The sequence below is a fragment of the Primulina eburnea genome, chromosome 3 (assembly GCF_022965805.1).
Source record: "Primulina eburnea isolate SZY01 chromosome 3, ASM2296580v1, whole genome shotgun sequence".
Lineage (NCBI taxonomy): Eukaryota > Viridiplantae > Streptophyta > Magnoliopsida > Lamiales > Gesneriaceae > Primulina > Primulina eburnea.
Window position 1 is genome coordinate 1335085 of NC_133103.1, and position 138749 is coordinate 1473833.

Sequence of the window (138749 nt, forward strand, 5' to 3'; positions counted from 1 at the left end):
AGACTAAACTAGTAAGGTATCGCTAGCAGTCCTTGGGTTTTTTTTTTCATGATTTGGATCTAAAGTTCAATCAAGTTTGACTCCTTAGTTAGGTTAACAATATATATTAATGGGGGGATTAATATTCTAATTTCTAATAAATAATTTCATTATTTAGTAAAGATATAAATAAAACAATAAGTTCTGTTTGGTAGACGGAGTGAACTTAAACTTCGGGAGTGACTTTTAACTACATGCCTCGATCGGATCTCTATCGAGTCAGTGACAACTGAAGTGCTGATTTTTTCGTGCTCTATATTTATAAATTTATTGCTCAAATTCATTCAACTGTGTCACTAAAGATATATTTTATATTATATTTATTATATATATCACGTTTGGTGACCGAACATTAAATTTTATTTAAATGGCTCGCATCTGCACATGTTACGTGTTATTTTTGACTTGTTCACTTTTGTGCTCGTACAAGCCACTAAACTCAAGAAAATATCTTTATTATGTCAAAGTTATCAACTTGTATGATAATTATAAATCAAGTTGACTATTCTCACAATAAATAAATAAATATATATATATATTTATTATATATATAAATTAAAAACACATGGCTATCATTCAAGGACGTGCTACATACAATATGACAGCTCATAAAATGATTAAAATTCAAGGTGTGTTTGGTTGAGTGGATTAAATAATGATAGATTAATAGTCAAATATTTATCGTTAAAATTTTAAGATATTTTAATAATCATTTTCACTCGGTTTAAGATCCGATTTTATTAATCAAATAGTTATCCATAAAATTAGATCTTAAACCGGATCAAAATGATTATTAAAACAACTTAAAATTTTAACGATAAACATTTGACTATTAATCTATCCTTATTTAATCCACTCAACTAACACATGTAAATCGTCAAAGATACTACGATAACCACGTTTAAACTAAGGGGTGTTGGCCGACTCTAAAGCAAAGTGCTTCACTTTTTATTTTTAAAAATCATTTGCTATTGTTTTTTAACTCCAAATTCTGCTTCTGCATTATCCTCTTTTAGAAATTAAATAACTTCTCTAAAAACATAATCTTTTACAAAACTCATATATATATATATAGGGAATTGATACCCTGGGCGCCCTTTGGTGAGCGCCCAGTGGGCGACAGCTGAGCTGTCGCCCACATGTGCAGTTTATTTTTTTTTAAAGATTTGACGTTTCGCGACGGTTTTACAAATACGTCGCAAATGGCGACGGATTTTAACAAACCGTCGCGAAGCCCACATGTGCAGTTTATTTTTTTGTTTTGCGACGGTTTTAAAAATCCGTCGCAAATGGCGACGGATTTTAACAAACCGTCGCGAAACGTCAAATTTTTTTTATAAAAAGAAAAGAGGGGACAGAGGGGCGTTCCCAAATTTCGTGTCCCACCTTCGCCCAACAGCCCTTCTCCCACCTACGCTCAAATCTTTACGTTAAGAAGATTGAGCGAACTTCTGGAGCTCTCGTGCGGGGAAATATTCCGACGACATCAGAAGGTAAATCGATGTAGTTCTAAATTTCATATTCCGAAGAAATTTCCAATTTATGATTTTGAAGGTTTCCGGTGTATTGGCATACATGTTCTTTAATGTTTGTGAAGTGTAAGTCTGCATATTTAATTAATTGCACTAGGAAATGGTGTTGATGATCTAGCTATTTATGTATCTGGAGTATTTATAAATTTATTCATTTCTAGTATGTTTTGTTAAAATATATTTTATACTTGATGTTGTTTCTCATATGATTATATTGTTACCGTCGCTAATCGTGCTCGGTTAATCCCCAGACAATCCTCGCCAGCACCTTACCGCCCGCAAAGATTTTCGAGCACCACCCCACGTCTGCCTAGCGCCACTGTAGATGAAATGGATCAATATAGTGGAGATGAACAATCGTACATCCCCCAAGTCGGTGATGATCAGAAACCCCAGATTGGTATGAGATTTGATTCGTTAGAGGATGCATTCTCATTCTACAACCAATATGCCCGAGAATCCGGTTTTAGCGCGAGAATGAGTAATAGCAAGAAAAGTAAGAAAACAAACGAAATTGTATGGAAGAAATTTGTATGCTTTAAAGAAGGGCATACAGATGATATTCGATGGAGCAAACAGACAAAAAAAGATCAACCAAGAAAAGAAAGAGCCCGTGGTGAGACTAGAACCGGATGTTTGTCCAAGATTTCAGTTGTCAAGGAACAAACAGGTCCGGGTTGGGTTGTCAGTACTTTCGTTGAAAGTCATAATCATTCATTATCGACTCCGTCGAAGGTGCATTTGTTACGCTCGCATCGCAGTATTTCTGCATCAAAAAAAATGTTGAGTCAACAATTTGCAGAAGCCAATGTGCCAACTTGTCAACAAATGAGATTATTTGAGATAGAGTCTGGTGGGCCTGAACATGTAGGTTTCATAGAAAGAGATATCAGAAACTACGAGCAAAGTGTTAGGGATGAGCATAAGGGTATTGATGCAGAAACATTGGTCGATTTCTTCGAATCTGAGAAAGAGAAGAATTCATTGTTCTTTTTTGATTATGAGACTGACTCGGACAACAGATTTACCAGGTGTTTTTGGACTGATCATGTGTCAAGAAGGGCATACACTGCTTTTGGTGACGTGGTTGTGTTTGATACTACATACAACACCAACAAATATGGGATGATTTTCGCACCATTTGTAGGAGTTAATCATCATCATCAGACCATTCTTTTTGGTTGTGGATTGTTGAGTGACGAAAAAACAGATTCTTTTGTTTGGTTGCTTAATAAATTCCTAGAAGCCATGTGTCAAGGTGCCCCAAACTTGATTATCACTGACCAAGATCCGGCTCTGACGAAAGCCATATCACAAGTTTTTCCTCGAACAACACATCGATATTGTTTGTGGCATATACTGAACAAATTCTCTGAGAAATTAAACCCAATGACTTTCCGTGATCACTACGAAAGCATAAGGAATGCCATTCTACATTCCTCCACAGATGAGGAATTTGAGAGTTCCTGGGAAGCTGCTATGTCTAATGCTAACTTGGAACAACATGATTGGCTGTCGTTGATGTTTGATTTGCGACATAAATGGGTGCCAGCATATTTTAATCATGTATTTTCTGCGGGTATGTCAAGTAGTCAGCGGTCCGAAAGTTCACATGCTTTTTTCAAGAGATATATATCTAGCAAGAACTCATTGATGGATTTTATCATTCGTTTCAATAAGGCACTCCGGCACCAAAGACACAATGAGTTAGTTGCAGATCATGTCGATATGAATGAGCGTCCCAAGCTACAGTCCAAATGGCCAATGGAATCTCAGATGGTGACGGTTTACACGAAAAAGAAATGGTTGGAGTTTCTAGAAGAAATGAGTCAGAGTCATGGTTATTACGTGCAAACAGAATCTGTGGGAAATGAGTTTGGGATTTACAAGGTAATGAATTTTCAAGCTTCTTCTTCTTCGAAACCAAGAGTGCTTACACATGTCATACAAGGGGATGATATATTGTGCAGTTGTATGAAATTTCAGTTTGAGGGCATTCCATGCAGGCATATATTAGCATTTTTTCGTATAAACCAAGTCTTTCATTTGCCTGATAAATATATACTGAAACGTTGGACGCAAGCAGCAAAGAATGTAGAATTTTTTCCTACAGATGAGCCAAATGTGGTTGAAGCTCCAGAAAGATGTTTGATGTCAAGACATTTGAGGTTATCCTATAAAGCTTCTGCATTAGTTGATATTGCATCATTGACTGTTGAGGGAACAAATTTCTTGAATGCACAGTTTGATTATATTGGCAACAAAATGAAAGATTTGAATATGACTACAACAGTAAGCGGTGGAAGTCAATGTAGAAGAGCCACAGATAGGGCTGTTGATATCGTTGATCCTCAAAAAATTAGAACAAAGGGATGTGGGAAGAGATTAAAGTCATCAAAGGAGAAGGCAACCACACAGGGAAGAAAATGTCGTGGGTGTGGACGCCGAGGTGTGCAGCATGACAAGCGTAACTGTCCAAATTTGCAAGACGGGTATGTGTTTATCAACAATGTAAATTTTTAGTATTTTTGTATATATTTGGTTAATCATCAAAATTAATATATGGTGGCATACTCAACGTTCTTCAGGTCAACTATTAATAATAAAAACGAAGAAGAAAGCTCAGATGACGAAGATTTTGGATCGATAGATGGTAATTTAAATCTCTAAATATATGTTGTTAATCATCAATATTTTTTTTATTCATAACTGTTTTGAATTTTACAGGTTCTAACAACTGGATTTGATAAAGGTTATTATTTTATCAAGTTGAATATGTGCGATGGGGTAACCATTTTATAGTGCTTTATCAAACCTCTGTCGTGGATGAAACATCGAGCTTTGAGGTTTCTGTCACCATGAGAAGGATCCTCTGCTTAATTCAAGAATTAGCATTGTAGAATTTTCAAATTCAATATGATAACCATTCTCTGTCAAGAAATCTTGGTGTTTTAATTTTCCTGCTGCCATATTGTTGTATCGTTCTCTTTCATATGACTTATGGAACATGTATAAAAACCCGCTGTGGTCGACGTAAAACATCATGTTTGTGTCGCGTAGTAAATTATTTCTAATTTCCACCTGTCTAATGCATTTGTGGGCTGTTGGGCGAAGGTGGGACACGAAATTTGGGAACGCCCCTCTGTCCCCTCTTTTCTTTTTATAAAAATTGACGTTTTGCGACGGTTTGTTAAAATCCGTCGCCATTTGCGACGGATTTTTAAACCGTCGCAACACGTCAAATTTTTAAAAAAAATAAACTGCACATGTGGGCTTCGCGACGGTTTGCTAAAATCCGTCGCCATTTGCGACGGATTTTTAAAACCGTCGCGAAACGTCAAATTTTTAAAAAAAAATAAACTGCACATGAGCTGTCGCCCACTGGGCGCTCACCAAAGGGCGCCCAGGGTATCAATTCCCTATATATATATTAACAAAAATGTCAACAGTTATAAAAATTAAAACGTACGATGATTGTTTTTCATTAATATCTATTTTCAAATTACAAATAATATAAGGATAAGTTTTATGCGAGACGGTCTAACAAATATTTATTCGTGAGATTTGTAAATTATGTTCATATTTACAATAAAAACAAATTTTTGCAATTAAAAATAATATTTTTTTACGGGTGATAGAATAGATGTCTCACATAATTTTTTATGTGTATAATTATATTATATTATTATATAAGTGTGGGCCGACTATTTGTCCATATTGAGGTCAAAAAAATTGTATGGACTCTAATTACTTGGATTATCATCCATACTCATAAGTGTTTTAGTCTCTTTGTTAACAAATGAACAAGTATAACAACATACATATATATCATAAAAGCTCACAAAAAATTTCAAATATAAACTAAAAGAATTGGTATCTTGTAAGATATTTATATATGTTGATCAGTCGACTTGATCTATACTTACAATAAAAATAATATTTTTTTATATAACTTGTATCGATTAATAGATACACCTAACAAAATAGTTTTCGTGAAAATGAAAATGAAAATAAAAATAAAATAGCAGTAAATAATATTTATTTTTGGGCAATTAGCGCCGATCCCGAGGCATGCGTTTGTCGTAAACCCTCAATATCAGTGGCTTGAAAAAGATCACATGGACGTACACTGGATAATGCGAACAGAAATTTGACCAAAACAAGATTTGTTCCTTCTCCCTGTAGAGCTTCTGGCCTTAGCCATTCATTACTTCATTATAACAGCCTACTGTGATTAATTTCAAGATGGCTATGATCAGAAGCCCTTGAGGGAGAGGGGACAGCTGATGCTTTGAAATCATACACATCATCGCTCTTCGTTCGAGTTAAGATTTGGCTTGTTACATGCCCATATATATATATATATATATATATATATATATATATATATATATAATCTGAGAAATTGAAAAGAGGGCACTAAAATTAAATATTTTAAGGAAAACTGTTTCGCAAAATCGGTGGGGTTTCCATATCTTTGGCACTATCGGGACACACCATACCCCATATCCTATTTTAAAAAAGGTCCAAGATTTGCTAAAAAGATTAAAGCCAAATTGTTAGATATGCTTTACATCCAATGGATCGAATTGCCAGATCTTGATATAAATCACGAGGCTCTAGAAATAGGGAAAAATAATTAGTTTCGTGTTGCCAGCTCATCTTATATCAAATGTGATATAATAGTATAAACCCATTGTTAAGAACACTCCACTTTATAATATTACTCACATTTATAAAATTTGTTCACATAGTGAGCACCAGTTGGATCGTGAATGAGATGATGAATTATGTATAATATAAAGATGATAAATCAATATATTTGATGAGATAATGATGCATGCCACTAATATTTTATAGAACAAGAACCAAACATTAGACAAAGCAATGATAGATATTAATCAATCAATGTTTTATCGTCACGGCAAGAGGTCATCGAACATCTATTTTATTCATATTTGTGTGTGTGTGTGTGTATAATTTTGAAAGAGAGTTTTGGCTCCTGAGAACACCGAATGGACAATTTGATTGATTATCATTTCTTGGGCACGTTTATTTGACATTTTTTGGTCCCTTCTTTATTGACTTATCTCTTCATTTTGTTCTGTGAATCTCTTTATAATACCCAATCGAATGGAGTTGTTGCAGAGGGCATAAGGGATCCTAGAAATCATATATATCCCGTTTCGCAGTTTGGCATCTTAAGTTATCCCCAATTTTGATTATGGTAGACGACTTGGCCGGAGTGGCGAAAAATGGAAAGCACGGAAAGGGTTGATGTTACGTTATAGAATTAGGTTCGAAAAACGAGGTAGAAAAGTAGTGGGCCTTGTTAAATTAGGTTATGTGGGTACCTTCAATAATATATATATGCTTTTTATAATTCCAAAAAATTTATGCTGCTTTATTTTGGCAATATATGAAATTATAATGTAGTGGCTTTTATATCTATCTACATATTATATTACATATTACAAATAGATGATATTTTTACAATTTTTTAAAACTAAATCATTGTATATTTGTAAATAGAAAATTGTCAATTTTAATCATGTATGTATTTTATGGTGATGTTTTTAGGTATTTATATTTTGTTATATCAATTATATATATATTTTCTATATGATCAGTTTGATATTTTTTTTCTCAAAATCATGCAAGTAAATGACTAATGTCATTGTTAAATTTTATAATTACGTGATTTAAAAAATTACTCGTAAAATCTATTTAACAATATAATTATAAAAAATTAACAATGATATTATAATTTCGAGAAAAAAAAAACTAATCACTAAACATAATTACCGAATTACAACTGCTTAAAAAAAATATAACTAAAAATATCATTATATTGAACTGAAATTGACATTTGGCATTTAAATATGTATGTTGTGTTTATCCATAAAAAAATCTCTTATTTGAGTCATCCATAAAAAAATATTACTTTTTATTGTGAATATCGATAGGATTGATTCGTCTCATATATAAAAATTCGTGAAACTATCTCACAAAAAATCTCCTCAACTTTATACGATAGACTATATGTATTTATCTCGGGCCGTCGATTGAGCTCCCTTCCTTCCCCCGTGTAATCAAAATGGCATGGGCATTGTATTGCAACACGTGTGCATTTGTGCAAAATCCTCAATTTGATTGGCGCGAAAATCTCATGCGGATTTCTGATGAGAACAGACGAACTAGGGTTTCCAGTTACAATTCGAGTCGGTTGCACAAAAATCAGAAAAAAATCAATCCAACAGTGCGCCACAGAAATGACTTCGAAACGCAAGCGCATTAACAGGAACGAACCTAAAAAAGAAGAAATTAAAGAGCAACCACAGATAGAGGAGGGAGCTCAGAAAATATGTGCGATAACAAAGAAGGCAGATCAATCACCTGTTGTTATTGTCTTTGCTCATGGGGCTGGTGCTCCTTCCTCCTCGGATTGGATGAGAAGGTAGGTTCTCCCATCCATCCACTCTACATATGTGTGTGTGTGTGTCTGTCTCATGGATTTCTTCATGGTGGAGTGTGAGGTGTCTACCGTGTCGCCTTCTCTTTCACAGCTTTTTGTATGTTTCACTAAATGCTGCGTCGCCTTCTCTTTCAAGTGATGGATTTTGCTGGGCGGAACCGTGCCGGAATTGTGTTTTCGTGTGTGTGAGTGGAGGAGGGAGAGGTAGCCCTTGTGAGTTCGGAGATTCAAAATAATATTAATAATGTTCTCTCATATATTTTGCCTACTCAAAGGGGTTCTTTAAGGAATGGGATTACTTTTTCTTGCCTATTTTATAATTTCAAGAAGGTTATCTCTTGAAATGATATGTTTGCAGATGGAAAGATATGCTGGCCGAGGCCTTAAATGCTGTTGAAGTAGTGACATTCGACTACCCTTGTAAGTGTAGCAAGGTTAGACATATCACGAATGTAGGATCATACTATTAAAGTGAAAACCTATTCATCTATTCCCATTAGCTCGAGCTTTTGGGACATGTTGGATATCATAGGCAGGTGGTCAATTTTTTCATATCTCGTGTGCAATACCAGATAATTTTGTCAAGCTGGTCCTGGCCGGCATGTGTTGCCTGTTCTCGACCAACTTGCACCCGTATGCCTTCTATATTATGCATATTTCCTAGTATGTATAGGGGCATGTTGAACTACAAAACTATTGATTGTGCACTGCAGTCTCTCATGTTTCTGGACTAGGGCTTCAAATACATATCTATGTAAGTTTGAGAGATTTCAGGGTTGAAGAATCATTGCCATCTGAATAATTTTTTGAGTAACTATTTTGTGCTCCAGACCAAAGATCTAATTGATCGTAGATTGAGCTGTTTGCAGACTTTTCTGGAGGAAAGAAAAGATCTCCTCCGAAGGCCGAAAAGTTGGTTGATTTTCATTGTGATGTGGTAAGAGAGACCATGACTAAGTACCCTGGCCATCCACTAGTTTTGGCAGGGAAATCTATGGGATCGAGGTAAATTGGTGTGTATTATCCTCACTAGATGAACTGCCTACAATGTATTTCTTCTTTTTTATGACCAGGGTCAGCTGCATGGTTGCTGGCAAAAGTTGCATTTCAGCTTCTGCGATAATTTGTTTGGGTTACCCTCTAAAGGTTTGGCACTCTTTCGTAGTTCAGTTAGTGCACCATTTTACATAGACTTAAGATCTAGCTTCTTCTAGCCGTGATGCCTGCGAAAGCATCAATCGGTAGTACATTTCCTGTAGCTTCTATGCAGGGTCTTGATGGACCTGCATGCTTATTTTCCTAGAACCTGATAGTATGTTGGTAATCATCCTTCTCATATAGCATGATACCAGATTATTTCACTTTCTATACTCCCCCTGATCAACAGACTCTAGTCATGCCATGTTTTTTTTTAATTAATAAACTTTTTCATCTCTTTATATCTTAGTCTTGGTATAATATAATGTATAATATGAGTGATCTGGATGAACTGAAGGCATCTCATTTAATCCTTAAAAGAAGGTGAGCATCTTAAACTGCAAAACCCTATGGTGTAGGACTGTAGGTAATTAATTGGACCAATAGTATAAGATTTCATCTTGATTACTCGAGTACTGATGTTTTGTACTCAGAGTCTTAAGTTCCATAAAACTACCTAAATTCTACGGAAATCAAGTTGCGGATCCATTGATCTGTATTAACATCTGGGAATCCTTTCTTTGTGAAAATAATCTTCTTTTGTGTTTTTTTTTGAACAAGTACCATTCAGATTTTTCTATAGCCCAAATTAGAGTAAAGCAAAATTGATATGCACTATTTGTCTCGATGAATTTAGTTGTCTAAAGTTTCAGGGTGATGCCTTCTACAATTTTCATGTGCCTGAAGAGCATTGTCTTACTTGATAGAGTGATTTTTAGGGCACCAATGGCACATTACGAGATGAAACACTTCTGCAACTTACAGTCCCTGTTATGTTTGTGCAGGTAAAAAGCATCTATTCTTTTTATGATTACTATTGACATGCTTTTAATATAGGCTGAATTTCAAGAATGTCACAGCTATGAAATTAATTAGGATTGTGATGCATGCTGACTAGTTAGAGATTCTTAGAAGTTTATTGGCTTATAATAAACTTTTTAAAATTTATTAATTAGTGCTCTGTTGTATTAAAGTCTATGGTCGGTATTATTTGCCTACGGAAAGCGAGAATTGTATAGTACTTGGATATTTCATATGACCTGCTGTTTTTCTTGAAGGGTAGCAAAGATGGACTCTGTCCACTAGACAAGTTGGAAGCTGTAATGAAGAAAATGAAATGTGTTAACACGTTGCATGTGATCGATGGGGGTGATCACTCTTTCAAAATCGGGAAGAAGTATTTGCTTTCTGTTGGATCCAGTCAAGAAGAAATAGAAAACAAAGCTGTTGAGGCAACAGCAACGTTTGTTTCTTTAGCACTGTAAGAGAGAGCTAATCTCTTGGTATGTAACTGTTACGAGGAGGTTACTTGGTCTTAATGTGGTCAAACTTTTGCTACTTTCTTTTGTGATTTTAATATGTAAGTAATTTGTAGGGAACCTACTTGGTATTTTTAAGTTTCTAAACAGTAGTGTTAACTTTTATCTTTACTTTAAAGTTACAAGGGAATATGGTTCTGTTTGATCTTCTCGTCAATTTGGGCTTGATGCATTAATTTAATTTGGCCTCGCCATTGTTCAAGGATACTATTGGAGCCGGATAGTTAGCACTAGCAGCTTTTCATGTAATAAAAAGATACTTGCATACACTCCGCTCTATTTATGAATTAATTCGAGTAACATTGGCCCATTAAATATGATAAGCATCGAATCAAGTAAGGTTTCCTTCAGATTGATGCCAAAACTTGCGCTCGCCTGTCGTGGGAATCTGAAAATAGCCTTCTCTTTTATCAAGTAAAAGTAGATGCAAAGTGTGATTTAACACAAAGTTAGAGAATCCAACTATTCCGAGAATCTCCATCTATATGTAAGCTATAAGCAATTCAAACCGCATCACAAACCAAAAACCAGAGCCTTTGCCTTCATAGATTTTTAATCCTATGGCCTCAATCAAGAGCCACAGGCCCTCAGAGCAAACTAAAACCAGTAATAACAATGAGCATTCTTTCACTAACAAAGTGAAGGAAATGGCGCAATCCGCACGTAAAATATTCACTCATCAACAACACCAAGAATCAGCCACAAACAATCACACGCAAAACTTTCCAACGAATGGGGCTCCACAACATGGTGTAAAAATGGAGAAGACGAAGACGAAGACGAAAAAATCAGATGGGAGTGGTGGAAATTGCATGCCAAAGATGCGGGAACACATGAAGAACATGAAGAATAAGAAGAATAGGGAAGATAAACATAGCGACAATTCGAGCAGCAGTGACAGTGATGATGAGAAGAAGTCTCACAGAAAGGTGAACCTCTTCGCACCCCAATCTTTGCTGTTATATATTGTAAATTTGAACTGATCGATCAATATTGCCTTTTGTTTCGTGTATGCAGAATTAAGGGACGGGCATCTTCAAGTACCAAGAGAAGTGATTTTCATGCACGCCTAGTTTGATAAGCAGAGTCACCTTCCCATAACAATAACACAATCTAAATGTCAAAAGCACATAAATATTTAAATATTGGGAGTGTACTCTATATGGTAGAAAGAAATAAAATCTGTGTGTTTGAAATAATGATTCCATCGATCGTCTTGTTATTATTTTGTTGCATATATCTTTTGGTATTTTTAAAAAATTATATACACGATGTTTATGCAAATATAAATATATAATCGCGTAGTCTCATAAATTTTTAGTATCATATATTATGATTAACGGGTCATTTTGACCCATTTTAGAAATTTTATTTCGTTAAAATTTCATATATTCATTAGATAGATAAATAAAAAAAAAAGTCGCATTATTGCAAATTGTACTTTGTGTGTTTTTAATTTTATCATAAATTGCTACTTGCTCCATAACCAAGTCATTAATTTTTATTTTTTATTTTTTAAAATAAAAAAAACATAGAACAGTATGGCTTATACTATATATAGTTGGGCTTTAACCTGGGCCTTCAAAATGATCGAAGTGTAAATTGGGCCTTCTTAGTGTATTGACGTTCTTTTCGGTACGTTTGAGCTTTGCTGTTTATGTCCATTTGGAATTACATTTTAAGTTGATGTTTACTCTTCTAGAAGAAATAGAGTAATTGTAAATGAAATGCACAAAAGACAAAATTGTTTTCATCATACGTATCTTGTTCGTCAGAAATTAATGAACTAATTCCAAATGTTTTAAGTAATTTTTATTGACTTTGCATGAATTTGGTCTTGGTCCCCATATCTACGATTTACAGGATTGATCCCTTTGATTTTGTTTCCAATTTGATTGTATTATGTATATGATCACCAAAGTTAACTTCCGCGGATGGTCGTCTTACCAGAAACATGATGAGATGCCTGCTTAATTTGATGCTACTCTCAATTGCTCCATGTAATTTTCATGTGCGTTTATGCATTAAGCAACATGATTAATCAATAAATCTCTTTTAAATTATGAGACGGTCTAACAGATATTTATATGTGAGACGAATCAATCATACTCATATTTTAAATAAAAAATAATATTTTTGAGATAAAAAATTATTACTTTTTACATATAAACAAAATAAAATATTTATTTCACAAAATTAATTGATTTGACTGTATTTTTTTTTTTTATTGGAACAATGTCGTCACAAACGACCCACCAATTGAGGCCCTCTCAATTCTCATTTACTCAATGCTATCAAATAACGCGGCATTTGAAGATTCTTGATGCCTTGGTATTATTATTTTGTAATAAAATCTATCACTTTCGTCAAAATTAAAATATGTGACTCCATTTTCTTCCCACGCATTATTTCTTTTTAAGTTTTGAATTGGTCAGCACTTGAACCTTCCAAATTACGGTTGTATTCACAAAATGTATTACAAGAAGGGAATATCACCTTTTGAAGGGTTGTATAATATTATAAAAAAATATTATATTAATTAATAAATAAAATATAGATTAGACCAAAACCTCCTTCTTGAATAATTTTCTCTAATCATTAAAAATTTACATATATCTTTGTAAGTGAACTGTTTTTGAATCTATTATAAAACTTATGACCGAATACATTAATGTAATTATCAAATATCATATGCTTCCCGACACTAAAGAAATCTGATTTTCTCTAATCTAAACTCAAAACTGAGCCAGAAGCTTAAGATGAGGCGACAACAATTTTGAGGAGATAATTTAGAGAATCTTGAAGATACACGGTTGAGTTTATACGACATTCCGAATATATTTTAATAAAAAATGATGAATCATTTGTCTGAATTCAAAATAAAAATAGGTGGATCTATAATATGTCTTTGATCTAACCAATGCAAGCCATACGTTCGATGAACAACTCCTAAGTTCTCGAAATCGAGACGTTCGTTTTACTCTACACTACAGCAATCTTTCGAAGGTTTGAATTGGTCATCACTTGACTTTTTGGCTACCTTCCTAACAATCACCATTATGAACGAGATTTATGACCAAAGATTGGTCCACGCAGAAAAAATACTCAGTTTCTCGGTCAAAATTCAACTCTTTCACTTCGCTCTTTTCTTTTCTCAGGTTTCTTTAATTTCAAAAGAGTCCACTTTCTACTTCAACAGCGTCTCCTATACACACATACATACACCCTTCTCGTTTCCTATAAATATAACATCCAAAACACCCTCCTTCACAGCAAAAACAAACGGCCTTAAAAAATGAAATAGCCATGCTGTTTTGTCCATTTACCTAATCTTCTGAACTATCCAGATCCTATTATTTCTTATATTTATGAGAGAAAACTGATTCTGCTTTATAACTTGAATAGTTATACCGTTTTACGGTTCCGTCGTGTCGTGCGAAGTGAGCCATATTTCCTATACAAGAATAGGGAGGAAAAATACAAGAAATGGAGAGTCCTGTAAACTGGGAATATCAGACACTTATCAATGAGCTCACTCAAGGAATGGAGAAAGCGAAGCAGCTTCGTTTTCATCTGTGCACGTCGTCTCCGAACCAAGCTCGGGACTTGCTAATTCAGAGGATTTTGTCTTCTTATGAAAAGGCTCTGTTGATTCTGAAATGGAGTGGATCAAAACAGCAAGATCAAGTTTTTATGACAGCGGCAACATCAGTTGCGCTCGAGTCTTGGGTATCGGTTGATGGAAGTCCAAGAAGTGATGGTTTGAACAAGAATTTCGGGGATCATCAGGATTACGTTAATCCCTCAAAGAAAAGGTGAAACTTTCAAATAAAATATGGATATCTCGTTGACATTATTTGTGTCTGCGTTTGTGTTCACTCTGTTACTTCATTTAATTTAACAGAAAGCAACAGCGCACTTGGACCGAACAAGTTAAAGTTTACTCTGACAGTGGACTTGAAGGCCCTACTGATGATGGATTTAGTTGGAGAAAGTATGGGCAAAAGGACATTTTGGGAGCTAAATATCCTAGGTATGTATGTATACTCACTGTTTCCTACTTGGAACGCATTCATTACACGTGAGGAGGGGTGATCAAGCAGAGGGGCAAGGTAGACAACCGTTCCTTCGAATGCAATTTTTTTTGAAATTTTATGCTCATTTTTTTTTTTGAAATGCAAGTTTTACAGTCAAAATCCTACACGTGAGAGATATTTGGCTCTCGAGTCTGGTTTGATTATCTTGTTCTAGCATAATATTATTCTTATCCGAACAAAACTGATGCAAGTGGATCCATTTTGTAGGAGCTACTATCGATGTACGTACCGTCCGGTTCAAGATTGTTGGGCGACGAAGCAAGTGCAAAGATCTGATGACGATCCGACCGTATTCGATATCACTTACAGAGGAACACACACTTGCAACCACTCCACTAATGCAATCCCACCACCAGCATCACCTGAAAAACAAGAAATGAAACATGATATTTCTCACTGTCTTCATCAACCACAACAGCTGAATCAGACACTTTCCAGCTTGAAATCTAACCTCAGAGTCCACACTGAGGATTTAAACAATGATGAAACATCGGCCCACTTCTCTTTTCCATCAACATTTGCATCCTATGACAGGGAAAATCACTATTTTCCATTATCTGATCTTGTTGATGGATACCGCCAGGGCACGTATTCAGGAACATACTCGCCACTGTTTTTATCTCCAGCTGCCTCAGAGTCGAATTACTTCACTCCAGGAACTTATAACCCAATGAAGAGCAATTGGGGAGGTGCTAATTTGCAGCATACAGAAGCTGATATTGCCGAGATAATGTCAGCCCATGCTTCAACAACTAATTCCCCGATCGGAGGTGTGGAGTTTTCGAATGTTCCTGTTGGTGTCGACCCAAATTTCCCATTCGACACCACAGAATTTTTCACACATTCCAACTTTGAATGTGGACAATTATAGGAAATAAAGTGGTCCTGCTACTACCCTGATGTGTGGTCTTTGAAGGGGTTAAAATATGAAGAAGATAATCGTAGCATACATATTCAGTGTTCATAGTTTTTAGACTTTTTGTCATTCACCAGGAAGAACAAGCTTCTAAAGTTACTAGTTCAAGTACAAGTGTTCATATCTAGAAACTCAAACAAAAAAAAGCACTATAATATCCTCTTAGGTAGCATTCTAAATGTAGATTTAGTCAAAGATCAGAGCGTCAAATGCTCCAAGATTACCCCATCAAGAACCAATAAACCATAACATATGAATAGATAAACAAAGCCAATTCAGCAAATTTCTAAGATAAAGCTGCAAAGATTAGATAACTAATATAAGCCTTGAACAAGTCTTCGTGAAAATTGTAATGGATAATAACAGATTTAACTTTATCCATGAATAATAAAGAGCTGGATCGTATTTGAATCATCCTAAGACGTAGATATACACCGCCAGCTAACAGTAACGATGGAGATGACACATTACTTTCGATTATGCATGGAAGATTCATACTTTGATATGTCTCACAAGAATGCAAGATTATATTTGATAATTTGTTGCAATCTATCTTTCGTACGTTCAAATCTTCTCATTTGAATTCTATAGTAAATCTAGTTCTGCAGACTTGTCTCCATCTTCATCTGGCTTTTCATATAATTTACAGCCGTCTCCGGGTTTTTTTAAAACTAATTTAAATTTTAAATTTTTTTTCAAAAATAATGCAAAAAAAAAATGTTGCAAAATTACGGTAAACCGTGAGTAAGAACGGATTGAGTCCACGTTAGCCTATTAGCGACGGTTTGACACATCCGTCGCTACTAGCGACGGTTTATTTACTAGTGTAAAAATCCGTCGCCACCTCAAACTTTTGCGACGGTTTTATAAAACCGTCGCTATATTATGGAATTTTTCGAATCCTTAAAAAAATTATAATAATAAAAAATTATTTTTCGTTATTTCGGTATATTAAAAAAAAATATTTCATACCGATACCGAAATTTTCAGTACGGTATCCTTTTCGGTATACCGATTTTTCGGTAGCTTGTATTTATGTGTGCTGTTAATAACATATGCAATTTTCGCAGCGCACAATAAAGACACGCCACGCCGTTCAAAGTATTATCAATGGCGTGCATCTTTATTTGCACTGTTAATAGTAAAATATTTTTAAAAACATTATGTCTGGACATTAACGACGTACATTAATCGCACGTCGTCATTTACTATTCACGGCTAAGGTTAGGAAAAAATACCGAAATTCCGAAAAATCGTACAGAAAAAAATATCGAACTTACCGAAAAAATACGATATTTTTTCGGTAAGCTCGAAATTTTTTCGGTAAGTTCGATATTTTTTCGAACTGTCGCTTTTTACACTGTCGCTTTTAGCGACGGTAAATAAACCGTCGCTAGTAGCGACGGAGCGTCCGTGTTTTGTAATCACGGTTTGCCGTAATTTTGCAATATTTTTTTTTTTTGCATTATTTTTGAAAAAAAATTTAAAATTTAAATTAGTTTTAAAAAAAAACCGCCGTCTCTATGTCGTCAAGCTCACTCAATCCTAAATCCACCGCATCCCATGCCGACCGCCCCTTCCCTAAAGCCTCGTTAATACTCTCCTCCGAGTCAGTCGGCGTCGCCACCATGATCCCTCCTCCATTCACACTATTGTCAGTCGCGGGCACGGAAGAAGAAGGATCGATGAGGTAGCGCTTGAAAATGGGGGTCGAATTCAGGATCTCCATGGGCATAGACTTTGCCAGAACTAGAGAAAGTGATGACGAGTGCCTGGGTGGCGAAGTTGTCGCAAAATTCAGAGGCCTTGACGCCGTTTTGTGAAGGTGGTGTGCAGCTCCTCTCTGTTCTCGATCAGCTTGATCCCCACCCTTCTCTTCTTCTTCGGTTCCTTGATTCCTTCTATATCCATCACTTTTTTGGCACAATCTTTTGACATCGCTGGACTCATATTACCTCCTTCCGTAAGCAGAGAAGATTAAGGACGGCGGGGTTTGCGTTTGGATTCGGGTTCAATTATATAATTATTAGCATTCAATAGTTTAGGATAAGTTTAACGGGTTGATGATATTGAATATGATAAATAATGCTATGAATATTAAAATATTAGAGTATGCTGTCAAATAATATTTAATAAATAATAGTATATTTGATTGATCGAAAAAATTTAAGATAAGATGATAAAATACGATTTTTTTCTTTTCAATAATTAATGAATATAAACAAAATAAATATACGAAAGTAAAATTACTATTTTAATTAAATGATTTGATTGATGTAAGATATATATTCATCATACAAAATGCAAGCGAACAAATTATTAGATAGAATTATTTAAGTAATCCAATCACATCATGTGTTTTAACATTAATCAAATCTTTTTAATTAAATGATTTGATTGATATAATTGTCATTATTCAAGTCAAACAAGATTGAAAAATCACTGAAACAATGTGGCCATGCACATGATAATGAGTAAGTAATAAATTGTTTTTGTTATTCTATTAAAGTGTATTATTTTTAATTAATATTTTTCGATACAGATTAAAACTAATATTGCATGGAGTGATATGGAGGAATATGAGAAAATACAAAGAAAATTTACATGATGGCACAGAAGTCAAGAAATTGGTCGCCAGAAACAATGCCGAAAAATACATGTTTCAACGTATAGCCCCGGCTTAAACTACCGATTCACCCACTCAAGTGTTCACTTGTATACAATGAATGAATACCATATCAAATAATCAACACTCTATTTGCAGAAATCAAATTAAATACATCATTTGCTTTCATACATCGAATTGCAATAAAAAAAATTTCTGCCATGCAAAATGGATAATATTTCACACATGCAACTGATAACAGACAACATAGGTGACACTTTTTTAGGTAATCAAACTATGACAAAACAGCTGCGTCATGTAAAGAACCGAGAACATTCTGAGAAGCTTTGCATTTAATGCGGCAGTCAACCAAGATATGATGGAACTTTCATACCGAATCCGTGCTGGGCCCTCTCGACCCTGTCGAAATATCAAGAATTGTTAGTGCATCCGTGTAAATTTTGACCTGAAGGATGATAAAGGCAATGGCAAAATAATGGTTAGTTTCAAGTGAATGTGTTCACTGAAATCAGTAGAATAATTTGCGATTAAGAAATTCTGGACAAAAATTTGGGGAAAGAGTGAATCGATTCATGATCAAAGGGTTGAAAGATAATCCTACAAAGAGTATCTGGGTGGCAGATGGTTTGTGAGCCGGAGGTTTAAGCTACCCAAGGCAAATCAATCCCCTCGTAGGAGTTTTTCCAATAACTTCTTTGTTGATCCGATTATGCCAACCAAGAAAGCATGTGAAGTAAAGGAATGTTAATAAGAGGAAAAAGACTAGGGTCAAAGACTGGAAGCTCTATCTCGATGGCTTAACCCTGATTCACAAACTTGAGGTGCCTATGCCTGTGCTGGCATGGATCCAACCAAACATATTTAATAAGGATTTCGAGAAAAAAGTTGCAGTTCTTACGTTGGGGCAAGTTTGCCAAGATCTAGTTCCTCTCCAGTGCACTCATCAATCACCTTGCCCGATATCTCAATGTTATAAGACCGTTGTCGTGTGATGGGAAGACCTCTGCTAGAAAGCAAATCTAAATCTTTCTGGTTAAGTTCCCGCCCGTTGACAAAAATTCCAGTATTTCCAGCAGCACAAGTTTTTGGCATTGGATAGTTGAATTCTTCAATATTTGGCTGCGTAACATCAATCTAAATTTATCAATAACTTTTAATTAATAAGATCGTTGATTGCAATTTTTTTATTAGAAATATAATGACAATTCAAATACTTTAAGCTTGTTCAAGAATTGAAGATCTTATGCTTCAGACACTGGATGAACTCACCATGATAATGCCAAGACAAGGGTGGCCCATCACACCCCAAAAGCCTGCACGATTGTCGTACCTGGTTCAATAAAAGGGTGCAAAATCATTCATTATGTTTAGTGTCGAAATGAAAATAATTGCAGCCATGCTTCTCATGATACTTTACGAGAAAGAAATTAGATTATTTTGAAAAACAGAAGGATAGACGCTTCTTGTCAGAAGACGGGTAAGGTGAATATGTTCAAAGGGATACGCGAACGTGGTTGTCAAGTCATCATTCCATACAGTTTCAGCAAAACATGTTCTTTACTCAACGGAAAAAAAGGTATTTTCTTCATTGTCTTGCAATAGTAAATAGAACGTTGGTCATGAAAATGCTTCAAATTTATTTTATTTCTCAGACTTCTCTAAGCTCATGTTCACTTACTAGTGTCAATAGTGTCTCCTCAAAGCCCTGTCTGAGCCACGGAAATACACCTGATTTTTTTCTATTTTAATCTTCCAAATTTCATTACGCCCTAAATGGAAATTAGCAAATGCCATGCTATAACAAAGATACATTTATTGAACAATATGTAAACAAATCTTAGATGGACACAATAATGCACTGAAATAAATGAAAGCTAATTCGAGGAGTATTTACCAGTATTCTCCAGGTTGGATTGGTCCTGCTAACTTTTCAGCCTTCTTAACCAAACGATCCAGTATTACATGCCCGTTAACAAAGACTAGAGCTCCGCCATCTTGTGCATTTTGGTTAGATTTTGTGAGGTCTCTGAAACTCTTTTTGATGAGACCTGCAAAGAAAGACTCGCCCCCTTTGTTGACCTTACGGTTATCTTCTTTACTTGTTTCCACTGAGTCCTGAGAAACACAGCTGTTAGAAAATTCGTTTAAGGACACATCCATCTCGGTTGCCACCGTTGCTTCTGTCGCAGAATTATGCCGAAAATTAGTCCCACCAAAGGCAATTCTCTCATGCTCAGATCGCTTGCTTCTGTTTCCATCGTCAGATTGCCTGAACACTTTAGTATCAGGAAAATGACTGGACTGTTCTTTAGTGGGCAATTCAGGACTTAGAGAGGACTTGACTTCTGTCACATTTTCTGGGCTTTGCTCATTCTTGAGGTGGCATAAAGTTGAAGAAAGAGGATCCTGCTGTTTCTCAGATTCACCAGAATTAGATTTCTTATCTATTGGAGAAAACTTGGCTTGCAAATCATCACAATCATTCGAGTCACAGTTCAAATCCGCACTATTTGTATCACCAGGCCAATATATCACATTTTCATCCACTGTGCCACTAGAACCCTCGTCAATCTCATTTGGAAATTGGTCGACGTGCACAGAAACTGATCCAATACCTCCATTATTCCCAACCTCAAATGATATTATCGAAGAACAAGCCCCACATTTCATTTTGTGTTGCATTTTTGCAGAAGAAATGCATTTTCTTGGCAATTTCAGTAACTCAAAGCAATTGCAGCAGGTAATAAAAGGTGCACCACCTGCAATTGAACGGCACACCCGTCCACTTCTATGACTTACTGCCATCTTTCTGGCATGATGATAATTGGAGCGAATATTTTCAGCATCAACGTCACTTGAATTCATATGTAAAGACTGAAGAGAATTCAACCGATGCAGTCCCGAGCCTCCAAAATTATAACCAGGCAGTCCCTGTGGAGTAGGATTTATAGAACCATGAAAATTCAAATTAGAAGGTTCATTTTGAAAACTTTGGTTACGAAAACCCAAGTGATCAACCTTAGGAGGTAAATGCAAGTTCTTATTATAGCAATGCACACACGAGCATGCGGGCTGGTGAAAAAAGTTCTCGTGTGAGTGCAATATCATTTGATCGTGATTGGCATCTGCGTAGTAACCAGGAAACTGCTCGTTATATGGCAGATGCGTGTATTGAGACTCTGATTGGAGAGTCCGCCCACGAAGCATTTCTTGATGATGAGTGTCACCACGTGCCAAAAGATCGTGGGGGAACCCTCTTGGAGGACGTGATTCCCGACCACTTAAACCGTATCTATCTGTGTAAGGATTGAATCCAGCCATATGACCAAAATATGGAGATTCTAAATGATAGGGAGAAAGTGGTTTCTTGCCTAGGCCATGTGAATCAGTAAAGCCTTCTTGAACATAAGTAGCACGATTTCTACCATAATGATCGGATACAGTTGGAGAAACCATCCTCCGATCAGGAACCATTTTTTCCTTATGTCTGTCCGCCACATCACAAGACCGGCTAATTTGATCCTTCAACTCATCAAGTTTCCTTAGGAGCTCGTCTCGGTCATTCTCCAAATTTTTAACTCTAGCTTGCCCATCAAAATCTGGATCCTGATATCTAGTCCTCTCACCATATTCATAATAAGAATTCATTCCATGAGTCGATGGCCCCTCACCACGGTAAAGATGATCGTTAAACCTCACTTGTGCCACAACACCTTTGACAGGACCTAAAGAGGCTGCCACATCCGGTTCCTCCATAGGTAATGGCTTTGACCTTAATGATTCCAATGGAGGCCTCATTTCTTTAACTGCTTGTTCACCATTATAATTTGTGTATTCCAGCCCATTGGCATTCAAATCAAAGCCTCTTCCCTGATTAATATCACGAATCAGACCCGAACCATATGACCAGTAATCATCATTCTTGCTTTCCATTACTACCATCCTTTCTCTTTCCCGATTACTTATTTCAGAATCAGTTTTCGCTTCTCCATTTTCAACTCGCAAAGTGGAAATACCATCGGAAGACACTTTTCCGTTATGACTCCTCTCTGCCGTACCAAGCTCGGTTCCGTTGTCATTTTCCATTTCAACCTCAGAATTATGAACGATCCTACAGTTCTCGGAGATTCTTGGCCCCTTTACATCATTAGTTTTCTCGTACAATCTCTCTTCCAGAATCCCCTTCTTTTTCGCTATAAAACAACATCAGACGATCAAAAAATTAAATTCACAGAAAGGAAAACACATCGCCCAAAAAATTGAAGAAGAAAATTTACAAGTTCTAACATGACCTCATCCTGATCAATGGAAAAATAAATCCCCCGCAGCTGATATATCAACATTCCAATTCTAACAAGACAACCATATATCAAGATTCACAACCTTTACCCTAAAAAATAAACATAGTTACTACCTTTGCATTGTCTTCGGAGTAAAAAAATTCCAAATAAGACCATTTTTCATCAATAAGATAGATAATCTTGAAAACCGATACTAATGAAGAAAACCAAAACTAGCCAAGGGACCTAACTAAGAGTTCTCCACGTAGAGTAGCCTTTCTAGTAAACTTGCATATAGAACTAACAGAAAGATTACGAATTGTACCTTTGAGAACAGCACCACAGCCACCACATTGATACAGAGGGAAATCCGGGAGTTCTGGAAGGAGATTTTCACACTTGGGGCAGCGAACCAAACGTACCTTTGCGGCTTCCGTAGTCTTCCTATCTTCCAGCCCCATTTACTTCACCAAATCTTTGATTATTGATTGAATATTTTCTTGACTAAATAAATAAATTAAACAGGTCATCAAGAATTAATCAAAACAACGAAATTTCAATAGTCAATATCTCAAAAGTCAACACAAATCTTGAAGCCCACCACACCCAAATAGCATTAATACCATCCTCCAGCTAACCACAAAAATAAAATAATACACGAAATGGGATTTTCACAACGTTGCAAATGAAATTAATGCAAACAAGTGAACTGTCATATTCAAGACGTGAGGACACTATACAACAGTGCAAAAAGAGTAGGAAATTGCTTGACTTCTGCTTCTAAAATTACAGGGGTATTGAGTAACAGCACAACACAGCAAAATGGAGTCCAAGAACAAGCAAACAAAACAGTACTCTGTTTCTTGTTTGTTTTTCTTAGCTATCTCTGATTCTTGCCTATAATGAGTGGGGTAAAAAACAGAAAATTATTTTATTGTATTTTTTTACTTTAATTCAAAGCTGAGATTTTTGGGTTCCCAAGAAAAGGAGAAGCTGGGATTTGGAGGGAAGGGAATATGGTTGTGACTCGATTCCCGACATTTCTTTACTTTACCGTGACAGAGTTTTCTATCTTCGGTTGCTATCTTCGGCGACGTTGTTGTTATCACAACGTCGTATTTGACACCACAAACCCTTCGGGCGTTAACCCACTGTCAAGATTCCTTTTTTTTTTTATTTTAATTTTTCGGTATTCAAATCACCAAAAAGCCCCATGAGGTTTCTTTAACTTGAAAAAATCGAATTTCACTTTTTAAAAAATAATTTATGGATAATTGACTTCTAAATTTAATTTACTATTTTATTCATTATTTACTATATTTTATAAAAGTATTCATTGACAATATTGTTACACTTGATATTGTCTCGTTTAAACGGGTTGCATAATTTTTTAATAAAAATTATTCATCCATTATATTATTTGACGATTGATACATTAGTGAAGTGATTTATCGAATAATAATTGACGATTTTACCCATTAAGTTATCTAGTTAAAACTTAATATTATATAATTTTGTCAAAAAAACTTAATATTGTAATACACAATTATTTATAATGACGAAATTAACTCCAATAACTCTCTTATATGTATTTAAAAAATGAAAAAACTTGTGTGAGACGATCTCACGAGTCGTATTTTGTGATACAGATTTCTTATTTATGTCATCCATGAAAAAATATTATTTTTTATGCTAAGAGTATTAATTTTTATTGTGAATATCAGTAGGGTTACATGTCTCAGAGATAAAGATTCATGAGACCTTAGTAGAGTCTTTTAAAAAGTTGTCCCAATATAATTTATCCAATTTGGCGCTGAGATCTATTTTTTTTTAATTATAAATATTAATATTATAAATATTATTTATATAATAATAATATATTATTTTAATAATTAGATATCTTTAAATAATAATATATTTAAAACAATTAAATAAATCAAATAAAAAAAATATACTGATAATATTTTTTTTAGAGTAAGATTTGAAGTAGATGAGTTGTAGATTTATATTGTATTTGGAAGTAGAAACTGCACTATTTTAAAATAGAGTTACTTTAAAATAGAGTTTTGGTGGGAGACGACCTTACGCGAGTATTTTCCGTAACATCCCACCTAAAATCGTATTTTTCTGTGGCTAGCATCTTGGGATTAAGACTTGATGTGGATGCGGATTTCGATGGCAAGGAAAATGGGTATAGCCTTGGAGCAGCGATTTGAGATTCGCGTGGTTCTGTTCGAGGTGCGAAAGCGTGTATTGTTGGAAGGGTGCATAATTATTGGCAATTCGTGGAGGACTGGACCTGTGTTTACGGCTCGTCTTAACAAATGTTTGCATCCGTTCGGATTCTACCCAAGGACATGAAGAGGATCTTAGCTTGAACAATACTGTCGCTTCAGAAATACATGATCTTATGCAGTCCAACGTTTTCATTTCTCTTATGCATATTCGCTCATCTTTTAGTCCGAAAGCCCTTTTTATCTTTTTCAATCTTAAAATTTACACAGTTAAAAATAAAGCAATATATTGATATATCAGAAAAACTACTAGAATCAAGAGTAAGTCGCCTATAAGACAGTCAGACAAATTTATATCCATAAAAAAATATCGACTTGATATATCTTTGGAGCGAAAAGTTATGGGTTTTGCGAAATGGTGGGTCAGATCGGAGATCCTTCTAATGAAATTGACTGGTAAAACGGTCTCATAGAATTTTTGTATAGAAACGATTATAAACTATCAAAATAATACAGAAATAAAAAGAAAAAAAAAATACTTGGAAAAATGCTCACGGAGAAGATTTTTCATCCTTCTCGGAAGTAAATATTAAAATACAATACATCATACTCAACTACGAAATAATAAACAGTTATATATAAATTTATTTATTTTTTCTCTATTAGTAGGATCTAGCGGAAACACATACATGCACGAGCATTTATCTTAATCAATGAAAAAACGCAGTGATTTTTTATTATGTGTGATTTTATTCATTGATCAACAAGGAGTCTTTTTGTTGTGAATATCGTTATAATTGATCAGTTTCACATATAAATATTCGTGACACCGTCTCATAAGGTAGTCTTTAAAAATATATACGAGTAAGTCATTTTATTGGAAAAATAGTTTACCATATTTATTTTACAAATTCTTCCCAGCTCTTCCAAAAGCAATAGGAGTCGGGATCATGTTATAGACAGGCATCTGCACGTTGACCACTGCAACTGCTCGTATCTTTATAAACGAAAAATAAATTTCACACAGTTTTTACAATCTGAAAATTGAATGGGAAATACGTTAAAATGGTTGAGTTTTTACAATCTGAAAATTGAATGGGAAATACGTTAAAATGGTTCACTTATTTTACGTATAATTTTTTCGGCTCTCTCTCTCAACTATCAAGTCAGCCGTAAAAGAGCGTACCAACAATTATGGTCTAATTGTTGTTTGCCAAAGTTGGTTGGGATTGTATTTATGCTCTAAAAATAAAGAAAGTATATTTAACAGAAAATAGAATGTAAATAGCATTCCCCTTGAACAAAGCATTTGAATGCAAATCTAAATTGGGCATATATATTAACACACTTTACACAGAGATTCCCATTCCAAAATAAAAATGCACACACTAGTTTTGCTATAAAACCACAGAGCAATAGCTGCAGCACTCCAAAATTTGAATAGATATGGATTACACAACCAATCAAACTGGAAAATTTTCCTATACTTAAAATCGAAGATTTAAATTCTTATTCTAAGCAATTGTCTAGAAAAGGACTAGCCCCTTGCTGAAATAAATACAGCAACTAATCAAATTCAGAATTAGATGTCGAAATCATACCAGAAGAGAGTTGAAGTGCACTAAGTACTAAGTAGTGATTTGCCTCCTTGAGCCACCCTTTGTTTTCGTGATCATGTCTTTGAGATCATCGTAGCGATTCCGATGGTGATCAATCCATACACACAACTGTCTTATGGCCTCTCTTTTCTCCTCAATCAAGCTTGAGATTTCCTCGTCTTTTTCGTTATTTTTTCTTTGCAACTCTCCCGTCTTTTCATCCCTTTCCAAAATTATTTTCTTAAGTTCTACAGTTTTCTCTTCATGGTGTTCCAAGGTTTGAATCAAACTATTCTTTTCCTCCTCATCTTTTTGCAATTTTGCCTCTAATTCGGCATTCTTTCCTTTCAACACCAACTGTTGCTCTTCCTCATCCTGTATTTGCTTAACTAAACTTGCAATTTCCACTCTTAGCTGATTTTTCTGGATTTTAGTTTCTTTGATCCAGTTTTTCGTAACTTTAAGCTCGCTAATGATTTCATAAATCCGTGTCTCTAAGTGGCCATAGTCCTCCTCAAACTTGACACTGAATGTATCAATACTGGTTAATGTGCCATTTACCTTCTCTGAAATCCCTGCTACAGTTTTTGCTTGAGCTTCTTTATAAACAGAAATTATCCCTGACAGTGTAGCTACTTTCTCTTCAAGTAATTTTTGTTCTTCCTGGAACTTTTGTTCTTTGCTCAAATGGCTCTGCTCGTTCTCATTTAACAACTGTTCCGTGATACGGAGTTTCTGGCTCGTTAACCGCTGCTTAACTTCAATATTTCGCATATTCTCCACCAATGTACTGATTTCATCTACTTTCATCTCCAGATCTCTCTTCAGATCTTCTATAGTGTCTTCCAGTTGAGTAATTTCATTATTTTTTGCATCAATTTCTTCATGGAACTGTTCTTTTATCTCTATAATCTTTTGCTCCGATGATTTGAGATTTACTTCGAGACTTCGGAGTTGCACTAGCAATTGTTGGTGATCATCCCCCATCTTGATGAATGAGTCTTCCTTTTCTTGCAGATTTCTCTCATGTTCAAGGATCTTGTTCACCAATTCGGTATTATGATTTTCAGCATGAGCCAAACTTTCTTTATGCTCTTGCTTAGCTCTGTCCATTTGCATTTCTAATTGGTTTTTCTTGGAATGCAGTGATTCAAGCTGCTGCTGTAAGGAGTTGACTTGTTCTGTCAAGGCACCAATTTGGGTAGAAGCTTCATTCTGAGTTTCCTCCAGTTTTTTCTGTGTAGCAATTACCTCACCTTCTTTCTCAACTACATTCTTTTCCAATTTGGAAATCTTGCTCTCGAGTACTCCCTTCTCCTCCCTCAACTGATTTACTTCATCAGTTTGGCTACTTATTTGATCTTCAAGTTTGCTTTTTTGGTGATGAAGAGCCTCTAACTCCCGTTGTAAGTCATTTAGGCGTACTGCTAGACTTTCCTTCTCTTCCTTTATTCTTTCTCCATCTGCCGTTTTACTTGATAGTCCCTCTTTTAGCTTTTCTATCTGAATTATGAATTCTGATATTTCACCATTCTTTTTCTCAAAAATAAGATCTCTGTCAATTTTCTGATCAGTTAAAGAAGTCAATTGATCTTGAAGACTGTTTACCTCTCCAGTCAAGGCCAATATTCGAGCAGATGCTTCATTCTCTTCCTCTTCAGATTTGTTCTGCAAAGTCGAGAGTTCATTCTCCTTTTCAGTTAATGCCCTCTCCATCTCTAAAATTTTAGCTTCCAGATTTAACTTTTCGTCTTGCAACTGACTGAGGTTCTCACCTTTTTCCTTCACCTCCAACACAAGATTCTCTCTATCTTCTGTTATTTTCTGTTGCTCCACAGCCCTGTTCTGCAATTCCTCATTCAAGGTCTTTATCTGGATCTGGGATTCTGAAAATTCCTGACTTTTGAGTTTGAGCTGTTCCTCCAATTCAGTTTTAAGGTTGCGTGCGCTGTTGAGTTCGAGATCCAGATGCTCGACCTGTAGAGCAAGAGTCTCCTTTTCGTCTATGTTCTTCTTTAGCTCCAAGTTTTTGTTATCCAACTCTTGTTTCAGATTTTCAATCTGAGTTAGAAACTCAGAAACTTCTTGTACTCTTTTCTCCAGTTGTATATCTGATTCCATTTTTTGATTGAGCAGAGACTCCAATTCCATCTTCTTAGCATCAATTTGATCTGTCAATTCCTTTACTCGTGCTGTAGCTTCATTACCTTCATGCACTATCTGATCTTCAAGCTTGCCTTTATGAATCTTTAAAGATTCCATCTCGGCTTGGATACTGTTGATCTGCGTGGTTAGATCATTCACTTGATCTAATGATTCTCTCTCTTGATTTTCAAGCTTTTTCACAAATGCAGAAAGTTCGTCACCTTTCTGTTTCTCCAATTCTCTTCTCTCAGAGTGCGACAGATCAAGTTCCTGTTCCAAGTTCCTCAGGCGAGTTAATGTTTCTTCTTTGTAAGTTTCATGAACCTCTAGGTGATTTGAAAAATCTCTTTCTTTCACGGCCAATTTTTCAATTAACTGGTTTGATTCAGAGACAGTATCTTGAATTTTTTTTTCCGCCTGTCTGATCTCATCCTCAAGCTGAAAAATCTTTGAGGAAAGCATTTTGTTCTTATCTTCGGCAGCCTTGTGTGCCTGACTTAGCCTAGCAATTTCATTTTGTGCTGCTTCCAGTTCTTCCTTTAAATTAGAGAATTCCCTCTTCACCGCTTCCAGTTCCAGATGTAGGCTGTCTTTCTCTTGTCCTAACTGACCGTGAATGGTCCTCAATTCCTCAGCTGTTCTTTTATGTTCTTCAATGTTGATGATGGCGGCATCTTTCTCCACAATTAAGCTATCTTTCTCTCTATTAGCCTCATAGAATTTCTGGTTAAGTTCAGCTAGTAGCTTTTGGACACTCTCCAGTTCCATATTGAGATCAGACTTCTCGCTCAACAGGCTAGATTTCTCACCGTTCCATTTTTCACTCATTTGGCTTGATTCAGTGGAAATAGCCTGAATTCTGATTTCAGCCTGTTTTACTTCATCCTCAAGTTGTAAAATCCTTGAGGAAAGAGTTGTATTCTTCTCTTTGGCAGCGTCATGCGCCTGACTTAGCCCAGCAACTTCATTTTCTGCTGATTCCAACTTCTCTTTTAAGGCAGATAATTCTCCCTTCACCCCATCTAGTTCCACATGTAGAGTGTTTTTCTCAGTTTGTAACTGACCATGAGAGATTCTCAGGTTTTCCGCCTCTCTCTTCTCTTCGTCAACATTTTTGACAGCAGCGTCTTTCTCGGCGAGTAAGCTTTCTCTGGTGCCCTTCATCTCTTCAAGTTTATGGTTCATTTCAGCTATTAGTTTCTGGGCACTCTCGAGTTCTTGGTTGAGATCAGCCTTTTCATTCGAAAGACTGGATTTTTCGTTCTTCCATTTTTCAGCCTCAGCATTTAAATATGTTACAATCTTCTGCGCTTCTTGTGTTTCACTCAAAGCCCTCTGGTATTCCAGAGATAATGCCTCCTTTTCCTCGATAGTGACTGCCAGCTTTCTCTTCAAGTCAGCGACCTCAGAAAGTGCCACTTCATGTTCTTGCTCAGTGCCGGAAACATCTTCCTCAAATTTCTTCTCCACGTCAACATTTTGTATGCTCTTTTTTCGTGGTGAATCATCCGAGTCTGAGGAATTTGAGCTGGATGAGGAACTGTCCTTCCCATGTTTCCTCTGTGCTTTCTTTCTCAACTCATCAGTAAGATGAACATAACGAGCATAAAGAGACTGGTAATTATTGTTGAAATCCTCAATCAAATAAGCAAGTGGTTCGCTCTGAGCACTATCATCGCCTTGAAGAAGCTTAAAAATCTTCTCCACTTTGCTGTCAGTTTCTGCAGCCATGAGGTATTTTCTTTTAATTTGAGCTGCACCTAATCTTTAGCTTTGTATTTGAATGGAGTAAATATAAAGTTGGAAACAGCCGTAATTCTTGAAACAAAAGGTTAATTGCATTATGTATTCAACTTTCCTTGTGGTTTGATCTATGTAAGAAAATTATAGGAAAAAAACTCTCACCTAATTTGCTTTCTTTAAGCTCCTCATCCTTTTCAGTATCAAGACTCCCAAAGAATGATTTAAATGACTCCCGCCAGCGACGCCTAGGCATTTCTTCTTTTTGTTTCTCAGCAAATGGTCTAGCTTCTGAATCACAAGGCGGTCTTCATCTTGAAGAGAAGGAATCTCGAGCTCAAGAAAAATGACCGACGATATTCGGTTGGGTCCGCGCTTACCGTACAAAAGCACGATCAGTGTAAATCTAAGATCGGAAAAATATAACAATTATTTGATGCACTGATGCATTGTATGGAGAATTTGAAAGGCAAAATTATATAGGTAGCGATTTTGCCCAAGGGGCTAGAGTAGTAATAGAATGTGGCTCTCAAAAGACCAAAGAAAAAATATATGTCACCCCTCTCCAGTCATGCTTGAATTCATTATTTTGCAGAAGAAAAAAAGGAATCGGACCACGGCCAAGAAACTTTTCAGTCTTCATATAAATTCCGGTAATCAAGGGGTTTAGATTAAGTTATCCATTGACAATAGGCAGTATGTGCTGGCAAAGAAAAAATAAACGAAACCCAGAGAGTCAAAGCCTCAGATGTCAGACAGGACTGGAATTTTATTGCCCATCACAAGAAATAATAAAATGAATAATGTAACCTTCACTCCGCATCAGGTGGTGGATGAAAAGCCGGACAGTGAACCTTGTTCTCGACTCGATTGGGGCGGGGCTGGGAAATATGTGTCACGACATAGTCAACATGCTATGTAATTTAAGTAACGACAGATGGGCCCCCACCATTTTGACACAATTAAATCTAAACCAAATGCTGGATGGACGATTGCCGCAAAAGTAAATACTTTCTACGGGAAAAAATAAAGAAGAATGAAATGTTAAGCAAAAACTTTTTTCCATTTTTAAAAAAATGTCTCGATTTTACATAAATCTCGGAAATAGCCAAATTTAACACCCAAAATGTCAGATGGATCAATAGTTGAAAATTTGAAATTATGTGTTTGTCCCTAATCAAAAAAAGGACCAGCTAATTAAGTTGCTCTTTAAATATTGATTTAAAAATGTAAACAGCACATAATGCTATCCTTTTCGTTCGTTTAATTCGAAGAAAGTGACGTCCATTAGATTTTTTTTTTCCCTTTCGTAATCTGATCAATGAAATTATCATCTTGTCCACATTGAATTTTTTTATACAAATAAAGCTTTTTCTAATATCTGTCAAATCAAATTATACTCTTTTATTTTAAACACAGATCTTTGTTTAAAAATCGATTAACTGATAACTGATCCCCGATTAACTTGATTAGAACATCAAGATCAAAACAAAAGGATGGAGACTAAAATAAAGGAAAACACATAATTAACTGCCTAGCAATAATTAGGATAACAATAGCAACACTTTTAAAGAACACAATCAACTCAATGGATGAAAGAGACAAAACTCCATGACAAATCTAGTAGCAAACAATAAAATCTCGTGGAAATTAAGAAAACTATTGTGTTTTTCAATCGACATCTACGGGAAAAGTTGAAACCTCAATCGAATCTTGAGTTTCTCAAACAATCACAGAGGGCAATTCTAATCCTGAGTTGAGAGCTCGTAACAGAATGGCATCAAAAAACCAAACCAGAGTACAAAACTGAATTCTACATTTCTAAACATCAGCCATCGCAAACAAGCTGATAAATGGCGAAAACAAAAGTTGATAAAATTCAGTTACCTCGAAATCAAACCTCGTGAATCTCGCCACAGTCAGAGCGCACAATTCAAATCTCCATAACTGAATATCATCAAAAAAAAAAAAATCAATCGGCGAAATTGAGTTCCGAAATCAATACCAAACATCAGCTCACAGAACAAGAGGATTGATTCAGCGATCAGCCAATCAATCACCTGAAAATGATAGCTAGCAAATCCAGTCCACCAACACAGCAGCAACAGAGGAAACGCCAAACTTGTTCGAGAGAGAGAAAGGAAAGTGTGGTGTGAGTGAGCTCAAACTGCGAAGAGATTTTAATTTTCTTCAAAATTGAAGAATATTCAAAATCAAAATAAAAAGGCCTAAATGAAAAAGTAGTTTTGTCTGCCTTACACAGCACAGCACAGCAATTTTAATTTTAAAATGGAATCTTTGGAGTTTTCTTGTAATTTGGTGACCTTTTATGGCTATTTATTTATGGAGACACCAATTGAGAAATTGATGCACACTCTCGCAAAATTATGATATCATTCATGAGACGTATCAATTTTATCGATATTTCATAATAAAAATTTATACTCTTAACATAAAAAATAATATTTTTTCATGGATGACCTAAATAAGAGTTTTATCTCACAAAATACTATATGTGAACCGTCTGACACAAGTTTTTGCTAATTATTGCTTAGGTTATTATTTATCCAATTAGATAAATTTTATATTATAAACATCTATGATATAAAATTTTGAAAATAATTTTTATTATTGTAAATATGTATATAAATGATTTATGTTGTTGATAAAGATAAATGATATTGTCTCGTAAAAAATCTGTCATATTTTATATTATATACATAGTATGACTTGGGATTCTTTTTTGCTATTAAAAAAATTTTGAAATTTAAATTTAAACGTAAAATAAAATGTTTTAATAAATCAGTAGTTAACACGACACGTGACATTATTAATAATCAAGGATTGCATAAAAAGGTAGCACACGTTCGGATCCAATTGCCGTCATTAAGATCCAACCCCTTCCTTTTGTTTCAATCATGGTTGAGTTTTTATTAGCATAAACACAATGTCTTAATTTTTGTAGATTTAATTGGACTAAAAATTAATTTTATATTGAATAAATAAAATCGTTTATCATCATCTTAATTTTCTATATTATATTTATAAAAATCAAGAAAAAAATTATTGTATATAAAATGTATTTCTTGTTGTTAAGCTACGTATGACCGTAGACAGTATTTCTATTGTAAAAATATATAAATTAATTAAATGTTTTTTCCTAGTAAGTCTTTGGTTAAACTTAATTAAGTTGGATTGCGTACTGATCATTTGCTTGTTTATACAATTTAAAATCATTTTAAAATTTGCACAATTAATTATGATGAAAAATATATTGACTGCCTACGTATCTTAATGTGTGTGATAAAAAAAATCAACTTTAATTTTTATTTTTACTATATTGGTAAATTCATTTACAATCAACTCACGGATATTTTAAATTAAATACTATATAAATTTAAAAAATTACAAAAATATAAAATATATAATAAAGCAGGCGAGCAGGGTCAAAACCCCTTTGAAAAATTGAATAAAGGACATGGCACAAAACCTGCCTCCCTTTATTTTTATTTTTATTTTTTTCTGTTTTTTCTTAATTTTCTAAGTTATCCTTTTAAAATTATTAATAAAATATAGAACATTTAATTTTAAAAAATGCTGTTATTAGCTTTCCAGTATAAAAAAATAAATTACATTAAGATTATCAATAAGGAATAAACTATAATAATATTATTGATAATATGGATAACAATAACTAATGAGAAATGAATTAATATAATAATGTTAAAATTCAAAATAATTTTTTTTTTAAAAAAATAAAAACGAATTGAATTATCAGATGAAATCGGTTTAATTGTTACTTCAGCCTAATAACAAAATATATTCAACCCTATTTTTTAAATTTTATTTTTTTTATTGTTCGTGTTTCGTGTTTATACTATTTGAGTAATTATATAAACATGATTATTATTGTTTTTTTTTAAAATAAAAAATATTTTCATATATTTTTTTAATTTAAAATGATACGATCATCTAAAAATTCATCTCATTTCAACGTGAAATCGGTCACACATTCATTTCGCTCGTGTGAGCAAATGAGCCGTGGGCGATTTAGGTTTCATCTTTGCCACCACCCCATCTCTTCACTTCACTCTACTGCCAAAAGCCTTTTAATCGTAAAAACCCTAATCAATCCTACCGTCAATGGCCAGCAAGAAGGATGCTGACCCGAATTTGGGTTTCCTAACCCGCAGAGATACGGAGGTTAAGTTGCCTCGACCAACCAGAGTCAAGAACAAGACTCCTGCGCCTATTCAAATCACGGCGGAGCAGATCCTCCGCGAATCCCGTGAGAGACAGGAAGCAGAAATCCGGCCGCCCAAGCAGAAAATCACAGACTCCACCGAGCTAGGCGATTACCGCCTCCGCAAACGCAAGGAATTCGAAGACCTAATCCGAAGAGTTCGGTGGAATAAAAGCGTGTGGGTGAAATATGCCAAGTGGGAAGAGTCCCAGAAGGATTTTACTCGATCTAGGTCGGTTTGGGAACGGGCGCTGGAGGTGGATTACAGGGATCATACGCTGTGGTTGAAGTATGCTGATTTCGAGATGAAGAATAAGTTTGTAAATCATGCGAGGAATGTTTGGGATCGTGCTACTTTGTTGTTGCCTAGAGTGGATCAGTTGTGGTACAAGTATATTCACATGGAGGAGATGCTAGGCAATGTGGCCGGTGCAAGGCAGATTTTTGAGCGGTGGATGGACTGGATGCCTGATCAACAGGGATGGCTCTCGTATATTAAGTTTGAGTTGAGATATAATGAGGTCGACAGGGCTAGAACGATATTCGAAAGGTTTGTTAAATGTCATCCCAAAGTAAGTTCTTGGATAAGATTTGCCAAGTTCGAGATGAAAAACGGAGATGTTTCTCGCTCTAGGAATTGTTATGAGAGGGCCGTGGATAAGTTGGCTGATGATGAGGAGGCGGAGGAGTTGTTCGTGGCCTTTGCAGAGTTCGAGGAGAAATGTAAAGAAACTGAGAGAGCAAGGTGTATATATAAGTATGCCTTGGATCATATACCCAAGGGGCGGGCGGAGGAGCTTTACAAAAAATTTGTTGCTTTTGAAAAGCAGTATGGTGATAGGGAAGGAATCGAGGATGCCATTGTCGGGAAGAGAAGATTTCAGTATGAGGATGAGGTTCGGAAAAACCCACTTAATTATGACACTTGGTTTGATTATATAAGGTTGGAAGAGAGTGTCGGAGATAAAAACGGGATTGAGGAAGTATATGAGAGGGCCATTGCAAACATTCCACCTGCACAAGAGAAGCGGTATTGGCAAAGATACATCTACTTGTGGTAAGGCTTGCTGCGGAATTGTTTTTGTTATAATTGAAAATGCTCCACGTATTGTTGGATGTTAAAATCAATTTTGCTGACTGATTGCATTTGTTTCGTGTAGGATTAATTATGTATTATATGAAGAGCTCGATGCCCAGAATGTGGATCGTACCAGAGACGTGTACAAGTAAGTTACCAAAATTGGTCTGTTCAGATGTTTCTTATGTAGTTAATTGGTTCTGCCGTCATATATTTTTCTCTTATCTGTAATTTCTGCATGAATGATAGAGGGTTTCTACCTTGTGTTGTGAAGAATTTTTCTAACGATATGTCAGGGTATTCGGATTTTGTGTTTGGTTATTGAATGTGGAAAGTCTCATAGTAGATGAAAAATGATAGCATGGCCTAATAATCTATAACTAGTTTGCTGTTGGTGCATCTAGATGACGCATCCATTCACTTGATGCAATTCACAATTGGCATCTGATGGCATAGTTGAGTTGAGTCCCAGGATTTTGCTTATTTAACTGTGTACATCAGGGAAGTCACTTCCTGAGAATTGTGAAGCTCGTTAAACTTTATGAAAAAGAATTGAAAGTTCCCCAGTCTCAAAATTACCGATGGTCAAGAATTTCCTATTCAGCGTTGCTTATTCCGAGAATTGTGGAACTCATCGTGCTTTATGAAAAAGAATTGAAAGTTCCCCAGGCTTTCAAAATTACGAAACTAGGCTCAAATGTCAAAAATTTCCTATTCTTTTCTCTATTTCTTGTGTGTGGAAGGAGGATGTGGCTAGGAAATTGCTTTGCCTGATGAAAGTTAGCTTGAAAATAGTGTCAAAGACTCTTAAGTTCAATAATTATTTTAGACTTTGTAAGTCAGGTTGATAGTCAACTCTGGCAGCTCAAAATTTAATTGAGAGGTTTTAGCAGAAAGATATATGCACCTATTCCATGTTTCCTTTTGAAAATTTCCCTCATAATTGATATTGTGTACTCATGTGGAACGATTATCCATCAAACATGTTTCCTGATAGATGTTGAAATGAAACAGCTTGTGTCTCAAGATGATTCCTCATGACAAATTTTCATTTGCAAAGATTTGGTTGATGGCCGCACAGTTTGAACTACGTCAGTTAGATATTGATCGGGCGCGACGAATCTTGGGGTCAGCTATTGGTAGGGCTCCCAAAGATAAGGTATGGTGGAACTGATTTGTTTACTGTGACATACAACCTCTTTTTCTTGTTTTGGGCCACTGAGATTGTTTTATTACTGGTTTTCTCTTTGTTTGTACTCAAATTTCTCTATTTGATAAACAGATATTTAAGAAGTACATTGAAATGGAGCTGCAACTTGGTAACATTGAACGATGTCGAAAATTGTATGAGAAGTATTTGGAATGGTCACCTGAGAATTGTTATGCCTGGAGCAAGTTTGCTGAGTTGGAAAGGTCCTTGGCTGAAACTGAACGAGCCAGAGCTCTTTTTGAGCTCGCAATTGACCAGCCTGCACTAGATATGCCAGAAGTGTTATGGAAGGTACTAGGATAATTAAGTGGCTTTATCGACTGTTTGTTTTTTTCTCTTCTATTCATTTTGCTAAATGACTTCAAATTTGTCCCACTAAATATTTATTGGAATAAACGTGCTCCTACATTCTCCCTACTGCTGTGTTACCTGTGTATGTCCAAGATATGGCTTCATTTTTATGTCTCTTCATCTATAACTTTACTTTAATATATTTGAAGTACGAGTTTCTTATGGCGCCGTTTCTTTTATTTATTCATGGATAGGCATACATTGACTTTGAAATATCAGAGTCTGAATATGAAAGAACTAGAGCCCTTTACGAGAGGCTTTTGAACCGCACGAAACACTTGAAGGTGTGGATTAGTTATGCTAAGTTTGAGGCATCTGCTATGGAGGACTTGCAGGACTCAGATGGGAGTGAACAAAAGAGAAAATGCCTTCAGCATTCTCGAGGTATGAATATCACATTTTCTGCAACTCGTGTGTTTCATTGATGTATGTAAAACTAAACCTCACATTTTTCCTCTGCTCATCAGCTGTTTTTGAAAGAGCCCTTGGCTATTTTAGAACTTCTGCTCCTGAATTGAAAGAGGAAAGAGCAATGCTTTTGGAGGAGTGGTTGAACATGGAAAGCAGTTTTGGTGAGCTTGGCAATGTTGATTTGGTCCGTGTCAAGCTTCCAAAGAAACTCAAAAAGAGGAGGCATATAGAAACCGAGGATGGTCCGGCAGGGTATGCAATCGGCCTTCTCTTTTTTCGATTTCTTCTTCATTTTGTCGTGTTCATTCTTTCATCTCTGGGATTCGATATCTGAATCATGGACCTTCCATATATGCACGCTCGCCATACATAATATGATTTCACTGTCCTTGGCCTGTTTACTTCAAATTTGTGCCCTTATTTTGGCTAATTTTCTGCTCCCTCCTGGCTGGTTTCAACCGATTCATCATATGTTTAAGAATTGGATTTACGTTTTATGTTATCTCAACTTCTTGTACTTATCTAAAAAAATAAACAAGCGACCAATTTTGCTGGCAACGGACGCTAATGCTATCATCACTTTCAGGTATGAGGAATATATCGACTACCTTTTCCCTGAAGAAACACAAACAACAAATCTCAAGATTTTGGAAGCAGCATACAAATGGAAGAAGCAAAAAACTGTTTCTGATGATGATTGATTAGGCACACATGGCTCTTCCGGTGATAGATTCTAATGGACGTATGTGTCTATGGACGTCAATTCCTTCATATTGGCACCACTGCGTCGGCATTTACAGGCTATAATGTCTCAACACGATTGTTTTTGTAGTTTTTATGATAGCAATTCAAACATTGCTTTTGTATTGTCACGGCAACAGATTTCTTGGATTTGTTGTACAGATAGAGTGTACATGGATTGTACTATTTTAAATTTAGGTTTGTCCACTAACAATTCAATCCCGTGTTACACAATTACGTGAAATCAATAAATTTAGGCCTAAATTTAAAATAAAAAAAAAAAATATTTAACACATATAACTTTTACATATATATTCACGTATCAGATGCATATCCGAAGGGTATATAGTACATATTCCGAAATAATAAAAGTTGAATATAAAATAATAATTTAATGGCAATCAATGAAATCAATTTTTTTGGAAAATAATTATAAAAAGTTTAATAACATCATAATTGTTTTTTTAATAGGGATGACCATTCAAATCCTAAAGAGTTGTAGTTCCTGAAAATTAACAAATCACGAACAAAAAAAGACGTGAATATATTTTTTGAAAATAAGAACGTATATTTTATGGCGAAACATTCGGGGACAGAAACACTTGGAACAACAAAATATATCCATCATTAAAGTCTGTAAACAACATGAATGTCCTTTCCCCCACCACTAAAATCTTGGCATCTTCTTTATAAAGCATCCTGGATATCGCAATTTACCTGCGCATTATTCTCTCTCTCTCTGCGTAGAGAATTGCAAAGTTTCATTCGGCGTGTTTGCGATGTTTTCTTATGTTTTCGCAATCCTTTTGCCTGCTGTCCAGGGCCAGCATTTTGCCCCCGCTCCTTCTCCAACTAGTGATGGTGGGTTTCTTTCATCTTTTGTTTTTTTTCCTTTTTTTATGAGTAGAATCTTGGAAATGGTGTTCTTGAACGTTATTCTATGGGCTGACTTTTCTTTAAATTTTGCATTTTATTAGGTTTTCTTGTTTAATGTGATGTCATTAGAGAAATGATGAGTTTTTTGTGATTTCGTTACTTGTTTTCTGCTGGGTTGATCTTTAAACCGAAAGTGTTGGGGGAAAATTAAGATCTTGAATGCATTCTCATTATTCGGTTTTTGCTCTCAACAAAGAAAACGGAGAATTTGAGAAATATTCTTGCACAAAGACGCATTTATCTGAACTTAATGCTCTGGAATCATCCACATTGTACAAATTGATGTATTGATGATCGCATTGATTATTTATATGTAATTTGGGAATTCAGAAAAACATCAATTATAGCCTGATGTGAGTAATTTAGTAGATTGGATTTGATCTTGTCTTGGGCCTTTTGTTTTTGAAAGTTATACTGAAAATAATAAAGTTTCTGCGAAATTTGGAACGACGGTGTCCCGGAAAATAGAATGAACATATGAGAATTCTTTGTAGGTAGTATGTACAAACATAATTATATGATTCGGTGGACAAACATACATAACTTTGGTCTTGAGACAAATTTGTAACCATAGCTATTAATCGTGTGTAATGCTCAACATTTTATTTTATTATGGGGACAATGGAAGGAAAATTTCAAAACATTGTTAGATGATATGCTTATAAATATGATTTTGTTAGGTAAATTTTTCTGTGAATTTTTGAGAACGTCAAATGTTTTAGGTACATATGGAAGTTCATCTTCTGTTATTAACTTCCGAGTGAAAGGACTTGGGATATCTTCTTCCCTTACCTAGTTTCCTGATATATCCTGAAGATTATGACGACCTGAAGTTGTTTATGTACGACGTTCACCCTCCTGATTTTTACAGAAAAATAGTTTCACCCTCCTGATTTTTCCACATGTTTGTTGCGACATCTCTTCGTTACACTTAGGCTTAGCCATTGCTTGTTCTTTAAGTCACTCTTTTCGTTGCTTAGTTTTTGGACCCTGTATCTATAAGCTTAAGTTTTCTATTTTACTTGCAGTGGATTACATGTACTCTTAGGCTTATTGTTATTGTTTTGCACCTGTAACATTGACTTTCCTCTCTTTAATTTAACATAGCTATTCTGCCTCTCTTATCTTGTATCATCGAATGATAACATGCAGCAACTTCGGTTTGGACATGAACTCACATCTAAATTAGCACAACACTTTCGATTACACTGAGTAAAAGTTTGTGAAGTGTCGCTTATTACCGCAGTGGTTGAACTTAAGATCATCAACTTTTGCAAAAGATCTCCTGGTTATGTACGATCTACTAATTTTTGCCGCACATTAAGCAGGGATGACGGTTGACCAGGGAATTGCCTGTTTCCTCATGCTGCTGGCACTGATTCTAACATATCTGATCCACGCTTTTGATGCTCCATTGGTTGTCTGAACTAATTTGCCAGAGTTTTTCGTTTCTGAAAATTATGTTTCCAGAATCTGAAATCGATAGACTAGTGCTGAAATATGAATCATGAACTTCAGAAACTTTGCGAATGGACCATTATTGATGATTTAATGTATCTTTTGTGGTTTTGATGACTTTAGATTGTTTATTTGATCAAACTGTCGGAAACTCGAAACAGTCTATCGAATATATTTTAGTAATGATGGAACCCACCACTGATACAAACCTTGGATTAACGCAATGACTTGTAAACTACATTAGTCAGGTAAAACGCACTTGATAAATCATATTAGACACTCATACGAGAAAGTGTTGGGTAAGACGAGTCGAATCAATTATCATTGATCAAACGTTTACATACTACACCAACTGAAACACCTCCTCGGGAGCCTATCGAATCTGTATTCGGTCATGTGGAAGAATATTTGCACTCCAATTTGTAAGAAGCCCGTGGGTGAAAATCAACAATAGTCGTTAACAATTGCATGCTCTAAATAATTGGTACTTAATTCTAAAATTCGAATCAAATGCCAAGGAAAAAATAACAAGAAGAAAAAGAAACAAGCAAACAGATCTATACTTTCAAGTTCCAGTACGTTTCTCGAGCAGAATATTTACAAGGGTTGATTGATTTATTTATTCCAAGTATTGATAAGTTGATCTAAATTAGACTACGGAAAGAAGCATCTTCTATTCTCTTAAATGCACTGTCACGGTTTTAATTCCAATTAATCTCTATAAAATTAGCCTTAAATGCGTCCAATGTAAACGTAAATAAAAAAACAAATTGAAGACTCGATAGTAATAATTTATTTATTCAAAAAATTCTTTCATTTCTAATTAAAACAGAAGGCAAATACGTTTCGAGGTAAGAGCAATGGAACAAGTTTAAAAGAAAAGCAAATCTTCTTCCTTGAGCACATTGTGACCATGTTTTACATCATATTAAATTTGCATAAGCTTTTTACTCTTAGAGAAATAATTATCCCATTGGCCCTTGTAAAATATGAAATGTTAATTTCAACCCAAACCATGCCTGAATACCACATCGCTCTTCTCCTTACGGCAGCTTTGGGGGGTTGCTTTGTGATAAGCCATCCACACCATTGACAAATTTCCAATGTAAGTCTTTATTTTTTCTTTTTTGGTGAAAATAATATGTATCTATAACGATAAAATCAAGAAGCTTAATTCCAAAACGGTATAAAATATCGAATTTTTTTTGTTATAGTATCTTAGTATCAATTTTTTTTTTTTTCACTTTTTATGAAATAGAAACCCACGTCCGTTACTCTTTAGAGTGCACCGAATAAACTCTAGGATAACGTAATAAATTGCAAAATACGCTAACCATATAAACCACATTAGTCAAGTCATATATTATTATATGCTCGTCGAAGGAATTTTAATATGAGAAATCGAGCTGATAAATCTATTAATCAAGTTGACTCACTCCTCGTGTGACTTTCTTCCCAAACATATATTTATGTTTTCTTACACCACGAAAGTATATGATTATTTTATTCGTATGATTCGAATCTTAATCCGATAGCATAATTTGAATCGATCCCGAGATTAAGTAAATCCAATTTGAAAGGATTATATCTTATAAGATTTAATTTTTAAAAACAACCACTGAAACGGGCCTTGAAATTTTTTCTCTTTCAGAAGGAACAGAAAAAGCATAAATGGCAGCCCAAAATACTCACAGATGGGCTCCCAAATGGACTGCGAATATGCTGCGTATCATTTGTATCTAAAAGCTTTTCACGTAAATAAAAATATCGTAGATTAAATCTTCAGCTACTTGAATTATGAGTGAGTTTCTTCTGAGAACGTCTCACGGATCTTAATATGTGAGACGGGTCAACTCTATCCATATTCATAATAAAAAGTAATACTCTTAGCATAAAAATACTTTTTCATGGAAGACTCAAATAATAAATACTTCTCACAAATACGACCCGTGAGACCGTCTCACACAAATTTTTGCTTTGAATTATTTAAAGCCAATCCCTCATTTTCTAGTTGTTACTAAATATGAAGCAATCGTTTGGTTTAATTCATATGAAAAAACAATGAATGATGAGTTAATATAATGAATTATAACCGTAATCTTTTATAAAATTTTCGCATACGTTGAAAGAAAACAAAATATACATAATCAACTAATATTTCATCTTTCACGTTCATTAGAATAGTAAATCAATGTATATTTTTGAAAATGCAGGAAACAAAATTCAGAAAGACTCGTGATGATATTATACTAATATTGTTTCCATACAAGAGTGACTGTTAAAACGCCAACATGTTTGTGTATAGCCCACAACTAGCAAGAGCAGAGACGTGAGCACATTAAATATGTCTGCCACCGCAGGAAAAAAATATTTAATGTCTGTCATTTATGTGTATACAATTACAATATGTATTAACAGTCACTACTACATATATGCAAAGACTCGTGGTCTTTTTGGTAGACTTTTCATGATAATGATAAGTATTCATATTTATAATTATAATAAAAAATAATATTTTTTTATAGATCGAATCCGAGATTTATCTCAGTCTTTTTGTCCAGTCTTTTTTCCTTTTAGATTAAAATGTAAAACTTTCGATTTATACATATATGATGTATATTTAAAATATAATATTTTAAACTAATATTATTAAATTATCTCATTTTTATATTAAAAAAAAAAGGACTTTGGTGATTGGAGGATGATTAATATGGACAAGTTGCATTCAGTGTATTTAGACAAGTAAGCAAAATAGGGGAGGGGAGAGTGAGATATTGGGCCCAATAGATCTATTACCATTTGCTCCATCACTATCGTGTCTGCTCGAGACATTGACCTGTTGGGACCCTAAATTCCTATCGCGCTGCCTGCGACGTGTCCTATCGTATAAATTGGTCAAGAAAATATCACAGAAATTAGGTCAAACATGGTCACCTTTGGGTTATTTCTAGTTATGGACTTTATTATGTTGGAGTTCATTCTTTTCGCCTCCTACAAGCTGGTCGACTGTATTATATTTTTTCCTTGTACTTTGTACATATACTGGGGAGATATAATTAAGTGAGTGGATGATGTATTTTTTGTTCAGAAAAAAAAATTATTATATAAATACATAAAGATATTTATTTGTAATTTTGGAAATGGAATCCTTATATACAGTTATATTTAAAATGTCTGTGAGACCGTCTCAGGTGAGTTTTTGTGATTTAAAATTATCTAATTCTGGATTAATTAATCCCTTTCTTTATCCAAAAGGGATTTCTAATTTGAATAAAATTGTAACTTTAGCAAAAGGAGTTGAGTGAGGACCATTTGGTGTCCTTTGAAATCTGTCTTTAGAGAGAGAGAAAGGGCAAGAGTTCGAAGTCTCGAACCATCCAAAGTCCTCTGCCCCCCATAATTAATGTATTGCCAAAGGCAATATTAATCTTTTTAAAGATGTTAGTAATTAATTAGTCTAATTTCGCTATCATATACGATAATTTTTTTAGGTTTGATTTCTCAAATTTTTTTATTTACGATTAATTTTAACTGTCCCTCTACATTGTCGACCTTCCAATAGCGATGAGCTCTCAAGATATTTAGAAACCTTTTTTTGTCGATAATTCTGTTAGAAAAATATTTTTAAAAAAAAAAAAAAATTCCGAAACCACAATAATTTTGATATTGACGACTTTAGAAAAGGATTTACAACGGGACACGTTTGCTTAATGATTGTCATGTTTGAGTGTGACTGGTTGATGTTGAATTTTAAATATCAAAACCTTATTATATAATATTATATAAATAGTTGCTTCATCCCCTTGCTAACCAATAAAATCTCGAGATGTATGTATATATATCAAAGATTTTTTTTCCCTGGGTTAGAAAAAGAAAATGAATATACTTGTTTGGACTGAGAATTAATTTTTCGCAAAGTGGAATCGAAGGAATCTACCGACATGATATATATAACTACAGCAGAAAATGAACAAAATTGAGAAATTTAAAACCGCTAGTAAAATGAAAAATTTCGAATAAATAAAGTTAATCTGGATAAGAAAATAAGATTTAATTGAGATTAATATCGTGTGACCTCAACAGCCATCATTCAAAGAGTAGGAAGAAAAGGGATTTTTTTGGCAATTCACATCCTTGTTTACAGAAACACATCAAGACAAGCCTAATGAATACATTTCTTCGACGGTATGTCCGATATTTTGGCATGTAAATTAATATGGTATGAGCTTAGATTTTCTGAAAGCTTCAACAAACCCTAGTTTGTCCAAATCTATGTCATTTCTGGATTCTCGCAGCTCATCCTAGGACCACAACCACCGCTCCAAACTGTCTGAAATTTGATCCCACTAAAATGCTGAAAATAAACAAAGCTACTTGCAAATATCTTATTTTCAAAAGTCTTCTACTACAATTTTGATCTAATAACTTGCATAGTTTTTACTATTGAAATTGTTACGAGTCTATTCAAGATTTTAGTCTACTAGCTTACGTGTTTATTTTTCAATTTTAGTATTTCTTATCGTAATGTTGACGTGAAATGAGACATGTCGGTTATATTTGACGCCACATGCATCAACATTTTTCGTCTCAGCGTTCTGATGAAAAATGACTGAAAACAAAAACACAAACTACCGGAAAATGACTTAAATTGAAATCAAAATTACAAAAGTATACTGACACTGAGACGATCAATGAATTGACTAAAAACAATCCAAAAATGATAAATATGTAGATACCATCAAATTCCTCTAAAGGTGCTACAGAAATATTACTCTATAACTTTTTGCGTACTTTCGTTTATCGAACTTTCGAAAAATTCCGATCCTACAACCTAATTACCCATTATGATAGGTTGCTTTCCTACACGTCCCTCCTACGGTGCTTCACGACTTGTCCAAAATAATAATTAGAGCCGTAAAATATCCGGCCAACTCATCTCCATACATGAAAAATTATTGTTGAGTCGACATATCTCAGTCTGATCGGCACCGGAGCCGAGCTCGGAAATCTACTGAACTCAACCCTTTGTTTCTTTATCCCCGGAAAGCTATAACAGTGGTTTGCAAATCATATTAATTAGCTAACACGCATTCTAAAATAAGACACTCCTTCCTTTTTTTTCTTGGTAATATATATATATGATTTCCTTGGTTCAGGTGGATGGAAAACTGGTTTCCTAATTACATGACAAAGTGAAATTTTGTGAATACTAAATTTAGCCAAGAGACGACAAAGCACAGGACCAATTGTCTCATTTAGTATTATCTCACCCGCAGAAATTACTGAGCCTCCATCCTTTGTTTTTGCATGTTCCGAAGGAAAATGTCGTCAAATACAACGTCTATGGTTCACTTCTTTGCTAGGATATCATATTCTATTTCCTAATATTTTGGGATATATTTTTTGCTTATCAATAATCTTTCAAACTTACATATATAAAATCAAGTAATTAAAAACAAGACAGTGTTGGCGGTTCAATTAATTGACATTTAAATTTTCTTGTTTTGTAGATTTATAATTGTGTTAAATTTTTGAAGCAAAGAATGTTCGGTTCATGACATCTTCATGAATGTGAATTTTTTTTATTGTTAGACTAGTTCGAGAACTCAACAAGAAACAAATACGGATAAAATACGAAAATATAGAATATGGTTCAAATAAATTTTGTTCTTTTTTTTATATATATATATAAATTTCCTAATTAGATGTCTATTTTATTTCATTTTAAAAATAATATAAGTTATATAACGGATCCTAGATGTGTATAGAAACTTCGAAGTTAATAATGAGTGACAAATAATGCGACAGGATTTAGGTCGCTACCAAATCTGATTGGATTGATTTAATATAGCTAGCAGCACTGTCGTAGTAGAAAGAATTCATTCCATTCAATTGTTTCACCTAATCCAAAACTTTACATTTCACGTGATCATATTCATACTTGGCCCATTTTATATCGAATCTTGTAAATTTTATAATAATTTCTCCATTAAATTAATTGCCAATATATATCTGAATTACTACTAATAAATTAACAAATTTTGCCGAAAAATCAGCCATATAATTGCTGACTTTGTACTACCATTTTTTATTTAGATACTATATATATGATCAGAGGGCAACGAGAGGATCCGACCCGAATATATCTCCAAAGTCTTGAAAATAATCATCCGCTTCCCCAGCGGGCCATAATCCGAACTCCAGTCGGAAATCATAACTCGACCCGATAAACATCTCACCGCAGCAGTCAAAATCAGCTCCGAAAATGTCACCCGATAGGCCTGTTTGATCGAACAAATCGGGTACCGGGACCGGGTTCTCGAACCCGCTGAACATATCATCCTCACGCGGAAAAATGGGCAAATCCTCGTCATTCTCTTTAATGGAAATGGTGCCGTTTGCTGAAGACGACTCAGCTTCGATATCGGCTTCGATTTCAGCCTCGGCTTGAGAGTCAGCGGCGTATACGAAGCGGAGGACTGATTTCGGCGACGGCGCATTGTTGTGCGATTCCTCGCCAGAGTTGTACCCTGCTCTTGTTTTGTTGTCCAGCACTGTCGCAGTGGAGAAGTTGGTGAGCGCGTCAGGTCCACGCAGCTGGATTGCTGCGTGGTCGTACACCATGGCAGCTTCCTCTGCAGTGTCGTAGGTGCCTAGCCATAGGCGTACTCGTCGCAGGGGATCTCGAATCTCCGCCGCCCATTTCCCCCACGGCCTCTGCCGCACACCGCGGAACTTCCTACCATTCCCCAACTTCGCCGCCTGTCTGTCATTTTTCCGTCCACCTCTCTTCTTCTGCTTCAGGTTAGCAGCAGCCTCGGACCCTTTGCTCGTCAGAACTTCGTTACCTTTGGCGTTTCCGTTCTTGCTTCTATTATCTCTAAAAGAAGGCTGGATTCTGACCTCGTCGATGAATTTTCTAATTCTCTGGCGTTTAACAGAGCAACCCTCTTCTTCGTCACTAGAGGAGTCCGTAGCGTCCGCGTCGGTAACTAAAAATCTCACAGTTGCGGGGAATGCTTCAGGCTTCCTTCCTCCGGGTATTGAATATTCCGGCGGCCTGACAGCTGTCGTTTGGTTTATATGCTCGCTGTACTTGATTCTACCAGTCCCAGTCAACATGGTCTTCTCTATCTCTTTACGCATCATACTGTTTGAAGATTTCTATTTCCCAGTCTCGGGCTAGCATTCAAAGGAGCCGGAAAAGGAATGAGAGCGTGAACAGTTGAAAAAGGAGAGAGTGCTGAGAGATTCTTTCTTTGGGAATAAAGAAAAAGAGCAACACTAAAGCGCAGCACGAGATAGTAATCTATAAAACGAAAACAAAAGATAAGAAACAGTAGTTCCGGGCGGACGTAAAATGGAGAGAAAAAGTGAAAATTTTTGAAGGAAAAGGAATCAAATTGGTAGTAACTTTTTCTTGGATATTTTTTTAGTAAAACCCAGACGGAAACTTGGATTCCTCGGGCCTTTTCTTCTCGGAAATTTATCCAAAAAAGTGCAGGAAGATGGGTGAGCGTGGTTTTTTAAAGAAAGAGGAAGGCCTTGAGCCAGAGAAAGAGTGGAGAACTATATGCGTGTGTCGTTCCTTCTATCTTTTTTCGACCGAAAATTTGGAGATGAAGCCACTATTTTATAGGATATCGTACATTCGAAAATTAATTAAATGAACGGTACTTTTTTTGTCTTTCTGATAAAAAAAAAATTGACATTTTTCAGTTACGCTTAATCAAAATAAGTAAAACACTTGGAGCTGGGATAATTTTAAAGCCAGCCGCCGCATTAGATGGCCGCCTAGGATTTTGACACGTCCACTGTGATGGGACCCATGTTATTCAAGGTGTACATTTGAGAATGGCAAAAACTTATGTGAGACGGTCTCACGAATCGTATTTGTGAGACGGATCTCTTATTTGAGTTATTCATGAAAAAGTATTACTTTTTATGCTAAGAGTATTACTTTATATTGTGAATATGAGTAGGATTGACCCGTCTCACTTAATCCGTGAGACGGTATCACATGAGACCTATTCTTTGAGAATTGATCGTGTGGACAAATGACAATTGAATTTTTATTTGTATTTTTACTTTGCTGTCCAATAATAAGATTTGAGATATTCCTTCTTTTTAAATTTTTTAAAAGTTTATTTTAAGTCAAAATTTCAGCTTTTGTGTTTTTTAATACAAAATAATATATAACAACCAATTGAAAATGTTAATATTTTTAAATCAACAATGGAACCAAATTTTATTGGTGCACAATTGACCATTCTACCCAGACTGCTCATTTTATAAGTAGAGAAATCAAATTTTAAAACAAAATAAGTTAACTAATTAAGATAGTTATTATAAATTCATAGATTGAATCTTAAATTAACATAGTACAAACACAATATGTTGGTATATTTGTTTATTTAAATTTTAATATTAATATTTCTTGTATGTGATTTATCGAGGACGAGGTACCATAAATTGGATGTGTCAAAATGACTGAAACCTATTATCAGATTCTAAGATTCCGCCAGTCCATTTTAATGCTATTAGGACATCTATATTACATATCCTCTATTTTTCATCTTCTATCATCTATAATAGAGATTCATGATCTCTATTTTCAAAAACTTTCTCCAAATCATATCATCTAAATATTACCAAATACTCTATTACTTTAATTTATTTCATTTTCAACCAATTTCTTTTAAATATTAAGAAAGACATATATATATATATGTGTGTGTGTGTGTGTGTGTGAGAGATCTCATTATATATGTGTGTGTGTGTGTGTGTATATATATATATATATATGAGATTTAATTATATAATGACGCCTTTACGACAAAATTGAATTATAAGAAGTGGATTAATAATTTTATTTTAGTCGTTAAAAAAATACAATTTGTTGAAAAAAAAATTAATATCCTGTAAAATATACTTCGGTCAAACATACGTCGTCTCATTGGAATTTTTTTCACCATCTGGTTCAGGCAGGCAACCTAGGATATGATGACGCTTCTACGACAAAAATGAAGTGATTTGTTTGCCTTCCGGAACTCTAATTCTTTTTACCCTTTTCATGAATCAATTCTCTACGTGTATCAATGATGACCCTCGCTCTATACCAAATTTTTTCAGTTTCGTATTTAATTTTCACTGTGCCAATTTAATTGAAATTGAAGTTTCATTATCTCAAATTGTTTTTGCCAAGAATATCTGTATATTTCACGGGAGACTATTTATTAACGATTGAAATAATTTCTCAATTTTTAATTTTTTTTTGGTATTCACTTATGTCAAGGGACTAAATATAATATTCTAACAAAAAAATTTATCTAACTGCTAATAATTGCATTATTCAATATTGATCAGGCGAACCCAATAAATGCGGACATTGATTCTCATTCATTGTGCACCTATTTTGGGTGTTTTCCAGCAATAATATCTACAATGAGCTAATGATGACTCTCTCATGGTTTATCCGCTCAATATACGCGTCATGTATTAAGTGAATGAAAGCACTACTCATATGAATAACATCTATCAAATCTTTCTAAATGTCTCCTTTGGTCGAATGAGTGATCATAATTTATCAACTCAACACACATATCATCGGTTGAATAGATGAGTGTACTATCAATATAAATAAATAGCATCTTTGAAGCCCTTCGTTTATTTTTACACCAATTTGGAGCACACGTGGTAGCAAGCTTGTTGCCGGGAAAGACAAATTCCACAAGGCAGGAACTTAACATTATGACTCCCAATTTATTTTTTTCCTTTTGGTGTAGGTTGAATTCATCATATCTAGTGGTTGGCAATTGAGCTACCATACATTAAAGAGAAAACACCAAAACATAACTGCAACTTTAGTTCCCTTGGATTTAACTGTTCAAATCGAATGCATTTGTTGTTATTTTTGTGAAATGACAGAGACGCAGGAGAGGGGTAGATCAGTAATTCCAACTTATGCTTAACGATTTCTGGGCCGGGCCGATCTTTTATTGGACTCCGTATCAGACAAAAAAAAGCCGCCACCGTTTCAATTTACAATTATTTCATCAACAAAGAATAATATATTTGCGGTAAACAAATTAACAGAATAGTGAGTCATGCAGCGTGGAAACCATGCAAAAGTATTTAAAATTGGTTAACTTGTAACCAAAATTAGTATGCGTCCCATGCTTAAAATTGTTGTATATTAAAAATTAAATTAAAATAAAAAATAATAATTCATCCACAAATAAAATATGGATATGGTAGCAATAGTTATAATTCGATTAGTACTAATATTGTTAATTGCTCTTCGAACATGATGTCTATCCTAAGTATTTATTTTTTTATATTATTTTGATCTTTTATGTTGTCAAGATTGTTTCATTAAACGATACAACAAGCCCACTAATTCTTCAGTTCAATTCATTTATTTTTATTATTTTTAATATTATTTTGTACTTAATTAGTTTAAACTCATAAAATTAATAAACGGCCTTTTAACATAAAGAAATTAAATATATATAGACTCTCATTATCCGTTGATGTTGCTTATTTTCGGAGAAAAGTAAAATAAAAATAGATAGCAGAAGACTTTGGAATTGATACATGTCTGAATAATTTAGATTAAAGTCACTGAATCTGATGTTGAATCATTTGTTTCCATTCTTCACAATAACACGACAGACTAATCTGATGTTGAATCCTTTCTTTCCATTCTTCAGAATAATAATAATAATAATAATAATAATAATAATAATAAAATTATTATTTAATCGTTTGCCGCTTCGTATTTGGATCATTTTTGAGTATATATAGTTCATTGTATAAAATTTTATTATGTTTTGTTGGTAATAATATAATATGGTGAATTACGATTGTGCATCTTAGATTCCTATGACAAATGTTTAACTTGAAGGGAAAATTCCTATAAACCCAACAAAATTGTACAAACAAACACTAATTTATTATTATTTTTTTGCGAACTCCTACTATTTTTCATAATAAAAAGCGAAAATATCAAAACGAATGATTTTTCTTACTAAAATATCATTTATCAATTTTGTTTAAAATCAAGTAAAATAATTTAAGGAATTTTTTTTTGGGTTAAGATCAAATTAATAATTGTTTATTTTAAAAATTATTATATTTTATTAGCTAAAAAATATAAATTCGTGACTACGAAACAAATAATTTTTTGGAGAAATTTATTTTGTTAATACAACTTTATAAGAATTTAGTCTTAAATAATTTTTTAACTCATTATTTATTTTTAAAAAAATTCGTCGTTAAACATATTGTCTCCGGACATTTATTGGCTATTGGTTCTGGATTCTTGTTGGTGTGGCACAAACAAATAAAGATTGGAGATTCAAGAAAATAAGAGAGTTGCGAGTGTGAGACACACACGATAAATAGTTGTACAAACAGGCTAAAATGAGTGGCGAAAACACACCGAGCCCAGAGCTTAAGCAATGTTTAATTGGTTTTCAGTTCACGTCAACGGATTAAAACAAAATCCTAAAAAAACACATTAAACAAAAATCAAATTAACCAAGGGGAAGAAGAAACAGACGAGAGAACAATGTTACATGTACATTCAAGATCAGTAGTTAATTTTGAAATTAAAAAGTTATCTATAAATTTTATTTCGAAAAACTCTTCCGAAAAAACATTTGAGATAATTTTGTAACCTCAGAGCTAGACAATATTTGTATAACCCTCAATTTACATGTAGCATGCATTTTCCAACAGACGATATATCTGCACAAGTCTACTTTCGTTTTATCATAAAATAAAAGTATCCCGAGAAAAAAATTTGAGACAGAAACGTACATTATAAAATACTTACTAGTGGTAAAAGCGACACAGTTGATTAGATCACGAAGAAATAGACAATACATATGCATGTGCAATTGAAAAGCAAAAAAAACAAAAAAGATTAAGATTCAAGAATATCACAAGAGCATGTTTCATTTAATAAAAAAATTCATACCTTTAACCCATTCCAACCTTTTCTTGACCTGGATCATGCCAAAATAAGTCTCCAATTGCGATCTTCGTCCACCGATCTGGTGAACAGGTGGGGGTGGAGGTTGTTCGTCTCAAAAACCGGGTGGTGGTGATGGGGGTGCCAACCTTGTCGTATTTTCAGATTTGGTCTCAGAAGACGCGGGGTTCATAGGATCCATTTGTCGTATATTTTCGATCATTTTGACTATTTCCACCATTTTGGGCCTCTGATCCGGCATTCTCACCACGCAGGCCATCGCTATCTGCAACATCTCTACTAAATCTTCTTCAATATTTGGATACCTCAGCAATTCCACATCGAATACCTCTGCAGTCCATTCTTCTCGAACAACCGAGTGCACCCATCGAACCAACTGAACCATCTCATCACCGTTAGTCGTGTGGATAGGAGGTTTCCCAGTTAGTAACTCAAGTAGCATCACACCAAAACTATACACATCAGAGGGTTGCGTTGCTTTACGAGTGTCTGTAACCTCCGGCGCACGATAGCCAGCCGCACGAGCAAGTGTTGGAGCTAATGACGCTGTTATCGCTGATAGGCCAAGATCTGACATACATCCGAAGTTTCGAGGATTTAGAAATATGTTGGATGATTTGACGTTTCCATGAACTAGCTTGCCCCCATTTTCTCTATGGATACGAGCAATGCCCCTGGAAGCACCAATGGCTATCTTTAGTCTAGTTTCCCAATCTAGAGGGCTACGATCTTCCCCTTGTTTTCCTACATGTTTGGATGAAAATCAAAAGTTGCCGCAATTATATTCATTGATCGACAAGCATATGCGAACTTTCCAGTATATATGTGTTATATTTTGAAGTGGAAGAGACACGGTGGAACGAACATGCACCACAACATAGAATTTACGTTGTTCACATATGAAGGCCTAAACCCACAATATATCTGGATAAAAAAAGGCAGTAAATTCATCCTAGCTAATAACAAAATCACATAAACTTCCAATAAATAAGTACATATGTGCATGCGTAGTGTGTACATCTATTTCTAACAACTAAAGACTACACAGTTTCCAAACCTGTAACGATCTCACTTGAGAAAAAAGGAAATTCCTACTATTAAAACATATGAACCATGCAGGACAAACAAAATCAAGTATCAAGATCGGATTAAAGGTTATACCATATAACATTGAAGCCACACTTCCGTCACTATAATAATCATAGACCATAAGTTTTTCATCTTTCGAGAAATAGTAAGCCCTCAACTCAGTCACATTCTCATGCTTGATGCTTCCGATAATCTCCATCTGTTGCTCGAATTCCCTCTTTCCCACGTTTATATCTTTCAACCTCTTCACCACCACCATTGTTGCGTCCTCTAGTATCGCCTTATATGCAGTCCCAAACGTACCTTTCCCCAAAACTTCAGCAGAAGCCCTCAACAAATCTTCTAAATCAAATGCATAGTTGCATCCCTCAAAGAAAGCCATCTTATTGCTCGTTTCTCGGTTACGAGAAATTGCCTTTTCAGGGGACATATCCCCTTTTTCCAATTTCCCAGGGAAACTATCCACAGATTTTCTCCTAAGTAAGCAAACAAGTAACACAAAACCAAAACCAAGAATCCCAAGAACAGAAGCAGCTATTACAATTCCAAGCAAAGCCCTTTCACTCAATTTCCCAGCTTTTTTAAATTTTGGATTTGGATTTAGATCACGAGGAGGCAGAACAAGAGGGGGACTAGTGACGTTATACTTCAATAAAGACTCATTATTACCAAAAAATGAGGATTTTGGGAACCTATGAAGTGATTCAGGCACACTACCAACAAGATTATTCTGTGACAAATTCAGCAACTGCAAATTTGGCAAAGGCAGCTCAGGAATCTCACCAGAAAGTGAGTTGTTAGCAAGATTCAAAGCAGTGAGCTGACTCAAACTCGAAAGTGAACTAGGAATACTCCCATTAAACCCATTATTTGACAAGTCAACAAATGTTAAGTTGCTCCAAACAGAGAAATTCAGAGGCAAGGGACCTGAGAAATTATTGTATTGAAGATAAAGGAAACTCAAGTTTTTGAGGTTACCGAAATCCGTGGGGAAAGAACCATTAATGCCATTGGATCTGAGACTCAAGATCTGCAACGCGGTTAAGCGGCTCAAAGTATTCCTTGGAATTGGGCCTTGAAACCCAACCCCAGGCAATCTTACCGATATCACTCGAGTTCCTTCTTCATTGCAAGTGATTCCAGTCCAGTTCTTGCACACTGGAAGCTCTTCATTCCAGTTCAAGAAATGGAAATGCGGCAGCTTGTTTACAAAATCAAGCAAAGCTCGCTTGTCACTATGAACAAGTACTCCAGAAAAACTGAATTCCACCAGTGAAAACAAGAACAAGATTCCCACAAAAAATGGATGTTTCGCCATTTTACTGTTTTTGGTTCTTCCTTGGCTCCAAGAAATTTTTAAACTGTTTTTAAAACTAAAGAACCCATCTTTTCATAGTTTAAATTGGTACAAGGAGCTGAAACAAAAGCTGGGAGACAAATATTTATGTCTGTGTGTGCAGGAGTAAAAAGAACGGTATCTTGAAAAAGTATGAGCAAGATTCTGGAAATGGGTTTAGGAATCGGAGCTGGGAGAGTTTGAAATGTAGTGATTTGGGTCAAAAGGTAAGATTTTGAAGAGAACTTAAGAGTCAGAAGCAGAAGACTTTTCTTTTTGTTCTTTGTGCTTTTGGTGTTGGTTTGAGTGGCAATAGCTCTTGAACTGGAAAAAACTACTATTTGTCTGACAAATGGTGAATAGAGAGAAAGAAGAGCTTGAAGCTCAAGTGCCTGTGGCCCTGTACTATTCTTGTACAGGATGGAGCATTCATCATAACTAATAAATCAATTAGCTTGTGGCCTTTTTCATGGTTTTTTAGGACTTGAAAATTTGAGTTTCTTAGATAATTTTCTTTTTTTAAAAGGATAGATGCATATTATATGAGATATTCAGAATATTGAAATTTTTAATATAATTAATTGAACTCTAGACTTAAAAGCACGATGATTAGTCTACTTCCAAGATTCGACAAGAATCAAACCTAGCTACAACTTTCAAATGCAAATTTCCCAAAAAAAGTGTTGGAATTCAATCACTGTTGAAACGGGAAAAAAATATAATTGATTGAAAATGCTCAAATCCAATCTGTTTCCAAATAATTCTAACCAAAACTAATTATGTCAGTCACCGATAAAAATTAAATTTGAATTTGATAAAAGTTAGATCTTCGCTGTAATTTAGTTGGATTTCAAGATTACTGTAGATTATTGTTCTAATCTTTAATTATTATTATTATTTTCTAAAAATAATTTAACAATGTGTAGTGGACAATGAACAATGGAACGAAATGATAGGAATTGACCCTTGACTTTAAATGCGACACCTCTCACTTATTCATGCACTGCCAATGCATGTACCGTCGTCATTCCCAAGGGCTGAGAATTATAATGGTGGACATAAAGTCCCCATTGCATTCATGTCATTAAAATGAAAATTGTATTAGTTGAATAATACGATATAATTGGTAAATCAAATAAAGATTTTAGTAATTTAAATATTTATTGTAGCCTTAGGAATGAATTGAGAAGGGTTTTCTTTTTTCTCATTAAACCACTTGTTTTCTTTATTCTTTTTTTTTTTTAAATGCAATTTCTTAACTCATAAGTTGTCATCGATTTTAATTTCAACCAAGAGTCTGGAGATCATTATGTTTAAAAATCATTATATATTTTAATTTGCAATTAATGAGATTATCTTGAGATAGTGATCCGACAAAGGCTAGCAGAATTTAACGATTGGAATTTGCAATCGTTACCAATTCCATGTTTGGATTGTTCTTTATTCTATTGCACAATATATATCAAATTAAATAAATAATCTCTTATATATATGTAATGAAATCAATTTTCCCAATTGTATGAAAACAAGAAAGAGATGTCATGTGCATGAGAAGAAAAAGGTGTTCCCAATTGCGACCACAAGAAATTAAGCCACCACCGTGAAGTTTGAAAAGGTGGCACATTGCTTCGTTCGCATCTTCTTGGCTTACAAGGCCATCAATTAAGCAAAACTAATGGAGCTCTTAAAAATGGCTGCTTTCATAGTTTGATCCGATTTTTCTACGAATTTCATACCTGATTTTTTAAATAAATATTACTCGATTTCGAAAAAAGCCTGAGCCTCCAAATGATCCAAGTTTGGGGATCCATCCAAGCAAGCATTTGAGTTTGGCAAATATTGGGCAAATCTCAGAGAAAACAAGGACTCCATTTTATTTGCAACAATTCATTTGGCAGCGTACATACCTAGCTAAGAGGAAGTTGTGGTTGGAACTATGCATTTTATTGTGCTTCATAACAAAGTCCTTTGTATCATCTTCTTTGTACGCTTTTTTAAGGCAATATTCATGTCGATCAATTCATTTTGCTTTATCGGGTATTCTTTATTTTTAGATTGGAAGCGAGAGGAGCTCAACCATGTAACGAACACAAGCCATGTGTTGGTGTCTAGCAAGTGTCATTTGGATCAAACCTTCCATATTGACAAATTTGGTTTTTCTTCTTTGTTCTTGCTGAATTTATACGAAGGTTTCTTTAAGATTAGGTAATTGCTTGATAATTTTGACAAGAAAATAGGTTGCTTTATTTATATACTGTTGGTAGATGTTTGGTCATGCCCAAAGACATGTCACATGACAAAAATTCACCTGACATTAGTAGGGAAAATAAACATTCAATCGATATATTAAGAATATTAGAGTTTAATTAACACTAAAAATGAGAGTTTTTTTTTTTATTAGAGTTTAACACTCTACAAGAAGCGCTGCACCAAGGCCCAATTTGGTAAGTATGATTAAGGTTGGATTATTTAGTAATTTTTTGTTTGTTTTCATTTTTAAATTTGACATTGACTATCTGTTACACAACTTTTACAGTTTGTGTTGGAGAATAAACCCATACATTGAAGATGAATAATATTTATCCGGCTACACTCAGAAAGATTAATGACCAAAATACCCCTGATTGTGAATTAAAAAATTGCAAGTGGGTCTTGTACTGCCATTTTCCTTATTTCTTCAGAAGAATCGACCGCTGCACAATAGCTTCGAAATTGAAAGTGGTCAACCGTAGATCCTCATTTCTATGATCCGAATAAATCTGAAGCTTATTCGATGGTAAAGTTTTAGAAATTACAGCTTTTATTAATAATTCAATTATCACATCCTAAAAACAAGCAAACCCTAAAAGTTCAAATATTATACACCTTTTAAGGTTCAACTCTCACTTTAAAAAACATATGTAGTCGCTTGTCTTCTGCAAAATCAATATAGCAACCTTCTCCTCCTTTATAGAGTAAGATATGGAAAAAATAATTAGATGTTTCAATGTCCATATTTTGCGGTTGAACAATGAAATCTCGAAGCAGTCATCGACGAAAAGTTTCAATCTCTCGATCATCTTGACAACGTTATCAGTCAGGCCAAAATCATACGCTGGAAAATACAAGTTGAGTTTATTGATTTGCCGGATGTTTCCAAAACATAAAGCGATAAGCAAAAACCTGGGAGGTTCACAGGTCAATGAACAATACCAATATTGATATAAACATCATCATTGATCTTAACATAAAACTCAGCATCCCAGTGCCCCCTAAGCAAAATTCTTGAGAGAAATAAGAAGTGGATTAATCGCCATCAAGGTGATGTGGACTCATTTATCCAGTGATTTATACCAGAAAAAGATCCATATTTTAGGCCATGTGATATGACTCACCAGCAGGCATCTAGGCCTTACGAATTGCATCTCTGTTGTTCTTGTGTCCAAAAGTTGTAACAATCCCTATCATAGCCAAAAGCTTTTTCTTTGCGTTATTTCCGCTGTTTTCTGAGATCGAGATGCTTAGGCACAAATCCTTTCTGCCTAGCTTTCTCCAGCTCCGCATGAAGAGCATCTAATATCTTCTGCTTGTCCCTGACAAAAAAATCCATTTTACTGATGCAAATGTATCCATATAAACATGCAGCAAACTTATAAAATGAAATTATCTGCAAGAAATTATTTTTAACGTATCATCCACAGAAGCAGAAGATTGTCCCTGGCATAGAAACACAAGAGGGATATCATCAGTTTTTCGCCGAAAAAGTCACCTAATCAACAAACGGTTCATGCAGTATCGAAAGCATATATGAGCAAAAACGGGATCAAAGTAAAAAGCTAGTTGAGTCATCAGATCTCTTGTAAACCGTTAGCAATCCCAAAGATTACATGTGAAAAAAATTAAACAAAATTAAGGGAAAATAACCACACTCGATGAGTACGCCAATCATAAGCCCTTCCTCATGCATAAGAATCACGAAGTCATCTATAGCTTCGCACTGAATCAAAGAGTTTGGATAAGCCTGACACAAATATTGCTTATAAATGCGAAATTCACTTTCAATCATCCTTTGACACCTCAGCATCAAATGATAACAAATCAAACACTGGCATACAAAAATGCGTCTCCATTTTCCGCAAGTATATTATTTGATTATGCGGTTGATCTTCTTATTTATCTGCGTTAGCATCAGTTAGTGGTATTATTAATGCAATCTACAATAAGTCGCCCTCAGTTTATACTGCTGAAAATATAAACTTGGCCATAAAATACTCAAGCTCGCGACTCTGTACTAAATTCGATTGTAAGATCTAGCGGGTATTGCGGGCTAGAGCACGGAAAAAGACCCTGTAAATTAGTTGGGCATTCTAAAATGACAGCAAAAGCACGTAATTTACTAGTCCAGTTCTTCTATCAAGCTCGTTAATCAAGTAAACCCTGCTCCCCGCATCCTGCCACAACCTAAAACATCACATAAACCAGGTTTGTTTCATCCTGTTCATGCAGGCAGTGTCTGCACAGGACAATGAACGCCCGAATCATTCCACATGAGTGATCCGAGCCCACCTCACTGTAAAAAAAAAAAAATTTGACTCGGAAAAATCCGAGTCTTGGATCGAACAAAAGTACTGACCGTCCAGCCACATATAATGCTGCCATAGTCGCAAACATGTAGAGCATTAAAAAGGAAATTCGACTCCCGACGAATGATACCGAAGAGGATAACCGGTGGTTCGATCCCCGGCCACCCATCCCACCCTCAACGGCGCCGCCGCCTAAGATCGGCAGCACTAAGTTGGCGATTTCTTGTCCCCTGTTTTCGCTTTTGTTCGGCAAGTTAGGAGCTTTTGTTGCGTGAATGGAGCTTCAAAGAACCGTCGCCACAAACAGAAGAGAATATTCTGTAAATGGGTTTGCGAAGGTGTCGATGAATTAAATCTGATTTTACTTACAAGTGATTAAATTGGTAACAAACAGTTAAGCACACTTTTCTCCCTCGAACTCTCTGCATCTCAAATTATGTCTTCAAATCCATTAGTATTTGATTTAAATTTGTAAGGTACCTTCAAAGTGTTCATGTTTTCAAGATAACTAATATTTACGGTGGATGAACACACACACACACACACACACTCTTTTACATGGAAACCCGCCAGTCGCGGTTCACTGTACACACATGTTCGCTGAAAAAGAAGGTGGTGGGGGGATGTAGAGGAACAAACTTGGATAATGAGTTGGGCTGTTTATTCACCGACCGAAACAATTTTTGGTTAAGCCAGGTCGACCCAAAACAGAATGTGTTCTTTGTTGGGTTAAAGCCCAAAACAATTGTGATTTTATCTCTCGGAGTGGCCCACAAACTCCACATACACATATATAAATCAATTTCATATTTAAAACTATTCAAAGACTAATTTTTGCTATGTTCAATAGGAAATAATATTTATTTAATCTAACTGACTCAATCAATTATTAAACTCCATGTCAAACTGCGTTAAAATATTATGTTGCATTCTGACGAATGAATTTAAAATCTATGGATTTCGATTGTTTTTTTTTAATAATGAAACAATTCACTAAATATTAAATTATATCATACTTATTTACACATTAATTACACAGTAGAATAGAATTCAAATACCTCCATTATTGAGTGAACTTGAAATATATCTTAATTAATACGAAACATGTAATGATTGGGTTTGAAGTTTATGATCTTATTTTTTCAAATACTATAAAAATACATTTGAATATATTTGAAATCAATGGATTCGAAATTCATCGATCTAAAGACGACAATTTAGTTTGAGAGAGGAAAAAATCATTCGATCGTTAAAAAATGTCTCGTCACGATGGTTTGAGTTTTGTTACTTCAACTTCAAAATAATTAGTTTAGTACACATGAATTAAATGAGATATATCTTGTTATTTTATAGTGTGTGGCGATTTCTCGTCTTGCCACTGAATAATTTTTTTTTTATTGAAAATGGAAAAAGCACATATTACATCGAATAATCCTTATTATTAATTTGCTGTCGAAAGTCAACTTTCATAAAAAAAAAATTTATATGCGTTAAAGTGGGATTTTATTTCGAATAACTGTATTATTAATTCTTCGTTAAATGTTTTTATTGGGATTCAATTATTGTTATTGTTAACTAATAAAAGGTTGGAAGAATATAAATCAAGGATAATGAAAAGAAATATAATGGTTTCTAAATGTAAGTTCAAGTATGATCCTCATTAAATATTGCTAAATTTGGGTGATTATTAAACCTTTCATGAAATCTAACTTTATTTGCAGAGCATTATCAACGTTAAATTTATAATTGATTCTTGATTAGTCAAAATGTTAAGTGATGTCCCTTCATGCTCTTAATTAATTAGGACGAACGTCGAATAAAGTTTCGAATTAGTCACAAATTAATTTAGCTTATTAATCTTTTTTGAGAATGAATTATTCCCGATAAATATAAAACAAACATTGTGTCGTAATTTCATGTCGATTCAAAAGACAAAAGAAACAATTAAAATCCGACATAGAGAATTTAATGGTCTTCTTTTTTTTTTTTTTTTTTTTTTTTAAATTAAGATGCGACAGCTACTACTTTAGAACTTGAGAGATGAGGTTCATCTTTCAAGATTGTACTTAATTAAGATGATGATCGCTAAATGGAGCCCTACACTTGTTCAATCAAAATTTATTTTTCAGAATATTATTGTTCATATTCTTTGCCATTCAATTCTCGAAATGCGTTATTCTCAACAATTCCCTAATAATAATCAATTGATATTATAAGTTTTTCTTAAACAATTTATTTTCAACTTCAAACGATTCATTATATGTACATTGCGGTAGACAAAAGAATACTTTGGTGCCCTTATCCCTTTAGTTTTGCTTTATCATTTTGTTTTTTCAATTCGTCATGATGATGATTGCCATATACAAAAATTTATTGAACAAATTATATTAACATTTGAAATAAAATTTATGAAAACGCCTTCATTATTCTAATTAAAGTAGCATAATTAAATTATATATATATATATATATATATATATATATATATATATATATATATATATATATATATATATATAAAATTTATAGCGTTTTCAATTTTATTTCAAATGTTAGATTTATTTGTAGTCATTAATATTGACTATAATTGCTATTTTAATTAGAGTCACGTTTCTTTCCTAATTGAAGCACATTGAGATATATATGTGCATGCCAAAAAATTGTGTGAGACTGTCTCACGAGTCGTATTTTGTGAGACAGATCTCTTATTTTGGTTATCCATGAAAAAATATTACTTTTTATGCTAAGAGTATTACTTTTTATCGTGAATATCGGTAGGATTTACCCGTCTCACATATAAAGATTCGTGAGACCGTCTGATCACAAGAGACCTTCTCTATGTGCATATCAATTACATGCCGATTTGAAGCGATGCTTGCTCTAACTTCCGAGTTCCGACAGCTTTGATTCGTTCGGATCGCTCGTGGACACACAGTGATTCCTGTAATTCTGCTGGCTATGAGATTTTGCTAATCATGTTTTGACTTCTACTTGAAAACTGGAGGATTTGTTCATCTCAAGTTCTGACATAGATTTTTTTATTCTGATTTACCTCGATATAGAGATTTCAGTGTAATTAGCTATGCTGTTAATCTAGTTTATATATATGGTTTTATGTTACTATTTGTAGACTTTTACACATTATATATACATGTAGCGGTCCGCCAAACTCCCACCACAAATTTGTCGGTGTTCCTACAAAAAAATTATATTAAGGAACGGAGATGTCTAACTAATATGTATGTTTGATATTTTTTCAAAAAAAATTATAATAAATCACAACTACGTGAAAATTTAAGGTGAAAGTAATCAGTTTTTGAATAAAAAGAGTTGTGACAATATATAAGATAAAATGATGTATAGTACATCGACCTAAATGTTTTGTTTGCAGAATTATATTATTTATAAAATGGACACTCAAATTGTGATGTCGTCTCATGTCTGAAGAAGTGCTTTCCAGTTATGGAAACTAACAGCATAAATCATTGTTTGAACTAATTTATTTAGAGATACAATTGTACTTTCGTAATTGCTTTAATTAATAATATGCTTTCTACTTAACTGGATGTTTAATTCAAAATTGTAAAATAATAAAATATACTTTATATCAACTTTGACTCAACTTACGCACGTGATGTGAATTAATGATGTAAAGGGAATGCACAGGATGTCTGGATCACACTTGTTTGCCCTGCTCTTGATTAGAGGTGTACGATGTACTGTATGTAATTTTCGATACAGTATGATATAAACAAATTAATAAAGATATATATCGAAATTTGATACGTATAACTAGCATACCGATTATATCAAAATTGTACGGAATAATTTTATTTCGACATTGTATCAGTATATACCGTACGTGTTATATACCAGAAAACCTTATCGTACCGAAAAATTCGGAATTGTTACCGTACCGTACCGAAATCTTCGGTATACCGAAAATTCTGTAAATTCGGTATTTTTCCTATACGTTAATTTCAGCATACCGAAAATTCGATATTTTTTCACCAATACTCTTGATATTTTAGTAAAACAAAGCATTACCAATATACATACATATAAAAAAGCACATTTCTGTTAGTAAATTTATTAATTTCAGTATTTAATTTCTCAAAAGTATGATTTCTCATTACAAGATGAGAATATCGAGTAAAAGATCTTTTTAATTAAATTAACACAACTCATTGTATGGATATAATATTTCTTGGATTACAAACTTATTAGAAAAATCACATGGACCGGATATATTATCAAACTGGTAATTTTTTGGTACAATTTTATCAAATTAACTATTTTTCTTTACAAATTATATACGCTATTAGTACAGATGAGTTTCTTATTTTAAAAAGGTTTGCAGATCTTTACATTTTTATTATTTTTTTTGCATTCGACTGTCTATATTTTTAACCTATTAACTATTTTTCTTTACAAATTAACTATTTTTCTTTACAAATTATATACGCTATTAGTAGATCACTGTTGGCTAAACATTTTAGGGCAGTATTAAACGAACAACATATGTCTACTTATTTATTTAATTTAAGAAAAAGGTACTGACGGACATTTAAATTGGAGTAAATACTAATAATAGTACTGAAGAATATGAATCTCTTCCCTTTCACATTTCTTATCGCCACTGATAACAAAACTACAATTAATAATATATCTTCCCCAACCTTCTTTAGCTATAAAAAGCCAGTGTTTCACCTTAGATTTCGTGAGCTTCTTACAAAGTTTCCCAAAACGACCCTTCTTCATCCTGCATTTTAACTAGTTTTCTCAGTTGCTAGCTAGTTCGATATTCCATCTAGATCCATACCACAAGTTCAGTCCTTAAGTGTTCCATTATATGTTTTCTTCTACTGAAGAGATAATTAATTCGATCTAAAGTGAGCTTTCTTTAGTCCATACGTGGGATTCCGTGGGGTTCAATTTGCTGCCGACTCATTCATTCGAATGCCGAGTAACTAACTCACTCGGTAACTGAGTGAATGAAGCGGGAGTCAAGCTGGATCTTAAGCTTCCTGTTCTTGGACTGAAGGGAGCTCCCTTTAATTTCCATTTCATTCTAAAGGTGTTTTTATTATATTTTTACTTAACTGCATTGCATTTTACTATATTTTTACTTCTCTGCTTTGATTATTTGGCTATTGCTTTAAAGATATATATTCATTCCAAATCCCCCATAATATAAATTAAATATAATTAGCTAGGGTTTAGCAGAACCAGATCGAAGAATTCGGGCGAGGAAGGCAGACATAGATCAGCACCGTGCAAACGTGAAGCAAAGAACATATAGATTCAAATTTCAATTTTTCCTATTGGCCATAAGTAGGTTTGGAGCCGAAGTTATTGATATTAATTACAAAAACATAATTTTAGTTATAGTCACATTAAAACAAGTATAAGATTAATTTTTGAAATACATAATGCCTCCTTAGTTTCACTAGATTTATGGATCCAGTATAACTCATGTAATTTTAAAATCACATATTTGGGACGAGGTCTCGACTTTAAAATTCATGTTTACAAATCCTAGCTAAAAAAATAAAAAATTATGGATGGATCCTTGACCTTGCACATATATACACTTATAATAGAAGTTTAATGACAATTTTTTTGCCCTTTTATTATGCTTAGTCATTAAAAAAAACCCTAGATTTATTTGTGCAGAAAATAACGAGGATTCCATTAATTCATCTAACGAGTTTAGGGTTTTTTGAAAATCAAGAACTCAAGTACAAAATTGTGAACGACAGTGGGCATCTTGGGCCCTGCAGCTCATTGGTAGCAACAAGTTCCCAGGCACGTCTTCTGGTCGGTGCAATTACCGATATCTCCTCATCGTTTCCACTGCGCCTTCTGACCTGGATCCACGACAATTTAGATCTAGCTACTTCTTTCAAATCTGCACAGTTTTTTTATTCCAAATAATAAAATAAAAATAAAAATAAAAAGAAGGATAGGTAGATTTATATTGCACCGAAAACCCCTGATCAGGTGGGGGTGAAATCCTAAATAATTTAATAACATTTTCTATTTTTAATGATTTTTTTACCCTCCACGACTTTTATATCTGACTCCGCATCGATCCAGTACCCGAGTCCAGCTAGTTCGATCTATTTCGTGAGCAGATGGATGGCTTTATGATAATTTCTTTGACCCCGTGAAGTGAAATCCATCTCAGATAATGATTTTTTGATAGTCTCACGTTTCGTTTCTTCTGGTAGATGCAGGCGGGGGTCCCTTCTTAGTTGTCAGTCATTATTTGTTGCAACAGCAGATCACCGGGAATGGAGTCGTCAATGACAACTAATTTCTTCAAAACGTACATATTTTAAACCAAACACTATACATTCCCGAAAATATCATGCAACTTGTCATGTTTTAACTTTCGTAAAAACTTACGTGAGAAAGTTACAAATCTCTTATTTAGGTTATCCATAAAAAATATTATTTTTTATATTAAGATTATTATTTTTTATTGTGAATATTAGTAGGGTTGATCCATCTCACAGATAAAGATTCGTGAGACCTACTCACAAAATGCATGCTCTTTTAACTTTTAGTCTTGAAGTAGTTAAAATTTGATCTTAAGTTGGGAATTATTTTTAATCTCAATTTCTCACTAATCATGCTAATAGTATCCGATATCATAATAGATATCAGCAGTTTTTGGACGACATCAACGATTACCAAACGATCAGTAGGCTCCACGAAAAAAGACCAACTTTTTAGTTTAAAGTCAAAATTTGACTACTAACATAACCAATAACCAAAGATTATGACGAGAAAATCGTATTTTTGGTCATTTAACTTATAGATTTTTTTATTTTTGGTTATGTTATTTGATGAGTTTACGGTCTTAGTTTACTAATTTATATTTTTTTTGATTTTAATCATTTTCATTAGAATGCTGACATGACACAAAAATGACGACGAGCTACTGAAAATTGTTAATATGTTTGATATCACGTCATCACTCTAGTTAAAAAAATAAAATAAAAAAAAGCACATGTTAGTAGACTAAAGTCATGAATTGATTGATAACATAATTAAGTATAAAAAAATATGAAAATTAAAGTATTAAAAATGTAACTTTCTTGATCAAAACATATCAAATTACAACATAATTTTTCAGTTTTTGTGTTATATATACATCGAAAGGGGGATTGATTGACTCGAATGTCCACCTAGATGAATATAACACTAAAAAAAAATCAATATCTTTCACATGTATTTCCTCTACTTATCTCCTCTTAAGCTAAGTCACTTCTAATTTTAAATTTGTTGGTCTTTGTAGTGTATGTTTTCTTGTTGTAGTAGCTCAATGGAAAGGGAGAACAAATTTCAGATGATATGGGATTGGATGCCTAATTTATAGAACGATATAAAGATAGAAATGTATCATTTGATAAAGTTTTAATTCGATACAATAATTTCGGGATTAAGATACCATGAACTCAATTTCTGATTTTTTGGAATAATCTTTTAAAAAATACTGTTATCCAAATAATCAAGAAGACTCTTGAAAAAAAAATTGCAATTTTGGTATTATATATTTATCTTTATGCGATTTTGATAAGTTATATCGTCAGATTCCAGTCTTATCTGCGATATTTGTTTTTGGAAATTTAGTTCTTTTTTCAACATCGTGCTAATTTGGCTTTGATGTGTGTAGTGTGACACATCTATAAAAAATGAATTAAATTATTAAAATTAGAATATACATGACCAAATTAAATTGCAAAAAAATATATAAATGATATGCAATTTTCTCTTAAAAATCTTATACATTTTTCCGGGAGGAAATAGTTTAGTAAGTGGATAACTTCGTCCATCGAAAAATGTTTGGTGAAGATTTGACATGAGTAGGCATAACTAATCAGACAAAACTAGTGGATCCATCTAGGAAATTAAAATTAGGTTTGAGAATTAATTTATGTATGATCACTAAATTAAAGTATGGACATTGTGAAATAAAAAGCTTGATTAATTTATAGTAATGAAACCTTGATTAAATTAAAGGATAATATTATTCAATTTTTTTACAAATCTTTAAAATAATTAAATTTCATACTATAATCCATAAATCTTTAAACATATTTCATATCCATTTAGTTTACTTAAAAATCTGGCTTTGCTCGATCGAACACCAAACGTTGTTGCAAGTGGACTCGAGGCACTATCGCACATTTACAAATGTAAATTTCGGGTAAAACGTTGTGTTCCACACCACCATGGGCTAATACATCGCTTTCTGAATGCGCGGTGGTGGTTGTACTCGTATCACTAGAGTTATATAAACTTTAATTTAAGAGTGGGTCTCATGTGAGACCGTCTCACGGATCATAATCTGTGAGACGGGTCAAACCAACCCATATTCACAATAAAAAGTAATACTATTAGCATAAAAAGTAATATTTTTTCATGGGTGACCCAAATAAAAGATCCGTCTCACAAATACGACCCGTGAGACCGTCTCACACAAGTTTTTGCCTAAATTTAATGGTCTCGTCTCTTCTTCTTCTTCTTTTTTTTTGTTTTTTTAATATTGGTCAAAATAGCTAAATTTATGACATAACAAGTTAACAACCATGATAACTTTCACGTTCGATATTCTCGCACACTCGATTCTGACAGCAAAAAACGCGAAAATATTCCAACGGGAACAAACTTAGACGACGGATTTCGCTATCTTCCCCTTGATTTTTAAATGTCGACTTTAAGCAACCACCAGGTTAAGCACAGGTAATGGATTTGGGTACCTAATCAATTATATGCAACAAATATGGAATGCAACGATGGGGCGATAACTCTTAAACTACAAGATTGGAGATTCCGTATAAAATAATAATAATTGTTTTGGAACTTTTTCAAGCACTTTAGTCGTCCTAAGTTGCCTTCAAAGTCAAGCATCACGAGTTTAGTAACACATTTTAATAACTAATTACACCCAAAAAAAACCCCTAGTGAACAGAGAAATTTGACCTACTATGTAACCATATATATATATCCTGCTTTAAGCCAATCAATATTCATTATATCTTAATATCCTCTCCACCCCAAAACCCCCACCATAGCCACACCATATCCATGGCTGAACTTGTACACATAAATCTGAGTCTCATGGTCATTTTCTTCCTGCTCTTCAGTTTCACAGCTGCAAACAACCGGCCCACCCGGCGGCACCACCACCAACCATGCAGGAAACTGGTTTTCTACTTCCACGACATACTATACAATGGGCAAAACTCCAAGAATGCGACAGCAGCCATTGTAGGGGCACCAGCTTGGGGGAACACCACCATTTTAGCGGGCCAGAATCACTTCGGAAACGTGGTTGTTTTCGACGATCCGATCACATTAGATAATAATCTCCACTCCCCTCCAGTTGGTCGGGCCCAGGGATTCTACTTATACGATAAGAAGGATGTATTCACTGCATGGCTAGGGTTTTCTTTCGTTTTCAACTCGACTGATCACAAGGGAACCATAAATTTTGCCGGTGCCGATCCGTTGATGAACAAGACAAGGGACATTTCGGTCATTGGTGGGACCGGTGATTTCTTCATGACGAGAGGTGTAGCGACACTGAGTACCGATGCGTTTGAAGGAGAAGTGTATTTTAGGCTTCGTGTTGATATTAATCTCTTTGAATGTTGGTAAAAAAGATAAGCAAAAAAAAAAAAAAAAAAAAAAAAAAACACACACACACACACACATATATATATATATATATAAACATGCTTTAACATGTTTTCTTGTTTTGTTTTATGAAATTCCGAGATTAAATTAAAAATTTTATCCTTAGAGAATGTTTCTAAATTTAAGGTATTATTTTTTTAGATTTGAATATATTTGATGTTATATGGATGGCAGTATTATATTTTAAGCATTAGCTTTGAAATTTTTTGGAGTAAATTTAATATCATCATATCATGTAAAATGCGTCATATATTCAATTATATCTATAAATATTCTATATTATCATAGAGCAAGGATCTAAAATAACCATTTTTTTAGAATTAAAACCACCTTGGAGTCATGATGTACCATAAATTACAAAAATAATAACAAATAAAAAAATTTAATAATTATTTTAATTATTTATCAAAAAATTCTTATCCAAACATGTGCACAAAAATATTAAATTTTATATTATGCAAAAACAATAGCCATATCGATCTAGATATTTGTTTCATTTTTTCGAGCTGATGTCTGGTGGGTAGGGTTGTCAAATTTGACCGAGTTCGTCAGATTGGCCGGTCGCGCTATACAAATTATATGTGAGCTGGGTAGATGAAATATAAAGTCATCTGAAGAGGGCCAAAGGGGTTGAGCCCGCTTGAGTTGCGGGTTAGAGTGGGACGGGCTAAAGTTTTATTTTTCACTTTTCCCAATGCCCATCCTTCTCCTTAGCAGCTTTCCTTACCATTTGAAGCTTGTCACAATCAGCACCAATCAAGAGTTCCTTACGGCATGGACAGGCCGACTCCAAGAACTCACCGTAGCCATCCATAGTTGTTAGCTTTAGCACCGTAAAATATTTTGTTTCTTGGATTATTTTGAAACAAAAAATTTGTGTGTGTAGCTTTCATTGTGGTGTTTGTGTAAATCATACTCCAACAATTGAAGTTTGTAGTGCATTACTCGTGCTTTTTGTTCTTGAAGCAAACAAACTGGTGACTCTTCCCCAAAGTTGGGATGAAGTTTGGAATCCCACTATTTGGCTTTGCACTGCTTCTGCCATGGAAGCAGAAGAAACGAGAAGAGTCGTTGATCTTGTCGACACCAGGAGATGTATTGGGGATTGATTGTATCTTCCCTGCCTTCGGTGGGAACAAGATGAGAAGGGATTGGTGGGCTGTCGAGGATGAATATTTCCAGCCCCAAACCTCGAATGCTAGCCAGAACTTGTAAGTTCCACAGCAGATAGTTATCATCATTTAAATTTACTGAGGTAATCTGATTTGCTGGGTTGATGATAAGGAGATTGGGATTAGAAGGAACACTGTTAATGGACGTTGAGGAATTGGCCTCCGCCATTTTTTTTCAAAGTTATGATACCAAGATAGAAAAACTCAGAAGCTGTGAATTAAAAACATGTTATTCATTGTCTGCCAAATTACACTGTTGATCTTTATATTTATAGCAAATACAACAAATGAAAGAATGACACATAGATTTGTTGTTGCAACTAACATGCCAGACAATCATTCTGTTTGTTAGATTCGTGAGTGGGCATTCATGAGCATCTTCTTGATGGGCCAGGCCTTGAGCATTTGATTATGGACCAAACTTTGATATTTTGATTATGGGCCTTGAATCTTTGTTCTCTTAACTAATCTGCATCCACATTATAAAAATTATTATTAGTTTTTGGCTTAAAAAAATTAATTTGATGTTTTTCTTAAACTCATATTTAGGTTAGTTTCTGTTTAAATTAATTGAAAAATATAAATAATATTTTTAGCAAATTAATTTAATATGTTAAGTTAGTTCAGTTTATTACAAACATAAATTATTCACATGTTACATTAAACATCTACTTTTTAACAATTAAAATACAATTATAAATTCGTTAATTCACATAAAATATACTTGTTGCGAATAAATGTGTATGGAATGATTTTAACAAAAACAGCTTAAAAATAATAATTAAAAATTTTAATAATTATTGCTGCCCATGTTTGGAATTTTACAGGGTAAGAGAAGTGGGTGTGGTTGAGTGTGGATGGATGTTTTTGTACTAAAAACACGGGAAGGTTCAATCCCGGTATGAATATGAAGGGAAGCTGAGAACATATTTATTGGGTCCCGCAGAACATATTGTAGTTTTTTTAATTAAAAAAATTAAATTTAAATTATTTATTAATTAAAGTAAAATTACAAGACTAACTACTTTTTATTATTTTGGGGATATTTTTTTATATAATTTCAAAAATACCTTTTTACCACTTATCTTACCATTTTAATTTTAAAAATTGTTAACTTTTGTTTTATTTATTTTCTTAAAAAAAACCTACTTTCTTTTTCTTTTCTTTTTTTTTCCAAGTTTTACATTGCATATATAGTGCGTGTCACGCACCGCGCTAAGATATTTATTGATGAATAAAATAAAGATGTGATCCTATGGCCATATTCGGATTCAATTTTCTCTCAAAAAAAAAAAGTAGTGTTGATTCTCATCCCTCAAAGAAAATTATCCCTTCGCAAGACGCCGGCACGACCGATCGAAACCCTAGTTTTAACTTTCTTTATCTCTGGAGTATCGGAATAAGTCTTGCTATATCTTCCCGAATCATCCAAAGATGAATGATTTATCCAATACAAGGGGTAAGACTTTTCCGGATCGATTTTGAATTTTTACAACTTACTGTTTTTGTAAATTTTGTATTTTGAATTGTTTTTTTTTTTTTTTTTTATTGAGTTCTTAATTTTGTTTTGGATTTTGTTTTCTTAGCTTCTGTTATCATTGTTATTATTATTATTAGTATTTCCTATTATTGATATGTTATGAATTATTTCTGTTGCTACTCGAGTTTAATTCAAAGATCGATGACTGTTAACACGTGGCCAATTTTTTTTCCTTTTTATTGCTTATAAGGAGCAAATGTTTTTATGGTATGGGAGAGATATGTCTGTTAATTGGTAGATCGGTTGAATTTTATTGGTTAGCTGAATTTATATTCCTATTGGGAAGCTTCTGATGTTTGGTAATTCATGTATGTAGGGATAAAAGTTAGATATCATGTATGTCGGAATCAACTGACTTGCTTGCCTTGCTTCTTAGTTCCTAAATATTAGGGATGGAAATATCATAAAGCAGAATGATGTCGCGATTCAGGAGTTTGTTCTAGTTAGGTTATGATTTAGGTATTCTGTCCAATGATTAATGTGAGGTCAAAACTAAACTTTGAATGCATTTTTTCCTTTTCGTGATAATATCTTGAAATTTACTGCCTTGAGGGTAACATGTTACCTTTCATTTTCGTTTGTGTGCCAAAGTACATTTTGGATGTGGAAACTTGATTTCACTTGAGAAAGACTGCATTCATCACCTTCTAACGTTGGAGACGTGGGAAAATGTGCTTAGAAAGGCTCATGCAAATTTTAAGACCTAATTTAGGGTATTTAATCAACATATCTATACTAAATGTTGCTGCACATCTATCATATTTCCGCAGTGTCTCATTGATAATGTGATTTTGTAACAGGATGGCAGTCTACCAGATTGTTTTGAAAGACTTGAGCTAGAGAAAATTATCATGAGTTACTGCTGCTAATTGCAATAGATTCTCGTTACCTTTTACAACCAATGGACCGCCGTGATACTTCAGGATTTGTGAGTGGGGGAGCAGTGAACTCATTCTGAGACATTTAACCCTACTTTTGTTGATAATTTATTTATAAAACTCTGAAGCCCGGAGACTGTTCTTTAGAATCGAGTGGCTGTTTAGATAAGATTGTTACTTCTGTAGCTATTTGATCATGGAGTCCCGGTTTCATGATCTGGGTTTTGCTGCTAACCCTGCTGCAAATGCTTTCACAAACCTGTGCAATTCAATCCAAATTGGAGGAGCTGGAACTGAATTTATGTATTCTGCAGACACAACCTTGAGATTTGATGCACCTGGATTTGCAAGTTCATTTTCATTTCTTCCTAAGGGAGTCAAACGAAAATGGAGCTCAATAGATGGGCCCATGGATCACAAACTTGAGTCTTCACTGGATCTCCGCCTTGGCCATTCGTCAAGCTCTTCGGACAGTAAAAGGAGTACTTCAACCATATGCACCTCAATGTCATCGGCCAAAGAAACAGAAGAAGAGTCCTCTATGGATCTAGAACTGGACTTCACTCTTTATCTTGGCGGGGAAAAATCACCAGACCTTTCAAAATCAGCCAACTCTAATTATAAATCAATTGATGTGTCGCCTAAGGTTGATCTGCAGTTGAGCCTTTCCAGTGGGTTTTCTGTGTCTGAAATTACAACCCTTCATCCAATCTCCCCTGCACAAAAAAATGGAACAAAGATGGCTACTGTTTATGGAGCTTTGAGGACAGATGAAGAAGGATCGCCAGGAAGTTCTTTTTGTCCACAGAACTTGGGAAACACTTGCTTTTTCAATCAGCATATGGGAAAAATCAAATCGACAAAAAATTCTTCTAATCTCTCCTCAAGTTTAACTGCACCACTAAGCTCAGTCACCTGTTCTTCCGGGACAACACACTCACAACAACAACGTAATTATAATGCTAAACAGTGCCAGTTTCAGGGGTGTTTGAAGGGCGCAAGAGGGGCTTCTGGCCTTTGTATTGCTCATGGTGGCGGTCGTAGGTGTCTGCGTCCTGGCTGCAGCAAAGGTGCTGAAGGTCGAACAGCATTCTGCAAGGCTCATGGTGGTGGTCGACGATGTGAATTTTTAGGATGTACAAAGAGTGCAGAAGGACGAACTGATTTTTGTATTGCCCATGGTGGTGGCCGGCGCTGCAATCATGAGGATTGCACACGGGCTGCCAGAGGTAAATCTGGATTGTGCATTCGGCATGGTGGTGGCAAGAGATGCCAGAGAGAGAATTGTAGTAAGAGTGCCGAAGGCCTTTCTGGTCTTTGCATCTCTCATGGAGGTGGTCGACGATGCCAGTATCCCAACTGTGGAAAAGGAGCCCAAGGAAGCACCATGTTTTGCAAAGCTCATGGTGGGGGAAAGCGCTGCACTTTTCCTTGTTGTAACAAGGGTGCAGAAGGAAGCACCCCGTTCTGCAAGGGCCACGGGGGAGGGAAGCGATGCTCGTTCGAAGGAGGTGGGGTCTGCCCAAAGAGTGTGCATGGTGGGACCTATTTTTGTGTAGCACATGGTGGTGGCAAGAGGTGTGCTGTTCCAGAGTGTACAAAGAGTGCCAGGGGGCGTACTGACTTCTGTGTACGTCATGGTGGAGGCAAGAGATGCGTATTTGAAGGTTGTGGAAAAAGTGCTCAGGGCAGCACTGATTTCTGCAAGGCCCATGGTGGAGGGAAGAGGTGCTCTTGGGGACACACTGGTTCCGAATTCGGCAACAGTGATGGTCCTTGCAACTCATTTGCTCGTGGAAAATCTGGTCTGTGCACGTCTCATGGTGCTTTGGTTCAAGATAAAAGAGTTCATGGCGGTGCAACTATAAGAACCACCCTACCTGGTAAGATGAAACACATGTTTACCATTGAAGACATAAGCTTTGATCTCACGAAGATGGAGAACAGCATTGTGACTCCCCCGGGCAGTTGGAGTCATTTACATCTCCAGCAAATTTCTCTGCCAGATGGAGGCAATCTATCACCAAGAAGAGTGCCAGAAGGAAGGGTCCATGGAGGAAATCTTATGGCAGTACTAGCCGGCAGCCCTGGTTACAACATCACTAGTAGCAGAGATATGGCTGGTCCATCAGAGCCCAAAAAATCTTTCACGACTCCTCAGAATTGGATATAAGATGGTTCTTACGTATAATATTCTAGTTCTTTGAAGCACTGGTGTTGGCTAGGCTTGTATTCTTGACTGCTATTGCTTGCAAGTGGTTTGAGTGGATAGTTCACCTCTCCTTGGTTTGATACTGTTAGAACCTCGATATAAAACTAGGGTATTGAATCTTTGCAAGTGTGGCTAGTTATGTTCTATTTATGTAAATATTTCGGTCTTGATTTCAGTTGTAAATATAAATTTAGTGCCTTGTGAGTTGTATCTCATTCTAATGTAGTTTTTCATTTTATTGAGGCTTGAATCTGGAATCGTTTCCCTTTTTGTAACCTATAAAGCATGAATACTCCGAAAATGACAGTCTGTTGTGTCGAATTTTTTTAAAATGAGGTGAAAATTCGTAGCAGTTATATTTCGTGTCCACGGGATAAATTATCGAATTATCTCGATATCTTGCAAATTATGTTAGTTATATAAATAATTTTGTGTGCCAAGTTTGTTCAAGAAATAGTTGGAAGAAAGAAATTGATTTATATTTGGGTGTAAACAGAAAGTCTTGTACGTTTATTTACAAAAATATCCTTCATATCTATTTATTGACAAAACATGCAATATAATTTTGTAACCTATAATTTTATTTAAAGTATAATCCCATTTTCTCAAATTACAAAGTTATTCATTCTTTTTTATTTTTTAAAAAATATCGTGAAAATTAGTTTTATATATATATATATATATATATAAAACTTTTATTAGGATATATTAGTTATATTTTAGATAAAATTTTACTAAAACATGTTTTCACGATATTTTTTAAAAAATAAAAAGGAATGAAAAACTTTGTAATTTGAGAAAATGGGATTATACTTTAAATAAAATTATATTGCATGATATATATATATATATATATATATATACAGTTTTGTTATCCTGCACACCCACCGTGCACACCTCCGTGAGCACCTATGAGGTGTCACTCACCTATTGGATGTGATGGAATATAGAAAAATTGCGCATCCAATGGGTGAGTGACACCTCATAGGTGCTCACGGAGGTGTACACGGTGGGTGTGCAGGATAACAAAACTATATATATATATATATATATATATATATATATATACCTATATTTTCCAATTTTAAATAAGTTTTTGATTTAAATGAGTTTTTTTGGATGACAAAATGATACTACAAAGCTTGTCGGAGATGAAAAATTATTCCAATCTGTTAAGTATAAAAAAATAAATAAATAAATATATTCTTTAAAAAAATAAATAAATATATGATCCATAAGAAAATTTCTGCGTCTGTCTCCCTCCAAGTTCTAACCATTGATCCAAAAGAATAAGACAGGTTCTCTCTCTTCTTCAACTCTCGAAAGAAAATGTCATCGACACCATTAAAACGCCGACACAGAACCCAAAACGGAATTGAATCAAAATAGGGTTTCCTCATGTGTAAAATGCACAGAATCTATGGTTGCAATCAATCCATCAACCCCGAAATTTAGGGATATTAATCGCCAGCCCCAGTGCAATCTGATGCTGAGCTACCAATATCTGCCGCAAAGCCCCGTACTTTCAACTTCGAGCCATAGATTTAGAGCTTTGAAATTCGCCGCCAAATCGGCTTTTCCTCACTCGTGGAACTTTCCTGTGTCTGAAGCTCATCGCAGGTTCCCAACCAAGGTGAATTATTTGTGAAGATGTAACCTTTGCTTTACTGTTTTGTTTGCCGGAGGATTTATTTGCGCGTGGTTGATTTCAGATGTGTGAAATCGGAAAGTTAAGTATGGATATGAGCTGAGATTTTATAGCCAACTACGTATTTATTTATGTACTTCTATATTTACTGAATTTTATTATTATTAGTAATATTATTAATGGATAGATTTTAGTGCCTTTAATTCGTTTAGTTTCCTGAATTTTCTATTTAATTGACTTAGCCTTATGAATTGCCTTTAATTCACGAGAGCACAAGCTACTAGTCACTCTGCATTTATCAACAGTTTATTGTAAAGAATATGGGATATGTAACATTTTCCACCCCTGGAGTAGCGTGGCATCCACCGAGCTTATTCTGGATGGCTTTCCAGTGAGCTATTGCTATTTGTTTTGGTGCGCTCATCTTAATCTATCCCATAATTTGAAGACAGTTTCATATTACAAATACTGATCAAATGATAACCCTTTCTTGGGTCGTAATTTCTGCTCCATCTAGTATCTACTCTCAATAAGAGCACCAATGTTAAGCCTTAACTCAAAAGAAGAATCCAAATTTCAAAAGACAGCTTTCTAAATAGGAGAATCTCTTAAGTTTAATAGTCATTCCACATTTCATTGTGGAGCCAATTTAGACATCTGATGAAATCACGCACATGATCATCAAAATGCTAGTGTATATATGTGTTTATGATCTGTGATTATGAATAAGAATGCACTTAGAGCTGGTTTTATTTCATTATCGTTTTATTTATGTAAAATTGATCATCAAAATGGTAGTGTATGTATGTGTTTATGATCTGTGATTATGAATAAGTATGCACTTAGAGCTGGTTTTAGTTCATTATCGTTTTATTTATGTAAAATTTGGATTAATATTAGCTTTTAGTTCATTTTTGTTTTATTTATGTTAAATTTGGATTAATATTAGCTCTAAAAATCCAGTGGTTGATCAAATATAATTGTCATAGGCCAATCTGCATTAATATAGGATATGTTTTGAGATAGAGAAAAACCATTCTTCCAGGTTGACTAAAGTCTAAAAGGGTCAGCATCTTTCTTGGAGCTTATAATTATTTTAAACTTACAATCTTTCTTAATGTGCATCACCTGGTTATCATAATTTTTATATTTTTCGTTTGGCACAAGTATCGTTTGTACGCTACATTGCGATTCTCAAGTATGAAGAATATCACGGACCTTTTCATACAGTGTTTTGATGAATTGGTTATTTTTGTATGTAGAAGTGGAAAATCTCATGCTTTCGGCATGAAGAATTTTTATCTGGCTCCCCAAACCCTGATTCGGGCGAGAAAATCCCACACGAGTCTGAGAAGTCAGAAATTAGCAAATCAAATATTGAAAAAAGAAATTGGGCAACAAATCTTAGAGAGGTAAGAATATCTTTCCTTTGTTTGGCTGTTCCTGAGGTTTGCTATCTTGTTCCTGTTGCTGCTTATTTACCATGGGCCATGAGAACTTGCATAATATGACTTGCCATTTCTCATTGTTCTAGAGTTAACAAATGGCTGTTTGAGCATATCAAGGAAAATGAAAAACACGGTAAGGGTGTGACCATGGATTCATTGTTTTTCTTTTGCAGGCTGTAGATGCACTGTTAAAGGTGATTGGGAGACGGTGGACTGTACCATGGACTGCAGAGACCATCCTTCAAGTAAGATCCTTTTCCCACTTGTGATAATGTCATCTTTGAAAAATGACAGTTGTCTATTGCTTTGCCATTGCCTGGCTGCAAAAGGGTACATCATATATCCAAGTTTTAGTATAAAATAATCAGCTTTGGGCATTGTGATATTTGAGTTCTCCTGGGAGAACATGATGCTCCAGATATACACTGTGGTTTGTTGCTTGAGTTTTATTTGCAAGAACTAGTTGGCTGCGTATAAGATACAATTAATTTGGTATTCCGCGATAAATTTGTGATTTTTCATTTGATTAGAAACTTTATCTGTTGTAAATCTGGATCTTTATTCTTTTCCATTGATTGCAAAAGTATGAATTGAGACAGCTAGCTTTGGTACTTGGGATTTTCATTAAGGTCGTCAGTTGATACTATGATTCAAAGAATAACTGTCTTTTGACGAACCTAATTATTTTAGGGCACTGGCTTATAAAATTTGTTAGCCTCTGCCAAGAATTTTGCTCTATAAAATTTTATTTGATACAATAAATTGCAGTGAACAATGATTGATTGAAGCTTGCTTCTTTACAAACTCTCTTTCTAGAGTATGGTTCGACAGAGATGCTATTGGATTCTTGTATGATTACTTTTGTCTCCTCGGCAGCCAAGGTTGCTTCAGCGTTGAATAATACAATTGCAAATTGATGCCAAATCAGTACTAGTGGGATTCATAATTTAATATGTATTTAGGATAGTGTTCTGTTTAGAATGGAACAATGTAGTGAAACTTTCTGGTGATGCAGGTTACACTCCTTTGGATTATGTCATTCTGGTTCATTGGTTCGTGGATGATTCCATTTGCTGCACATATTACGGGCTTCAGCAGAGAATCACTGACCTTCAGAGGGCAAGCTTTGTTCAGCCTTCTAACAGACGTAACCGAAGGCCTAGCTGGAATTTTAATCCTTTACCGCTCTTTGTCTCGATTTCGTCCCCTCTCATCGGATTGGTTTAGATTTACCCTGAAAGGAAAATGGCTATTTGATGTTTTGCTTGGGTGTTCCATGTTCCCATTAGTGAACCGTCTCTCTCAGTTCAACCTCGATCTATTACCACCAGTTCTGCCTTCCACACCCCTCACTCTCTCTAGTGTCGAGCAGTCTATAATGGCACGTGATCCAATTGCAATGGCTCTTTATGCACTAGTACTTGTCGTGTGTGCTCCTCTCTGGGAAGAAATCGTATTCCGAGGCTTTCTTCTACCCTCTTTGACTAAATACATGCCAGTGTGGTGCTCCGTTTTAGTCAGTTCAGCAGCCTTTGCTCTGGCACATTTTAACGTACAAAGAATGTTGCCACTGATATTTCTCGGGGTTGTGATGGGTGTAACTTATACGAGGTCAAGAAATCTATTACCCTCCATGCTCTTGCACAGTCTGTGGAATGGCTTTGTATTCCTGGATTTAATGAAATGAGAGAACTGTTTTTTGTTTCATATGCTAATCTATACTCTATATGGTCTTTCGTCTGGGATCCTTGAGAAAAGATGGAGAGCAGATAATCAATCGTTATGGAGGCGATTATGGGGCTACGGCTCTCTTCAAATTATATGGGCTCGTTTGCAAACGATCATGATCAGGATACCCGAAGTTGGATGGATTCAGTCGAGATAATTGACCATTAATGTTATGACTCGGTGAAGGGTCGAGCCAGAAGATTATTTGGATAAGACTCTAATCTCTGTATTCATCAGCGTAGTGACTGCATCTGTTATATTGTTTCATTGCTTTTCTCTGTGGCTGAAGAAACGAGATTATTTATGGAGAAAAGCAGGAAATTTCACCGTAAATTGTCATTGAAATAGTAGCTAAAAAATATGATAGTAATCAAGGACTGTTTAAATTCTTATAACCCAATTCCGAAATAGTAGTCAACTATGTAAACATTTAGTATTTGATTATAACATATTTTAATGAAATTAAAATAAAACGTCGATAATTGATTAAAACCTGCTTCTTTCTCACTGCTAAGCAAGTGTAGGAGAAAATAAATAAATTGGTGACGGTTCCAAAGCCGACATGCAAGTTGCTGCATCCCACGTCGCCGAAATCATGGATTTTTGTTGATTCACAAACTATAAATAAAACCGAAAAGACGAAGGAACGCAAGATGGTGCGCGGACACAGCACCAAAAATAGATATCCAGACTGATTGGCTGTGCAAGCGCGGCGCACAAGACCATGAAACAGTGGAGTTTATGCATTGATTTTGTACCACGTCCATCCTTCTGAGGCAGCCATCTGGTGCATAATTTATCCATTCTTTTGCCACGCCATCCTGTACTTATACGCCACCCGTCATCAAAGCAACGGTCATACTTTATACTAGTGACTATGCACACGCGATGCGTGTATCGCGTGTGTATAATTTTTTTATCATTATCAATGGACTAAAGTGTAATTTGATAATTTATGGGGTGACTAAATTGATATTTAAATTGTTGAAATAAAAAAAAATAAATAAAAGTGTGTGTTGAAATTTGAACAAAAAATAACAAAAAACAGAAGTGTAATAATATTAATATCATGTAAGGGTAAAATTGGAAAAAAATAACTTGATGTCCTCCTAGATAATTACTATCATATGCTCATCCTTAATACAGAAGTATAGATATATTTTAAAACCCACAGGCTATCTTAAATAAAAAGTAAAACACTATAAATAAGACTATATCCAGATTTCCAGAAAACTTTCAAAGAGTGCGAGAATTTTATTAAGGAATCGCTAGTGTATATGAGTAACAACCCACCCGTCACTTAGATAGTGTCAGAGCATTACCAACTCAATTTCTCCATTTGGTGAGACTCGTTTATGATTAAAAAAAATGTTAATTAAAAATTATTGTAAACATTATAAATTTGAAAACCATCTCCTTAATTTTAATTTTTAATCTGTTTAAATTTTTTTTTAATCTTAGATCAATCAAATCATTTTAATGAAATATCATTGTTTAAATGATTCAAATTATTTATTAAATAATACTATTTCATATCCTCATAAAAAAAATTAATAATCAAATTATTATTTCAATCGAGTTAAACGAGCTCAAGTAAACTTTAATTTTGACACCAATTAAACCTATGAGCTGACTGGGTGCGGAGAATAAATCAACGTGTCATCGTATTACGGCAATGGCTACTCGGCGCAAATCCTAGCCGTTCGAAGGTATCACGTCACACTCTGTAGTGGGTCCCACACCCCCGGCCCTTTAGTTTCAGAAAGCCTGATAAAGGTGGAGAAACCGTTGATAAATGTATAACCACCGCGTTCCGCCACCACCGGTGCTCTGATTCAACTGTGCCTCTCCGCCGTCTAATCACGCTTACACCGCCAAATGAACGAGTTGTAAAACGGCGTCGCCTGCTTGCCGTGTTTCCGTTAATTCACGTCCTTCGTCGTTAATTGGTTATTCCTACGAGGAAATATTAGTTCACATTTATGCGCCTCTGTTTTAGTGCAAGACGTGGAAAGAATTGCTCGGTGAAATTTTTTTCTGGCGCTGGTTTTTTGGTCTTGTTTGAAATTTTGTGGAGCGTGAGAGTTTCTGAGAAATGGAATCGAAACATATGTTAATCTCGGCTTTGGGAGTGGGGATAGGAGTAGGAGTGGGTATTGGTTTGGCTTCGGGATCTGAAACCGTCAGCAGATGGGCCGGTGGGGCTTCGACGTCTGCCGGTGTTACGCCGCATGTAATGGAGCAGGAGATGTTAAGTCTCATCGTTGACGGAAGAGATAGCAATGTCACCTTCGATCAGTTTCCGTACTACCTAAGGTTGATTTAGTAGATCGCTGTCCTTTATGTTTACATTTTCCCAATCATGTTTCAGCCGGAAAAAGGAGAACACTGATTAAGTAACCGAATTTGATTTGCTTTTTTTGTTTGTTTGTTATTCTGACATAAATACAAACATGTCAACTACTTTTTATGCTTTCTATTTCAACTGCCACGAAATGGGAGCCACGGTCTGTGTACTGTGAAAATAGATTCTTATGAAATTATGTCCATAACTGTTTATGGCCATCGCTTCGTCTGGATTTTGTAGTGTTTCTCCTCATCAAGTGATCTTTCCAAGATATGGGTTTTTGGCAATGAAGAGCTAATTTCTACTGCATTTTCCATGTATTTTAGCTGTGAACTTTGTTTACTTGTGTCCAGGAAAAAAAAGGGCAAATCAAATTTAACACAAAAAAAGCAAATCAAATTCCTGATCTTTGGTGCCTGCCCTCGTTTATACTGTGTCGAATTATATAATGCTGGGTTGTGGCAAATATCAACATAAAGCATGTTATGTAAGGACATGGCCTGCATGGTCATAACTCATATCACAATCATACTGCCTTACTTCTTTGGGAGGTACTCTTGTTCGTCAACCAGTGGCTGCATTTCGACCACCCGACAAAACTCTCCCTTCTGTTTCGAACCTAGAACATCCTTGATTCCAGATTGGCTCTGCGTAAATGAAGTTAGACGTATTCTTTAATCCAATCCGTTTTTCCATTTATTAGAATGGAAGCTATTTTTGTAAAGGCTCAACCTTTGGTATTTGGATAACCAGCATGAAAGAAATGGTTTCTTATTTTTACTGTACTCTCTAACTTGTATTCTTTGAGATTAAGAGAAAATGATAAAAGACGAAAAATTTTGTGAGATTGAACAAAGTGGCGACAATTCGAGAAGTGATTAGTCACAATTCTAGTGAGAGTGAGACATACCCAGAGTCTGTTTTGTTGTGCTGGACCAACTTAGCATTAATAGAAACTCTCTGCTGCTCGTAGCCACAGCAATTTGAAAGCTTGTCACCGTTGGTATCTGTAGTTCTTTATTGAATGCTTCCTTTTGTTGTAATTTAATCAGACAAAAGTCTAAAGGAAACATGATATGCTATTGTATGGCAGATATAATGTCCCAAGTCTAACGTCTGTTACGTCTCTTTGATCTGAAATTTTCGGTATCCATTAAATTTAGTTCTTCTCTAATTACTGATAATTTTATATATATTTTTTTATGATTTAAGCATCATATCTCATTTTAATATTGAAATTCGAGCGTGCTGAGATAGTTTTGCCTTTTCATGATCGCAGTGAGCAAACAAGGGTCTTATTGACTAGTGCAGCTTTTGTTCATTTGAAGAAAGGTGACTTCGCCAAGCACACACGGAATCTCTCTCCTGCAAGTCAAACAATACTGCTTTCTGGACCTGCTGGTAAGCTCTAAAATTGTTCTTAAAGATTTTCATCATCCCTTTTCTGGTACATGTTGTTGGTCTTATGTGACTGCCTCCTCCATGTTGTTAAGAACTGTATCAGCAAATGCTTGCTAAAGCATTAGCTCGGTATTTTGAAGCCAAGTTGCTGTTGCTAGATGTAACTGATTTTTCTTTAAAGGTAAGTTGAGGAACAATTTGAGTTTTCACTTCTGATGACGTGTAGGAATCACCTTGGATTTTATGTCCATTTATCAAAGATTGGTTGGTTTTACAGATTCAGGGCAAGTACGGGAATCCTAATGCAAAAGATGTAAGTTCGATGAAAATATTCCATCATCACTGGTCCGATATCAGTACAACAGTTATTTTCCACTTTCAGGATGGAAATACAACTGGCTTCCAGGCTTTAGTCGCAAATTGAGCATAAAAATTTACATTTTCCCTTCTGCTAACACCTCTGTTGTAGTCTTTTAAAAGGTCTATATCCGAAACAACATTGGAAAGAATATCTGAATTATTTGGGTCGTTTTCAATTCTTCAACAGGCCGAGGAAGACAAAGGTATGTTGCATTATTATGCCAAATATACGTGTTTAAATAATCCCAAATGCATCCAACATATTTCAAGTACGATGCATGTTCTATATCACCTTTTTGCTGATGATATATGCAAAGTAGAGGCACTATTCCCTGCATCAAGGAAAACTTTATTTCCCCCAGCATTTTAAGTTCTTCAAAATAAATAAATTCTCAATCGAGATGGCATCCCGGCATCTTATTAACTACTAAAACACTTATCTTTTCAAGGGAAAGTGTTATAAGTTGTTGCGAATATTGTATATGTTTCTCTCAATTCCACCTTTCCTCGTGCATTTAGTTACTGTTTCCATTTTCAATCAACAATTCTACTCCCTTTCAGGCAAACTACGCAGGCAAAGCAGTGGACTTGATCTTGGATCAAAGTGCGTGATATATGCTTTAGTACAAATTATTAAGTTCTATTCATCGTGTAAGTTACATTAGTTAACATGCTTCTATTTATGCAGTGGACACGAAGGCTCGACTGCTGCAAAGCTTCGAAGAAATTTCTCCGCCTCAGCAAACTTGAACAACATTGGTTCAACCAGTGCACCTACGACTTCAGGTCTTAATGATTTTGAAGGATGATAACTGATCGTGATTTCTTTGTCTAGGAACAAATTTCACCAAGATAAAACTTTTGGACTGAAATCTTAATTCGTAAAACCCAACATGCTGTTACGAATAACAATTTAAGAGTGTATATTTAATAGGTGTCTAAGGTGTTCTGTTGTGAAAGTTCTAATCGTCAGTATAGCCAACCTCCCTTTTTTTGCCTTTTGATTGTTATTTATTTTACGAAAATGACATCTATTGCCTTTTGATTGCTGTATGTTTACAAAAATGTAATTTTCAAAATTGTTATGTATCTTTTATCTTTTGTATTTTTCTCATTTTACCATTTTTTTTTGCTTTTCCTTAAAAAAACTTTACAGGCATGCATTGCATCCATCAGGGTATTAGTACTACTGAAGTTAGTCGATTTCAATCAGGCCGACATTTGAATCTTTCCTCTTACGATAGTGGAAATAGATCGATTGTGATTTGTGAGATGAGTTCTTTTAGAAATCTAATATTTGAAGAATATAGATCATCTTAAAATATGCAACTTTTGGATGTGAGTATTGTCTACAGCTGCTAAATTCTCCTGTGGAAATATCTTTGATTAATGGAGCAACTAATAAACACCCTTCACCTTCAAAAATCACTTTATGTGGGTGTCTTTTGTTTTTCCTTACTAACACTGTTTTTAGTATTAGGTGCTGATTTTAGCCATCAACACCTCCCTAGTCCCTAATCTGAGGTTTTCATTTGTATTAACGTAAGTTCTAGTGAAAATGTCTGAAGGAATGAGTATTTGGGTGTCCTAAAACGCTTGGTTGAGAATTGCTTTGTATGGTTCATGTTTGATATTTCAAGCTCTCTTTTGCCTTGCATTTTTATTTTTTCTTTTCAGCTCCACTCAAGCGTACAAGCAGCTGGTGTTTTGATGATAAGCTTTTCATACAGACACTTTACAAGGTAAAAGTTTATTATTTCAGATAAATTTCCGAAGTTACAATGATCAGTTTAATACCTTGCTAGCAATCGGACTTGAGAAGGTTCTGTAGTTAAAATTTAGTGGTGATCTGACAGGTTCTGATTAAAGTATCAAAAGTCAGTCCGATTGTCCTTTATCTTAGGGATGTCGAGAAACTTCTATGCAGATCGCAGAGAGTTTTTATCTTGTTCCAGAAAATGTTGAAGAAATTGTCTGGATCCATTCTCATCCTAGGTTCAAATATTGTTGCCCCCGAAAATGATTATAGATTAGTAGATGAGAAGGTATCCTCCGTTTTCTCATACAACATTGAAATTAGACCCCCAAAAGATGAAAATCGTCTTGTAAGCTGGAATTCTCAGCTGGAGGAGGATATGAAGATGATTCAGTATCAGGACAACAGGAATCACATTATTGAGGTGCTCTCTGCAAATGACCTAGACTGCGATGACCTGGGTTCTATATGTTTGGCTGACACACTAGTTCTTAGTAATTTTATCGAAGAAATTGTGGTGTCAGCTATTTCTTACCATCTGATGAATACCAAGGAACTTGGATACAGAAACGGGAAACTTGTTATATCATCCGCAAGGTGGACTGTTTTCCTCTTAATTCTGTACCTTAAAGTTTATAACCTAGTGAAAATGCCCTGACTTATTTTTTTGCCTTTCAATTAGTTTGTCCCATGGATTGAGTATATTTCAGGAAGGTAAATCTTCTGGAAATAATGCAATAAAGCTTGAAGCCCAAGCTGAAACATCGAAGGTTGGTTATTTTGAATTCATAGTTAGTGTTGGTTGTGTTTATATCAGATCAGATGGAATATTTTTAGTTGATCACGAGGGGCCCAAAATCGTAGGGTACTTCAGATGGTGAAGCTGTAAGATCAAGGCTAGAAACAACAAGCAAAACTACTGAACATGAAAACAAGAGTGAAGACCAACCAGCTTCAAAAACTCCAGTAAGGCATTTCATTCAGTTCCATGTATTAATGTGATTTAGGAGGTTCCTTCTGAAGCTACAAATATTGTTTAATTTATTCCTTTTTTGCTGATATTGTATTCTGCAAAACAAGGGTCGTTTTAAACATTTAATGATACTTGTAAAAGGCAGCATCTTAATATGCCTGATGGCAGGCCTAATTTTATCTATATTTGAATACTGAGCATTTGGCTTGAATTATGCCAGCCACATGTGAATGCAAATTTTGCATAGTCTGCCTCTCTCTCTCACATGCAGCACATTCTTTATTATATTCCACTAGGAAGATCCTCCAGACAATGAATTCGAGAAGCGTATAAGGCCTGAAGTCATACCAGCAAATGAAATTGGGGTGACATTTGCGGACATAGGTGCTCTAGACGAGATCAAAGAATCTCTCCAGGAACTAGTGATGCTTCCTCTTCGACGACCGGACCTTTTTGAAGGAGGCCTTCTGAAGCCATGCCGAGGGATATTGCTTTTTGGACCACCTGGCACAGGGAAGACTATGATGGCCAAGGCAATAGCTAATGAAGCCGGAGCTAGTTTCATTAATGTTTCTATGTCTACTATCACATCTAAGTGGTTCGGTGAAGATGAGAAGAATGTTCGAGCCCTATTTACTCTTGCAGCCAAGGTCGCACCAACAATAATATTCATTGATGAAGTTGACAGTATGCTTGGACAGCGAAATAGAGCCGGGGAGCATGAAGCCATGCGGAAGATAAAGAATGAGTTCATGACTCACTGGGATGGATTATTGTCAAAACCTGGTGAAAGAATACTAGTACTTGCTGCAACAAACAGGCCATTTGATCTTGATGAAGCGATCATTAGACGCTTTGAGAGAAGGTACATACCTATATTTCAAAATTAATCATTGTTTAAAAAATTTACTGGGTTAGAAGAAAATACCAGCTCAAGGTTCCAGTTTTTTTGTTTTGGTTTCAAATCTTTTAATACCCGTTTCTGTAATTTAACATACTCGACCTTTTTGAGTGCGCCAATACACAGGTATTAGGTTTTTCTTATATTAATGCACATTTATTTGAGAATTTTGTTGCTCTTATTACAGAATTATGGTTGGTTTACCATCTGTGGAGAACAGAGAAAAGATCTTAAAGACATTATTGACGAAAGAGAGAGTGGATGAAGGATTAGACTTAAAAGAACTTGCAAGAATGACAGAAGGTTACACCGGAAGTGATTTGAAGGTTGCTTGAGCTGCTTTTGATTTTACTGTATGGATTAATTGTATCTTTTCAATGTCTGACAAAATGTTGATTAAATAGAACTTGTGCATTACTGCTGCGTATCGACCAGTACGAGAGTTAATACAACAGGAGAGGCTAAAAGCTCAGGTAAGATGTTTACTTATTGAAAGCTATTCGTTATGAATTGGTTTCAGTCTTTTAACAACTTTTCGAATGCTTTTTACTTGACAGAAAAAGAAGAGTATAGCTGAGGGGGGGAGTGAAGATGTTTCTACTAGATATGAAAAGAAGGAAAGAGCCATCAATATCAGGCCACTGAACATGGAAGATTTTAAGGAAGCCAAAAATCAGGTATGGTAGTTCTAAGTTTTCCCTTAAAAGAACTTTTACCATGTCGTGTAAAATTTTAAAAAAAGCCCCATCAAATATGTTATACCAAACACGGCTTTCATTGCTGCACGTGCACCTGCCAATGTTGATGGTGCCAAATTTGAGACCCATCGGTAAAGCAGATTTGAGAAACATGGTTGCGCGTTGCCTATTGTGGAGTTTAAGAAAGTGCATCATGGCAGAACTTGGCGCCTCAATTTTTACCTCATCAATCTGATAGAAATTGCCACATAAATTTTATCTTTGTAATTAATTTCCATTAATTTCATTTGCTGGTCGTAACATTACTACTGACAGCCATTCATTCTCCTGTCGTCAATCACCCAAGATTTGTGATAGGATTATATGGATAGTCTTATCATTGTTGTGGATAGTGTACGAAAAGTGTAAAGCTCCAAAAACTTTTATATCGTACACGTAAGTTGTTGAATTTTGCGAAGATAGATCTCCCTTTAGATTGTTCTGTACATACTAGAATTCTAGTTTATTTATTTAGTCTATATTTGTGTTTGCCACTAATAATTTGAAGTTTGGAACATCGTAAACCATTGATGGGAAGCATATTCCAATCTCCAGACATCTTGATGAAGATGACAAGAGACACTGCGGCCAATTTGTTTTTCATGTGTGATGAACTCTCTCCATATTGCCACAGGTTGCTGCTAGTTTTGCAGCTGAGGGCTCTATAATGAATGAATTGAAGCAATGGAACGAATGCTATGGTGAAGGTGGTTCGAGGAAAAAGGAACAGCTATCCTACTTCCTGTAATACGTGACCAGGTACGATTTCCACACTGCTACACGTGAATGGATATTGTGTTATGTTTTTCTGGAAGTCTTTTCGGTTGTGATTATGAAGGTGCCATAACAGTGGAAATCCTGGAAAGCACGTCGTTCGAGTCCCAATGTGGATTACTTCTGAAATAAGTAGCCCATTTGCACTTCCACCTGTAAATATGTTGTAAATTATGTTTCTGCAAATGAGTGCTACAAACTGTGTACCAAATGTTTGTGTGTGTTTCATATACTCAAGTGCCACATGGACGACATATAGATGATATGAAGATACTGACGGCAGAATATGAAATATCAAGTACATCAGAAACTTTGAAATATCAATGGCTGTTTTTTCTGAATTTACAATTTTGCTTCTATATATATTCTTTTACGATTATTATTGTCTGTTTGTTCATCGCACTCAACTAATGGTTGATCCACAGTATTGTGAATTATTCCTACATCAATTTTTGAGTGACCAAAATCATCATTTGAAATTGGAGTCCAAAATGCAACTTACTCTACTGGCAATTCAATAGGTAAACCTTTAGTTATGGGCTATATTATTGGGTTTGTTCCTCGTTACAAATTAACGTCGTCTTGACTCAGGCTTAACTAAATTATTGTACTCGTCTCATTGATATATCCTGTATTTTATAGAATGGTGCGCATAACGAAGAATGGACAATCACATGCACGAGATTAAACTGTTTAGAAAAAAATACAAAAAATAATGTTAATTTGGTAAAATTCTCGAGGAGAAATCAAATTCTCTGGCATTTTAGCTCATAGGTCAACCGTAACTAGCGAAATTAGCAATTGATTAGAAAGCTAAATAGAATTATCGTAATAAATTTTCTCCATTTTTGTACTCTTGGTGGTGTTGTACGAGTCGAATTTATTGGAAATATTTACTTCTTTATAAAGAAAATTGAAATCTAAAACGTTTTGTGAAATAACCATGGCAGGTTTCCCAAGTACTAAAATTTAATAAAATCCACTGTCCGTCTTCATCCAAGTACTAAAATTTAAAACTTCGAGCTTCAGTTTTCGGGCCCCTTGTTCTTCCAGCTCCTCCATTCCTGATGACAAATCGGACTAAAATTTTATTGCATCATCCTCAAATTTTGCCTTTATAATTAGTGCTTTGGTCTCCGGACGGAGCATTGTAAAATAATCAATGTTTTCCAAGTTTTGGCGCACAGGGGAACTGGGAAATGAACCCTTGCCTTGAACAGAGTGTAGTGTTTGTTGCTTCAAATAGGAATGGCCTCTTCTTGTTTTTCTCGAGACGGCCATCGCCATCTATGGATGCCAGTCTCTACACGTACGCTTTAATGTCGAATTGCCAACTGCGAATATAGGAATGCAGCCGGGTCTAAAAAGACAAGTAATCCAAATTTAGTTAATACATACCTCCAAGCTCTTCAGCCACATCTTCAAGTCTCTTCCCAAAATGTTGTTTAAGAACCTCGTAGCCATTGAGGAAACTGGTAGCATTTCGTTTCCTATTTTGCTTTCTTTGGCATTGCCCCTTTTTCTGAATCTTGAGCTACAGTATTATTGTTGTGGTCTAATTACCCCACGTTTCTGGTAGACATAAAGTTTGGCCGTTGAGTTTCTAAAAGCCGCTGCTCTATATCATGACCATGTTGAATGAATTCAAATTTAAATGAATATGGTTTTGGCTGGTCTAATTCAGCTGAAGTAACGTGATTTACCTTGAAAAATTCAAGAACCTCAACTATTAATTCCGCTCCTAGTTGTTTCTCAGATGCGACCTTAAAACATCATAGTTTCATCTCCAGTCGTGATAGTAGAAAGTGAAGAAATGACCATGGGTACGCCCCTTTAGATCCATTGTTAGCATTCATAAAGATTTCTATTACATAGAGGTTACTTTCAGATCAAAAACTCTGTAATGCACATGGGCTGTTCCTGATTGGGCTGTATCCCTCTCGGTTGTCCCATTACCCATTACTCATAGAACTTCTCCATCCCAGGAACTGGAGTTTTTGCTAACCCAAGACCTTCTGGACTTATATAGATCTTGGCATCGATCCTGGTACGTTCTGGCGCATAATTTGCGCATTGCAAGCAAGGGGTCCAGACCTGTGCTAGATTTAGCTGAGGTAAGTGGATCAGCAGTTGAAGCATTTCCTTCTGAGCTTCAGCATCCTGAGGAGAACATATTCATTTCCAAAGGTAAATATTTAGAACACAGGATCAGGCAAAACTTCAGAAAGTGTGGTGTAATTTGTACCATGTTTTATGCATTTTTGTCTCAACAAATACAAAATTAGTTACATTTAAATACCGCCGGCTTCCTGGTAGCAAAAAATGGTGGGAAGTTGCTGTGAGTTGATCTCAGATTAGCTGTCTGTGTGTAATTAATTTATCATTACATATTATTTATGACAAGAGTTTGAGAATAGGAAACAATACATACGGGCAAAAAATGGAAGGTAAAAAGTTAAAAGAATCATTAATTAAGAGCCTGGTTTTGGGGTCCTTTCACGTTTGTTTTATAGTGCTCATTATTATTTTTCCTTTTTTTGCTACACAGTTTTGTCTTCCAGAGATCAGTCTGAATTCAAGATTGTCGACAACTTTCTGGTCAAGGAACATGTAGATGAAAATATCAAGACAATAACGTTAAGCATCATAAATGGAAGTGCAAAAACTTGTGTGAGACAGTCTCATGGGTCATATTCGTGAGACGAATCTCTTATTTGGGTCATCTATGAAAAAGTATTATTTTTTATGCTAAAAATATTACTTTTTATTGTGAATATAGATAGGGTTGACCCGTCTCACAGATAACAATTCGTGAGACCGTCTCACAAAAGACCTACTCAAATGAAAGAACATTAAGTTTTTATTTTTCTCGAGGAATTATTATCATCGTTGGGGGACCTCCAACTTGTTCAATACATCACTCTCATTTATCATAGATTAAATTATTATTATTTCTTTGAAGGCAAAAATTTATGTGAGACGGTCTCACGGGTCGTATTTGTGAGACGGATCTCTTATTCGGATTACACATGCAAAAGTATTACTTTTTATGCTAAACGTATTACTTTTTATTGTGAATATGGGTAGGGTTGACCCGTCTCACAGATTATGATCCGTGAGACGGTCTCACATGAACTAACTCTTCTTTGAAATGTCGCACTACTTTCATAAAATCTTCATATGGATTTTTTTTTAGGCCAACTTCTTATGAATTTGATTCGTATCTATTCGCACAACGATTTATCTTTTCTCTATGTCAGCACATTTCCGTGTAAAAACTTTAAAATTATGGTATGTAAGGTGTACCCGATTTGTTAGATACGTCTAGGATGGAATCTTAAACTAGAACAATTCATTGATAATTTTTACATGTTCAGATCCATCATGATTAACTACTCAAAATTCGTGACACGTTTTCATTGTACGACTACTTTGAATGTAACATTCGTGAAACATGGTTTGAAACTTTGACCCTTTGGTAAATAGTTGCAACGAATGGTCTAATTCTGAGCTGTTGGCGCATCATTAATTCACGTGGGTCGGTTCATCAGATTGACGTGTATTTTGTCTCTGCACATGATTGAGATATCTTTCGGTTCACATTACAATTACATCCTTATCCATCTCTATGCACACATCCACGCTCCATGTTTAATTTTTTTCTTTTCGTTTTCTTGATTGGATTTTATGAAATTAACATGAAATTTAGTATCTGGCGAAAGACTTGAAAAATATGACAGAAGCATGTTAAGAAATACCAATTTGGGTGATCGACGGAGTTGTTAATTAATTATATGTATTCAATTTTGCATGTGTATAGTTCCCAAAAAAGGAAAGTTAGTCAAATTAAGTATAATATTACCAAGGTACGCGTGTCCATGCAAGAATTGGAGTAAAGTTTTTGTTTGGAGAGTTGTGATTGACCAGCCAAACTCTGAAAAGATTTTGTTGGAAATATGTGCCAATTTCAATGTCATGTCAGCTGTTAGATGCTACATTCGTTGGCCCTATATATATATATATGTATAAAAAGCAAATCTGTCTTCAAACTATTACCATAAAAAAATAACTTAATGTTTAAATAGTAGAAACTCAGAAGGATCGAGTCGGGGTTGGTTGATCATAATAATTAATTTAGCCGTGTTAGGTTTCCATTTTTGGAATTACTTTTTCATCTTAAAAATTAAAAAGTCTGCAGTAGTATAGTATACTACACTTTGTAGGGTAATAACATAATCGTCTCCTAATTGCCATTGTTAGCCTGTAACGTGTAAAAGTTGGATTGTAAAACGGCAAATTTTTGGGTAATTTATAATAATTACGACTAGTCCAGTTTTTTACGCTCATTTATTCAGGCATGCTCTTCTATGATCCGTCAAATAAATTTATCGGTAATAGATTTCGTGTTATTGACGCCGGTTATAAGGTAGAGTGGAAGTGGATCACTTCAGGTGGGAAAAATAAATTAATAGAGAATTGAAGGATTGCATAATATTCGAAGTAAAAAACCGTTTATTAATGTGTTTTGCAAAAACAAACATTGTGGCTTTATGCTTAAATGGTTTCCTCCATCTCAATTAATGTTTTATCAACTCTAGCTACCCGGGTTTTTGTACTTAGATCACTTCTGGAAATCTTAACATGAACACAAAATTCGGGTTTTGGTACATCTAAATATAAATCTTTTTCATTTTTTTTAGGTTAAACATGCATGATTAAGAGTAATAATGGAACGAACGTGAATTGAAAAAATTATCGTGGGTCAAACTGTTGACGTTGCCGCTTGATCTGGTTGGTTTGGTGAGACAGTTTTTAACGGGTAATATTGTCTTAGTTGGAGACACGTTCGGTGGTAGGGTTTTGTAAGACTCATGTACTTCTCCGAACTCATAAGTATAACAACCCCACCCATTAGCACTCAAGTATAAGGAAATAAAGTTGCACATTGACTAACAGTCGTAGTTTTTTGTCTAATGGTCAGAACGAGGTCATGTGTCGTCTTCCAAGAACCATTTTTCTATACTTCTTGGGGTATAGTATTGGGTTATACGTGCATGAGTGAGAGTAGTACTAGGATGAGTGACCTCCTGGTAAGTTCTCGTGCATCAAGTTGTTGATGTTGTGCCACTTGATCTGGTTGGCTAGGTGAGCCGTAAAATAGTTATGCTAGATCTCAACGGTTAATACGGTCTATATTCGGGACAAGGTCCACAACAAATAAGAGTAAGAATGATTTCTAAGGAATTTAAAACAACACAAATAGAGATTCTTTAGATGCATATCAGCGTCTTAAATATTACTATATGATAATAAAATTACACTAATCATGTTCTACATTGATGAACCAAACATTTTCAAAAGAAAGCTATTGGCGTTCAATGTCTTCTACGGGTATATAAATATATTCACAAAAGCTATTGTGAGGTGGTCTTACGGATCAATTTCATGGGTCAAATTTCTTATATATTTGGGTTATCTATGAAAAAGTATTATTTTTTATGCTAAGAATATTTAATTTTATTGTGAATATCGGTAGGGTTGACCTGTCTCACAGATAAAGATTCATGAGACCGTCTCACAAGACCTACTCAAATATATTTTTACGTAATCTTCAGATAAATCAATATTTTCTCAACATAACAAATGATTTTGGATTAATTAGTTAATAGCAATACAAACATATTTGAGAAAATATTAAGTCTCCCGAGAGACGGTTTGACTTGATCCATATTTACAACGAAAAATAATATTTTTGTCATAAAAAATATTATTTTTTCTCATGAATCGAGTCGGATTGAAAATTCATTTTATAAGAATTTTTATGTCGAAAAAAGACCTATGCTAAAATATATATCACATATACATATATATATAACAAATTAAAAATTCTCACACACACACACACACACACACACATATATATATGTGTGTGTGTGTGAGAATTTTTAATTTGTTGATTACAACAGTGTTTCCCTTCTCTAGTATCTACTCGCTGGGAACTTAATAACCTTAGTTCCCCCTTTTTTTCTTACCTGTGTTATGTAAACTAATGCCTAATGGTGAGTTAATTGTGAGGTGGATATTATTTTAAAGAAAAAAATGTTTTTCCCTCAATATTTATCATTGTTCATTATTTTCTATATTACCAAATTTCAATTTAAATCAACTATCCTTATTTTTGTTGTAATTTTAATCATTTTTTCGAGGAAGTACTTATGTAACACTGTTGTGACGATGATGTGACATTGATATGATGTTGATATGAGCATGACTACATCTACACGAATCTCGATAAAAAATAATTAAAATTGTCAATAATTTAAATTACTTGACTAAAATGAAATTTAATAACATATATGACTAAAATAGCAAAAAAAACGAATACATGAAATCGAAAATGCAATTTTATCTATTATTTTATCATGGCTATTTTCTTCAGTTACTTTTTAGAAAATTTTTTGCGTGGAGTTTTAAATTTTCAAAACAATATCTTTTTTTGTCGCCCACGAGCTTGCTTCAATGGAAGGGGATATTTTATACGAGGAAGCAATTCCGTTGCTTATTAGAATGACTGTAAAGCAAGATTTGCTGTTGCGTTAGTGAAAGTTTGTTTTCCTTTAAAAAAACAATACCTTTTTTGTGGATGCTGATGAATGAGGAAGAAAACACTTTGATTTTCAATAGGTCGAATGTGTGTGCTTAATCGGTCAACAACGTAGTAAAATACTCGTACACAGGTAAAAAGGTAAATTATACGTAGCATGCATGCATGATGTCGTAAAAAAATGAAAATTTTCAAAATCTGAAAGGATGACGTGCCTTTATTCTATAAGACCTTCTACGTGTCAGAGCCAAAATGTTACTAATATATTATTAAAACAATTTAATTTTCTGGTTTCTTCCAATCCTTTTCTATTTATTTTTTCAAAAAATTTGACTTCGTGGCCCCAGAATACAGTGCATGGACTGGAGTCTTGGCCAATAAATATCTGAACACTTGCGAGTAAAACACGAAAACTTACCCATCAAACTACTGAAGAAAAATCAGACGAGAACCACAGAAAAATGCTTCGTTTCTTGAAATCTTTATCGAGAACAGTCCACCAATTTCCAGAAGAATTAGAAGAAGGGATGAAGGGTCATAATCATAAGAGTAATTATGATACTGAAGACTGCACCATTTCTCTAACGGTTTGGAGGAAATCGCTTGTTTTCAATTGCAACGGATTCACTGTGATTGGATCCGACGGCAATTTGGTGTACAGAGTCGATAATTACAGAGGATGTTCCGACCAAATTGTACTCATGGATGGCACCGGCAACCCCATTTTCACCATTTGTCGTCGCCGGGTAAATAGAAATTTTCTTGATATTTAGTTCAAAATTTTGAAACCCAATATAAATATATTATTGCCATTGGTTTGCAATTTTATCTGATTTACTAATGAAAATTTATGTCGGAATATTGTGGGTGATCAACGTGAGAGAATCAATCACCTGAAGCCCTGGAATTAATTTTAGAGAAAAAGAATTAATTTTAGAGAAAAAGGGTTTTGAATTCAAGAGATGTCAACTCGATTTTCCAATTCTAGTAATTTCAAACAAATCTGACCATGTATTTTGATTTGATTTGATTTGATTAATTTGCAGAAGCTGAGGCTGGTGGATTGCAATAGCTGGCTTGTCTATGATGGGGAAGTGGGCAAATCTCGCAACAACTCATCGAGTAAACCTATCTTCTACGTGAGGAAAAACATGAACATTTTGGAAACAGATTCGAAAGTTCTTGCATACGTTTATGATGGGATATACGACAAGAAACGTGTATACACAATCGAGGGGACGTACAAATATCGCATGTGCAAGATTCTGGAAGAATCCAGAAGGGTCGTTGCGGAGATCAAGAGGAAACAGGATGTGGCGGGAGGCGTGTCTTTTGGTTTAGAAGTTTTTGTCTTGAGCGTTAGGCCGGGGTTGGATTCGGGGGTTGCTATGGCTATTGTATCACTACTTGATCAAATGTTTTCTTGATTTTCTTGGGGGTTCTCTCTTTTCAATGAGCATATTCACACATTGATGCACACGATCGAGCATAACTTGTGGTTTTTCATTTAAATAAATATGAAATGTAAAACACCCCATTCAGATGCGATAGTCTTGGTCTTGGATTGATTTTCGGGGGTTGGATTCGGGGTTTGCTATGGCTATTGTATCACTACTAATATCATTTTTTTCAATTTTAATATCTTTTTCCTCTATGTGTTGTTGTGCTAGCTATTAGACACGTCATTGATATTCTGCATAACGTCAGAAATTTTCGGTGCCTTGTTAGCAATTCTCAACTCCATATCAGTAATTCATGTGGAAAATGACTAAAATTGGAAGAAAAAATGCAACTTATTATACTAATTAGACCGTTAATTGATTAAGACGACAAAAAATGAAATCTGCCAAGTCAATAAACAATTGTTCTTCATGTTTTTTCAAGTGTAAGATTAAGTAAATTTGTTTTAAAATATGATTTCAATTATGCATTGTTTGTTTTGTTTTCGAAAGTTTCGATCGACTATTCTTCTTCTTGTCTTTCTTGTGATATGATTATCTTTTATTTAGTACTGTGAGGATTCAACTGGATATGAGTGATAATCTCAAATACGATATGTTTATGGTCTTTACACATTGATATTGTATATGACATCTCTCCCTTGGAGGAATAAAAATTAGGGATTGATATTAGTAAATTAACCTTAGAAAGTAGAGGAGAATCTTTGTGTCTAGTCCAAGATTTGTCTATGTTTATGCTGATGATATGTTATACGAATTATGTTATGCATGATATACTGTTTTTTTTAAATCGTGTATATTTGTTATGTATGTGCTCGAACATCTCTCATTTACTGAGTGATGACCATATCACTCACCCCTTACTATCTCTCCCAGATAAGTCTGAAAATCAAATAGGTGAAGAGTAACACGACCAGTTTTGGGACTGGTGATGGGCGAAACAAAAAGCTAATTTAGTTTTTATTCTTTTTAAGTTTTAATTTATTTCTCGTTGTAAACGTTTCCGCATATTTTTATCGTTTTAAGAATTCACGCTGTAAATACAATTTTATGATCGATTGTGATTTATAAACGGGTTTTTGGTTTATAATGTAATATGAGACTTGTTGTTTTCAATTGTGTGATTGTAACAATGCTAATGTCAACTAAACCCGGTCTCGGATGTGACATAAACTTTCAAAATGATAATGATATATTGATGTTGTCAAAACCTTGTTGTCACGACACATAATGAAAATCGAAGTTTTCTTCTCCAAATGCCGTGCACCTCAACTAATGCTTTCACATAATAATATGGCAAAAACTTGTGTGAGACGGATCTCTTATTTGGGTTATCCATGAAAAACTATTATTTTTTATGCTAAGCGTATTACCTTTTAGCCAAAAACTTATGTGAGACGGTCTCACGGGTATTATTTGTGAGACGGATCTCTTATTTGGGTCACCCATAAAAGAGTATTACTTTTTATGCTAAGAGTACTATTTTTTATTGTGAATATGGATATTGTTAACCCGTCTCACAGATTATGATCCGTGAGACGGTCTCACATGAGACTCACTCTACCTTTTATTGTGAATATGGGTAGTGTTGACCCGTTTCAATGTCTCACGGATTAAGATGCGTGAGACGGTTTCACATGATACTCACTCTAATAATATATGCATATGACAATGTAAAGATACACATGTTATTCAAATATACCATGATATAATATTAAACACTGTAAAATCTTATCTCAATCTCTTAAGATAAATTTACGATAATATAAAAAAAGATAAATAAGACAATTATTCATCTTTCAAATCAAGACAATAATAAACACGCGATTAAAAAAACTCCTATAGAGTTGTATTTGGGTAAAATTTCATATCTTCCATCCCCATATACATTTATTATATATATTCATTCTCATCCACATTCTTATCGGGTTTTCAATTCCATCATCATATATGTCGGACGATTGGATTTTCATATTCTACTCAAATATTATATTATCACATATAATTGAAATTATCATGTGAAACCGTCTCACGCATCTTAATCCGTGAGACATTGAAACGGGTCAACACTACCCATATTCACAATAAAAGGTAGAGTGAGTCTCATGTGAGACCGTCTCACGGATCATAATCTGTGAGACGGGTTAACAATATCCATATTCACAATAAAAAATAGTACTCTTAGCATAAAAAAAATACTTTAAATTTGCATATGACAATGTAAAGATACACATGTTATTCAAATATACCATGATATAATATTAAACACTGTAAAATCTTATCTCAATCTCTTAAGATAAATTTACGATAATATAAAAAAAGATAAATAAGACAATTATTCATCTTTCAAATCAAGACAATAATAAACACGCGATTAAAAAAACTCCTATAGAGTTGTATTTGGGTAAAATTTCATATCTTCCATCCCCATATACATTTATTATATATATTCATTCTCATCCACATTCTTATCGGGTTTTCAATTCCATCATCATATATGTCGGACGATTGGATTTTCATATTCTACTCAAATATTATATTATCACATATAATTGAAATTTCTCAAATTTAAAGTATTTTTTTTGTAAGTTATGTATATTTACTAAACTGTTAAAATGATAAAAAAAAGTTATATATAAAGATTAACAAATTAAAAATTATAGAAGAAACAACAAAATAACATAAACAATTTATCCTAACATAGTTATTGTACAAAAATACTTCGCTATCGGTCACCCAGGAGTATTTAACCTTGCATTTTCATCATTCAATCTAACTTATATCACTATATATATATATATATATATATATATATATATATATATATATATATATATATAAAATTAGGATTATTTAAGAACTACTTTCATCCTTATATTCAAAAATCCTCATATATGATTATTAATTTATTTAATCGAATAAAAATATTTCTCCATATCCTTCTCTACTCGATTAGATAGATCTTCTAAGGGTTTATAATCTAAGATTTCATGAAATTTTCTTCTAAGGGTTTATAATCTAAGATTTCATGAATTAAAATTTCAACCAAACAATCTTGCACCATATTTTGATTTGATATCATATTTTTAAAAATATTTTCATATATTTAAGATGATATCCTCAAAAATATGTCAAATCATTATAAAATTACACTACAAAAAAAAACATTAGACCGTCGCTAAAACCGTCGCTAAATGGTAAAAACGACGGTTTCGCGTTCCGTAACAGAAGTTACCGTCGCTTTCTAACTCCCGTCGCCTATAGCGACGGTTTTATGAAGAAGACCGTCGCCACGTAGCGACGGTTTCTATAATGCTCGTCGCTCAAATAAGCAACGGTTATATAACGCCCGTCTCTTAATATAGCGACGGTGGTTACTAACCGTCGCTATATTAAGCGACGGGTAGTAACCACCGTCGCTAAAATAAGCGACGGTATAAGTAAAACCGTCGCTATATTAAGCGGCGGTTTTTTTAAAAAAACCGCCGCTTAATATCGCGACGGTATGTAACGAGAGTCGCACCTGATGCATCACGAAGATATTAAATTTAAGCAAAAATTAATGTATTAAATTTACACAAATAAACTAATACGTAAAAATTAAAATCATGTATTAAATTTTATGTAAAAAAAACTTTAAAACCTGATGTTGTGCGATATGCCTCCTTCCACGTAACGCTGCAAAATCGTACCGAGTAGCAAATCTACAAAAAAAAATACGAAATAGTTAGTACAAAATAAAAAACCGAAACTTCGAAAAATTTTTAAAGTTTGGTTACTACCAGAGATATGTGAAAATCGTTTAACAAAAATGTTCGAGAACCTCGGTATATATAAAATCATAGTGACGGTCTAAGATAAAACCGTTGCAAATTGCGACAGATAGAAATATAACCGTCGCCACTAGCGACGGGTCTTCAAATAACCGTTGCCGAGGTAGATTGGCGACCGTGTAAACAAAACCGTCGCCGATCAGGTCGGCGACGGTTTATATGAAACCGTCGCTATATTAAGACGGTTTATATTTCACTGTCGCCGTATATTGCGACGGGTTGTATTATACCGTCGCACAGCTCGGCGACAGTTGACTTTTACCGTCGCTAAATAAAGCGACGATGTTAGTAAACCGTCGCTTGATCATACTTTTGTCCGTCGCAATATATTAAGACGTTTAATAAACCGTGGCTAAAAAAGCGACGGTTCTTAGTAAACCGTGGCTAACAAAACGACGTTTTTTTTTTTGTTAAACCGTGGTTAAAAAAGCGACAGTTTTTTTTAAATCGTCGTGTGTTTTGAGTAGCGACGGTTTATTAAAAACCGTCGCAATATATTACGACGGTTTAATAAACCGTGGCTAAAAAAGCGACGATTTTTGTAAACCATGGCTAAAAAACGGTTTTTTATTAAACCGTGGCTAAATAAGCGACGGTTTTTTAAAAACCGTCGCTACTTGGCGACGGTGTCGTAAAAACCGTCGCTAATCCATCCATTTTTTTTGTAGTGTTATCTTCAAATAGATCTTTCAAATCTTGAATAATCATATTATAAGCATATATTTCAAAATCAACAATTCTTGCAATATCATATTCTTTATTTTTTATAATAATAAATTAATAAAAAATTTTAAATTATTGATAATTTTTTGTAATCTAATAATTAATATTGTTTTAGAGTGCCAACATACTGAAACACTTCGTATTTGAGTTTCGAGAGAACATAAACTGGTTTATGATTTGGAGCATAGCTACAATTACGAAAAAATTGTGAACAAATGCTTAAGAAAGAAGTGGTCCAACCCCCAGTTGTTTAGTCATACTCATGATCCTAACAAACCGACGCATTGTATCTAAGTTGGTGTAACTTTTTCATGTTCACACATCACTTAGTGTGAGGTTATGTGATGGCACATACTCACATACGCCCTAATAACAATTATTAATTTTAGTTTAAAATCACAAAAACTCATATGATGACTCAATTGTGTGAGAGAGATCTTCTATCTCATCCGAACCATGAAAAGATATTACATTTTATATCAAAATATTATTTTTCACTCTATTTATGAACCAATCGACACATCTTATGAATATTAATCCAACAACATACCTACTACTGAAAAATAAACGCTCGATCCTAATATAATCTTGAGTTGATACAATGATTAATGTTTAAAGAATTAGACATATATTTACAAATTTAATAATATAATCACAGTTAAGTCTATGCTTTTGAATGTTCAATTAGAAATTATATTATTATATTATTATTTAATTAATTAAATATTTTATATAATATAAAAAAATAAGTAAAATATATATATTTTTTGATGCGATTTAAGGGGGCGCTATTTCTGTGCAAAAATTAGCGCCCCTTTTATTTTTGAATCTAAAATGGTAAATTTATATTTATTTATTTATTTTAAAGAAAACAGAACTGAGACCGACAAGCGTCAGTTTGGAATATGAAATAAATGGATTTGATGACTTCCCTCTTTTCAAATTCCAGGACGGAAACTCTGACGGGAAACAGTAGCATGGCGGCGACGATGGCGGGGCTTCCCGGCGCAGAATCGAACGGCGGATTTGGTGGAATGGGCCCAAGAAACGGCTCAGTCCCTTCTCCAGGGATGAACTCCGCCTGCATTTCGGAGATTATTGATGGCCTGTCTCTTCAAGTTCGCGGCCTCATACGCTCCGCTGAGTTGTTTAGCCTCTGCCTTTCCCTGTCCAGGCAATATTTTCGTTTGGTCTTTTCCACTGTAGTCTATATGGATATTTCTGTTGTCAAGCTGCGAGTCTGTGAATCATAGCGATAGTTTTTTTTTTACCACGCCTTGACATCCCTCCGTACTTGGCATACGTGCATGTAATGTGTATCGTGATCACAGATGCCCTGAACATGACGTTTTTTTATTATTTTAACGTTGAACTGTGTAGTTTAGTTTATGTTTATTTGGTCTTGGAATTTGGCGTTATTGGATAATGCAAGTAACAAATTCAGTTAGACGCGTATGTATGAAAGTTGTCAATACACTTCCTTTGGATTTAATTTTTGTCTTCTGATTCTTTTTGGATAGTTTGGTGAACTGCTTCTATGTTCTGTATATGTTGTGATAAGTTGGGATTTGTTTTGGTGGTTTCAATGTCTCTGTGTCGCTAGATTGTATTCGCTAGATTTTTGTCGGGTTCTTACTCTTAAATTGACCAAGAGACTTGAATTTTCTTAGTTAGGCCCAGCTCTGGTCCGTGTTCTTCGTTAAGGCAATACATAGTTGCATGTGATAACTTTTAGTTCTCCACCATTCTTTTGTTTTTCCCTTGTAAATCTTTCTTTGCTGTTGGATGGCTTCTTGCCATGAGATTGTGTGTGATACATAATAAAAAGTTATAGCGGAGGTGAGCATGATTTTAATGGCTTTTGGTTTTGGGAATGTATTGTTTCATTTTGTAATCAAATTTTTTAAGTATAAACCGCGGGAAAATGTTAGAATACATTAATTAATATGTAGGATTTTGAGTTAAGAATACATATTTTTTTAATAATTTCTTGCCTCGATTGTTATTGTCATTTTAAGTCCGGAATCTGGATCATTTGCATTTTGTTGATACCTTAAAACCTCACATTTTGTTTCATTTATGATTTGGATTTTAGGTATGCTTTTTGTTAAGTGAAGATTTCGTGTAATTTTTTGTATGTAGTTCCTCTGGTGGTTTGCAACTCTTCCAATTTTGTACAAGGAAGCAATATGCAATCATACTTGTTTGGTAACATTGTTTAATAAAAATTGTTCATCTTGATGAAGTGGTACGAGTGTTTCTATGAGGGAAATCTGAAGAGGAAGGAACGTCAATCACAAATCTCTAGTTCATGTTGCTAGTTCTCATTCTTATATGAATATATTAAAATCCTTGACTATGATTTACTGGTTTGATTTCTCAGCTATGGTTTGTATGTGATTGGGATAACAGTCCTCTTTTCTTTTTTCTTTTCGGAAAATACAGACAAATTGATGTTGCCTTGTTAAACCATGAAGTTCCAAACAGAGCCCTGGAGCTGCCTTCACTATTAAAGAAGGTGATGGTTTAATATTTTTCATTTTTTTCCATATAGCTGATTTTTTGTAGTTTTCATAGATTCGTGTTATCATTTTGTTTGGTTTGGGCGAACATGCATAGTTATGACTGTATGAAGAAGGCCTTGTTTTGTTGCATTTGGCTTGTACGTGCTTGATTTTCTCACATTTTTGCGGTCTATACCTTGTGTGTGAATGTGGGACAAATTTTTGCTTAGATACGTGTGGAGACCGGAGACAATAATTTACTGAATTCACTTATTATGTGTTTGGTAGGTGTGCCTATGGAAACATGATACCCTCATGCAAACAGTCATCATGGTCCTGATGATTTCTGTTAAGGTGAGTTTGTATCTTCCAATTTTGGTTGTCCTGCTATTTTCATGATTCAGTGAGTGTTTTTTTTTATGGTTTGTGAAGAGCTTCATACTAAGTGAGAAGCTTAGCTTGTTTGATATTTATCTTTCATTTTTGGGAGTCTTTGCAGGTGCAAACTATTATGTCTCATATTATATAGTTTAATGGATGAGCTTGAGGTTTTATTCAATGTCATTGATAATGAGCGGTCTTCATAAGAGTTAATGACTGTCTTTCTATATGGATAGTTATATAAGTGCCATTGCATAATGCTCAAATGGTGATTGTGCTATGCATATGAAGGAACAAGGATAGCTGGTGATGCTGTCAATTATAAAGTCATGGAATTCTGTTTGTATAAATATACATTTGCTTTAGGAGCACTTAAGAGACTAATCCGAAGTGGATGACTGAATTCCTCAACCTGGATATAACTATGAAGAAAATTGTTTTTTGACTTTACCTAGAATAATTTTGACTGGTATTCTCTCACCACACAAAAACAAGAATATTCATACTTCTCATTTTAATCATAATTTAGTCATCTCTGGAATTGATGAAGCTTGTTGTATTTATGTCTAGGGTCAAAACTCTCACATGTGCATGCAAGTTTCCTATGTGACATTTTCAACCTTGACTCTTTGCTATCATAAATATAAAATTTTTTACGAGATGTTTCAATGTTCAAGCAATAGAAAATATTTTTGAAGTAGTTTACTTGATTTCATGGAGAATAATATCCTCTTTTATGTCCTGTTCTCCTGAACTATGAATTATTTGGTAGAATGCTTGTCAAACTGGTTGGTTTTCTGATAGAGATTCTGAAGAATTGAGTAATCTGGCAATGGAGGTTAGTTAATAATATTTACAGTTCGTGAAAAACTTTTTCTAGTTGACAGGTTCACAATGCCCTCATTTTGTTGATTTTTCTATCTGCACATACAGATTGCGAGCGATTTTTGTACCATGTCCAATTTTAACACCGAGCCTAGCAGTTCTAATTCGGTTATTACCTCAATCATGTCAAGGTAAAATACTCATTACAATTACTTTTGGTTTTGTTGTGACTAATCATTTGCTGAAGCTGTGAAAGATCACATTTAGACGATAGCTTTCCAGTTCAAACTGGTTTTGCAGTTTCAAAGGATTTACTAGCTGTAAGCTTCCAACTGTGCTCATGAGTGCGGTGAGTGGTGGTGGTTATTGGTCTGGAGGAATGGGGGGATGGGGTGGAACTTCTTTCTTTGCTTCGTAGAAATGAAAGGTTGAGGTGAAGGAAAAAGGGGGTCAGTCAATCTGACACAAAATTATGAATTTCTCAACTGCCAGAGTACGAGTTATCTACTTGGCTTTCCCTAAGAAGTAATATAAGGCTATACTTGTGTCCCTTACATACTTGATGCCAACATACTCTTAGTATGAGTGTCATTAGTTGTTTTGTTTCTTAGTTGGTATTACTTGACAGAATTATTTCATATTTAAAATATCGTATCTACATACCTAGTGGTGAACAGACTCAAAACAAGAAAAAAGAAAAAACGGTGACAACACCCTGGAGTTTGCAAGCAACGAGAAGGAGAAATAACGCAAGTCATCAAAAGGCAAAGTGAATCCTAAATAGATGATTCTGCAACAAAGACTCAATTATGCCATATTACTGGACTTCCAACCAGAGCTATAAATTACACCTAATAGACTATGAATAAAGGTTCTATGACTTTTCTACTTAACCAGATTTTTGAGTTCAGTCGTTTACTGGATTAAGTAAATCCAGTTACGCAGATCGTAGAAGGGGTGACTTGTGACAGAAATTTATGTGTATTTACATGTGAACTAAATCATTTGGTGCATGTCAATGGTGTTAATGTTTCCACCTTTTGTATAGTTTCTGACTGATTATTATCGAAATTCAGATTGCATCTAAAACAGTATTGGTTGTGTGTGTGTATGTGCAGATTCTATCCAAGAATGAAAATCGGTCATCTGTTTTTCTACATTGAAGTCAAGGTAGTTACTCTCTCCTCTCCTTTAATCAAGATTGATCTCTCATAAGTATGATTGCTGATTGTATTGGTGCATTTCGGTTGGATTGTAGCCTGGATTTGATGCTTATGTGAGGGACTTTCAGATTTCAGAGAATTTGAAGACAGCTCCCGGAGAAAAAATAGTAAGCACGTCCAATCATGATCATAACGTATAGTTTTGCAGAATATGGGTTATGACTTTGATAACTAGTCACAACAGGAGTGGCCAAGCTTGCAGTGACTGCTTCTTTTAGTATATTTGAGTGCTTTATCATGTTTCTTAATTTAGGTCAGGATCTGCTAGTCTAATTCATGACATTCATACTAACTTGCTATACATCTATAAGAGTTGATCACTTAAGTATTGATTATGTTGGATTAATTGTTTAGGACTACTACAGTGATCTCTGACTTACTTGCATGTTGTCTTCCAATGTCATGTTCTTTGATTGTCTGGAGTCTGGATGATAATTACTGATTGTAGCTTCTGTTGTGACAAAAAGTAAATAGTTGCATAATGTCTATACGCTTCTTTGTGGATATAGAGGTTCTCATTATCTTGATTTAGATTGCACTATTCAACCCTCTGTGGATGAGGGACTTTTAGATTAATTACTTGTTGAGTTATGATAATTCATTTTCCTGCAGCGATTACTTGTTGGACAAATGGATAGTATTGAGACATCTGCATGCCTCATTAGCCCCTCTAAAGTGAAGTACGCAGTTACTTTTTCTTTTTCTTTTTACATTGGAACGCACTTTGAATGTATCTCTTCATTGCATTATTTATGAAATTTGCTGTGCATTTTCTTCTACAGTTTTCTCGTGAATGGGCATGGAGTGGAGAGGAGAACTAATCTTTACATGGTTTGATGTGGATTAATATTTTGAAAAGAGTTCACCTTTTGAAAAAGTAATTATTCTGGTTGTACGCATGATTTGTCTTTCATAGGATACAGGGCCTCAAAATCCAACTGTTCTGACTCATTTACTAACATATGGGTTGAATGTTCTCCAGGCTGTTGGTGAATTTAATGGTATAGTTAGCTTAGGGTTTCCTTGTAATATAATACCTGGTTTTATTGTTAGATGTTCCATTTATTCTTACTAAATGCTGATTGTTGTGTAGGAAATTATCTTATAGCAGTTGCTTGCATGAGTGAGGTGCCACAGCTTGATACAAATTCCCTTCTAGATTATGAGCATGCTCCTCCAATTGTGGATTCAGGTGCCACTTAGAATAAACTTACTACTAACTAATTCACATTTCTTTTTCATCGTTTTACTGGAAAGAACAACTATTTTGGGATAACAAGCTCTTGGAAAGCTTTTGTTCCTTGATAATCTAGACTGAACCCACCAAAACTGGACATGATCTTATTGATATTTTAACTTATTTTCTATAATGTAGATTCTGAAATCATTGAGGGGGCATCACGAATATCACTAAGCTGTCCCATTAGGTAATATTTAATATACGTTTTGAAACTAATTGTTTTCTTCTTTCTTCTCCATTTGTGCTTTCATTACTTGAGAACACCATTATGAATTAAATTTTCATACATCATTGTGTCTCTTATATTTTGTGCTGGTTGATTGTTCTTCCAATGCAAAGAAAATTTGATTTCGGTGACAGTGTGACTACCTGTTTCTTGACCACGTTGCTTTAAAACCATTACTGGAGATGTATAATTTGCAAATCCAGAAGAAGTTTTCTGGAATCTATTATCTGATTACCTCTTCAATTCCAATACTTTTGTATTTCACTCTGGTTGTTCTTATATTTTTTTACGTCATTAGTTTTTTATTTTTTATGTATATGGATTTTTGATCCCGCATTTTTCAAATTCAGTTTTGCATGTTCTGCTGATTTGTTCTTCTATGTCCTTAAATTAATATAGCCGCGGGCATGTCGGAATTAAAAATTCAGTTTTGCATGTTCTGCTGATTTGTTTATTCTATGTCCTTAAACTAATATAGCCGCGGGAATGTCGGAACTCCTGTCAAAGGACATTCATGCAAACATATTCAGGTACTTCCAATCACCCCGTGTTTAGAAAAAGTTGAAGCTTCTGAAAAATAAAGTTGTGAAGTTGTACGCATTATCAAGTGGTACAGAATACCTTATTGTTTGTAGTTAGTTTCTTTTGCTCATGTTTATGTCGAATGGAAAAAATTGCTTATCCTAATCCCATTGTGTCGTGGTATTGGATATTTACTTAGTATTTACCAATCTGTTACCACACACACACACACGTGGATATTTATTTGACTTTTATGGTGGTTTTGCTTTACGCTATTGCATGAGTTTTGTTAGATTCCAGATAAATAATGCATATTTGTCTATAATTTACTGCTCCACCAGTTATTAAATCGATTTCCTCAGTTAAAACTAGAGAATGTTATCAGGTGCAAATGTAACTTTAAATTCTTAGATGTTATAACATGGCTATTAGCAGACGAGTAAAGTTTAAATCCATCACTTCGGCCTATTAATATAAGGAAATCTAAATCAGATTCATAACAGCTTTCCCTGTTACGCTTACAGAGGCATAGTCTATGCTACACTAGAAGTTTTACTCCCGCTGTGTTTGTATAAGATGATTGTCGTTGTAAAATAAAAAATATTGATGGACTTCACATTTTTGTATTCAAGTGTGATGATCGGTCGATTATTTTATACAAAACAAAAACCGAAAGTAGATCTCCGGGTGGAACATAGATTTACCCGCTTATAGAGCACAATCGTACCATGTCTTCATTCTATATAATCCGTTCGTAGTTTGTTGACGTCTTACTTTTTTTTCCTTTTCATTCCAGTGTTTCGATTTTGACAACTATGTGGATATCAACTCAAGAAGACCCTCCTGGCGCTGCCCATGTTGTAATCAGCATGTCTGCTTCACTGATCTTCGGATAGACCAAAAAATGGTCAAGGCAAGTGACTTATTTGCACGAGCCACTTTATACTAAATCCTCCCCTTCATTCATCTTGACGTGGTTGGATTGTGTTTAGATCTTGGAAGAGGTTGGAACAAATGTCACCGATGTAATATTCGCTTCAGATGGTTCATGGAATGTTGTCATGGAAACTGATGATAATACTCACACGTCAGAGGATAAGACCTCTAAATCTGGACAGAACGAGTCTCCACAAACTGAATCTGATGTCTTAATAAATGTTCCTGTTGATATAGTCGATCTTACTCAGAATGATTCAATGGATGTTACCCCAAATGAAACTGAAGACCGGAAGCTTTCCTCAACGACGCAGACATTGGTAGTCGACCCTTACAGGACAAACACAAATGATGAGAATCAAAGCAATGCTCGTGCTGAGGACGACTCATGGTTAAGAATTTTTATGTCAACCTTGAATGCACAGGATCTTGGTGCTTATTCTTCCACTTCGAATCATATTGCAGCACCTGCTGGTTTACCTGAGATTCCTATTACTGCTCCAAACAGAGTATGCACGTTTGCTGGTAATGCTCTTGCTAGCACTTCCGTCCCACAAAGCCACCCTTCTTTCCAAAATACTTTGCTACCTCAGCAGTATCAATTTGGAAACCCAACAATCACTAATGAGTATGGAAGGTTCCCATCAGTATCGAGACAAGTATCCAGAACACCAATTGCAGTTCAGGCCCCTCATACCACGGCTCCTGTCCTTCAACAAAGATCTACAGATAGTGTGAGTACGTTTATGCAGAATGGCCTCTCAGCAGCTTATCAAGCTTACCCTACTGCGCCTACAAATACCAACTCAACAACTAGATCGAATCTACTTCATTTGCCTCCATCATCGTTGAATCAGTATCCTGTTATACAGGTGAACTGTTACTCTTCTACCTGCTGGTTTTTCCCCTTCTAGGAAAATTACATACGAATTTTCGAAATTGTCAGACTACATTAGGGGAGGGTGGGGGGAAGTTATGTGTCTTGTTTTTACTTCTGGCGCCCAACCTCGTTCACTTCTTCCTTGGTTCTCTGTTTGTGTCTTGTTTTGCTTCTGGCGAAGTTATGTTCTTGCTATGACTTGACAATATTCAGTAAAAGATCATGCATGACATATGTTTCTATTTCTTGGTAATACACAACATATACATGAATCTTATACACGGTCGTGCACTCACCATTTCCCTCTCTTCCAGAATTATTGGCAACATGGCTCACCAGCTCCTTTTAGATTAACTCATCAGGATGTTACTCAGCATGCCCCAAATCGGGTCCCAAATGCTTACCGAGGCACAGATGGACGCCAAATATCAAGTCAGATGGTGAACCCAAGGATGCCTCAAGCACCGAGTCATTCCCATGGTCGAAATCAGTCTCCTGTGCTGCGACCTGGTATCCAGTTCTCCCGTCCTTCAGCCCACATGGGAGGTTTACAAGACAGGATTGACCACGCAAATGTCTTGATGAATAGTCAACAAGCTAATTTGATTGCAGCCGCAAACCGAGCACCGCTGATGGCTCTTGATCCATTAAGAACTTTAGCAGCACCCACGGTCTCAATGAACTCTGGAACAAGTTCGACGCCATTAGTAGGGGATAATGTTACCAATCCAGCTAATCAGAACTGGCGTCCCGCTGGACGGATGCGTGGAGCTCTTTCTGGGCAAGCTTTCACTGATGCATTGAATGAGTACATTATTCGACCTAGCCAGCAAGCTGCTCAACGTGTCTCTGACGCGAACCCACTCCTGAATAATCCTCCCCCTGCTACTACAACCTTTCATGGCTGAAAGTGGTGAGGTTCATCAAAACTATACTATCCTTTGGCAAGACCAGCTATCTATGGTGGAAATTCGGGCTTGTCCTAGATATGGATCAACCGGGATGCATTATATTCTTCACTCAACTAGTGGTGGCTGCATAAGTTGTGAGTCGAATGTGAATGTTTCTTGGAACTGGTTTTTGCACTAATTCTCATGCCCCTCATAATTTTTTGCAGCTTTGTAATAGGATTCCACGATGTTTCTGTATTTAATTTGTAAAAAGTTGTAGGTGGACATATATATATATATGGTTGGATATATTAGATGTTTAAAATAGTTGCCATATGATTTCAATGATATTTTTTGTTCTTTCTATCGTCAGTTAATTCAACATGAAAAACACTGTCCGTAGACCTTCAAAGGAAGGAGAAATTGATTTCCTCATTTCCTTTATTTTCAAATTATTAGTATTTATATATGACGTTGTTTTGTTTGTTATATACACGTGAACTTCATACAATAATTACATGATTTAACGACATTGACGTATACATCTGATTTATTTCAGTTACATTTATGTCCGTATTTAAAATAAATACCAACACTACCAATAAAAAAAGTATATATGATGATGATCGGTGGTTGTAAGTTATTTAAATGATTTCAAAAATTAAGGTATGCTTTCTTTAATTTATAGTTAAATTAACCTAATTAATGTAAATAATGAAATGATTATAAAAATTAATTATAAATTGAAGACAATATAAATCATTGACATGATATTTTAATCTACAATTTAGCAAAATCATGTGTTTTGCTAATATATTATCTTTAACTTACAGCTAATTAACCGAATGTTGATATTGAACAAGTATTGATAATCCAGTTTGCGATTAGTTAATTTTATGTGGTTTGAACCGAACTTTTTGGACTAAAGAGTATTTGTAATCATTGGAAAAAATTATTTTGTATACTAAAATAATCCATTTTTGATGGGTTTTAACTTCAGATTTTTTTATTATTTATTAACTATTAATTAATTAATATCAGGGATAATATTCATTTTCGTCTTTATTATTTACCGTTTTTCCCATTTCAGTTCATCTTCATTTTTGACTGCTTAATTAATCCTTCAAGTTTTTAAAATCTTCCTGAATTGGTCCTTGTCGTTATGTTGATGTTAATATAACGTTGACCCACATCATGTGCCTCTCACATGTTCATTTATTTGTGAATGCAGTCGATTAAAAACAAGAAAATTCCGTATGCGTGTTCCACAGCAGTGCACTAAGCATGGTCCACGCATTGTGTAGCATGAAGGGTACCATAGCAATCAAGGTGATACCGTTGTGCACAATTATAGGTTAACAATTCATGTCCATGTCTGTCTCAAATTGGTAGTGGAGAGTGGAGATATGCGTAAGAAACGCATTTGAAATGGTTGGCCCGATTGAGTGTAGAGTTTTCCATGAAGTCAACATCCTAGATGTCACTAGTCAGGCATGTTATCAATTATATATTTTACATATTCTTGTAGCTTTGTTGTTTTACAGTACCAGCGGAAACAACAGGCAACAAGCTAGGTCAAAATCCCCAAACCCGGACAAGTTTTCAGAATCTTGATAGAAATTGGAGCTGCCTGAGAATTGGGGTCAATGTTGCCATTAGTTTTTCGCAAGGATGATTGTGAATTCCTTCGTAGGTCGTGACGACGATGCTGGTGTCTTTTGAAAGCCTCTGTATTTGCTTCTTCACATTGCATGTATGATGTGTGCACCGGTAATAACTCCTTTGCCACATCCGCAAAACAAGAAAGATTCAAAGTTAATTTTTTTTTTTTGGGATTAGAAATGACCGATTCAGTATGCAAAGTAAATTAGTAAATTATTATAGCATTCCCATAAGTTTTTTTTTTCAGGAAAAAATTACATTATCTATAAATAATAATAAATTGAAAAAATTGAAATGAAACATAGTATTCCATTAAATTGGTTTATAATATACATTTTTTTGCCATAAAAATTTATTAAAATGATTTGTTTTTAAAAAAAAAAAAAGAAATGAGTTTTTTCGGTTAACCGTTAACCTATGTTGCTTGGTTTTGTTTGGATACTTTCTTCTATTATTTTTTTGTGATTTTTCCTTCTTTTTTCCTTGTTAAGGCCAAAATATGGTCTTCACCATTGTAGTCGAAAGTTTATGATATCTATCGATATTCATATAAGTTAATTATTAAAAACCATTGTGTCCATAATTAATTTACTGGAATTGAACTTCTTGAAAATAAATTATTATATTTTTATAAATTAGTCTAGGAAAAAATATTTTTAAGTTGTGCGAGTACTTTAAGTACAGTAGTGGTAAAATTGTTATTACTATTGAACGCAAATTTTTTAGATAAAGAATTATATTAAATAATATATTCTCTTTTAAAAAAATTATATTTTTTTTTGTTTTAAAACTAAATATATTCAATAAATATTTTTTTCCATCAAATTAACCAACCACAACTTAGAAAATAAATAACTAAATCATGACCAGATCAACTTTGATGTGAAAAAAAAATAATGATGGATGGATATTTTAGTTGTATTGCTTTGCATTTATTTTATATAAATTATAACAAAATTTATGATGGTAAATTGCTTAAATTTGTTCATTTATCTTATAAATCACTCGTAATCTATTATTGAATTATCTCTTTATCTCTCCACACATTATGAGTAGGTCTCTTATGAGACGATATCACATATCTTTATCTGTAAGACGGGTCAACCCTAACGATATTCACAATAAAAAGTAATACTCTCAACATAAAAATGCAATACTTGTTCATGGATGCTCCAAATAGATCCGTCTCACGAAATTGATCTGTGAGACCGTCTCACGAGAGTTTTTGTGTATTATCAATACCTGACTTAAATCTAATCTGTTGTTATCTAATTTATTTATTTAAATCAATTGTATTACTAATATTTAGTTTCAGATTTTAAAAGTATAGTTGTACCAATAAACCTCTATATGTTGTACGCGGCAATTTACGAGACTAAATCGCAACCTATGCACACACGACTTAAAGGAACATATTCGACCTTCAAATGGAGGCAAACAACCTTCAATGGAATTTAAACAATCATTTTAAAATTATGCTATTTTACTAAATTTCTTATACATATGTTTGTGTGTGTCTGCTTTTTTTTTATTAAATTTTTTTGGAAAATTTCATATCCATGAGCGTGATTAATTTAGATTTTTTTTTTTGTTCTAAAAGGAAATTTCCATGCTTTTACTTACTCTAACAGGATTTTCTGCGGACAGCGATCCCAAGCAAAGCATAGAGAAGCATGCATTATCCGAAGACAGCCTACATAGGTTTGAAGTTTGCAAAAACTTATTATAATATTTTATTTATTAATTAAATTTTATATTATGTATCTTAGCATGGAATAGGAGATTTCTTGAATTTTGGTAGCTATATTTTGCTGATTAGGCGGCCAATAGCGTTTTGCTTGCATTCTCTTCACATTTGTGTGTGTTTATATGGCTCATTTTGATAACTTGCTCAAAATTTTCACTTACCTTCTATATGTTAAATGTGTGAATATAAAGAATGAAACCTTTGTATTAATTAAAGATGGATCGGAAATACGAAACTTACCTTGGATGGATGCTATTCTTGACAGATTTCTGTCCATATTTTCTCCACTTGTATCCATCATCAAGAATGTCCTCTGAACTCCTCGTATGAAATTCAACCCTTGCTGGAATATTTTTGTACCTCCTTTTCCTGCCACATTTCCCTGTGTTTCTTCTTACAATAACCTCCCCTTCCCTGACCATAGAAACAGAAGAAACTGGGTTTTGCTCCGGCATAAAAATGTTTCCGAAATTATCAATAATGTGATTTTGAGAGGAAAGAAATTGAGGGTGATTTTGCATGGATTGGTCTAATATGGAAGGTGGATTGATATTCATTGATTCTTGAATTGGAAATAAAGATGGTGCAAAGTATGAGTTATTTTCACCTTCCATGCAATCAAGATGAGGGTGTGCTGATAATCCTGAAGGATTGATTGTATGAGCGAAGGGATCGATTTTAGTTTTTGGAGTTGTATACAAGATATATAAGGTTTGGTGGGACAAACAAAGAAAATGAAGGCACGAGGCTTACCTTTATTTAACTCCAAAAAAACATTTTCCCAAAGAATCTATAAATAAAATGTTATATTACAGTAGAGAAAGCGAGGCTAGAATTTGGCTTAGCTTGTAATCCTAGAGAAAGCCAACCACTATCACCTAAATAATTTGATCTGTTCAACCTCCTGAATGTAATGAATAATGAATGTTATTGTGCCAAAACTTGCAAGTAATGTGAAATTATAATTTGGTCAAAGTAATATGGGTAAGAAGTAGTATTTTTATTTGTTAGGCATCTACCCTAGAGTTTTCTTGAAATGGAGACCAAAGGTATATTGTTCGAGGTTGCTTCGAAAGGAAAAAGTTATATATATAAATTGAGTTACAAAATATATTTAAAACTATAAAAAATTTCTAAATTTTATTTGGAAAAAATGTTTTCAAAACTGCCTTTGAGATAATTTTGTAATTTCAAATACATTTTGTAACCTAATGTATAACCCAATTTATACATGTAACATAACTCTTTTCAAAAATAATGGGACATTTTTAAGCATCTTAATTAAAGGAAGGTGACGTTGATTAATTGAGATCATTCTTTAGCTACTTGCATATATACTGAAACGATAATTAGCATAAATTTAGAGGACTAAAACTGCAACTTTGAAAACTTGTAGGACTAAACATGGTTGAATTTAGGTTAAATTTCTTTGTTCATCCGTCTGAATTATGTAGTTCGGCTTTCATATTTAATATCATTCTCTTCTTTTTTTTATCAATCTACTCCTATTTAACTGTAAAATTTACCTTCCTAAGAACTTTCTTAATCGGTATGAAAACATACACATGTTTACATATATGAGACGGAGAGATTATTATATTAATAGACTAAGATTATTGTGAGACGGTCTCACGAATTTTTTTCTGTGAGACGGTAGGGACGTAAACAAACCAAACCGTTCGCGAGCTATTCGGAGCTCGGCTCGATAAAAAGCTTGTTTGAGTTCGTTTGTTAATCATATCAAACCAAGCTCAAGCTCGATTTTGAGCTCGACAACTTAATCAAACCAAGCTCAAGCCTAAGCGTATTCGGCTCGTGAGCTCGAAAACATGTTCGTTAATAGGCTCGCGAGCTCGAACTCGACTCGTTTAGGTTGCTCGTAAGCTCCAGCTTAACTCATTTGTTGAGTTGACAAATAAAAATATTAGTACTAATAAAAGTTAAACTTTTATGCCTAATATAAAATTAGTTCATAGATATATTTAATTTTAACAAGCTCGAATCAAGCTCAATTGTATGTTTTACTATCTCGAAAACGAGCCGAGCTCAAGTCAGGCTTGTTAAATATGATAAACGAGCTATTAATAAACCAAGTTAGAGCCCCGCTTGATTAACATGATAAACGAGCTTTTAACGAGTCGAACTCGAGATTTTCACAGGCTTAATAATTTCAAGACAAGTCGAATTCTAGCCTGATGATAAAAGCTTGAATAAAGCTCGAGCTCGAGCTCTATCAATCTTAAACGAGCCAAACTCAAGCCAGATTATAAAAGCTCGAATGAAACTCGAGCTCGAGCTCGAGCTTGAATTAATCTTAAACGAGCCAAACTCAAGCCTGATACTGTTCGACTTGGTTTGGATCGTTTACATCCATGTGAGACGGGTCAAACCTACTGATATTCACAATAAAAAGTAACAATCTTAATACAAAAAAGTAATACTTTTTCATGGATGACCTAAATAAAACATCCGTCTCACAAAATACGACTTGTGAGACCGTCTCACACAAGTTTTTGCCTATATTAATATTTGTTTTATCAGAAATTTATACATATATTTGTTTTAATCGCATTTAATTCTTTTGCCACTTAAATAGAGTAGATTAAACAAATTTGGCAGCACAATCTTGTTCCTTTGATCTTGTCAAGTCTTTGTTTTCTCGTCCAATTTGGCAGCACTATCTACCATCCAACAAATTTACAGTGTTGGCCTTCACTAATTTACGCATTTTCCTTCGTAATTGGGATAAGGATGATTGATTTTACTACATTAATACATCATTTTCTTTGTAATTAGGATAAAGATGATTGATTTTAATTAATGACGTTCCCGATAAACTGAGCAGATTCGAAGCTTTATGGAGTTGAAACATTCTTGTTTTATAAATCCCTTCTGGGTGAAGAATCGCATCAATGTCAAAATTTCATATTCAATTACTGATGGTATTCTGCGAGCAGCACCAATTCCTGCATAAGAAAAAAAACATTTATTTCTCTCATTCTACCATCAACGAAAGTGATGATGTACACATCGTTGCAGGTTAAACCGAATCCAGGAACAAAATTTTCAGTTTCTTTTCGAAAGAAAGACACTCTTTCCCTTTATAGATAATTTATCACTGTTACTGAGCTGCAGTAGAGATTTAAACCAATAGCACCAAGTTTCAGAATTGTAATCAGGGAGAACTACAATTCTAAGCAATATAACAGAGTAATACCTTGTGTTTTAAGGAAGAAAACGCCTCTTCTGAGGAAATGTTGGAGAATGTAGAAGGGAGTGTTCATCAATAAGTTTCTTGAGCTGTCTCAGTTTTAAGGACTCTTTGGGCACCTGCAGGAAATAAAAACTGAGCAAAAGAAAACTGAGTTAATTCAAAAATGACTCTAAAATATCTGGAGCAAGGACCTGCTGAAGAATACGCCTACAGAGTTTTTCAATTTTTTTCTTCGATTCAACACCCATTTCAACCTCTGAATTTTCATCAAGTTTCCTTTAGATTGAAGAATCCAAATTAGATGAATCCTCGGCATCACTATCATCAAAATTTGTCTTTTTTCCCCAGAAAGTAGCAGCCAGCAACTTTCTTTGCACAGTCCTTGATACCCAGTCCTTGTTTTCCAGATGTGGCTTTGTCTTGAAAACACACAGCTAGTCCGTTAAAATTGTAATCTAAAGAAGAAAACTTCATATTTTAAAAAAGGATGTCATTATTAAGAAGTGAATTCATAAGAATATATGGATCGAACACCACTAATCCAAACCTGCACAAGTTTGTATAGATTTTCTTGATCATCTTTTACTATTTATTAAGTTTAAGCATATTAGAATAACTGTTTTTGGTGTCTTTGGTCTGTTTTTTGGTTTCCCTATTTTGCCCCTATTTGATATCAAAATTACATTTTTGTTTTTTTTTTAATCAAAAAACATTTTTGTTTTTATTTTTTTTATTACAATTATTCAAATAGCACTTTAGTACCTCGATAATTTGTCAAATTTCATTTTAGTCCATAAATAATTATAAAAAAAAATTGTACACACACGCACCGCGTGTGCAGAGTAGCTAGTCTTCATTAAATGTAGTCCTCGCATCTGGATTTTCGTTACCACCTGTTGGGGGGGAGTTTCTTCTTAACGATTCAGCACCTAGCAAACCTCCAGCAACAAATCCAAATTTGGTTCCCCACCATTCAGGGGGAACATCTAGAACTTTTCCTGTGTGATGGTTAGTAACAATAATTTAGTAAATTGTACAAGCAAATGATTGAGAGCTGCATAGAAATAACAAGAGGAAAAAAAACAACTGTGGCTGAGAATGTCATGATCCTTTGAAGCTAGTAACCATCAATATTAAGCAACGGAATCAGACACAAATTTTCGAAAAGAACAATGAAGTAGATATTGGTGAAACAAAAACCACATGGTGAATCCATTCATAAAACGGCAGTGCTCCACAAGAAGAAGTCCGGAAAAATTAATTTTGAGAATCTTCTTCAGTATACAAGCTTTGATGGATTCTGCGTGGATTAAGAACTTGCCATCGATTTCGGGCTCGGGCAAGTGATTATCAACTGACTTCACTTCATCCAACACATTGCAATTAATTTGGAGAGACTTTGCTCTGTTAACCTGACGAATGATGGCATTAAGCTATACCAAAGGTGATGAGTAGAAATAGCAATGCAATTGCAATCGGAATCGAGAGACCCATCTTGCCTCCAAAGGAACTTCTGATGACTACCACAAAGAAACTTGCAAGTAAAAAATTTTGATGGCAAAACACAAGGCTTAGCAATAAGAGAGATATATCCAAAAAGGTAACAAAGTAAAAAAAATAAAAATGAAACAGGCTTATCCTTGCTTTGGCAACAATCCCATAGAACAAAATTACAGAGAATGCATCTCAAACAAAACTTACGAGAATTCCTTCAAGATCCTGTGAAGAATATCCTTGAACAAGTTTCCCCTTCTCTCTTTTCTTATATCTGGCACATGTTGAAAGCAGTATGACCATTGCTACACAAGCATGAGAAAGGAAAGCATCCATTTTCAAAATAAACTGACCTGCCTTGTGGCCGAGTAACCTTAGCAACCATCTCTTGATTGTTGTTAGATGGGACGGACTTTGAGGCAGATTTCACTTCATCCTTTTTGTCGGCTGTCATGTGAAGTAGAAAGTGAAGATCTATATAGCATAACATGGGCCTAAAATCCATTACAATTTTTTCTTCTTCCTTAAGTACCTTCATCCAAGTTGACATCAACCCGCTTGCTGAGAAATTATACGACATATAGGCAGTTAAATAAGGCAATCGTAATAATGCAAAAAAACCTTATTTAAAAAGACAAGACAATATGACTTTCAGTTTAGTGAGGATATTATCAAATTGAGTTGTGTCAAATGCCCACGCATTTGGTTGTTCCAAGCCTATGCCTATGTGATTAAAAAATGACAGTGGGGCATTAAAATCTCAATTCAAATCAATAAATTTACATACCTAGCACATAAAATCAAAACATTATAACAAAGATGGCAACCTAAAGTATCTTGCTTGTTCTTCACTTTGACATAACCTTTGATCCCTTTCTTTTCTTTACCCAGTCCTTCTCCTTCTTCCCATCCCTGCACAAGCATTTGATGGGTCAAACCAAAACATAAGAACAGTCATAATCTTTGAGACCTACACATCAACATTGCAACTGCAATTGAATTATCCAGAAAAAAAAAACGTTTTTATCACAAAAAATAACAAAAGCAAACTCAACTAAAAAGGCAATTTTTCAAAACAAATGATTTTGCTAAATAGAACTGGCATGGGAGTTGGAGTCACTTTTAAAAAAAACAAGACCCGAATGAAGGAAGTTTCGATTTTGTTGCTTCTACCTCAATTTATACAGGAAATATTATATGAAAAAGCTCATTTTCACAATAATGTTCAATCATGTAACTGCTTAAAAATTTCTTAATGAACTATGCATTCGAGCTCGCCCATTATCCTATCATCAAGCTGAAAAGGACAAAAACGATCAATCCTGAAATGCATAAGATTAGAGTAAAATGCATAATATTATTAATACGTGCGTCACCAATTTGTACAATGATCAGCTCTCTATTCTGAAAAGCATATCTAATTCAAATAAAAAGCATACATACACATTAGGTAGAACTAAAAATCCCGATTTGAGGGGCGTAAAAAACATATCAAATTCCACTAAAAAGCATACATCCACGTTAGGTAGAACTAAAAATCCCGATTTGAGGGACGTAAAAAATTTCAGCCCCGAGCCGAGGCATGAAGGCAGATGATTTCAAACAAAAACGATCCGTATCATAATGAACACACACGATAAAAAATGAAGATTAATGCCGGCTAAATAGGTCATACCATTTGTTTCATCAGGCGGAAGGCAAAGGACCTTCGATCAACCCCGACGTAGCGGAGAGGAACTTCAGGAGTCGCCATGATTTTACAATCCAAAGACAATCGAATCCCCACTCTCGCCCTCCCTCCCTAAAATATCTTTGCTGCAACAACTGAAGGATCGAGAGAGGCTGAGGGAAAGAGAGGGGGAGGTAGTATCGGGAAGCAGAAGGATTTAAGTGAAAACCCTAGAAATTTGCAATTTTGATGGAGGAATTACGCCTACGATCACGATTTGGCTATTTTCCAGTTATCAACGCCTGATAATGGACTTATTTTATCTTCAAAAACAAATAATAATGGACTTATTCTTTTCTTTTTGTTTTTTTTTTTTTTTTTGAAGAGAAAAAAATAATCTTAAGTCTCTTTAAAAGTAGAATTAAAAAAATCATTGTTATTATAAAATTATTTTCTAAACGTGAAAGTATAATTTATCTGTGACCAATTATCAACAAATTAAAAATTTTGAATAATTAATTTTAAAGGCTAAAATAACTGATTCTTTAAATTAAACTATTCTCTCTATTCACAAATACATAAATCTAGCAGATTATAAATTAAAATATACGTGCTCATCGTCGAATTCAATTGCTAAAATATAGCGAAAATCCATTTGAAAAATAATTTAAATTTATACCACTTTCATTTTTAATACTAAAACACTTATTACTAATATAATTTTTCACTTATTTTTTGTCGGATGCACGTATGCATTTCATATTTTATCAATAACTATCTTTTCAAGAAATTTGAAGATACTTAATTATATATTGTAATTTTTTGATTCTTCAAGAATTTAGATTTTAATTGTACAAAAAACTTCTTTCTTATCTTGAATTTTTATTACTTAGCAACAAAAATATAATAAGGTCTTTTTTTTACTGGCTCACGTTTTAAAGTGCATTTGAAACATCGTAGTTAAATCTCTTCTCTAAATTGAAATTAATATATTAAATTTTTTTTAGTGAAGCATCTTTCAATCAAATACTGAATTTTTATTAAATTTCGTCCCAACTCAATTTTTTTTTTCAAAGATATCAATAACAAAGCAAGGACAAATAGAGAATGACAGAGTCGATTTATTTATTATTGACAAATGTATCCCAAGCCTGGTACATTTTATTTATTATGGTTTTAAATCAAATTCTGATAACAAAACCCACTCTTGGAAAGCTTCAAGGGCATTTCGGTTTACCCTCTTTTGTTTTCCAATTGTTGTAACAGGGACAACATTCTTTGTTTCCGTAAGTTCCCGGCGGCACACATAGGCAAGTGTTGCAACATTTGTTACAGAAAAACAAGCATGGCTTCTTATGTGATGTTGCCGAACATCGACGTTCGCATTCACTTCCACATTCTGAAAATTTTTTACATTCAAATAAGTTGAAATTTTTTTATATGACAAACATAAAAAAAAGATCAATCGAAATTTTGTAAGAACTCACGATTTTGAGGCACTGGACATGTGACTTCTTGATTTGCTGCCGGAGAAACAAGGGAAAATGGAAGGGTGGATGTTGATTCTCCTCCATCAGCCTAACATTGTCGAATATCATAAAAATAAAAATCAAATAGCATTCTTTATTGGATTTATTTTTGTGGGTTGAATAAAGTTTTACTTGCCTTTGCAATTCCAATTATTGATAAGGTAGAAACACAAATGATGAGAAGTAACATGAAATGAGATGTTGAGGTGAAAGCCATTTTCCTTTTTCCTCTTTTTTTTTGGCCCCTTCAACTTGTGATAGTGTAATTAGTATATTTTTTTTTTTGAGGAGCAAATGCATGATTATATAGAGGAAAAAAGGTTGATTAGTCATTTAAGTTAATCATTGATATAATAAATGTTTGGTAAGCATTTGGATTTATGAAATTCCTAGTTTTTTGCTATGGAAAGGAGACTTAAGTAAACGAAATCATGATGGTTTTGACTTTATGCAATATTAGTTAATATGCATGGCAAATCAATTTATGTATATGGTTTAGAGTAAAGTAAAATAAATTTGACTTGTGCTTGTTCTTTTATGTCAAATACTTTCGAAAACAAAAGAACAATTTATTATTGTTTTTTTTACACCAATTATTTATAGAGTAGGTATCTTGTGAGATGGTTTCACGAATCTTTATATGTGAGACGGGTCAATCCTATTTGATATTCATAATAAAAAGTAATACTCTTAGCATATAAAATAATATTTTTTTATGGATAACCCAAATAAAATATCCGTATTAACCGTGAGACAATCTCACACAAGTTTTTGACTATTTATATGATCATGTATTGGTGTCATACCTCATACTCCCAACGATAATTAGCATGTAGTAATTATAGAATGTATAAAAAAAATATAGTGATTTATTTAAACATGATGTGAATTATAGATGATGATAATAATAATATTACAAATAATTTTTCTCTATATCCATATTGTAAATAAAACTTTTGAGATATTTGGTTGTCCTACTTTGTGACGTCAATTGAATTTCATATGATATTCAAGTCAGAAATAATATTTTTCATATAAAACTTATTTGAATAAATATATCATTTACTCCATAACTACCATATGCAATCCAATTATCAAAATAAAAAAAATTATTTTCATAAATATATCATTTACTCCATAACTACCATATGCAATCCAATTTTCAAAATAAAAAAATTTGCACATTATCTAAGTAAGCTACAAATATATTTAATATGATTAACAGTTACATCATTTTTTTTTTTTATTTCACTTACAAGGCTTTCATATTTTATTGTCAAACCAGAAAATAACTTAAATAAGTTTAGCTTCGGTGAGACTTTTTATATAAAAAACTTTACCAAGTTCTTTTTAAAAGTGCTTATATTGTTTAATAAAAATTATAGGAGTTTGTTTACTTCTCCAATTAAACGAACTCATCTCACAATAAAAATTAAATAAAGTAATTAATAAATTATATTAAATTACTATTATTAAGAATCTTCCTAATAGACAAAAAGTTGGTCTATTTTTTATTTTATCAATTTTGCTCTCATTTGATATCAAATTTACATTTTGTTTTTATTTTTTTTTTAATTTCAAAAAACATTTTTGTTTTTTTTTTAATTACAACAATTCAAATAGCAATTAATCTCTCGATAATTTATCAAATTTCACTTTAGTTCATAGATAATTATAAAAAAATTATACACACTGCGTGTGTAAAATATCTAGTAGTATATGAAGAAAGCAAAGCTGTCATTTCTGTTTCCCACATCGATTCTTGAGATAGGTAAGGCTTGCGCAAGTTGTATAAAATGGCTGTTCCAACATATAATAAAGCATACCTTTCTCGGCCTTTTGGCTAAGATCAAGTGTAGTATCTGTTCTTATCAGTTTAATATCTGATACGTGGGCCAATGGCCCACACGATATTAAATTTATTTTTTTAGGGGGATGGTCCATCAAGGTAGCTTGCTGCCTGGGCCTTCGCGCGTCGTCCTTGCGTTGCACTATTGCATGGGCCTGGCGCACCCCACCAATTCAAGTTATAAATTAATCCTAAAAGAAAAAGAAAGGGCGAGGAGCTCAAAGATGAACAAAGAAAATGAATTAATTGTCATTTGTTGGCCGAATGGTCAGGTCAATAATATAGTCTAGCCACTCGTGTTTATTTTTATTTTTTTTTGGATCTCCATTATTTTTGACATGTGTGATAATACTAATATTCACTCTAAAAAATAAATATTATTCAATAATAATTCCTCTCAAAATACTTAAGTCAATATATGATTTATTCATTTCCCACATGCTATTTTTTTAAAAAAAAAAAATTTAACGAGTTTGGAGTTTATGATGAAAATCTCAAACACTTGTTAAGAAAAAAAGGCCATTCTAATTTATAAATTCAGAAAAAATCGTGAAAACTCATTCATTATTAGAAAACTAGTATTTAACCCGTGCGATGCACAGGATGATATTATTAAAAATTAGTGAAAAATGAATAGATATTTAAATTTTTAAAAATAATACAATTATAAAAAATAAAAATAAAAACTATTTTTTCACTAATGTTAAAAATTTTCTTATATACAACGCATATCGATTAATTTTTTTGGATAATAATCTCTATCATATATCAAAATTTTAGATCGTGTTAGCCTAAGACAATAACATGATGTTTATCATGTTTAGTGTATTGATATCGGCCATCAACCTCAATACATATTTAATTATTTACTTTTCGAGAAGTTATATATTATTATTTTTTAAAAAAGTAATAAGAAAATATTTTTAAATCACATTCAATAAAATTAATAAAAAATACTTTTTTAAAAATTCAGTAATTTCGTCTAAATCCACATTCAAAAACAATTTTGTGACATGACACATGTTTGACACATTTAAATGATAACAATAATTTTTTCATCAATATCTTTATCCAAATGTGTTGTGATTTAATTTACAAAATCTCTTCGTACTATACACAACAGCCTATTACTCCGAAAGAAAAATGAAACATTTTATCATAAGTAGATTATGTATAAATCAGAAAAGTTATTTTATTAACATTTATTATGTGTATTCCAAAATAATGTCAACAAATTTTAAAAGGTGTCTTCTAATAAGATATTTGCTTTCTTTAGAATTGGTTTAATCATTTCCATTACGGGATATTATACTATCATGTATCCGTGAACTTTGTAATATAAAAGAAAATTATCTCATCAGTAATAAATAATTAAAATTTTGTATAAATAGAATAATAATATTTTTTATTTCTTGATCATGAAAGATAGATTTCAGACTCAATGTCTCGTGGTTTTCATATGTAGGTATTTCATAACAACGAATAAATCTAAATTTAAACGAACATTACATCTTGAAAGGATTCAACTCATATATGGTGCTGAAAAGAAGATCCATTTCAGAATTAAATTTTGGAATAGATAAATTTAATAAGATAAATTTTAATAAAATTGGTTTATAATATAATATACAATATTGCATTATTTATAATTTAAAATTCAAATAAGACATCTCAAGGGATAAAAAGTATACATTGGATGCTTTTGACAGAATTATAACATACATTAATAACTCTTTCAAATTATGAAAATCTCGAATTGCATGCATTGAGTGTCAAACATTTCTGATTATTGAGAGTAATATACATGTGTATTGAAAGTAATTTAATGACCATTTGAAATTCTTTTGAATCTATTTCTTTTAATTTTCTTGTGCTATCTTATTTGAATTTTTAAAAAGACAAATCAAGATATACAATATACATATGATTTTGGAAGAAAACTACAATGCAATAATTCTTTAAAATTAAGGTAATTTCGAAATAATATGTATTTGAGATAAAAAATTTATGATTATTAAATAGTACATTAATGTCCATTGGAATATTTTGTTGTAATGATAATTTTTAACACTCAACCAATTTTATTTTTAAAAAATTTAAATAAACTAATTAAATAAAGTATTTCTTTTTTAGTAAGTATTTTGAGAAATAAAATTCTTAAAATAGCAAAATTATTTTTGGATGATTTACTCATAAGTGATCACTGAAAATTGCAATCATTTTATTTTAAATTTATTTATATAGGTTTTACTTAAACTGATTGATAAATTAATTGAAAAAAAATTAATATAGTTACTTTTTCAAAAGTTTAGTTTTAATTGAGTAAAAAAATATAAAATAAAAAATAATTAAACAAAATTACATTTGAATTATATAAAAATTAATTAAATCAAATTGAATAAATGAATTGATATAATCAATTGCAAACAATACTTGAAGTGATCATTTATTGCAGGGGCACATATTCAATGTTGATGATAAATCTTTGTTTTTATAGAAAGACATTTTGGAGGGAATTATATTTTTGGCAAAAACTCTGCTTTTATATATATATATATCGATGTGTGATAATACTAATATTCACTCTAAAAAATAAATATTATTCAATAATAATTCCTCTCAAAATACTTAAGTCAATATATGATTTATTCATTTCCCACATGCTATCTTTTTTAAAAAAAAAAATTTAACGAGTTTGGAGTTTATGATGAAAATCTCAAACACTTGTTAAGAAAAAAAGGCCATTCTAATTTATAAATTCAGAAAAAATCGTGAAAACTCATTCATTATTAGAAAATCTTCCGAAATGGTTACAGATTATAAGCAGATCCACGTGGAGCCCGACTAATGGTGTCCGTACGAGAAACAATTCTATTTTTTTTAAAAAAATATTCACCCAGAAGTCGAAGTCGAAGTCGGACCAAATGTTTGACTGACCATATTCTTCATTTTTATGTCCGGAACAAAACAATTTATTACGAATTTAATTTTTAAATTATGTTTTGAAGGTGACTTTTCAACTCAACTTGGCTGTGTGTTATTTTTGAACATTAATATATTATTTCTTTTTATCAATTTACGAATTTATATTTTCAGTTAATCTGTTATTTAAATAACACTACTTCACTTTTTATTATTTAATTTAACGAGAAATTAAATAATATTTAATTCCAAAATAGTTTATTCTAATAAATCTATTAAATTATTTACTCATTTTGTCGCAAAATAATTACAACTTTGCAGCATTATATGCTGTAAATTAAACTGTTAAATTCTTTGATTACTCAGCATATTTAAAAAAATATTTCATGCAATTCAATGTACGTATTATTAGTTTTCAAAATTCAAAATTTACTTTGACTTCTTAGCAGTCATATTATATATTAAACAATAATCAAAACATGGTTATGACTATAAAGTAAATTCAAAGCCGCCAAAATGTTTCCAGTTTAGGTTTCTAATTATTCATTTAAGATTTAAAATTGTGATGTGTTCTTCATAGGAAGCTTCACATTCAAAGAACAAATTATGGCACGATATATACTATAAATATGAGCCCGTTCCACATCCTAGAAAACATATATTTCTCAAACAACTAACAAATTCATTCATTCTTTAGTTATTTTATTCGTTGTTTCATTTGTACAACTTTCCCCAACTTTGTAATTGAAGTTTTTGGAACTGAAAATAATGGAGAATATGTTGAAAAATCAACAACAATGCTTATCCAAGATTGCGACCGGTGACGGGCACGGTGAAAACTCGGCGTTTTTCGACGGCTGGAAGGCTTATGACACGAATCCTTATCATCCGACCGAGAACCAAAATGGGGTTATTCAAATGGGATTAGCAGAAAACCAGGTAATTTTTTTTTTTCAGAAAAGGAAATATCTTTCTTTCTGCATTATCTGCAAGAATATTAAATTTTAGTATATTTGTATCATAATTTATTGTTCTTTTTCTTGTAGCTTTCATTTGATTTGATCCAAGAATGGGTTATGAACAACCCAAGGGCCTCAATTTGCACTGCAGAAGGTGTAGATGAATTTAAGGATATTGCAATATTTCAAGATTATCATGGCTTACCAGAATTCAGAAATGTACGTGATACAAGCAAGCCCATTCTTATTTGATTTTTTGACAATATTATCATTAAATCTACGGATAATATAAAATTTGAATGGATGGATTTGCAGGCTGTGGCAAGATTCATGGAGAAAGCTGAGAGGAAATCGAGTCCGATTCGACGGAGATCGTATTGTGATGAGTGGAGGTGCAACAGGGGCTCAAGAAACATTGGCTTTCTGCTTGGCGGATCCTGGTGATGCATTCTTGGTGCCAACACCTTACTATCCAGGGTATGTATGAATTTAGTATATTTTCAGGATAAATTTATTATGTTGCTAAAAAAAGTGATGGATAAATTTTAGTAAACAATTGTAATAAAAATCAAGAATGTTCCCACTTGCACATTTATGTACCAAATTAGTGGAGGAAGCATGATAGCTACTGATTTTTATAATACAGACCCTCAAGTTTACTTTCCAAAAAATGACAAGGACACCAATTTCAATGGGATAAGGATGTAAATTAATGTGCATGCACTCAAAATTTTGATGAAAGGGACTCCCGATTTAATATATGTTTAGTGAATACTCTTATTTTTAAAGTTGGTACACTTGGTCCCCTCTCCTAAATCGAGGTTTTTTTTTTTTTGTGTGCCGTCCAACAGATGTTAACTGATTTCCTGCAAATATTCAAAATCTTGAAAGATGAACTGAACTCAAGATTCTTTGCATTTTGACCTAAAGATGATAGATTTCCATATCATGTTATTCTACTCTTAACAAATTCATCACCATCATGCAGAAACGATCGAGATCTAACATGGCGAACACGAATACAACTATTTCCCGTCGTCTGCGACAGCTCCAACAATTTCAAGATCACCCGAATCGCCTTAGAAACCGCGTACCAAAAAGCTCGAGAATCGAGCATCAAGATAAAGGGTTTACTTCTAAACAATCCATCAAACCCTTTAGGCACAGTACTAGACAGGGAAACCTTAACAGACTCGTTAAACTTTACCAAGGAGAAGAAAATACACTTAATTTGTGACGAAATTTACTCCGCAACAGTCTTCCGCCAGCCTGGTTTTATCAGCGTAGCCGAGATAGTCCAAGAAAACATAGCAAGCTGCAATCTGGATCTTATCCATATTGTCTATAGTTTGTCTAAGGATCTCGGTTTCCCTGGATTCAGGGTCGGTATCATATACTCATACAATGACGCGGTCACAGATTGTGCAAGAAAAATGTCGAGTTTTGGGCTCGTTTCTACTCAGACACAGCACCTGATAGCTTCTATGCTGTCAGATGACGCCTTTGTGGAAAGATTCCTCAAAGAAAGCTCAAAGAGATTAGCCACGAGGCATGGTTCGTTATGCGGAAAACTAGCTAAAGTTGGGATCAGAAGTTTGAAAGGAAATTCCGGGCTTTTTTGCTGGATGGACTTAAGAAGGCTGCTTAAAGAACAGACTTTTGAGGCAGAAATGGACCTCTGGAGAGTGATAATCAATGAAGTCAAGATCAACGTTTCGCCCGGTGCATCATTCCACTGCTCCGAGCCCGGATGGTTTCGAGTTTGTTTTGCAAACATGGATGATGAAACCATGATGGTTGCAATGAATAGAATACTTAAATTTGTGATACAAAGCAAGGGGACTGAGGCAAATAATACTAGGAAACAATGTCGGGGAAGTGAGCTTGAAATCAGCTTATCTTTTAGGAGATTGGATGAACGTTTGATGGCTCCTCACAAGATGTCTCCTCACTCGCCTATGTCTTCGCCTCTAGTTCGAACCAGAACTTGAGCAGCACAGATCTTCTGCCAAATAATTGGCTGATATCTAATCAGTTCAGTTGATAATGCAACTCAAAGTAACAAAAGAAAAGGAATATTGTTCAGTAACATAGACATCAATAAGACAAGGTAGTTTAGGCATTTTTTCCCTAGAAAAAATCAAAATTTTTTAAAACCCATTTTGCACACGCCAGAATTGACTTAAAATGGGATTCAGCTCACATACATGTGGCATAAATATATGTGTGTGTGTGTGTTGTATTTGTACTTTCCCACCCCTTCTCCTTCATTGGATAGACATTACTATTGTTGTAATCTAAGCATATAAATGTTTTCATCAGAAATTTATAGCTAAATCTTCACCTGCAGCTATTTTCCTCTTATTTAAAGTTTTGATTTGTATCCGATGCAAAAAGTAAATTGATTTGGATACAAATAAATAAGAGTAATGCTATATGTACAACCAAATTTGTACAACAATTCTTACAATCCAAAAAATTCAATACAAAAATTCCAATTATCAACATCGGTCTCATGATAAATTCAATACAAAATCTCACGATATAATAACAAAATCTCACGATTTAGTTGTTGTAAATATCGTTGTACGATATTTTAGTTGTAACTTTAGCATTATTCAATAAAAAAGCCTTACTAAAATGAGAAATATTAAGCTCACTCTTATCATATGAAGTATTTTTTTAAAATTCGCCTGATTGATTCTGTTTATCGTGTAACACAATATGAGATGTTTCCGGCTTCGTAAAAGCTATGCATTTATTCGAGAGAAAAAAAAAACTATTTTGGCAGTAATAATTACATCACATTATTTTACTTTTTTAAATCGTTTTTTTCAACAAAAAAAAAAATCATTTATTCGACCAATGATCCTTGTGGAGCTAAGATGGACTTGACTTTTGAATATAAAACAATGGATGGAATAAAAAACCAACTAAATCTGTTATATTAAAGGAGAGAGTGAAGCCGACCGATTTGCTGTGTCAAGTTGCTTTTCAACTTATTTTCTTGATTGCCCCTATTTCCAACTTTTTTATTTATTTTTTAAACAAAAATACTTATAAAACAAATTAGCTATACAAGCACGCTAGCTGTGTAAAAAAGACAAAAATTTATATGAGACGGTCTCACAGATCGTATTTGTGAGACGTATATCTTATTTGGATTATTTATGTAAAAATATTATTTTTTATACTAAAAGTATTACTTTTTATTATCAATATAAGTAAGGTTGACCTGTCTCTCATATAAAACCCACTTATAAATAAATAGAGCAGCGACCAAGCCGTCCGCTGAATTGAAAATATCTTAATATTGATTTTATAAATAAATTGTGCAAGTTGTAATTATTATAATATATATGTATCACTCTACACATTAAAATAAACACGCCAGCACCATGTCACACGTCACTAGGATAATGACGTGTAATTTTATTTATTTATTTTAGTCGTATTTGAAAGAGAAACCAAATTGATTTCCTTTTGCGTCACCCAAATTATTATATTCTTATTTTTTCGATACAAAATTTAGTTTTACCCGATTCTTAAAATTTATTGAAATTTCAGATTAGTAAATTAATTAATTGGATACAAAGTGATCAAAACCTTAAATCCTCGTATGTTAATTAATAATGCAGAAATATACATGTACAAAAGGATCGATATCTAAATGGAACATTATTTTCTAGCTACTCATGATTATACGGTCGAGTATGTCTTTTTTAAAATGGTTTTATATATTTTTTTGTGAAATATGTCAATCCGATTTATATTTAAATGAAAATGTAATATATTCAACATAAAAATTAATATTTTTAACATAAAATAATAAGTTTTCATCAATCTTATAAAATTTATATGTGAGACGTTTTAAATAATAATTCAGTGTTTAAATATTATAATTGCAAGTTGGATATTACACCGTTCAGCTTGGATAAGACTGTCTGATAAATTCCCTAAAAAAAGACTGGTAAATTGTCATTACACCAAATGTAATCGATACCGCAAAAACCTTTTTACACATGTCAAACAAAAATCATTTCTACAATTTCCTCCAAGTCCGAAAATTTATTCCCACTCTACTATATATATGTTACATTCGAAAACTGAGAATTTTATTACACATCATTCTATATATCATCAAATTCACAAATAAAAACTAACAAATAACACAGGAATTTGGGTTTTCTTCTGCGCTATAGTACATATGTTGTGGTGCATAATAAGGATAACCGTAATTATTATTATTATTAAAATTCATATATTGCTTCATTAACTCGGCCATTCTCTTTTCTTCTTCGTTTTTAGGATCATCTTTTTTCCCGCTGTCTTTATTGTCTTTCTTCTTCTCTGGTTCTTTAGCTGGCCCCACTGTCACTATTTCAGTGTGCCAAGATTTTCTTAATTTGGCCACCACTTGAACTGGATCAATGTCTCCAACCACCGTTAGTTTCTTGTCCTTCATGTTTATGGAGAGAGATTCAAGTCCTGCGAAATAATCATAATTCTTTACGGAATTGCCTTCGGGTCGAAATATTTGGATTCCAAGAAGTATTTCATAAAAATAACTGTCTTCGATATTGACAAGTGGATTTATCAAAACAAATCAAGATACGAATGGTTCAAGAAAGACGGTGCATGTTACTGATCTTTGAATTATTGTATAAACTTTTAAAATATACAGTAGAATTTAAAATGAGTGGGATGGAAATAAAAGTGGGAGATGAAGAATATAGATACACGCACATATACGTATGTACATACCAGGGAGACTAGAAACTGCCTTCATGGCCTTCTGTTTATCTTTGCCATCACGAAGTTCTAACGTCAACACCACTTTCTGCAGGAGAATAATCGAAAAAAGTTAATCACTACTGTGAAAAAACCTGCCAAATTCCAAAATTTAACTACATAAGTTCGATATTATGAAATATCTGATTCATTTAGAGAGACCATCGAAGGGAAAAGAATATATTTCAAAAAATAATCAAAGCCGTAAAAGGTAATTAAAGAACTAGGATTTTAATCTACTTTCAAGAATCCCTCACAAATTTTGAAACTGAGAATTCGAAAAACACCAACATAAGAGAACCGGGCGGACTTTTATATGAAAATAAGACGATCATGGATGGATATCCAAGAAATTTCCAAGAATAAAATATGCAGATATCATCCATACAAAACAGATGTTAAATTATTATCAAGGGAAAAACAAAAGGGTAGGAAATTATCACCATAGCCATCTTAGTCTGGTTGAGAAATATCTCGAGAACTCGTTGTGAAGAAATTTGAGAGAAATTAAATTATTTGTGATTGTTGTAGAAATTACTGAGAAATTTCTTGTGGGAGTAGTACGTATTTAAAGAGATCGGAATTGCAAACACGCATTTAGCGTACTGAAAAGTCCGAGTCTGTCTGAGCTACAAATTGATCAAGTCTACCATCGAGAATCAAAGAGTTTGACTGGTAGACTTTTGCGATTTTATTATTATTTGGTTGTGATTGTTGGGGAAGAATTTAAGCTAATGATTGGACATGTGTTATGTAATTTTTGGTTTCTGGAAAAATGAATATTCACCGAAAGAAGAAGTACTTTTTCTCCTTCTTTTAAGATTGTTAGTTTTTTTCATTCTTTTTTATATAGTTTAGTTAAAGTAGGAGATGATAAATGTAAATTTAGTTTTGTATTAGATATATTGACAGATAAAAAAAATCGTTGGACTTGAATGGTTAAAAATAAGGAAACAGGATACACGTACGCGACAATTTCTTCCTAAAATCATAGCTGTATGAATACGATAATTATAATGGAAGACCAACGTCGTTTAATTCTCTCCGAAGGGTCAAAAAATCAACCAAATTAGTTATCATAAATGTTCATTCAATGTTGAAATCTCACACCAACACGGCAACACAAATTTCATAACTAATAATTCTCTTTTGTCACATAACAATTGTACTATATTATTTAAAAATCATTGTATTTTCTTTTCATTAAACATTAGAAATACAATTGGTGGTTTGGTGGGGGAAGATTCTGTGTCTGTGTTATGTATATATATGATGACTTCATACGAGGCTGCTTTTTACAATTGATTGATGATTTAAATAGTTAATTTGTCCTATAATATATATCGAAGCAATAAATAAATAAATGTTTAATATTGTGTCTTCGGGTGTTTTCGAGAAGCACTTGTAAATAGTAATATAAATCCTCAAATTACGATAAATAATGACAATAATAAAGAATCCATAGAAGGATCTAGCACGATATTCATCTCTTGTTGGTGATGGCGACCACTTCTCTTTGAATTTATCGGAAAACATATTGATATTGTTTAAAACCTAAAAAAAAAAATTGATTTATAGATATTTCTTTCACATTCCACAGGTTTAAATCTTCTGAACCAAGTAATATCTACGGTAAAAAAAAGTGGGCTATACTAAAGAAATTATATCTCAGGACTTCCACTCCAAGAAAAATTCCTTCCAGGTTTCCTGCAAGTGAAATAGTTTTTCATCTTCACTGCTGTTTGATCCATTTTACTTGGTAACATTTCACATCTAATATTGTTACCGGAGAAATCCATCATGTAGCCTTATATACAAACTCACTCCCAACTCGACACAGAATGAAAACATAAGAGGAAAAGAAGCAAATGATACGGTAAATGCCCATATGGATACGATGAAATAAATCTTGTATTGGAGTGGGCTGCCGTTACAGGTTGTTGGATTTTCATAATAAACTCGAATATCTGTAATGGGGTGTTCAGTTGATTAAATTTTAAAGATTTATTTAAAAGATTGTCATTATGATGAAGCAGGATATTCGTAAAACAAACACCACTTCAAGATTTCTTTCACTTTATCCAAAGAGATTGGATGGGCTCAAGGCTAATCCAATAATCAAGCGGAGGGTGACGTACATGTACAATCTACATCTTAGACCCCAGATAAATGCAGTTTGTCTCAATAGTCTGAAATCGTAACTATTCCGATCACACATGTCTAATTACAGGACCATCTAACTTTTTCTTACGTCTGTAACAACATGCTCGAACTTCAAGATTATCAATAGGCAAGTCGTCCATCGGAAAATCACAGGATGAAACATACTCCTTCCCTTGATCTGGTAGCTTATCACAAGGCTGGGGAACGACACCATTCGAAACTCCTTCAACATTCGTGCAGTTCCATTGAACTTTTTTTGCATTTGTTGCCAACTGAATCGTAACATTAGATATACAAATTCCTGTGAATGGATCGCCTGGAATCCCCTCTAACCTTCCAGCCATAGTCACATTTTCGGCCACCATGTCCCGGTAATTGATGTTCTGAATCACAGGAAGTGCATTCGGGTCATAGTTGTTGTCTGCGTGGGAGCCATAGTTCCCAGTCATCCAGAACGCCCATTTCATGGTTTTCATCGTCATTCCTCGTACGTATATGTCCTTGACATATCCACCTCTGCCGATTGCTGTTTTGATCCTAACTCCCGATTCGGAATTTATGGCAAGAATGTCCTCTGCCCGAACATCCTGAATTCCACCAGACATTTCACTGCCTAATGCAATCACAGCACTGGTTGGAGAAATGCAGGTGAGTCTTCGAATGACTAGTTGTTTTGTTGGCATACCAAAAGCTATCCCATACTCATCCCAACCGCTCTTTACTGCAACACAATCATCCCCAGACACGATGTAACAGTCCTCGATCCGAGTATTTGTGCAAGAATCTGAAGTATTCAGCACAAACTATATACATCAAAACTCGTTTTGTTAGCGTATTTCATTGCAAGGGACGCACTTTGAGTTTGCTTTAATCACTAACCTGGATTGATACCATCGGTGTTTGGAGAATTGACAGGCGCGAGAATTGTGATGCCTTGGATTATAATATTGCTGCAATTTTCGAACAAGAAATTTATTTTTCTTCATCAATTCATGTTTATCAAGAGCATCATATTCAAGCAAGTCAAAAAGCGTTTATTTTTCGTACGTGCTATATACAGGATGAACGTTCCACGAAGGCGAGTTAACCAACGTCAGGTTCGATATCATGATATTATTCGAATACATGATCTCAATCAGATAGGGCCTTGTGTATTGCAGTTCTCCCTTGTGGAATTTGTCCCACCAGGATTGACCTTGCCCATCAATGGTGCCATTATCGCCTGCCAATGGAATCGAAAACCTCGTGTCACAGTTCAAACATTTGGCTGTCTTAACTATATATTCAGTTTATTTTAGAAGACTGCTGTCATGGATTTAGACTCTTGCCTGTTATTACTACGTCAGTTAGGTTGATACCAAAGATGAGACTGATGTATCTTCCGCCCGGGGTGTCGCGTCCGTGACCATAGGATGGGAGGGGTTCTATCACAGTCCATTCACTTTCATCCTACGTTAATTCATATAGGATGAAAATTGAGGATATTGATCACTTATTAAAAACACTATTCCTTATCGTGCAGTGCAGTATAATTCTCTTTTGCTCCCTTTGGTTGTGCTACCCATGCTTTGAAATTTAGTTTAAACAACTCATATTTTTTTTTAAGGAAATCATAATATATTAACTTAGCAACCCAATTCTTGTTTTACAACAGAACACAAAAAAAGAGGAGAAGACTCACTAAAGTCACTCTGAACCATATGCGACAAACCAAAAAAAGTTAGTACGTGTCCTACTTGATTAGCCATCCGATTAGAGAGCCGCGCAATACATGTGGAAGCTTGCGAGGGAAGTGTTGGGTGACAGTAACTATAGGAGCAGTTTGACTCAGAATCTTATGATAAGTGAATTTCTTTTCGCCTTTGATGTATCAGTTAACAACATTAGAACTTTGACATAGGAATTAATTAGTTTTCCTGTTCTAACGAACGTCACACATTAGTTAGTTTTTAAACCATATAGATCCTAATATTTGACTTAGTAAATCAAATCATTTCATTGACCAGCTTTTCGAGGCTATAAGGTATAGTTTGGTACATGGGATAAGAGAGATTGATAAATAATCCTCTCTCATTCCACGTTTGGTACCTTTTCAGAAAGTCCATGATATCCGTGATAAATAATTTTATATGGAGATAAAATATCTCTTTTATGAGATGTGATAATTTGAATATAATGATAAAAACACCACAAATGATTTAATTGCTCTCAATATATAAAAATTCTAAACCCTATTGTTCTCTCATTTTAATTGTAGGTAGAAATTAAATTCAAATAAATATTTTTATTTATTTTTATATATTAAATAATATGATAAATATATAAATGAACCCGACATAATTATATAAATGATTTGTATAAATCTCAATAAAATTATTAGTATCACTCGATTAACCTTAAAAATTTATATTTGACTTGACTCACAAAATTAAGGGCTCAATTATCATATTATATTATATATAAAATTTGGTAAAAAAATAAAAATAAATCATGCAAGCATTGTCGACGCATGAACAGATAAGAAATATGAACTCAAGCAACAAATTTGAAATTATAAAATTTATTATAATAAGGTTAATTTTATCATTACAATCTAATATATAAATTTAATCACTCTTATTAAAATCATGTCAAACATTAAATATAATATCATACATCTTATTTATCATTAACTTATCTTTATTTATATATCACGTGTTTATCTTATCATATGTACCAAACTATGCCTAAGATGATACTGCGATCATGCTTCTTACGGTGAATATTTACTAAATTAATATGCATTTAAATGACTCGTTAGCAATGGGACTTTTTTGGTACGTGGTGACACGATCAATTTGACATATAATTTTGAAAATTATTGAACATATTTTAGTTCTTTTCTTAATTACTATTGTGTAAATAAAGGAAAAATAGACCCGAGAATATGCCGGAGAAAACAAGATAGGAAGAAGAAATTTAAAATCAAAGAAGTGAAAAATTATGAACTTCAAATAAATATGCACGACTTCAATAGAATGGAATGGGTCAAATCAAACCTGGGATGCAAGAAGAACAGCGTCTTTGTGCAGAAAAAGGGTGAAATGGCTGGTGATATTGAAACTTCCGGTCAACCATTTCCCCGGAGGAACGAACAGCATCGAGCCGCCGTCCGATTCGAACTGGCTGAGATAATCAACGGCAGCCCCAAAAGCCTTCGTATTCGACGTCGTTCCATCTCCCACACCTCCGAAGTCTGTTAAAGAAGCACTGTGAGCCCTGCAACTTAGAGCGCGATACTCGAAGTCATCCCACCGCCGATGAAGAT

The 138749-nt window shown here is 34.1% G+C and overlaps 22 protein-coding genes, 1 long non-coding RNA gene and 1 other non-coding gene across 47 annotated transcripts in view; 14 read left to right on the top strand and 10 right to left on the bottom strand.

Annotated features, from left to right (window-relative positions):
* The first annotated feature begins 1387 nt into the window (after nt 1-1387).
* On the top strand, nt 1388-4699 carry LOC140825140 (protein FAR1-RELATED SEQUENCE 5-like). The gene is made up of 3 exons (XM_073186718.1): nt 1388-4063; nt 4160-4224; nt 4299-4699. The coding sequence occupies exons 1-3, from the start codon at nt 1902-1904 to the stop codon at nt 4316-4318; spliced, it is 2247 nt and encodes a 748-aa protein (XP_073042819.1). The 5' UTR covers nt 1388-1901; the 3' UTR covers nt 4319-4699.
* A 2934-nt stretch (nt 4700-7633) lies between these two features.
* On the top strand, nt 7634-10705 carry LOC140825141 (uncharacterized). Of its 5 annotated transcripts, none has more exons than XM_073186722.1 (7): nt 7634-8028; nt 8405-8466; nt 8760-8800; nt 8900-9051; nt 9120-9192; nt 9963-10028; nt 10307-10705. In XM_073186722.1, the coding sequence occupies exons 1-7, from the start codon at nt 7754-7756 to the stop codon at nt 10367-10369; spliced, it is 732 nt and encodes a 243-aa protein (XP_073042823.1). In that variant the 5' UTR covers nt 7634-7753; the 3' UTR covers nt 10370-10705. The 5 variants fall into 5 exon arrangements, with proteins under 5 accessions (XP_073042823.1, XP_073042820.1, XP_073042821.1 ...); XM_073186719.1 differs by having other exon boundaries at nt 7640-8028; nt 10302-10705; XM_073186720.1 differs by lacking the exon at nt 8760-8800 and having other exon boundaries at nt 7641-8028; nt 8405-8480; nt 10302-10705.
* Nucleotides 10706-10893: 188 nt separating this feature from the next.
* Nucleotides 10894-11764, top strand: LOC140827970 (uncharacterized). Its single transcript, XR_012117081.1, has 2 exons — nt 10894-11491; nt 11580-11764. It is a non-coding gene; the product is annotated as an uncharacterized lncRNA (long non-coding RNA).
* Nucleotides 11765-13760: 1996 nt separating this feature from the next.
* On the top strand, nt 13761-15608 carry LOC140825142 (probable WRKY transcription factor 53). The gene is made up of 3 exons (XM_073186724.1): nt 13761-14377; nt 14467-14595; nt 14867-15608. Exons 1-3 carry the CDS (start codon nt 14049-14051, stop codon nt 15528-15530), a joined length of 1122 nt encoding a protein of 373 aa, XP_073042825.1. The 5' UTR covers nt 13761-14048; the 3' UTR covers nt 15531-15608.
* Nucleotides 15609-18298: 2690 nt separating this feature from the next.
* LOC140825143 (uncharacterized) lies at nt 18299-23641 on the bottom strand. Of its 3 annotated transcripts, none has more exons than XM_073186727.1 (6): nt 23536-23641; nt 22807-22985; nt 20096-22394; nt 19471-19531; nt 19100-19320; nt 18299-18600 (listed from the first exon to the last, which is right to left on the bottom strand). In XM_073186727.1, the coding sequence occupies exons 2-6, from the start codon at nt 22940-22942 to the stop codon at nt 18546-18548; spliced, it is 2772 nt and encodes a 923-aa protein (XP_073042828.1). In that variant the 5' UTR covers nt 22943-22985; nt 23536-23641; the 3' UTR covers nt 18299-18545. The 3 variants fall into 3 exon arrangements, with proteins under 3 accessions (XP_073042828.1, XP_073042827.1, XP_073042826.1); XM_073186726.1 differs by lacking the exon at nt 23536-23641 and adding an exon at nt 23337-23529; XM_073186725.1 differs by lacking the exon at nt 23536-23641 and having other exon boundaries at nt 22807-23529.
* Nucleotides 23642-26029: 2388 nt separating this feature from the next.
* On the bottom strand, nt 26030-32444 carry LOC140825145 (uncharacterized). 3 transcript variants are annotated; one of them, XM_073186729.1, is made up of 5 exons: nt 32259-32444; nt 32086-32145; nt 31009-31079; nt 30364-30604; nt 26030-30179 (listed from the first exon to the last, which is right to left on the bottom strand). In XM_073186729.1, the coding sequence occupies exons 4-5, from the start codon at nt 30452-30454 to the stop codon at nt 26344-26346; spliced, it is 3927 nt and encodes a 1308-aa protein (XP_073042830.1). In that variant the 5' UTR covers nt 30455-30604; nt 31009-31079; nt 32086-32145; nt 32259-32444; the 3' UTR covers nt 26030-26343. The 3 variants fall into 3 exon arrangements, with proteins under 3 accessions (XP_073042830.1, XP_073042829.1, XP_073042831.1); XM_073186728.1 differs by lacking the exon at nt 31009-31079; XM_073186730.1 differs by lacking the exons at nt 31009-31079; nt 32086-32145 and having other exon boundaries at nt 32204-32444.
* A 1764-nt stretch (nt 32445-34208) lies between these two features.
* LOC140825146 (uncharacterized) lies at nt 34209-38451 on the top strand. The gene is made up of 7 exons (XM_073186732.1): nt 34209-35498; nt 35602-35667; nt 36534-36678; nt 36802-37020; nt 37275-37464; nt 37548-37743; nt 38078-38451. The coding sequence occupies exons 1-7, from the start codon at nt 34342-34344 to the stop codon at nt 38190-38192; spliced, it is 2088 nt and encodes a 695-aa protein (XP_073042833.1). The 5' UTR covers nt 34209-34341; the 3' UTR covers nt 38193-38451.
* Nucleotides 38452-38903: 452 nt separating this feature from the next.
* Nucleotides 38904-40743, top strand: LOC140828613 (arabinogalactan protein 41-like; the record flags this gene model as incomplete). The annotated part of the gene is made up of 2 exons (XM_073191549.1): nt 38904-39093; nt 40497-40743. Coding segments are annotated over 2 exons (288 nt in total), but the record flags the coding sequence as incomplete, so codon positions are not given.
* Nucleotides 40744-46520: 5777 nt separating this feature from the next.
* LOC140825147 (ethylene-responsive transcription factor CRF1-like) lies at nt 46521-48301 on the bottom strand. Its single transcript, XM_073186733.1, has one exon. The coding sequence runs from the start codon at nt 47773-47775 to the stop codon at nt 46738-46740; it is 1038 nt and encodes a 345-aa protein (XP_073042834.1). The 5' UTR covers nt 47776-48301; the 3' UTR covers nt 46521-46737.
* Nucleotides 48302-52446: 4145 nt separating this feature from the next.
* LOC140825148 (probable inactive receptor kinase At4g23740) lies at nt 52447-55501 on the bottom strand. The gene is made up of 2 exons (XM_073186734.1): nt 53786-55501; nt 52447-53368 (listed from the first exon to the last, which is right to left on the bottom strand). The coding sequence occupies exons 1-2, from the start codon at nt 55029-55031 to the stop codon at nt 52719-52721; spliced, it is 1896 nt and encodes a 631-aa protein (XP_073042835.1). The 5' UTR covers nt 55032-55501; the 3' UTR covers nt 52447-52718.
* A 2393-nt stretch (nt 55502-57894) lies between these two features.
* On the bottom strand, nt 57895-60212 carry LOC140827971 (hydroxyproline O-galactosyltransferase HPGT1-like). Of its 8 annotated transcripts, none has more exons than XR_012117083.1 (5): nt 59981-60212; nt 59662-59892; nt 59426-59489; nt 58424-58745; nt 57895-58143 (listed from the first exon to the last, which is right to left on the bottom strand). XR_012117083.1 is itself a non-coding variant. In XM_073190936.1 (4 exons), the coding sequence occupies exons 1-4, from the start codon at nt 60037-60039 to the stop codon at nt 58692-58694; spliced, it is 357 nt and encodes a 118-aa protein (XP_073047037.1). In that variant the 5' UTR covers nt 60040-60212; the 3' UTR covers nt 57895-58691. The 8 variants fall into 8 exon arrangements, 3 of the variants coding, with proteins under 3 accessions (XP_073047037.1, XP_073047036.1, XP_073047035.1); XR_012117082.1 differs by having other exon boundaries at nt 58242-58745; XR_012117086.1 differs by having other exon boundaries at nt 57895-58745; nt 59662-59850.
* Nucleotides 60213-68655: 8443 nt separating this feature from the next.
* On the top strand, nt 68656-69320 carry LOC140827972 (disease resistance response protein 206-like). The gene has a single exon (XM_073190937.1). The coding sequence runs from the start codon at nt 68710-68712 to the stop codon at nt 69280-69282; it is 573 nt and encodes a 190-aa protein (XP_073047038.1). The 5' UTR covers nt 68656-68709; the 3' UTR covers nt 69283-69320.
* Nucleotides 69321-71739: 2419 nt separating this feature from the next.
* On the top strand, nt 71740-75373 carry LOC140825149 (uncharacterized). 2 transcript variants are annotated; one of them, XM_073186735.1, is made up of 2 exons: nt 71740-71952; nt 72834-75373. In XM_073186735.1, the coding sequence occupies exon 2, from the start codon at nt 73108-73110 to the stop codon at nt 75082-75084; it is 1977 nt and encodes a 658-aa protein (XP_073042836.1). In that variant the 5' UTR covers nt 71740-71952; nt 72834-73107; the 3' UTR covers nt 75085-75373. The 2 variants fall into 2 exon arrangements, with proteins under 2 accessions (XP_073042836.1, XP_073042837.1); XM_073186736.1 differs by lacking the exon at nt 71740-71952 and adding an exon at nt 72248-72475.
* Nucleotides 75374-76366: 993 nt separating this feature from the next.
* LOC140825150 (uncharacterized) lies at nt 76367-80280 on the top strand. Its single transcript, XM_073186737.1, has 4 exons — nt 76367-76756; nt 78034-78183; nt 78393-78464; nt 79235-80280. Exons 1-4 carry the CDS (start codon nt 76544-76546, stop codon nt 79904-79906), a joined length of 1107 nt encoding a protein of 368 aa, XP_073042838.1. The 5' UTR covers nt 76367-76543; the 3' UTR covers nt 79907-80280.
* A 1324-nt stretch (nt 80281-81604) lies between these two features.
* LOC140825151 (uncharacterized) lies at nt 81605-89298 on the top strand. Of its 4 annotated transcripts, none has more exons than XM_073186740.1 (17): nt 81605-82263; nt 83574-83695; nt 83788-83876; nt 83973-84008; nt 84165-84258; nt 84617-84659; nt 84744-84841; nt 85733-85797; nt 85912-86408; nt 86494-86581; nt 86676-86777; nt 87081-87649; nt 87873-88011; nt 88090-88158; nt 88243-88362; nt 89057-89181; nt 89261-89298. In XM_073186740.1, the coding sequence occupies exons 1-16, from the start codon at nt 82043-82045 to the stop codon at nt 89168-89170; spliced, it is 2466 nt and encodes an 821-aa protein (XP_073042841.1). In that variant the 5' UTR covers nt 81605-82042; the 3' UTR covers nt 89171-89181; nt 89261-89298. The 4 variants fall into 4 exon arrangements, with proteins under 4 accessions (XP_073042841.1, XP_073042842.1, XP_073042839.1 ...); XM_073186741.1 differs by having other exon boundaries at nt 89273-89298; XM_073186738.1 differs by having other exon boundaries at nt 81606-82263; nt 89057-89298.
* Nucleotides 89299-96214: 6916 nt separating this feature from the next.
* LOC140827973 (protein LURP-one-related 17) lies at nt 96215-97265 on the top strand. 2 transcript variants are annotated; one of them, XM_073190938.1, is made up of 2 exons: nt 96215-96546; nt 96847-97265. In XM_073190938.1, exons 1-2 carry the CDS (start codon nt 96262-96264, stop codon nt 97225-97227), a joined length of 666 nt encoding a protein of 221 aa, XP_073047039.1. In that variant the 5' UTR covers nt 96215-96261; the 3' UTR covers nt 97228-97265. The 2 variants fall into 2 exon arrangements, with proteins under 2 accessions (XP_073047039.1, XP_073047040.1); XM_073190939.1 differs by having other exon boundaries at nt 96850-97265.
* Nucleotides 97266-102714: 5449 nt separating this feature from the next.
* On the top strand, nt 102715-111803 carry LOC140825152 (uncharacterized). Its single transcript, XM_073186743.1, has 16 exons — nt 102715-102990; nt 104262-104334; nt 104609-104674; nt 105474-105539; nt 105635-105717; nt 106645-106696; nt 106785-106856; nt 107362-107429; nt 107532-107580; nt 107666-107750; nt 107843-107941; nt 108125-108176; nt 108694-108745; nt 109534-109650; nt 109730-110545; nt 110868-111803. Exons 1-16 carry the CDS (start codon nt 102731-102733, stop codon nt 111459-111461), a joined length of 2604 nt encoding a protein of 867 aa, XP_073042844.1. The 5' UTR covers nt 102715-102730; the 3' UTR covers nt 111462-111803.
* An 884-nt stretch (nt 111804-112687) lies between these two features.
* LOC140827974 (probable WRKY transcription factor 43) lies at nt 112688-115892 on the bottom strand. Its single transcript, XM_073190940.1, has 2 exons — nt 115093-115892; nt 112688-113223 (listed from the first exon to the last, which is right to left on the bottom strand). The coding sequence occupies exons 1-2, from the start codon at nt 115464-115466 to the stop codon at nt 113046-113048; spliced, it is 552 nt and encodes a 183-aa protein (XP_073047041.1). The 5' UTR covers nt 115467-115892; the 3' UTR covers nt 112688-113045.
* Nucleotides 115893-118281: 2389 nt separating this feature from the next.
* On the bottom strand, nt 118282-121535 carry LOC140825153 (G-patch domain-containing protein 1-like). Of its 3 annotated transcripts, XM_073186746.1 has the most exons (8): nt 121236-121535; nt 120388-120472; nt 120202-120283; nt 120093-120121; nt 119914-120007; nt 119768-119834; nt 118897-119478; nt 118282-118485 (listed from the first exon to the last, which is right to left on the bottom strand). In XM_073186746.1, exons 1-7 carry the CDS (start codon nt 121311-121313, stop codon nt 119200-119202), a joined length of 714 nt encoding a protein of 237 aa, XP_073042847.1. In that variant the 5' UTR covers nt 121314-121535; the 3' UTR covers nt 118282-118485; nt 118897-119199. The 3 variants fall into 3 exon arrangements, with proteins under 3 accessions (XP_073042847.1, XP_073042845.1, XP_073042846.1); XM_073186744.1 differs by lacking the exon at nt 120202-120283 and having other exon boundaries at nt 119914-120121; XM_073186745.1 differs by lacking the exons at nt 120093-120121; nt 120202-120283 and having other exon boundaries at nt 121236-121534.
* Nucleotides 121536-122431: 896 nt separating this feature from the next.
* On the bottom strand, nt 122432-122975 carry LOC140828614 (gibberellin-regulated protein 5-like). Its single transcript, XM_073191550.1, has 3 exons — nt 122895-122975; nt 122717-122807; nt 122432-122628 (listed from the first exon to the last, which is right to left on the bottom strand). Exons 1-3 carry the CDS (start codon nt 122973-122975, stop codon nt 122447-122449), a joined length of 354 nt encoding a protein of 117 aa, XP_073047651.1. The 3' UTR covers nt 122432-122446.
* Nucleotides 122976-124580: 1605 nt separating this feature from the next.
* LOC140828785 (U2 spliceosomal RNA) lies at nt 124581-124776 on the top strand. The gene has a single exon (XR_012117350.1). It is a non-coding gene; the product is annotated as a U2 spliceosomal RNA (small nuclear RNA).
* A 3399-nt stretch (nt 124777-128175) lies between these two features.
* On the top strand, nt 128176-130839 carry LOC140825154 (1-aminocyclopropane-1-carboxylate synthase-like). The gene is given in 5 exon segments (XM_073186747.1): nt 128176-128468; nt 128576-128707; nt 128804-128824; nt 128826-128965; nt 129477-130839. Coding segments are annotated over 5 exon segments (1467 nt in total). The 5' UTR covers nt 128176-128297; the 3' UTR covers nt 130480-130839.
* A 1642-nt stretch (nt 130840-132481) lies between these two features.
* Nucleotides 132482-134018, bottom strand: LOC140827975 (heavy metal-associated isoprenylated plant protein 39-like). 2 transcript variants are annotated; one of them, XR_012117089.1, is made up of 4 exons: nt 133723-134018; nt 133253-133328; nt 132572-132976; nt 132482-132540 (listed from the first exon to the last, which is right to left on the bottom strand). XR_012117089.1 is itself a non-coding variant. In XM_073190941.1 (3 exons), the coding sequence occupies exons 1-3, from the start codon at nt 133729-133731 to the stop codon at nt 132648-132650; spliced, it is 414 nt and encodes a 137-aa protein (XP_073047042.1). In that variant the 5' UTR covers nt 133732-134018; the 3' UTR covers nt 132482-132647. The 2 variants fall into 2 exon arrangements, 1 of the variants encoding a protein (XP_073047042.1); XM_073190941.1 differs by having other exon boundaries at nt 132482-132976.
* A 1319-nt stretch (nt 134019-135337) lies between these two features.
* Nucleotides 135338-138749, bottom strand: part of LOC140825155 (probable polygalacturonase) — a 3691-nt gene continuing 279 nt past the window's right edge. The window contains exons 2-6 of the mRNA XM_073186749.1: nt 138481-138749; nt 136771-136891; nt 136490-136664; nt 136322-136392; nt 135338-136226 (exon numbers count right to left, since the gene is read on the bottom strand). The exon at nt 138481-138749 is cut by the window's right edge and continues 70 nt beyond it. Of these exons, the coding sequence (XP_073042850.1) occupies nt 135490-136226; nt 136322-136392; nt 136490-136664; nt 136771-136891; nt 138481-138749 (1373 nt within the window). The 3' untranslated portion in view covers nt 135338-135489. The remainder of the gene's footprint in view (nt 136227-136321; nt 136393-136489; nt 136665-136770; nt 136892-138480) is intronic.

Bases quoted from the DNA above. Each gene is read 5' to 3' on its own strand.
- LOC140825140 (XM_073186718.1), top strand. From the start codon at position 1,902: ATGGATCAATATAGTGGAGATGAACAATCGTACATCCCCCAAGTCGGT. The intron at 4,064-4,159 runs GTATGTGTTTAT...AACGTTCTTCAG, and splicing joins TGTCCAAATTTGCAAGACGG to GTCAACTATTAATAATAAAA. The intron at 4,225-4,298 runs GTAATTTAAATC...TGAATTTTACAG, and splicing joins AGATTTTGGATCGATAGATG to GTTCTAACAACTGGATTTGA.
- LOC140825141 (XM_073186719.1), top strand. From the start codon at position 7,754: ATGAGAACAGACGAACTAGGGTTTCCAGTTACAATTCGAGTCGGTTGC. The intron at 8,801-8,899 runs GTAAGTTTGAGA...AATTGATCGTAG, and splicing joins GGCTTCAAATACATATCTAT to ATTGAGCTGTTTGCAGACTT. The intron at 9,193-9,962 runs GTTTGGCACTCT...AGTGATTTTTAG, and splicing joins GTTTGGGTTACCCTCTAAAG to GGCACCAATGGCACATTACG.
- LOC140825142 (XM_073186724.1), top strand. From the start codon at position 14,049: ATGGAGAGTCCTGTAAACTGGGAATATCAGACACTTATCAATGAGCTC. The intron at 14,378-14,466 runs GTGAAACTTTCA...TTAATTTAACAG, and splicing joins GTTAATCCCTCAAAGAAAAG to AAAGCAACAGCGCACTTGGA. The intron at 14,596-14,866 runs GTATGTATGTAT...TCCATTTTGTAG, and splicing joins TTGGGAGCTAAATATCCTAG to GAGCTACTATCGATGTACGT.
- LOC140825143 (XM_073186727.1), bottom strand. From the start codon at position 22,942: ATGGGGCTGGAAGATAGGAAGACTACGGAAGCCGCAAAGGTACGTTTG. The intron at 19,532-20,095 runs GTAAATACTCCT...TTATTGAACCAG, and splicing joins ATCCAACCTGGAGAATACTG to GTACGACAATCGTGCAGGCT. The intron at 19,321-19,470 runs GTGAGTTCATCC...GATGTTACGCAG, and splicing joins CTTGTCTTGGCATTATCATG to CCAAATATTGAAGAATTCAA.
- LOC140825145 (XM_073186728.1), bottom strand. From the start codon at position 30,454: ATGCCTAGGCGTCGCTGGCGGGAGTCATTTAAATCATTCTTTGGGAGT. The intron at 30,180-30,363 runs GTGAGAGTTTTT...TCATGGCTGCAG, and splicing joins GCTTAAAGAAAGCAAATTAG to AAACTGACAGCAAAGTGGAG.
- LOC140825146 (XM_073186732.1), top strand. From the start codon at position 34,342: ATGGCCAGCAAGAAGGATGCTGACCCGAATTTGGGTTTCCTAACCCGC. The intron at 35,499-35,601 runs GTAAGGCTTGCT...TGTTTCGTGTAG, and splicing joins CAAAGATACATCTACTTGTG to GATTAATTATGTATTATATG. The intron at 36,679-36,801 runs GTATGGTGGAAC...TTTGATAAACAG, and splicing joins GTAGGGCTCCCAAAGATAAG to ATATTTAAGAAGTACATTGA.
- LOC140825147 (XM_073186733.1), bottom strand. From the start codon at position 47,775: ATGATGCGTAAAGAGATAGAGAAGACCATGTTGACTGGGACTGGTAGA.
- LOC140825148 (XM_073186734.1), bottom strand. From the start codon at position 55,031: ATGGCGAAACATCCATTTTTTGTGGGAATCTTGTTCTTGTTTTCACTG. The intron at 53,369-53,785 runs GTATAACCTTTA...CCAAACATGTAG, and splicing joins TGTGGCTTCAATGTTATATG to GAAAACAAGGGGAAGATCGT.
- LOC140827971 (XM_073190934.1), bottom strand. From the start codon at position 60,039: ATGCAGAGAGTTCGAGGGAGAAAAGTGTGCTTAACTGTTTGTTACCAA. The intron at 59,490-59,661 runs GTCAGTACTTTT...GTGATGTTTTAG, and splicing joins GCATTATATGTGGCTGGACG to GTTGTGGCAGGATGCGGGGA. The intron at 58,746-59,425 runs GTAAATTACGTG...TTTCTATGCCAG, and splicing joins TTGATAGAAGAACTGGACTA to GGACAATCTTCTGCTTCTGT.
- LOC140827972 (XM_073190937.1), top strand. From the start codon at position 68,710: ATGGCTGAACTTGTACACATAAATCTGAGTCTCATGGTCATTTTCTTC.
- LOC140825149 (XM_073186735.1), top strand. From the start codon at position 73,108: ATGGAGTCCCGGTTTCATGATCTGGGTTTTGCTGCTAACCCTGCTGCA.
- LOC140825150 (XM_073186737.1), top strand. From the start codon at position 76,544: ATGGTTGCAATCAATCCATCAACCCCGAAATTTAGGGATATTAATCGC. The intron at 76,757-78,033 runs GTGAATTATTTG...TTTTGTATGTAG, and splicing joins ATCGCAGGTTCCCAACCAAG to AAGTGGAAAATCTCATGCTT. The intron at 78,465-79,234 runs GTAAGATCCTTT...CTGGTGATGCAG, and splicing joins CTGCAGAGACCATCCTTCAA to GTTACACTCCTTTGGATTAT.
- LOC140825151 (XM_073186740.1), top strand. From the start codon at position 82,043: ATGGAATCGAAACATATGTTAATCTCGGCTTTGGGAGTGGGGATAGGA. The intron at 83,877-83,972 runs GTAAGTTGAGGA...TTGGTTTTACAG, and splicing joins TAACTGATTTTTCTTTAAAG to ATTCAGGGCAAGTACGGGAA. The intron at 84,009-84,164 runs GTAAGTTCGATG...CCTCTGTTGTAG, and splicing joins GGAATCCTAATGCAAAAGAT to TCTTTTAAAAGGTCTATATC.
- LOC140827973 (XM_073190938.1), top strand. From the start codon at position 96,262: ATGCTTCGTTTCTTGAAATCTTTATCGAGAACAGTCCACCAATTTCCA. The intron at 96,547-96,846 runs GTAAATAGAAAT...ATTAATTTGCAG, and splicing joins TCACCATTTGTCGTCGCCGG to AAGCTGAGGCTGGTGGATTG.
- LOC140825152 (XM_073186743.1), top strand. From the start codon at position 102,731: ATGGATTTGATGACTTCCCTCTTTTCAAATTCCAGGACGGAAACTCTG. The intron at 106,697-106,784 runs GTAGTTACTCTC...GTTGGATTGTAG, and splicing joins TTTTCTACATTGAAGTCAAG to CCTGGATTTGATGCTTATGT. The intron at 110,546-110,867 runs GTGAACTGTTAC...CCTCTCTTCCAG, and splicing joins ATCAGTATCCTGTTATACAG to AATTATTGGCAACATGGCTC.
- LOC140827974 (XM_073190940.1), bottom strand. From the start codon at position 115,466: ATGGAAGGTGAAAATAACTCATACTTTGCACCATCTTTATTTCCAATT. The intron at 113,224-115,092 runs GTAAGTTTCGTA...GATGTGGCAAAG, and splicing joins AAGAATAGCATCCATCCAAG to GAGTTATTACCGGTGCACAC.
- LOC140825153 (XM_073186744.1), bottom strand. From the start codon at position 121,313: ATGGCGACTCCTGAAGTTCCTCTCCGCTACGTCGGGGTTGATCGAAGG. The intron at 120,473-121,235 runs GTATGACCTATT...ATGCTTGTGCAG, and splicing joins TCCGCCTGATGAAACAAATG to GGATGGGAAGAAGGAGAAGG. The intron at 120,122-120,387 runs GTTGCCATCTTT...ATAATTTCTCAG, and splicing joins GAACAAGCAAGATACTTTAG to CAAGCGGGTTGATGTCAACT.
- LOC140828614 (XM_073191550.1), bottom strand. From the start codon at position 122,975: ATGGCTTTCACCTCAACATCTCATTTCATGTTACTTCTCATCATTTGT. The intron at 122,808-122,894 runs GCAAGTAAAACT...CGACAATGTTAG, and splicing joins CAATAATTGGAATTGCAAAG to GCTGATGGAGGAGAATCAAC. The intron at 122,629-122,716 runs GTGAGTTCTTAC...AAAAATTTTCAG, and splicing joins ATGTCCAGTGCCTCAAAATC to AATGTGGAAGTGAATGCGAA.
- LOC140827975 (XM_073190941.1), bottom strand. The intron at 132,977-133,252 runs GTATGTACATAC...ATTATTTCGCAG, and splicing joins GGCAGTTTCTAGTCTCCCTG to GACTTGAATCTCTCTCCATA.